General features: G+C 47.1%; 1 protein-coding gene and 1 long non-coding RNA gene across 2 annotated transcripts; one reads left to right on the forward strand and one right to left on the reverse strand.

The window, feature by feature from the left end:
* Positions 1–16427: 16427 nt before the first annotated feature.
* On the reverse strand, positions 16428–53847 carry TMEM18 (transmembrane protein 18). Its single transcript, XM_075338739.1, has 5 exons — positions 53659–53847; positions 50768–50888; positions 49679–49733; positions 45602–45695; positions 16428–16986 (listed from the first exon to the last, which is right to left on the reverse strand). The coding sequence occupies exons 1-5, from the start codon at positions 53698–53700 to the stop codon at positions 16891–16893; spliced, it is 408 nt and encodes a 135-aa protein (XP_075194854.1). The 5' UTR covers positions 53701–53847; the 3' UTR covers positions 16428–16890.
* On the forward strand, positions 24730–73608 carry LOC142295644 (uncharacterized). The gene is made up of 3 exons (XR_012751509.1): positions 24730–25135; positions 25481–25642; positions 73574–73608. It is a non-coding gene; the product is annotated as an uncharacterized LOC142295644 (long non-coding RNA).
* The last annotated feature ends 70571 nt before the right edge of the window (positions 73609–144179 follow it).

Consider the following 144179-nt stretch of genomic DNA (forward strand, 5'->3'; position numbering starts at 1 on the left):
GGGCCCCGAATTGACTGTCGTTAAAAATTCTGTTTTGATGGTTGGGATGGTTGGCATTGGAGAACTCTAAGGGGCCCTTTGCACACTACGACATCGCAGGTGCGATGTCGGTGGGGTCAAATCGAAAGTGACGCACATCCGGAGTCGCTCTCGACATCGTAGTGTGTAAAGCATTTTTGATACGATTAACGAGCACAAAAGTGTTGTAATCGTATCATCGGAGTAGCGTCAGTCATTTCCATGAATTGGGAAAGACCGATGTTACGATGTTGTTCCTTGTTCCTGCGACAGCACACATCGCTGTGTGTGAAGCCGCAGGAGCAAGGAACATCTCCAACCTGCGGCCCGGCCGGCTATGCGGAAGGAAGGAGGTGGGCGGGATGTTTACGTCCCGCTTTTCTCCGCCCCTCCGTTTCTATTGGCCGCCTGCCGTGTGACGTCGCTATGACGCCGCACGACCCGCCCCCTTAGGAAGGAAGCAGTTCGCCGGCCAGAGCGACGTCGCAGGGCAGGAGAGTGCATGTGAAGCTGCCGTAGCGATAATGTTCGCTACGCCAGCTATCACCATGATATCGCAGCTGCGACAGGGGCGGGGACTATCGCGCTCGGCATCGTAGCATCGGCTTGCGATGTCGTAGTGTGCAAAGGGCCCCTAAGAATGGTATGATAGAGGGAAGGAATCCTCCTTGTCATCCCTCAGAGGACCATGAAACTGATCTGGAGACACAGAGGGGATGCCATGGCACCAGGGCCTATTATGTACTAGGTATACCAAAGCATTATTACACATATTAAAAAAGTAACCAGTATACCAGAAGAATATAAATGTCCATTGGAAAAGACAGACTAATAGCCTTGAATGTCAATGTCGCTGATTACCTAATTCATATACAGTGTGTCCACCCATATCCTGTCCACCGCCATTAACTTGAGAACGGCAGCAGCTCTAGGCATAGAAGTGGTGTCTAGGTATAGTAAAGTAGCCATGCGCTAAGCAATGAAACCACCTATTGCGCCACCTGGTGGAAAACAACGGAGTTAGCATTTTTATCTTGAAAACGTAACGAGATAGAGAAAAAAATTGAATTACAAAGTTGTAGAGCATCATAAATTCAATACGAAGCGACACCTTCATACAGAAATGCTATGATTAGAATGTGTAAAACTCACAAGGCTGCGGACGTGAAGCGATACCTCATGGAGACCTTCCTACAAGTCATTGGGTATGGTGGCTGCGTGGAGTGGCCTCCACGCTCACCTGACCTGACCCCATTGGACTTCTTTCTGTGAGGTCACATCAAACAGCAGGTGTATGCGACCCCTCCACCAACATTGCAGGACCTACGACGACATATCACAGATGCTTGTGCAAACGTGTCACCTACCATATTGCACAACATGCAGCAAGATACAGTATGCTGTCCAGAGTCCAGATGTGCATTGCAGCTGACAGGGGCCACTTTGAACATCAAAGGTAAATGAGCACCATATGCGTGACTAGCATTCAATGTTTTGGGGGGGGGTCATGGGTTTCATATCATAGCATTTCTGTATGCAAGGTGTCGATTCGTATTGAATTGATGATGCCCTACAACTTTGTAATTCACTTGTTTTCTCTATCTCATTCTGTTTTCGAGATAAAAATGCTAACTCCGTTGTTTTCCACCAGGTGGCGCTATAGGTCGTTTCATTGCGTAGCGCATGGCTACTTTACTATACCTAGACACCACTTCTATGCCTATAGCTGCCGCTGTTCTCAAGTTAATGGCGGTGGACAGGATATGAGTGGACACTTTGTATGTAGCATTATATAATGAGTTCTGAAGCATTAACTGATCATTTATTTATTTATTTTAATTACTTATATAGCACCATTAATTCCTCAGCGCTTTACATACATGAACAACACTGTCCCCATTGGGGCTCATAATATAACTTATCTAACTTACCCTATCAGTCTGTTTTATAAAGTTTGGGAGAAAACTCACACAAACATGGAGAGAACGTAGAAACTCCATACAGATATTGTCCTTGGTTGGATTGGAACCCAAGACCCCAGCACTACAAGACTGCAGTGCTAACCACTCAACCTCTGTGGTTAGATAACATTGTCATATCCCCTATTGAGAATAAAATGTATGAACGCGGAGCAGGAAAAGCAGAGACAAGTCATAAAAGTGATGGTAGCTTTGGTGTGAGGGCTGGTCTGTGCTGTCCTTGCAAGCTGGGTTTTCTCCTTACAATGTGCACTGACAGTGCACTCTCTTGCCTGCGGGCGAGTGCACTGTCAATGTGCATTGAAAGTAATATCACACAGGGAAAAGGAAGCTTGTACTGAGCATATGTCAGAAATAGCAACTGACATATGCTCAGTAGAGCAAGTCCTGAAACTGACGTCCCTGATGACGATTCATTTCAGGGTTGGGACACAGGCTGCAGCAGTGACATCTTGATTGAGTATGCTAGCATACAGGAGGGATTCTCAAACGAATTGTCATCCGAAGAGAAGTAGGTAAAAAAGAGAAATAAAGCAGTTAGAGATGTATATTTATGCCATCAGCCACGTACCTGCCTTTGATGCATACTCACATGCTGAGCCTGCATCTTTCCCTGCACATGATGGCTGATTTAATCAGCCATCAAGTGCCTCTAACAGCCGTGGATAGAATCATCAGTGGCTGTTAATGACAGACAGGAAGCACGTCACTGATCTTGCCCAACGGTGTGCCTGTCAGTGACCGCAGGGCCCCGATGGGTTGTCATGACAGCCAGGGGTCTGCTCAAGACCTGCATGCCTGTCACCATGATCCTCCTGTGAACAACGGCCCTGTATAGCAATGGTGATTGACCTTTCGCAGCCTAACGTCCCTTAAGGGAGCTATTAAAGTTAAAAAAAACCCATATATATATATATATATATATATATATAAAGTTCAAATCGGACGCCTGTTGCTGAATTAGCAATACAACACCCTAAATATTAAACTGTTACTCACCCGTCCCCATTCCAGTGTTGAGGTCCTTGTCCACCCTCTGCTCCTCTATGTGTCAGGTCACTGTGGTAATCCGGTGCGCACCTCTGACCTCACTCTCTGAGCCTTTACACTGTGCACACAATTATTAGGCAATTTGTATTTTTGATGATTCATTTTATGATTAAACAACTGCAATACTGTTAGTCAATCCAAAAGGTTAATGAACCTGAAATCTGAAGATTTAAGAAAGTAAAAGTGAAGTTTTGTTTTTCTTAAGCGGGCTTTACACGCTACAATATATCTAACGATGTGTCGGCGGGGTCACGTCGTAAGTGACGCACATCTGGCATCGTTAGTGATATTGTAGTGTGTGAAACCTACGTGCGATTGCGATTGTACGAAATCACGTCGTTCAAATTCTAAAAATTGAGTGTCCGGTTGCTCAATGTTCCCGAGGTAGCACACATCAAAGTGTGTGACACCCCAGGAATGATGAACACATCTTACCTGTGTCCCGCTGGCAATGCGGAAGGAAGGAGGTGGGCGGGATGTTTACGTCCCGCTCAGCTCCGCCCCTCCGCTTCTATTGGCCGGCTGCCGTGTGACAACGCTGTGACGCCGAACGTCCCTCCCACTAAAGAAAGTCGATATTCGAGGTCGTATGGACGGGTAAGTACGTGTGACAGGATTTAATTGTTTGTGCGACACGGGCAACAAATTGAACGTGCCACACATACGATGGGGGCGTGTGCGATCGCATACGAGATCGCATGTGTATTGGGCAACTATTAGTGTGCAGAATTATTAGCGATCTAGATGACAAACGTAAATTTAGGGTTTAGATCAAGTGAGGAAGGGGCCGAGTCATTATTCTTTCATCTTAAAAGGGAACCAACCAGCAGGATTTTCACATATATAGTAAAGGCAGTGCCATACTGGTGCTAGGGTGCTGAATAAAGTCATGACTTCAGTTTCCAGATTGAATGTTTCATTGCAGTTAAATGTTTTATCAAAGGTCCAGAAATGAGATCAGCAGTTGATTGACCTGTGTGGTTTCATGGCCTCTATGTAAATAGATTCCCCTTGTCACCGCCATTAGAATTATGGCCGGCGTAGTGCGCAAAATTATTTAAGTTATTTCAATAAAATGGTCCCGAAGTTGGCTCCTGCACATACCGCCATCTCCGGAGCCATCTTATTGAAGACCCTGTCCCTTCTGCTCAAGGTTTCAAAATGAACATCTAAATCACAGATGAAAAATTCTGCATTTTTGATAAAAAGTACAGTATTGTGTGATAATTTCTTCTACTTTCAAAATTGTTTAAAAGAACTGAAGTCCTCGTCGGTTGATTCCTTTTAGTGGCTAACTGAAAAGATGGTAATAATAGCAAGCTTTTGAGACTACTCAGGTCTCTTCATCAGGCATGGTATAACACAAAATCTGAAGAGTCACACAACAGGACATAGTGCAGTAAAAAACAACAAAAAAAAACCAACAAGTTATATGAAACAGAACTATCACTATGGCAGGGGGGGGGCAAACTGTTGTGGCCATAAATATTGCTGCAGTTCAGCGTGAAAGTTTTATTGTCCTCTGATTAGGGTCTGGCTAACACGGTACAAAGATATATTTTACCTATTCTTTCAAAAAATTATAAAAGTGCTGTGCTGCTGCCACCATGTGGACATTTAGTAGTATGATTCATCTTCCAGACGCTCAGGTGATTCTACATATAAAAAGTAAAATTGTTTGGTAAAATGTCTGCTGTTTATTATTGATAAACTTTTGAACCAGCATATTGGGTTATTTTCACTTTTTAACCTCTTCTTGACAATTTTCCATTTCTACTTTTTCATTTTTTTCCTTCCTTCGTTCAAGAACTATAACTTTTTTTATGAGGGCTTGTTTTTTTTTGCAGAATGAGATGGAGTTTTGAATAGCATCATTCATTTTACCATTCAACGTGATGGTAAATGTAAAAAACATTTTGCAATTCTGCAATTGTCTTCTTGGGTTTTGTGAACCTCAAGGTCAGTGCAATACAGACAATACCAAACTTATATATATTTTTTACCTTATTTAAGTGGTGAAAACAGAAGGAAATGTGTAAAAAAGAAAAAAGAAACTTTTCTTTTTGCTTATGTGACCATCTTCCAGGATCAGTAATGTTTTCATTTATCGAGATGGGAGATAGAGCTGTATGAGCTGGACTGAACATGGACCAAACAGAATTCATTATCTTTCCTCCTCCTCACTCAACTCCCCCACCTGACACATCCATCAATGTCAATGGCTGCTCACTCTCCCCGGTCCCACGTGCTCGCTGCCTGGGAGTATCTCTAGACTCTGATCGCTCTTTCAAGCCACACATCCAAGCCCTCTTTACCTCCTGCCGCCTCCAACTCCAAAATATGTCCCGGATCCATACATTCCTTTCCCAAGAAGCTGCAAAAACCCTAGTACATGCCCTTATTATCTCCCGCCTGGATTATTGTAACCTCCTGCTCTGTGCCCTCCCTTCTAACAGTCTCGCACCCCTACAATCTATTCTAAACTATGCTGCCCGGCTAATCCACCTGTCCCCCCGCTACTCCCCGACCTCTCCTCTCTGCCAAATCCCTTCACTGGTTTCCCATTGCCCAACGACTCCAGTTCAAAACACTAACCATGACATACAAAGCCATCCACAACCTGTCTCCTCCCTACATCTGTGACCTAGTCTCCCGATACTTACCTGCACGTAACCTTCGATCCTCACAAGATCTCCTTCTCTACTCCCCTCTCATCTCCTCTTCCCACCATCGCATCCAAGATTTCTCCCGTGCCTCCCCCATACTCTGGAATGCTCTGCCTCACCACATCAGACTCTCGCCTACCTTAACAAGCTTCAAAAGGAACCTGAAGACCCACTTCTTCCGACAAGCCTACAACCTGCCATAACCCTCAGTCTGATACAGCGCTGCACAACCAGCTCTATCCTCACCTACTGTATCCTCACCTATCCCTTGTAGACTTTCAGCCCTCGTGGGCAGGGACCTCTGTCCTCCTGTACCAGTCTGTGTCTTGTATTGTTTATGATTCTTGTACTTGTCACTATTATGTATACCCCTTTCACTTGTAAAGCGCCGTGGAATAAATGGTGCTATAATAAATAATAATAATGAGCTGACATTTTTCTCAATCCTTTTTGGATAGAAACAATTTTTTTTATTGCTTTGATTGCATTTACGCCCATCTGGCATATTGAGATTCTTTTTCTCATCAGGTCATTTACTGATCAGGTTAATTACTTTTATATTTTCATATTTCAGACACAGAGCTTTTTTTTTTTTAAATTTACTGTATTCTTTGGACCATACGACACACCTATGTTGTGTAAAATATGAAAAAAAAAGTTGAAGCAAAAAATGTGGTCATGACACACACTTATGGGGGGATTTGTCAGCTGACACTGTTTTGGAGGTAATGTCCTGAAATTTTGTACCAATGTCCCCTTAACAAGGTATGTACAATCCCCATCCCGGTATATATGTCCCCCATCATCATGGGCTCATCCTGGTATACATTTCTCCTGTTATTCCACACACTTAAAAAAAATAAATAAAACAATGCTACTCACCTTCCATCCGCTCTTCCGGTGCATGGTGTCCTCTTCTGATGCCAGCAACTGACTTCACCATGTAAAAGATGGGCAGAGCATGACGTCAGTGTCAATGCACCCCCAGTCAGATGCCAAAGTCAGCTGTCGGCTAATGCAGAATGAATATTCACTGATCCCCATGCCTGGGATTTTGGGTGTGCGGAGCAGTGATTACTCTCTTTAATACCAGACTTGTGATCACCCCTGCAGCTGGCCGATGGTTGGGGTGATCACTGTGCTGCTATTAGGCTATGTGCCCACGGGTAAATAAACCTGCGGATTTATCTGCGGAAAATTCGCGGATTTTCTGGATTTTCCAGATAAATCCGCAGGTTTCAGCATGCACAGACACTCCCCATATTATCCTATAGGACATGGGGAGTGTCTGTGTCCATGCTGCGGATACGTGCAGCTGCGGAATATGCTACGGATGTTCCGCAGCCGCACGTAATTGCATGTCAATTCTTTCTGCGGAATTACCTGCGGAAATCTCCACTATGGAGATAGGGCCGGGACTTCCACAGGTAATCTGCATGAATGTCCGCAGGTTTACCGCAGCTATTTCTCTGTACTACCGCAGCTAAAAATAGCTACAGATTCCAGCGAGCAGCTGTGGGAAACCTGCGGCCGTACTTGCGGATATATCTGCAGGTACAAAGTCCCGTGGGCACATAGCCTTAAAGGGAATGAATATTCACTGCTCCCCAAGCACATAATCCCACCCACCTCTCGATGCTGGCTTCAGTGCAGAGAGATGAGCAGGATCATGGGCATGAGGAGCAGTGAATATTCATGTTCTTTAATAACGGGCACACGTGTTCATGCCAGCCAACAGCTTCCTGCAACGGCGACTCTGCTTCAGCCTCCTGTGACTCGCTCCACTTCCATTGCCGAGAAAAAACAGTGCATCTTACAGTCCGAAAAGTGCAGTATTTTAAATGTGGGAAGATATGGGGTGACTCAACTTTTTACATATATTAGTGTCACTTTTAGTTGTTAGTCCCGTTTGAGGACTTGAACCTGCAATCACTTGTCCTTTGACCAGAATATAATTGTGGTCTACTAGGAACACCACCCACAGGCTTGTCTTCATAGGAGTATCGTCATAACAGAGGTCCTTCAGCAGATCCCGAACTGTCATGGCAAGGGCTTATTCACACGTCTGAGTTTCTCATGCAAGCAGTATCCACGGTTTTCACAGATAGCACTCGTCCCTGTGCTAGTCTCTGGGGCCTTTCACATGTGGGTGATTTTTTTTAAACATTTTTTATAAATAAGATCTAATCCAGTGTCAGACTGACATGTGCATGTACTATTTATTTTTAGAGCACCATAGATTTCATGGTGCTGTTTATGTGGAGGAGTTTACATACACAATACAATGACCAATGGCAGACTGGAACATAAAGACAATCCTGGTTTACAGTCTACAGAATAATGGAGGAGGCGGCAGTAGCTTGGAGGATTGTAGTAGGTTTAAGGGTAAGTTCACACAGTGCGTTTTTGCGCAGTTTTTGGGTGCGTTTTTGCTCAGAAAACGGCATGACTTTGCTTCCCCAGCAAAGTCTATGAGTTTTCATTTTTGCTGTCTGCACGCAGCATTTTTTTTCAGCTGCGTTTTTGTGGTGCCACAAAAACGCAGCATGTCAATTATTCCCACGTTTTTCACTGCGCTTTTCATCCATTGAGTGCAATGGGATGTTGAAAGATGCAATGAGAAACGCAAATTGCAAATATAGCTGCGTTTTGGTGCGTTTCTAAGACCAAAAACGCAGCTATAAACGCAGGAGGTGGGTAGTAAAGTGACGTGTACAGGAAGAGGATTCCTTCTGTCAGTAAATACAGAAGCGTGAATCCTCCCGGTACCGTCACCGCCGCTTCCACCTCCCGTCCTGTGCATGTATGCTCCCGTGCGGCGCCATGTCTGGGCGGGAGGTGGAAGCGGCAATCAAAAGTGAACAGTAGAAAAAAAAAAAGTTATACTCACCTGTCTGCAGGGTCCCGGTGCCATGCCCGCTCCCAGATCCTGTCACGGTATCGCCGCTCCGGCAGTGTGCAGTCTCCCCGGGTACGTATGCCTGCAGGATGCAGGACCTGGCGATGGATCACGTGATGCAGTCACCTGACGCATCAGCCGATCGTAAGTCTCGGGCTGACGCCAGCGGCCGGCCGGCTTCACCTATCAGCAGATGCGTCAGGAGACTTCATCCCTGATTACCGGCAGCTCCTGCAGCGATCGGATGGGATCAGTCTCCGCCCCAGGAGCTGCCGGTAATCAGCACATAAGTGAGTATTTTTTTTTTTTTGCACCGATGCATCATCTGATTGTATAAAGGGCTTTTATACAATCAGCTGCTGTGTGATGTGATTCAGCCCCTAGAACCTGACACATCATCTGATCGCTCTGCCTTCCAGCAAACCGATCAGATGATATTGGATCCGGATTGGATGGCGCGGGACCCTTAACCAAGGATTACTGCGGAGGGGGGTTCTTTATTTCAATAAAGATGGAGTCACTAATTGTGTTGTGTTTTATTTCTAATAAAAATATTTTTCTGTGTGTTGTGTTTTTTTTTTATCTTTACTAGAAATTCATCGTGGCCATGTCTAATATTGGCGTGACACCATGAATTTCGGGCTTAGGGCCAGCTATACAGCTAGCCCTAACCCCATTATTACCCAGCGAGCCACCCGGCATCAGGGCAGCTGGAAGAGTTGGATACAGCGCCAGAAGATGGCGCTTCTATGAAAGCGCCATTTTCTGGGGTGGCTGCGGGACTGCAATTCACAGCGGGGGTGCCCAGAAAGCATGGGCACCCTGCACTGTGGATTCCAATCCCCAGCTGCCTAGTTGTACCCGGCTGGACACAAAAATTAGGCGAAGCTCACATTTTTTTTTTTAATTATTTCATGAAATTCATGAAATAATTAAAAAAAAAAGGGCTTCTCTATATTTTTGGTTCCCAGCCGGGTACAAATAGGCAGCTGGGGGTTGGGGGCAGCCCGTACCTGCCTGCTGTACCCGGCTAGCATACAAAAATATGGCGAAGCCCACGTTATTTTTTTTTTGTTTGGGGGGGGCAAAGAAATCCTGCATACAGTCCTGGAAGGAGGATGCTGAGCCTTGTAGTTCGACAGCTGCTATCTGCTCTCCTGCATACACTATTGGATGGAGGATGCTGAGCCTTGTAGTTCGACAGCTGCTGTCTGCTCTCCTGCATACACTATTGGATGGAGGATGCTAAGCCTTGTAGGTCTGCTCCCCCTGACTCTCCCTCCAGCATACAGTCCTGGATGGAGCATGCTGAGCCTTGTAGTTCTGCAGCTGCTGTCTGCTCTCCTGCATGCACTATTGGATGGAGTATGCTGAGCCTTGTAGTTCTGCAGCTGTCTGCTCTCCTGCATACATTAGTGGAGAATGAAGAACATATTGAAGAAGGAAATTACATCAGACCTTTTTTTTTTGTTCACTGATAAAAAACACATAAAGACGCAGTGAGCAAAAACGCAGCAAAACGCAGCAAAAAAACGCACAGAATCGCGGCAAAACGCGCACGTTTTTTGCTGCGTTTTTTTGACGCGGGTGCGTTTTTGTGCTGTTTTTGCCGCAAAAAACGCACAAAAACGCAGCGTCAAAAAAACACAGTGTGTGAACCTAGCCTAAGGCTGTGTACGCACGCTGAGTTTTTTTTTTGCAGATGCAGTTTATTGTGCACATTGTTGTCTGAATCAGCATGTTTATCTTTATACTAGCAAAGTCAATAAGATTTCTAAATTGCTGTGTGCATGTTGCTTTTTTCCTTGCAGGTTTGGGTGCAGAAAAAAATCTGCAGCATGTCAATTGTTGGTGCATTTTTTTCCTACATTATTAAGCCCTTCCAAGCATTGATTTCACAAAAAAATAAGGTAAAAATTGCATGTGTTTTTTGGTACGTTTTTCTTTCACAAGGTTCTTTTTTTGGTGCAGAAAATCTCTACAGCGTGCGCACATAGCCTAAAGGGGGCTTTACACGCAGCGATATCACTAGCGAGCGTACCCGCACCCGTCGTTTATGCGTCACGGACAAATCGCTGCCCGTGGCACACAATATCGTTAGGAGCCGTCACACGCACTTACCTGGCTAGTGACGTCGCTGTGGCCGGCGAACCGCCTCCTTTCTAAGAGGGCGGTTCGTGCAGCGGTGACAGCGGCGTCACTAAGCGGCCACCCAATAGAAGCAGAGGGGCGGAGATGAGCAGCCGTAACATCCTGCCCACCTCCTTCCTTCTTCATTGCCGGCGGCCGCAGGTAAGCTGTAGTTCGTCGTTCCCGGTGTTTCACACGTAGCGATGTGTGCTGCCTCAGGAACGACAAACAACCTGCGTCCTCAACAATCAACGATTTTTTGAAAATGAACGACGTGTCAACGATGGACGATTTGGCGAGTACTTTCCATCGTTAATGGCCGCTCGTTGGTGTCACACGCAACGACGTCGCTAACGATGCCGGATGTGCATCACGGAATCCGTGACCCCGGCGATATATTGTTAGATACGTCGTTGCGTGTAACGGGGCCTTAAGAGCTTAAGGCCGGAAACACATCTATGCGAGTAAAATCGGTCCGAGTTGGCTGAAAAAAACTAGGCTGATTTTAGTTCACGTTAGGTCAGAGTGCAATGCAACTGCACTTCGATCCTGAGATTTTTCTCATGATTGCAGGGCGTGTGCAATGCGTGTGTGATCCTTTTTTTTCTCAGCAGCTGTCATCTGCCATTCAACTCTGCTACATGGCCACTGACAGCAGCCACAGACAGCCATATAGCAGAGCTGAATGGCCGGTGACAGCAGCCACAGACAGAGCCGCACGATCAGAATAAACTCGGGTGAACTTCAACCGACTTCACTGTCATCCGCGGCTCTGTCTGTGTCGCGTCCTGATTAGCGGTCACCCGTGCAGGACTCACCGGTGACCGCTAATCCCGAGTGACTGAATTGAGCAGCGCGATTAGCGCTGCTGTCACACTCAGGTTACACGCGGCCAGCTGTATTCTCCCCCCGTGACCGCAACTCACCTGTGACTTCATCGCTGTCACTCGGGCGACTTGCTGTCACTGTTGCGGAGGATCCAGCGGAGGCCATGAGTTACCTGACTGACATCAGCTGATCGCGCTTCTCACCTCCGTTGCTGCGTGGAGCTGACAGGAGCGGCGGTGTCTTCTGCTGCTCCAGTCACCTTCATGTAGCAGAGCTGAAAGCGACACGGGACCTCCGTGGATTACGTCGGACATGGATGGGTTTTTTGGGGACTTAATAAAGTGGTGAACGAGGGTCTTTGTTATTGTTCATTATTTCAAATAAAGGATTTTTTTCAGTGTGTGTGTTTATTAACTTTAATTTACAGGTTAATCAATGGTGGTGTCTCATAGACGCCTGCAATGATTAATCTAGGACTTAGTGGCAGCTATGGGCTGCAATTAACTCCTTATTACCCCGATTGCCATCGCAACAGGGCAAATCGGGAAGAGCCGGGTACAGTCCCAGAACAGTCGCATCTAATAGCTGCGGCCATTCTGGGCGGCTGCTGGCTGATGTTAGGCTGGGGGGTCCCCATAACGTGGAGCTCCCCATCCTGAGAATACCAGCCTTCAGCCGTATGGCTTTATCTGGCTGGTATTAAAATTGGGGGGGACCGCACGCCGTTTTTTTAAATTTATTTATTTTACTGCACAGTATAGACACGCCCACCGGCTGCTGTGATTGGTTGCAGTGGGACAGCTGTCACTCAGCGTGGGGTCGTGTCTGACTGCAACCAATCATAGGTGCCGGTGGGCGGGCAAAGCAGGGAATACAAGATTGAATAATGAGCGGCCGGCTTTTTCAAAAGAGGAGAAGCCGCCGGAGCAGTGTGAACGCCGTGCAGCGCCGCGCTGGTGATCGAGGATCGGTGAGTATGAGAGAGGGGGGGGGGAAGGAATAGACCGACATGGACAGAGAGTGAGGGACAGAGATAGTGACCGACCGACAGACCGACCGACACAGAGAGAATAGAGACCGAGAGGGAGAGACCGACTGACAGAGATAGACAGACATTGTGAGACATCGCTCATTTCCAGTGTTTTAGGAAACATGCGAGAAATGTATTTAGAAAATCGGATGTCACTAGGATGGTGTGAGTGCCGTCCCATGACATCCGATTTTTTACACGCTCCCATAGACTTGCATTGGAGAGACTCGCAGTAGAAACTCGCAAAAAAGCAGCATGCGGCGTTTTCTCAGTGCGATTTGGACTGAAGAAAAAAAAAAAAAATCGCAAATGCGAGCTGAATCATTCACTAACATGTGTCCGATTCCAATGCGAGATTTTCTTGCATTGCTCTACTGCGAGAAACTCGCAAGTGAGAAGCCGCCCTAAAGGGAACCTGTCACCACTTTTTTGGCCTATAAACTGTGGCTCTTATATACCAGGCTCTTATATACATCATGTTAGAATGTTACACTCACCGGTCCTGCGCAGGCGCACTACAATACTTTGATCTGCCCTGCTCAGAGCAGATCAAAGTGCGCCTGCTCAGGACCTGAATGCCGGCGAGTGTGTATGACGTCAGACTCGTCATGCACCGCGGCTAGAGAACAAAGATGGCCAAAAGAGGCGGCGCCGGATAACGGAGACGCCTATTGGGCCCACCGCGCGACCGTTAGGTAAGTATTATAAAGTGTTTTTTATGTTATACCCCCAGTCTGGGCTCTTATATACAGCATTCTAACATGCTGTATATAAGAGCCCGGTGGTGGTGGCTGCAGCTTATAGGCCGCAAAAGTGGTGACAGGTTCCCTTTAACAGCAGCAAGTGGAGCTCAGCTATTTGGCCAAGTTCCCATTTCCAGCAAAGTTGATGGGATTCACAGATTCTTTATGATGCGTAAACTGACCTGTGATGTGTTTGAAATCCACGACATGTTCATTTCTCTTGTGGGTACGCTGTGTTTTATGTGCAGATATTTCCCAAAAACTTGCATTAGAGGTGGAAACTAATGCAGATAAAAACACATATAATCCACACGACTGTATCAATAACGATTTGTCATATCTGAGGTAGTACGTTGCAGTAGAGGTGTGGTCAGTCTGGGCGCTGCTGGGGTTGCTTTGCAGTCCAATGGTTCAGAAGAACCCCCCTCAAATCCCAGATGTCTGAAAAGTGCCCCCTAGATAGCAGACACTAAAAATTAAAGTGAACGATCTATCTTTTCTGAATTTGTAGGTTCCTGTACTTAACAGGATCTCAATTCAATATGGAAATAATATGCCCAAGTTATCTAATAGTAGGTGCCGCAGGTTTTAGGGCATAAATCAGTCCGTGTGATTTAAAAAGCATCATAAACTGCATAAAAAAAAACTGTGTGATTTTAAAGGTGGTCAATTTAGTTGCATTGTTTACAAATGGAACACCTCTACCTGTAAGGGGTACTTTGCACACTACGACATCGCAAGCCGATGGTAGAGATGCCGAGTGCGATAGTCCCCGCCCCCGTCGCAGATGCGATATCTTGTGATAGCTGCTGTAGCGAAAATTATCGCTACAGCAGCTTCACATGCACTCACCTGCCCTGCGACGGCCAATAGAAGCAGGGGGGCGGAGATGAGCGGGACGTAAACATCCCGCCCACCTCCGTCCTTCCTCATTGTAGCCGGGACGCAGGTTGGAGATGTTCCTCGCTCCTGCGGCTTCACACACAGCGATGTGTGCTGCCGCAGGAACGAGGAACAACATCGTACCATCGGTCCTTCCGAAATTATGGAAATGACCAACACTACACCGATCATACGATTGACGCTTTTGCGTTCGTTAATCGTAGTAAAAAGGATTCACATACTCCAATGTCGACAGCGAGGCCGGATGTGCATTACTTTCGATCTGACCCCACCGACATCGCACCTGCGATGTCGTAGTGTGCAAAGTACCCTTAAGGCTTTGTTCCCACGATATGTATTTGGTGAGTTTTTCAGCATTTTTGCACCTATTATAGAAATTAGGTTACTTGCGGGTTTTTTTTTTTTTTCATGTTTTTTGACAGTTTTTTTTGTATCTTCTTTATATATGATGTCATGCTTAAAACAGATTTTTTTTTGATACTTCCCGGTATTTGTTTTTAGCAAGACTATATTCACATCCTCACAGATTCCATGTGTTTTTGGTGCGTTTTCACTGTGGAAAACACAGTAAAAACACACGGGCATTTTACCTGCAGACGTTCTGCATCTCGTCTGCACATAAAACACCTGCTGTAGAAACGGGATACATAGCATTAAAAAAAAATAAAAGAACAGTGGACAAAAGGTTGCTATAAATCCTGTCCACTTAGGCGTTTTCACACACCCGTCATTTCGCCGCTTTGCCGGATCCGTCACACTCCAGTACAGTGCAATACAGTACAATGGAGTTGCGGCAAGCTCCAGTCACATGCTGTCATGTGACTGGAGCTTGCCACGATGCCATTGTACTGTATTGCACTGTACTGGAGTGTGACGGATCCGGCAAAGCGCCGGATGTGTGAAACCGGCCTTAGCTGGATCTTTGAGATGCTGCCTTTTTTTTTGATAACGCAAAGGTGTTGTGTCGAAAGCTCTCCAAAAACTCACCTGGAAACGATCACTGTATTCAAGGGAAGAAATCAGAAACCGGAGCAGTAAGGAGCATGTTCCAGACCTCACAGACTACATTTAAGAATCACGTGTAATGTGGCTCCAATAAGTAAGTCAAAGGGGAAAGTTATTCTTCTTGCGGAGACTCCATCTTAGGGGTACTTTGCACGCTGCGACATCGCTAGCCGATGATAGCGATGTCGAGCGCGATAGTCCCCGCCCCCGTCGCACATGCGATATCTTGTGATAGCTGCCGTAGCGAACATTATCGCTACGGCAGCTTCACACGCACTTACCTGCCCTGCGACGTCGCTCTGGCCGGCGACCCGCCTCCTTCCTAAGGGCGCGGGTCGTGCGACGTCACAGTGACGTCACAAGGCAGCGGCCAATAGAAGTGGAGGGGCGGAGATGAGCGGGCCGTAAACATCCCGCCCACCTCCTTCCTTCCGCATTGCCGGTGGACGGCGGGCGCAGGTAAGGAGATGTTTGTCGGTCCTGCGGCTTCACACAGCGATGTAGGGAGCTGCAGGAATGACAAACAACATCGTACCTGTGGACGCACCGACATTATGAAAATGAACGTCGTGACACAGATCAGTGATTTTTGACTGTTTCGCGCTCGTTCATCTTCTCTCCTAGGCTTTACACGTTGCAACGTCGTTACCGGCACCGCATGTGCGTCACTTTCGATTTGACCCCTACGATATCGCAGAAGCGATGTCGTAACGTGCAAAGTACCCCTTAGTCTCTCATACAGCCAGATCAGATTTCATACTTTACACTGACGAGGGACAACCATCCCGAAACACCGTGTCTGCAAATTGAGGTTTTGATCTGGCATGAATCCTAAGTCACGTGACAATGCTTTTTAAAGGGTCATTTTTTAGTTTTAGGATTGCTACCTCCAATAGGTGGCTCTAGAGTTTGTCTCCTTCCTCCCTGAAGAGACAATTTCCAATGAGAAAGGAACACGTGGTTTTATGAGGACTGTGGCAGTCACAGGCCGGGTGTAAAGCTTGTGGCCTGTCAATGCAGATCCTGCCCATGATACCAGTGACTGTGGAGTATTGTGTGGCAGTAATTGTAGAGTATTTGTCCCAATGCTACAATACACGTGATGCTGCCACTTTTGGTGGTCTTCTATATATAAATTTGCGATGTATTTCAACCAGGGACAACACATACTTCACCTAATAAGAAGAGGTTTTATTTTAAAAATTCAATAAAGTCAGAATGACAGCAAGAAAAAAAATTACATACATAAAAAGATCTCATCATTTTATTTCCAAAGCCAACAGCTTTGACAGGTTTGAGTGTAAGGTAGCGGAGGCCAGAGAGGGAGGCAGGAGGTGGTAAACGTTATGTGACGTGATCACACTGCACATAACACACTGCTAATGGGGTCTCTCTCACGATGGGGGTCTCCTTATGAGAGTGGTCTGGGTGGGAGTCTTGTAATTTGTTATATAATTAAATCTTCATTTTACCTGTAGCTCTTCCGCAGGGGTGAAGTTTATAAAGTCAATGGTTATGGCAGATCCATCCTTTACCGACACCAAGGTGAATGTGATTACATCTATAATCTGTTTGCGCGATGTATAGGAATGTTTCTGGCTTTTTATTTGTGTGACCTGTGAAAATGTCATCACCGTGCTCAGTTTTCCTTCTTTCTTTCTTTGGCGGCTTTCCTTTTCTTCTGTAGAGTCTTTAGTTCTGTCATTACAGACAACGTCTTATACACCCAATGGACCTGTAATATGGAGAAACATGACGGATCTTGTAATTTGGAGATGAACAAATCTGCCATTTTGGGGAAGTGTGAAAAAGGCAATACAAGGCTCAGGTGAATGAGGGAGTTTTTGCCATGAAAAATAACCTTTAACTGCTTATTAGGCTAAGTCCGATTGTTATCCAGGACAATAGAAGATTTGTCATCTGTGTTGTCATCTGTTTTTATACATTAGCAGTGAATATAATAAAAACAAAATAACAAATACAGTTTCCTATGTTAAGAAAGAAGGGAATTTTGTTACTTACCGTAAATTCCTTTTCTTCTAGCTCCTATTGGGAGACCCAGACGATTGGGTGTATAGCACTGCCTCCGGAGGCCACACAAAGCAATTACACTAAAAAGTGTAAGGCCCCTCCCCTTCTGGCTATACACCCCCAGTGGGATCACTGGCTCACCAGTTTTAGTGCAAAAGCAAGAAGGAGGAAAGCCAATAACTGGTTTTAACAAATTCACTCCGAAGTAACGTCGGAGAACTGAAAACCGTTCAACATGAACAACATGTGTACCCGAAAAACAACCAAAAATCCCGAAGGACAACAGGGCGGGTGCTGGGTCTCCCAATAGGAGCTAGAAGAAAAGGAATTTACGGTAAGTAACAAAATTCCCTTCTTCTTCGGCGCTCCATTGGGAGACCCAGACGATTGGGACGTCCAAAAGCTGTCCCTGGGTGGGTAAAGAATACCTCATGTTAGAGCTGCAAGACAGCCCTCCCCTATAGGGAGGCAACTGCCGCCTGCAGGACTCTTCTACCTAGGCTGGCGTCCGCCGAAGCATAGGTATGCACCTGATAATGTTTGGTGAAAGTGTGCAGACTCGACCAGGTAGCTGCCCGGCACACCTGTTGAGCCGTAGCCTGGTGTCGCAATGCCCAGGACGCACCCACGGCTCTGGTAGAATGGGCCTTCAGCCCTGATGGAACCGGAAGCCCAGCAGAACGGTAGGCTTCAAGAATTGGTTCTTTGATCCATCGAGCCAGGGTGGCCTTAGAAGCCTGCGACCCTTTGCGCTTACCAGCGACAAGGACAAAGAGTGCATCCGAACGGCGCAAGGGCGCCGTGCGGGAGATGTAGATTCTGAGTGCTCTCACCAGATCTAACAAATGTAAATCCTTCTCATACCGATGAACTGCATGAGGGCAAAACGAAGGCAAAGAGATATCCTGATTAAGATGAAAAGAGGATACCACCTTCGGGAGAAACTCCTGAATGGGACGCAGCACTACCTTGTCCTGGTGGAAGACCAGGAAAGGAGCCTTGGATGACAGCGCTGCTAGCTCAGACACTCTCCGAAGAGATGTGATCGCTACCAGAAAAGCCACTTTCTGTGATAGTCTAGAAAGTGAAACCTCCCTCAGAGGCTCGAAGGGCGGCTTCTGGAGGGCAACTAGTACCCTGTTCAGATCCCATGGATCTAACGGCCGCTTGTACGGGGGTACGATATGGCAAACCCCCTGTAGGAACGTCCGCACCTTAGTAAGTCGTGCCAGACGCTTCTGAAAAAAGACGGATAGCGCCGAGACCTGTCCTTTAAGGGAGCCGAGCGACAAACCTTTTTCTAACCCAGATTGCAGGAAAGAAAGAAAGGTAGGCAATGCAAATGGCCAGGGAGACACTCCCTGAGCAGAGCACCAGGATAAGAATATCCTCCACGTTCTGTGGTAGATTTTTGCGGACGTGGGCTTCCTAGCCTGTCTCATGGTGGCAACGACCCCTTGGGATAATCCTGAAGACGCTAGGATCCAGGACTCAATGGCCACACAGTCAGGTTCAGGGCCGCAGAATTCCGATGGAAAAACGGCCCTTGGGACAGTAAGTCTGGTCGGTCTGGTAGTGCCCACGGTTGGCCGACCGTGAGATGCCACAGATCCGGATACCACGCCCTCCTTGGCCAGTCTGGGGCGACGAGTATGACGCGGCTGCAGTCGGATCTGATCTTGCGTAGCACTCTGGGCAAGAGTGCCAGAGGTGGAAACACATAAGGGAGCCGGAACTGCGACCAATCTTGCACTAAGGCGTCTGCCGCCAGAGCTCTGTGATCGCGAGACCGTGCCATGAAGGTTGGGACCTTGTTGTTGTGCCGGGACGCCATTAGGTCGACGTCCGGCCTTCCCCAACGGCGACAGATTTCCTGAAACACGTCCGGGTGAAGGGACCATTCCCCTGCGTCCATGCCCTGGCGACTGAGGAAGTCTGCTTCCCAGTTTTCTACGCCGGGGATGTGAACTGCGGATATGGTGGAGGCCGTGGCTTCCACCCACATCAGAATCCGCCGGACTTCCTGGAAGGCCTGCCGACTGCGTGTCCCCCCTTGGTGGTTGATGTATGCCACCGCTGTGGAGTTGTCCGATTGAATTCGGATCTGCCTTCCTTCCAGCCACTGCTGGAAGGCTAGTAGGGCAAGATACACTGCTCTGATTTCCAGAACATTGATCTGAAGGGTGGACTCCTGCTGAGTCCACGTACCCTGAGCTCTGTGGTGGAGAAAAACTGCTCCCCACCCTGACAGGCTCGCGTCTGTCGTGACCTCCGCCCAGGACGGTGGTAGGAAGGATCTTCCCTGTGATAATGAGGTGGGAAGAAGCCACCACTGCAGAGAGTCCTTGGCCGTCTGGGAAAGGGAGACTTTCCTGTCCAGGGATGTTGACTTCCCGTCCCATTGGCGGAGAATGTCCCATTGAAGTGGGCGCAGATGAAACTGCGCAAACGGAACCGCCTCCATTGCCGCCACCATCTTCCCTAGGAAGTGCATGAGGCGTCTTAAGGAGTGCGACTGACTTTGAAGGAGAGCCTGCACCCCAGTCTGTAGTGACCGCTGCTTGACCAGTGGAAGCTTCACTATCGCTGAGAGAGTATGAAACTCCATGCCAAGATACGTTAGTGATTGGGTCGGTGACAGATTTGACTTTGAGAAGTTGATGATCCACCCGAACGTCTGGAGAGTCTCCAGCGCAACATTCAGGCTGAGTCGGCATGCCTCTTGAGAGGGTGCTTTGACAAGTAGATCGTCCAAGTAAGGGATCACCGAGTGTCCCTGAGAGTGCAAGACTGCCACCACTGCCGCCATGACCTTGGTGAAAACTCGTGGAGCTGTCGCCAGACCGAATGGCAGAGCTACGAACTGAAGATGGTCGTCTCCTATCACAAAACGTAGAAAACGTTGGTGCTCCGTAGCAATTGGCACGTGAAGATAGGCATCTTTGATGTCTATTGAGGCAAGGAAGTCTCCTCGAGACATTGAGGCAATGACGGATCGGAGGGATTCCATCCGAAACCGCCTGGCGTTCACATGCTTGTTGAGCAGTTTTAGGTCCAGAACCGGACGGAAGGAGCCGTCCTTTTTTGGAACCACAAAGAGATTGGAGTAAAATCCTCGCCCTCGTTCCTGAGGGGGGACAGGGATCACGACTCCTTCTGCTCTTAGAGAGTCCACCGCCTGCAGCAGGGCATCTGCTCGGTCGGGGTGTGGGGAGGTTCTGAAGAACCGAAGTGGAGGGCGAGAACTGAACTCGATTCGGTACCCGCGAGACAAAATGTCTGTTACCCACCGGTCTTTGACCTGTGACAGCCAAATGTCGCAAAAGCGGGAGAGCCTGCCACCGACCGAGGATGCGGAGGGAGGAGGCCGAAAGTCATGAGGTAGCCGCTTTGGAAGCGGTTCCTCCATTTGCTTTCCTGGGGCGTGAGTGAGCCCGCCAGGAATCTGAGCTCCCTTGTTCCTTCTGAGTCCTTTTGGCCGAGGAGAATTGGGCCTTGCCCGAGCCTCGAAAGGACCGAAACCTCGACTGCCACTTTTTCTGTTGAGGTTTACTTGCTCTGGGCTGTGGTAAGGAAGAGTCCTTACCCTTGGACTGTTTTATGATTTCAGCCAATGGCTCACCGAACAGTCTGTCTCTAGATAATGGCAAGCTGGTTAAGCATTTTTTGGAACCAGCATCTGCTTTCCAATCCTTTAACCACAAGGCTCTGCGCAAAACCACAGAATTTGCGGACGCCATAGAGGTACGGCTCGTAGATTCTAGGACCGCATTGATAGCATAGGTCGCAAACGCAGACATTTACGAAGTTAGGGACGCCACTTGCGGTACTGCTGGATGTATGATAGCATCCACCTGTGCTAAACCAGCTGAAATAGCTTGGAGTGCCCACACGGCCGCGAATGCTGGAGCAAACGACGCGCCGATAGCTTCATAGACAGATTTCAACCAAAGGTCCATCTGTCTGTCGTTGGCATCTTTAAGTGAAGCGCCATCCTCTACTGCGACTATGGATCTAGCCGCAAGCTTGGAAATTGGGGGATCCACCTTTGGACACTGGGTCCAGCGTTTGGCCACTTCAGTGGGAAAAGGATAACGGGTATCCTTAGAACGTTTAGAGAAACGCTTGTCTGGATGAGCGTCGTGTTTTTGGATTGATTCTCTGAAATCAGAGTGGTCCAAAAAAGCACTTAATTTACGCTTGGGATACAGGAAATGGAACTTCTCCTGCTGTGCAGCTGCCTCCTCTGCTGAAGGGGCTGGGGGAGAAATATCCAACAGTCTGTTAATTGCCGATATAAGGTCATTAACCATGGCGTCACCATCAGGGGCATCCAGATTGAGAGGGGCCTCAGGATCAGAATCCTGAGCACCGTCCTCAGTCTCATCACAGAGAGACTCTTGTCGCTGAGACCCTGAGCAGTGTGATGACGTCGAGGGTCTTTCCCAGCGAGCTCGCTTAGGCTGCGTGGGACTGTCATCTGAGTCAGAGACTTCAGCCTGTGAAGCTTGAGACCCCCTTGAAGTACGGATTAGTTCCAACTGAGGGGGACCAGGGAGCATAGATACAGCAGTGTCCATGGTCTGAGTAACTGGCCTGGACTGCAAGGCCTCAAGGATTTTTGTCATAGTCACAGACATTTTATCAGCAAAAACTGCAAAGTCTGTCCCCGTCACCGGGGCAGGGTTCACAGGCGACTCTGCCTGGGCTACCACCACAATAGGCTCTGGCTGCCGAAGTGCCACTGGGACTGAACATTGCACACAATGTGAGTCATTGGAGCCTGCTGGTAGATTAGCCCCACATGCTGTACAAACAGTGTACACAGCCTGTGCCTTGGCACCCTTGCGTTTTGCGGATGACATGTTGCTGTCTCCTCAGAGCAGTACAGGGTGTCTAGCCAAGAAGCGACCTTACAGTGCAACTATATAAATATATATGGTACTAAGAAAAAAGTACACTAATATAACACTGAGGCACTAGTGGGGCCAGCACTAAAATGCTGCTTACCGCCCGCTTAAGAGCGGGTGTGTGGTCGCCGAAATCCCTTTAGTCTGGGTCTCCCAGAGCCTGCTGCCTTTCCCCAGCCAGACTGCATGTGTAATGGCTGCCGGCGTCCTTGAGGAGAGGGGGGGCGGGCCCTGGGCGTATACAGACGAAGAGCGGGAAGCCTGCTTCCCCCTGTGCCTAGTGAGAGGGCTGGAGCATGTAAATAAAGCTCCAGCCCTCGGCGCTGCCCATTGAGCAGCGTCTCTCCCCTACCCTGATTGACAGGGTGGGGGCGGGAACGAAGCGGCGCTAGGCCGCAGAAGCCGGGTACTAAAGTATGGAAGCGCCGCCGCCGTAAAAGCGCGGTCGGCGCAAGGTCCCCGGCGCACCACAAGTCGCAGCTGCGCCGCCGCTCCAGGAGCGGTCGGCGCAGTAGTTCCCAACATGTAACGTCACTCAGCAAGCTGCAGTGACCTAACCCCAGCGCACAGCGCTACTGTCCCCGGCGCACTATAACGCTCAGCAAGCCTTGAGAGTGTCCGTGCCTGCCGGGGACACCGAGTACCTGAATGATGCAGGGCCTTGTCCCTGACTGTACTCATGCTCCGAATCCAGCAGGTTCTCTGGGTCTGTGGATGGAGCCCGGCCTCAGGGCTTGGGGGCCGGCAAGATCCCACTTCCACAGAGCCCTCCAGGGGATGTGGAAGGAAAACAGCATGTGGGCTCCAGCCTCTGTACCAGCAATAGGTACCTCAACCTTACAAGCACCACCGCGGGTGAGAAGGGAGCATGCTGGGGGCCCTATATGGGCCCTCTTTTCTTCCATCCGATATAGTCAGCAGCTACTGCTGACTACAAACAGTGGAGCTATGCGTGGATGTCTGACCTCCTTCGCACAAAGCAGAAAACTGGTGAGCCAGTGATCCCACTGGGGGTGTATAGCCAGAAGGGGAGGGGCCTTACACTTTTTAGTGTAATTGCTTTGTGTGGCCTCCGGAGGCAGTGCTATACACCCAATCGTCTGGGTCTCCCAATGGAGCGCCGAAGAAAGCAATATATCTGTAAAAATTGCAAGCACTGACAATGATCTGTACAGGATCTGATGTCTTTTCTGCACCCATAGACTTGATAGGTGAGTCGCATGCAAAGTGCGGAAAAGACATGAGCATACTACAGTTTTTTTTTTTTAACACATATACAACCAGTCAGAGTAAAAAAAAAAAAACAAAACAAAAAACACAACTATCATCTGGACAGATCACGTGAATAACACGGATCCAAGTGATGGCCACGTTCACTCACTTTTTACACAGACAGCACTAAGATAAAAGTACAGTTGTGCATTCGTTCTTTTAATGGGGCTGCGGTCATCCGTCACAAAAAGGGCAATCGTTCTGTAATGTTGATCTAACATAAGAAATGTTTTGGTAGTCAGTATACTGAGTCTCTGTTTCTTTATTGTGTGAGGACATAGACGGTACGGAAAGTATTCACACCCCTTTAAATTTTTCACTCTGTTTCATTGCAGTCATTTGGTAAATTCAAAAAAGTTCATTTTTTTCTCATTAATGTAGACTCTGCACCCCATCTTGACAGAAAAAAAAACCCAAAATGTATAAATTTTTGCAAATTTATTAAAAAAAACCCCAAACTGAAATATCACATGATCACAAGTACAGTGGAACCTCAGTTTACGAGAACAATCCGTTCTGGGAGTGTGCTTGTTAACCAAGTTACTCATCTAGCAAAGCAAAATTTCCCATAGGACATAATGCAAGGTCAGATAATTCGTTCCAGAACTTGTGCAATGTCCCATCCTGGTCCCCTATTATGCCATTCCACACACACACACACACACACACACACACACACACACACACACACACACACACAGACACACACACACACTCGCCTCTGTTCCCTCGGTGGCCTCCTGGTTCTTGTAGTCCGCAGTTGTGTATCCGGTAACCATCGCGACCGATGCAGGAGCTTCCGCAGTCAGCGCTTCAACAGCAGATGTCATACACTAGAGCCGCTTGCCTCTGATTGACGTCAGCGTGCTGCCTTTGAGAAGCGGCTGACAGCGGAAGCTCCTGCATCGTCGCGATGGTTACCGGATAAACACACTGTATGTGGCACCCTATGATTAAGTAGCCACAGTAAACACCTGGTAGGTGCAGGAAGGGATTTCCACATTAGGAGAATTCACATGACACACGCACACAGACTCATCACAATACTCCACTAAACCGTGGTTAGGGACTAGTGCAGCTGAGCTTGTATAGTGGTGAGCACTGTCCCTGAAACCAGCCTGGTGGTGCAGTTAGTGGGTGAGTGGACAGGAAGCCAGTTAGTTCCGGTCAGAGCCAGTTAGCTCCAGTCAGAGTCAGTCAAGAGAGACAGTTGGCAGAGCCAGTCGAGTCGAGTGAAGTGTGAGAGATCCTGTGTGAGGGTCGGAGGTGAGGTGATACAGAAAAGGGGCCGGAGGGACCAGTTCGATTCACCCCAGAAGAAACAACTCGGATACCGGAGTCCGAGTCTGCATGGGTTCAGTCAGGCCCAGCAGAAAAGACCGGAGAGCGACGGGGACTTCAGTCTCCTGGCACAGGAACACTTGTAGCACCGCCATTAAATGGAGCCAGGGACCGCAGCTGAGTTAGTGGTGCCCAGGAGAACGGTTCTCATCGCCTGCTATACGAGCGAGAGATAAAAGAGAGGTCAGGGCTATGTTTTAGACAGCCCAGGACATAAACAAACATACAGTAACAAGGAGGGCTCATAACTCACGAATGTGGAAATCCTAACTGCCACCTGACCACCCGGATTGTGCCCAGGACTTAACTTTGCCAACAACATCAGTAAAGGTACAGAAAGAAAGGCCGTGTGTGTGTGTGTGTGTGTGTGTGTCAGTTATTGTTATCAAAGGTCCTGCTCTCACTATGGACTTCGTTTGTCTGACCCTGGGGAGCCGCACATCAGTGGTCCTGAAGAAACCGGTATCAAGACTTGTGTGGTAAGATGTCTCCCTGTGTGTAAAATCTTGATCCTTCCCAAGGGCCCCGGAACATTGCTCCACCCACGGAGAGCGTGACAAACTAGCTGCTTTATAATCAACCGGAGGTCTGCAAGCAGCGCCGGTAATATTACCTGGAGCCGTACGTGGCGTCACAAGACACTTATTTTATTTATTTTTAATGTTTTTTCACCAGACTTCTTTTAACTGCCACCAGGGTCACAGGACCGAGCACAGCCACCTGTGACAATCCCCTGAAAACTAAAAGCCCAGGACCGGGTACCCCACACGGTCCTGGGTCAGGCATGTACCTGCGGACTACAAGAACCAGGTGGCTGCTGAGGGAACAGAGGGTAAGGTGAGCATAATATGTATGTGTGTGTGTTTGTGTGCGCGCGTGTATGTCGTCTTTGTGCGGACTGCAGGAGCGGGTCAGAGTGCGGTGAAAGTACAGAACCAGAAGTGTGAGCGGTAAGTATATGCTTGTACAGCAAAGCATTGCTCGTAAACAGAGTTACAAATTTACAGCAAGCTTTGCTCGTATAGCGAAATATTAGCACACCAAGTTACTCGTAAACTGAGATTCCACTGAATTCAGATCCTTGGCTCAGTGTTGAGTAGAAGCACCTTTTCAGCTAGTACAGCCATGAGTCTTCTTGGGAATGATACAACATGTTTTTCACACCTGGATTTGGGGATCCTCTGCTATTCTTCCTTGCAGATTCTCTCCAGTTCCGTCAGGTTGGATGGTGAACATTGGTGGACAGCGATTTTCAGGTCTCTCCATAGATGCTCAATTGGGTTTAGGTCAGGGCTCTGGCTGGGCCGGGCAAGAATGGTCATAGAGTTGTTCTGAAGCCAGTCCTTTGTTATTTTAGCTGTGTGCTTAGGGTCATTGTCTTGTTGGAAGGTGAACCTTCGGCCAAGTCTAAAGTCCAGAGCACTCTGGAAGACGTTTTCTTCCAGGATATCTCTGTACTTAGCCACATTCATCTTTCCTTCAATTGCAACCAGTTGTCCTGGCCCTGAACCTGAAAAACACCCCCATAGCATGATGCTGCCACCACCATGTTTCACTGTTGGGATTGTATTGGGCAGGTGATAAGCACTGCCTGGTTTTCTCCAAACATACAGCTTAGAATTATCACCAAAAAGTTCTATCTTCATCTCATCAGACCAGAGAATCTTATTTCTCAGTCTGGGAGTGCAAACTCTATGCGGGCTTTCATATGTCTTACACTGAGGAGTGGCTTCCGTCGGGCCATTCTGCCATAAAGACCCGACTGGTGGAGGGCTGCAGTGATAAGGGCCATTTACACGCTGCGACATCGCTTACGATATATCGTCGGGGTTACTGTGTTTGAGACGCACATCCGGCATCGTTAGCGACATCGCAGCGTGTGACTGGCTGGAGCGACCTTAAACGATGGCAAAAGAGACAAAAATCGTTGGTAAATGAGAAATCGTTCATTTACCAAAAATCGTTGTCTGGTAAGTAGCAATGTTGTTCCTCGTTCCTGCGGCATCACACATCGCTATGTGTAACACCGCAGGAGCGACAAACATCTCCTTACCTCCGTCGACCGGCAATGAGGAAGGAAGAAGGTGGGCGGCATGTTTCGGCCGCTCATCTCCGCCCCTCCTCTGCTATTGGACGGCTGCCGTGTGACGTCGCTGTGACGCCGCACGAAACGCCCCCTTAGAAAGGAGGCGGATCGCTGGCCAGAGCGACGTCGCAGGGAAGGTAAGTCCGTGTGACAGGTGTAACCGATGTTGTGCGCCACGGGCAGTGATTTGTCCGTGACGCACAACCGATGGGGGCGGGTACGCTCGATAGCGATATCAGTAGCGATATTGCAGCGTGTAAAGTACCCTATAGTTGACTTTGTGGAACTATATCCCTAATGCATCTCTGGAGCTCAGCCACAGTGATCTTGGGGTTCATCTTTACATCTCTCACCAAGGCTCTTCTTCCATGGTTGCTCAGTTTGCTGGTGGTCCCACACTTCTTCCATTTAAGGATTATGGAGGCCACTGTGTTCCTAGGAACCTTGAGTACTGCAAAAATTCTTTTGTAACCTTGGCCAGATCTGTGTCCAGGGTGGATAAAAATCTTGATTTTTTTAAAAAAATCAAAAAAATCAGATTTTTTTGATTTAAATCAGATTTTTTTGATTTAAATCATTTGATTTAAATCAGATTTTTTAATCAAGTTGTACACAAGCAAAACTTTGTCTTTTTGCAAATCTAATTGTTTTACACAAATAAAAATATTAAAACAGTTGATTATGAAACCTAATAATTTTTATTTGCACTATTAAACACTCAGAATTGAACTTCAGAGAGTAAGTACTTTTTAACAATAGCCTATCTCTAACGTTTGAAGTAAGCAAACATCTTCAGTGAATACATCAGTCCTTTAAGCCTACTGTTTATTTAGGACTTTTAATAGGAAAACCAGTTGTCCTGCTTTAGCAGTTCCTAAGCGGTTAATTGCCAGACTTACCACTAGTACTAGGCTCCTGGTGCATAAGAAGCTGTGGGGGTTCATTGACATTAGTTGTATCACTATCAACATCTTCATTTCCCTTCTGGTTGCAGTTTTCATAATGTGATTTCAAACGGCAAACAAGTCCTTGGATATCCTTTTGACAGTATTTGCACTTTGCTCTTGCACCTTTCTTTCCAAGATCTGCTGCTGGCATCTCAACAAAATGAACCCAAATAGGGTCTCTCTTACGACCTGCTGCCATGGCTCACACAGATCACTTATGAAGTTTGATTGTTACTACAGCCTGAGCCAAGCACTGCTGATGTTACTACAGCCTGAGCCAAGTACTGCTGACTATCCAACAAGTTTGGGCATGTCAACTGAATGCAGGGAAAAAGAAACTAAACCAAAACTGAAACCAAGCTAGAAGTGTGGAATTAAAGGGGCAGTATGAACAAAATGTGGAGGCTATTAATAGTTTATACAATTAAGACATGCTGCTTTTAAACACCTACCTATTGCCATATAGTAAAACAAAAAAGATTTTTACTTACTTTGGGGTCCCCCCCTCACCCTGGCGTTAGATCGTTGCCCCTAGTTTCGTCCGTGTAACTATGGGCGCACATGCACACTGCTCTCACTTCTCATTTTAATCGTGATTTATATTAAAAAAAACCTTTTGATTTAAATCAGTGATTTAAATCATGATTAAAATCATGATTTAAATCGATCCGATTTAAATAGAAAAAAATCTTTTGATTTAAATCGTGATTTAAATCATGATTTAAATCGGCGTGATTTAAATCAATCCACCCTGTCTGTGTCTCTGAGCTTCCTTGGGCAATTCCTTTGACCTCATAATTCTCATTTAGTCTGACATGCACGGTGAGCTGTAAGGTCTTTGGAAAGGTACACAAAGGTGTGTGCCTTTCCAAATCAAGTCCTATCAGTTTATTAATCACAGCTGGATGAAGGAGTAGAACCATCTCAAATATGATCACAAGGAAATGGACAGCAGCAGAGTGTCTGAGCAAAGGGTTTGAATACTTATGACCATGTGATATTCCAGTTTTTCTTGTTTAATAAATTTGCAAAATTTTCTACATTTGCTTATTTTTCTGTCCAAGATGGGGTGTAGAGTAATGAGAATAAAAATTAACTTTTTTTTTAATTTACCAAATGGCTGCAATGAAACAAAAAGTGACAAATTTAAAGAGGTCTGAATACTTTCCGTACCCACTGTAGATGAGAATTGACAGCACATGGTCGGCTACACAACCAGAGTAGACGCACCCAGTGGCGCCACTAAAAACACAAGGTTGCGCCAATATTATGATATAGGGCAAATATCCTCAAAGACCAGCAATTAATTGAACTATCATTTTAGGATATACAAAGACATATGCCATTGTTAAAAGGGGCTTTGTGGCCTTAATACCTTCACCCCCAGGCGATTTTTCCGTTTTTCGCTCCCCTTCTTCCGAGAGCCGTAACTTTTTTATTTTTTTGATTTTTTTGGGGTGGGGGGAGGGAATCAGTTGTATTTTTGAATGAAACAATCAGTTTTACCATATGGTGCACTGGAAAAACGGGGAAGAAATTCTAAGTGAGGTGAAATTGCAAAAAAAGTGCGATTGCATGATTGTTCTTGGGATATTTTATTCACTGTGTTCTCTATATGGTAAAACTAACATGTCAGTATGATGCCTCACTTTGATATGAGCTCGTAGATACCAAACATGCATACTTTTACTTTTTCTAAGGGGTGGAAAAAAAATTCAGAAGTTTTGTTTTTCATTATACCATTTTTACATAAATGCTAAGTTTTAATCACCTGTTATTGCATTTTAATGCAATGTTGCAGCGACAAAAAAACAATTTTGGTGTTTTGATTTTTTTTCTTGCCACGCGTGTACCGATCAGATTAACTGATTTTATATTTTCATAACTCAAGCGTCTCTGAAAGCGGTGATATCAAATATCTGTATATTTTTAGGGTTTTTTATTGATTTATCTTCAATGGGGCGAATGGAGGGTCATTTGAACTTTTAGCTTTTTTGGTTTTTTTTTCATATATTTTTTTTAAAACCTGTTTTATTGATTTTGCTAGTTCCCTTAGGGGACTATCACTGTAGAGTCTGATCACTTCAGCATAAATGCTTTCTGATCAGCAGAAATGCACTGTTCCTGTGAGTGCCAGCGCTCTGTCGGCTCTCACAGGAAGTCACACATGACAGTGTCAGGGGTCATTAGCTGACCCCGCGCTACCATTGCAACACCAAGGCGCCCTGTGATCGCGCCACGGGGCCACTGATGGCAGCGGGGAACGATGCAATCCCAACCATGGTCATTTAAAGATTTTGACAGCACGATCTAAGTGGTTAGCAGGCGCGGGTGGATCCTCTGATTCACCCGTGCCTGTTAGTCACACGTCTGCTGATCAGATCAGCAGGCATGAGTGGGGATTACGGTGAGCCCATGGTAATTGGGAGGAGGCGACCTTGGACGTATATATACATCCACGGTCGTGAAGTGATTAAACTTGCTTAACTGTTTGCAATAACAGCAATTTTGACCAGAGCTACCCAAACATTTACATGCCACTGTACATTAGTGATACCACGTCGGAGTGGTGCTTTAAGAAGTCCACCATCATGATGACACTGAACAACTATGATGTGCATTGCACAGCTATGATGGCAAAGAGAAAGTCAATGTTCTCTAAAAAGAACATTGCTAATCATCTGCAATTTGCTCATCATGTCCAGTAAAAAGCAAAGCCATAAGCCTATTGGATCAATGGTGGGTGGACCGATGAGATGAAAATAGAGCTTTTTGGTTTAAATGAGAAGCTTTATGTTTGGAGAAAGAAGAAGGGAATTTTGTTACTTACCGTAAATTCCTTTTCTTCTAGCTCCTATTGGGAGACCCAGACGATTGGGTGTATAGCACTGCCTCCGGAGGCCACACAAAGCAATTACACTAAAAAGTGTAAGGCCCCTCCCCTTCTGGCTATACACCCCCAGTGGGATCACTGGCTCACCAGTTTTAGTGCAAAAGCAAGAAGGAGGAAAGCCAATAACTGGTTTAAACAAATTCACTCCGAAGTAACGTCGGAGAACTGAAAACCGTTCAACATGAACAACATGTGTACCCGAAAACAACCAAAAATCCCGAAGGACAACAGGGCGGGTGCTGGGTCTCCCAATAGGAGCTAGAAGAAAAGGAATTTACGGTAAGTAACACAATTCCCTTCTTCTTCGGCGCTCCATTGGGAGACCCAGACGATTGGGACGTCCAAAAGCTGTCCCTGGGTGGGTAAAGAATACCTCATGTTAGAGCTGCAAGACAGCCCTCCCCTATAGGGAGGCAACTGCCGCCTGCAGGACTCTTCTACCTAGGCTGGCGTCCGCCGAAGCATAGGTATGCACCTGATAATGTTTGGTGAAAGTGTGCAGACTCGACCAGGTAGCTGCCTGGCACACCTGTTGAGCCGTAGCCTGGTGTCGTAATGCCCAGGACGCACCCACGGCTCTGGTAGAATGGGCCTTCAGCCCTGATGGAACCGGAAGCCCAGCAGAACGGTAGGCTTCAATAATTGGTTCTTTGATCCATCGAGCCAGGGTGGCCTTAGAAGCCTGCGACCCTTTGCGCTTACCAGCGACAAGGACAAAGAGTGCATCCGAACGGCGCAGGGGCGCCGTGCGGGAAATGTAGATTCTGAGTGCTCTCACCAGATCTAACAAATGTAAATCCTTCTCATACCGATGAACTGCATGAGGACAAAACGAAGGCAAAGAGATATCCTGATTAAGATGAAACGAGGATACCACCTTCGGGAGAAACTCCTGAATGGGGCGCAGCACTACCTTGTCCTGGTGGAAGACCAGGAAGGGAGCCTTGGATGACAGCGCTGCCAGCTCAGACACTCTCCGAAGAGATGTGATCGCTACCAGAAAGGCCACTTTCTGTGATAGTCTAGAAAGTGAAACTTCCCTCAGCGGCTCGAAGGGCGGCTTCTGGAGGGCAACTAGTACCCTGTTCAGATCCCATGGATCTAACGGCCGCTTGTACGGGGGTACGATATGGCAGACCCCCTGTAGGAACGTGCGCACCTTAGAAAGTCGTGCCAGACGCTTCTGAAAAAAGACGGATAGCGCCGAGACCTGTCCTTTAAGGGAGCCGAGCGACAAACCTTTTTCTAACCCAGATTGCAGGAAAGAAAGAAAGGTAGGCAATGCAAATGGCCAGGGAGACACTCCCTGAGCAGAGCACCAGGATAAGAATATCCTCCACGTTCTGTGGTAGATTTTAGCGGACGTGGGCTTCCTAGCCTGTCTCATGGTGGCAACGACCCCTTGGGATAATCCTGAAGACGCTAGGATCCAGGACTCAATGGCCACACAGTCAGGTTCAGGGCCGCAGAATTCCGATGGAAAAACGGCCCTTGGGACAGTAAGTCTGGTCGGTCTGGTAGTGCCCACGGTTGGCCGACCGTGAGATGCCACAGATCCGGGTACCACGCCCTCCTTGGCCAGTCTGGGGCGACGAGGATGACGCGGCTGCAGTCGGATCTGATCTTGCGTAGCACTCTGGGCAAGAGTGCCAGAGGTGGAAACACATAAGGGAGCCGGAACTGCGACCAATCTTGCACTAAGGCGTCTGCCGCCAGAGCTCTGTGATCGCGAGACCGTGCCATGAAGGTTGGGACCTTGTGGTTGTGCCGGGACGCCATTAGGTCGACGTCCGGCCTTCCCCAGCGGCGACAGATTTCCTGAAACACGTCCGGGTGAAGGGACCATTCCCCTGCGTCCATGCCCTGGCGACTGAGGAAGTCTGCTTCCCAGTTTTCTACGCCGGGGATGTGAACTGCGGATATGGTGGAGGCCGTGGCTTCCACCCACATCAGAATCCGCCGGACTTCCTGGAAGGCTTGCCGACTGCGTGTCCCCCCTTGGTGGTTGATGTATGCCAACGCTGTGGAGTTGTCCGACTGAATTCGGATCTGCCTTCCTTCCAGCCACCGCTGGAAGGCTAGTAGGGCAAGATACACTGCTCTGATTTCCAGAACATTGATCTGAAGGGTGGACTCCTGCTGAGTCCACGTACCCTGAGCCCTGTGGTGGAGAAAAACTGCTCCCCACCCTGACAGACTCGCGTCTGTCGTGACCACTGCCCAGGATGGGGGTAGGAAGGATCTTCCCTGTGATAACGAGGTGGGAAGAAGCCACCATTGCAGAGAGTCCTTGGCCGTCTGAGAAAGGGAAACTTTCCTGGCCAGGGAAGTTGTCTTGCCGTCCCACTGGCGGAGAATGTCCCATTGAAGTGGGCGCAGATGAAACTGCGCGAACGGGACTGCCTCCATTGCTGCCACCATCTTCCCTAGGAAGTGCATGAGGCGCCTTAAGGGGTGCGACTGACCCTGAAGGAGAGACTGCACCCCTGTCTGTAATGACCGCTGCTTGTCCAGCGGAAGCTTCACTATCGCTGAGAGAGTATGAAACTCCATGCCAAGATACGTTAGTGATTGAGCCGGTGACAGATTTGACTTTGAGAAGTTGATGATCCACCCGAACGTCTGGAGAGTCTCCAGTGCAACATTCAGGCTGAGTTGGCATGCCTCTTGAGAGGGTGCCTTGACAAGTAGATCGTCCAAGTAAGGGATCACAGAGTGTCCCTGAGAGTGCAAGACTGCTACCACTGCCGCCATGACCTTGGTGAACACCCGTGGGGCTGTCGCCAGACCAAATGGCAGGGCTACGAACTGAAAGTGTTCGTCTCCTATCACGAAGCGTAGAAAGCGTTGGTGCTCTGTAGCAATCGGCACGTGGAGATAAGCATCCTTGATGTCTATTGATGCTAGGAAATCTCCTTGAGACATTGAGGCAATGACTGAGCGGAGGCGTTCACATGCTTGTTGAGCAGTTTTAGGTCCAGAACGGGACGGAATGAGCCGTCCTTTTTTGGCACCACAAAGAGATTGGAGTAAAAACCTTGTCCTTGTTCCCGAAGAGGAACAGGGACCACCACTCCCTCTGCTCTTAGAGAATGCACCGCCTGCAGAAGGGCATCTGCTCGGTCGGGATGTGGGGAAGTTCTGAAGAACCGAGGCGGAGGACGAGAACTGAACTCTATCCTGTACCCGTGAGACAAAATGTCTGTTACCCACCGGTCTTTGACCTGTGGCAGCCAAATGTCGCAAAAGCGGGAGAGCCTGCCACCGACCGAGGATGCGGAGGGAGGCGGCCGAAAGTCATGAGGCAGCCGCCTTGGAAGCGGCACCTCCGGTTGCTTTTTTGGGGCGTGAGTGAGCCCGCCAGGAATCTGAGCTCCTTTGCTCCTTCTGAGTCCCTTTCGACGAGGAGAATTGGGGCTTGCCCGAGCCTCGAAAGGACCGAAACTTAGACTGCCACTTCCTCTGTTGAGGTTTGCTTGATCTGGGCTGGGGTAAGGAAGAATCCTTACCCTTGGACTGTTTAATGATTTCCGCCAATTGCTCACCAAACAGTCTGTCTCCAGATAATGGCAAGCTGGTTAAACATTTTTTAGAAGCAGAATCTGCTTTCCATTCTTTTAACCACAAGGCCCTGCGCAAAACTACAGAGTTGGCAGATGCCATTGAGGTACGGCTCGTAGAGTCCAGTACCGCATTGATAGCGTAGGTCGCAAACGCAGACATTTGCGTAGTTAAGGACGCCACTTGCGGCACTGCTGGACGTATGAAAGAGTCCACCTGTGCCAGACCAGCTGAAATAGCTTGGAGCGCCCACACGGCCGCGAATGCTGGAGCAAACGACGCGCCGATAGCTTCATAGACAGATTTCAACCAAAGGTCCATCTGTCTGTCATTGGCATCTTTAAGTGAAGCCCCATCCTCCACTGCAACTATGGATCTAGCTGCAAGCCTGGATATTGGAGGGTCCACTTTTGGACACTGGGTCCAGCGTTTGACCACGTCAGGGGGAAAGGGATAACGTGTATCCTTAAGGCGTTTAGAAAAACGCTTGTCCGGATAAGTATTGTGTTTCTGGATGGATTCTCTGAAGTCAGAGTGGTCCAGAAAAGTACTCAATTTACGCTTGGGATACAGGAAATGGAATTTCTCCTGCTGGGCAGCTGCCTCCTCTGCTGAAGGGGCTGGGGGAGAAATATCCAACAGCCTATTGATGGCCGCTATAAGGTCATTTACCATGGCGTCACCATCAGGCGTATCCAAATTGAGTGCGGCGTCAGGACAAGACTCCTGATCACCCACCTCTGTCTCATCATCTAGAGACCCTTCTCTCTGAGACCCTGACCCGTGTGATGACGTGGAGGGTCTCTCCCAGCGGGCTCGCTTAGGCGGACTGGGACTGTCATCGGAGTCAGAGCCCTCAGCCTGTGATGCCTGGGACCCCCTTGAATTACGGATTAATTCCAACTGAGGGGGGCCGGGGAACATAGACACAGCAGTGTCCATGGTCTGAGCAACTGGCCTGGACTGCAAGGTTTCCAGGATTTTTGTCATAGTCACAGACATTTTATCAGCAAAAACTGCAAATTCTGTCCCCGTCACCGGGGCAGGGTTCACAGGCGACTCTGCCTAGGCTACCACCACCATAGGCTCTGGCTGACGAAGTGCCACTGGGACTGAACATTGCACACAATGAGAGTCGTTGGAGCCTGCTGGTAGATTAGCCCCACATGCTGTACAAGCAGTGTATGCAGCCCTTGTCTTGGCACCCTTGCGTTTTGTGGATGACATGTTGTTGTCTCCTCAGAGCAATCTAGGGTATACAGCCAAGAAGCGACCGAACAGTGCAATATATATGTATATATATAACTGATACAGAAATACAATACAACACTGTGGCACTAGTGGGGCCAGCACTACTGTGCTGCTTACCGCCCGCCAAACGCGGGTGTGTGGTCGCCAGAAATCCCTAGTCTGGGTCTCCCAGAGCCTGTGTCCGTCCTCCAGCCAGACTGCATGTAAGGAATGGCTGCCGGCGTCCTGTGGAGGGGGGGGCGGGCCCTGGGCGTGCTCAGACTAAAAGCGGGAAACCTGCGTCCCACTGTGCCTAGTGAGAGGGCTGGAGCATGTAAATAAGGCTCCAGCCCTCGGCGCTGATGATTACACAGCGTCTCTCCCTTTCCCTGATTGACAGGGAGGGGGCGGGAACGAAGCGGAGCTAGGCCGCAGAAGCCGGGGGCTAAAGTTATAAGCGCCGCCGCCGTAAAAGCGCGGTCGGCGCTAAGTCCCCGGCGCACTACAAGTCCCATCCGCGCCGCCGCTCCAAGAGTGGCCGGCGCGGTAGTTCCCATCACCTGAAGTCACCCAGCCCAACTGCTGTGACTCAAACCCAGCGTGCAACGCCACTGTCCCCGGCGCACTAACACACCCAGCAAGTCTGGCGTGTGTGTGCCTGTCTGTACGGGGACACAGAGTACCTGAAAGTTGCAGGGCCTTGTCCCTGAACGGTACCCAGCTCCGTATCCAGCAGGTTCAATGGGTCTGTGGATGGAGCCCGGCCTCAGGGCTTGGGGGCCGGTAAGATCCCACTTCCGCAGAGCCCCTCAGGGGGATGGGGAAGGAAAACAGCATGTGGGCTCCAGCCTCCGTACCCGCAATGGGTACCTCAACCTTACAAACCACAAGTGGGGTAAGAAGGGAGCATGCTGGGGGCCCCATATGGGCCCTCTTTTCTTCCATCCGACATAGTCAGCAGCTACTGCTGACTAAACAGTGGAGCTATGCGTGGATGTCTGACCTCCTTCGCACAAAGCAGAAAACTGGTGAGCCAGTGATCCCACTGGGGGTGTATAGCCTGAAGGGGAGGGGCCTTACACTTTTTAGTGTAATTGCTTTGTGTGGCCTCCGGAGGCAGTGCTATACACCCAATCGTCTGGGTCTCCCAATGGAGCGCCGAAGAAAAACACTTTTACACGATAAATTGGTTTGGACCTGTTATGCTGCATCTGGGCCTAGACGACTTGCTATCATTGTTGTTACAATGCATTATACCAGGGAATAAGGAGTAACGTTTCTTCTTGTGGAAAGTAACATGCCCGTGTGAGGAGACATAAGTCATGCAATGCTTTTCCTGGAAATATTTAACTTCCCAGAGGAGCATCGCATGGCTTATAAAGTCTCCTTACACTGGCAGGTCACTCTCCAGAAGGAGAAATGTTAACCCTTAGGGGTACTTTGCACACTACGACATCGCAAGCCGATTGCTGCGATGCCGAGCGCGATAGTCCCCGCCCCCGTCGCACATGCGATATCTTGTGATAGCTGCCGTAGCGAACATTATCGCTACGGCAGCTTCACATGCACTTACCTGCCCTGCGATGTCGCTCTGGCTGGCGACCCGTCTTCTTCCTAAGGGGGCGGGTAGCGCCGGCGTCACATGGCAGGCGGCCAATAGAAGCGGAGGGGCGAAGATGAGTGGGACGTAAACATCCCGCCCACCTCCTTCCTTCCTCATTGCAGCCGGGACGCAGGTAAGGAGATGTTCCTCGCTCCTGCGGCTTCACGCACAGCGATGTGTGCTGCCGTAGGAACGAAGAACAACATCGTAACATTGGTCCCTCCGAAATGATGGAAATGACCGGCGCTACACCGATGATACGATTTCGATGCTTTTGCGCTCGTTAATTGTATAAAAAACGATTTACACACTACGATGTCGACAGCGACGCCAGATGTGCGTCACTTTCGATTTGACCCCACCGACATCGCACCTGCGATGTCGTAGTGTGCAAAGTACCCCTTAGATCCACAGAAGTCTCTTACACAGCAAAATCAGATCTCATGTATTGCGCTGAGGAGGTGCAATACTCCGTAACACAGTGTCTGCAAGTTAAGAATGAGGTTTGGCTTTTATCCTGAGTTATATGGCAAAGCTTGTTAAAGGTTTGATAATGATGTTTAGGACTGCTACTTCTAATAGGTGGCACTAGAGTTCAAGTCCACTTCCTCTCAGAAGAGGGAGGCTACCAAAATTATACCACGAGCTGTATCTTAAGAGAACATTGGATCATGCAGCAAGAAATGAATCATAGGACACAAGTCAATCTACAAAATTACAAAAATCCTTAACTTAATACTATAGAAATATTGTGGAGGGACCTAAAGGGAGCAGTTTATGGGGGAAAACCCACCAACACAACAGAGGTGAAGATGTTTTTTTTAAGGAGGAATGACCTAAAAGTCGATGTGCAGGACTAATCAACAATTGCTGGAAACATTTAGATGTAGTTAGTGCTGCACAAGGGGCCACACCAGAGACTGAAAGCAAAAGGTTCACATACTGTTACCAGTCACTGACGTGATAGTCGGTAATTTTGCTAGTTTAAAATATGACAAATTCTAATATTTTGGAGTTATTTCTGTGATCTGGTTCTATCTACTTTTCAGGCTTGTGTAAGAAATCTGATGTAATTTTAGGTTAAACATAGAATATTCAGACACAAATATTCAAGAACGACTATATATATGAAAATACTTTGCAATGGCTCAGGTCTTCCGTTCCCTGTGCTGCACCGATCCTCCTCTGCTCCACGTTACTGCCGGTTTGGCGGCTCTCACACTGTGTGGACAGCAATTTGTTTTCTGGGTGTGATCCTATGATTGCCGTGATGAGTGCCTCATAGACACGGATTGAGAAACTGATTTCCGGGCCACACAAGAGACCCTGTGTGAGATGGCTAGTCAGAACTGCGATTATGTTATGGAAAAAGGTCCCCAACAATGCTGGGAAAGGGCGAAGGCAGCAATCGGAAAAGGGATTGTCCAATCTTTTAGTGAGTCTCAATCACTCTATGTGACTGCAGACTTTTATCAGGAGACTGGACAATCCCTTTAAGTAGTTTAAATACATGCACTGCACACATAATAACTATGGCTATGGGGATAAGTATTAAAAATTACATTACCAGAGTGCTAATTTAAAGGTGTGTTGTCAATATTAAAAAGTATCCCCCTCCCATTCACAGGATAATGGTTAGCTTTCCAATCGCTAGAGGACCGACTGCCATGGTCCACATGGTCCCGGCTGATCGGTGCGGAAGTTGATCATGTCTACAACCTCACCATTCGTTCTTAATAGGAGCGTTTGAGATTGATAAGCTGATCTTCAGTGCTCCTATTAGAATGAATGGAGAGGCAGTGTGCATTATCAGCCTCTGCTCCATTCAGCCGGCGCTCGTCAGAGCCTCTGAATAAGCGAGAGCCACGGTGGTTGGAGACACAGCGATCAGAAAGTCATCTCCTATCCTGTGGATACCGCAGAACTGTCAAACTTAAAAGGGGTTTTCTCAATAACAAAGGTCATTTAAAAGTTGATTCTAATCAACAAATTCTTGGAATAATAATTTCCACAATTGGATGTGTTTAAAAAAATGTCCCTGTGCTGAGATAATCTTATATATGTGTCCCAGCTATGAACTGTGTAATGGTTGTGTCTGACCGTACCGGCACATGGTCTGATCATACCACATCTCCTGGGCAGGGGAGGAAAAAAAAAAAAGACATTACAGCACAGGATCATAGCTGATTCTTTCTGTGAGGTAAAGCATTTCCTGCCTGTTTTTACAAAGTATTTACTCAAAGAAAGAAGGGAATTTTGTTACTTACCGTAAATTCCTTTTCTTCTAGCTCCAATTGGGAGACCCAGACGATTGGGTGTATAGCTACTGCCTCCGGAGGCCACACAAAGCATTACACTAAAAAGTGTAAGGCCCCTCCCCTTCTGGCTATACACCCCCCGTGGGATCACGGGCTGCTCAGTTTTAGTGCCAAAGCAAGAAGGAGGAAAGCCAATAACTGGTTTAAACAAATTCAATCCGAAGAACATCGGAGAACTGAAAACCGTTCAACATGAACAACATGTGTACCCGAAAAAACCAAAAATCCCGAAGGAAACAGGGCGGGTGCTGGGTCTCCCAATTGGAGCTAGAAGAAAAGGAATTTACGGTAAGTAACAAAATTCCCTTCTTCTTCGGCGCTCCATTGGGAGACCCAGACGATTGGGACGTCCAAAAGCAGTCCCTGGGTGGGTAAATTAATACCTCATGTTAGAGCTGCAAAAACAGCCCTTCCCTACGAGGAGGCAACCGCCGCCTGTAGGACTCTTCTACCTAGGCTGGCGTCCGCCGAAGCATAGGTATGCACCTGATAATGTTTGGTGAAAGTGTGCAGACTCGACCAGGTAGCTGCCTGGCACACCTGTTGAGCCGTAGCCTGGTGTCGTAATGCCCAGGACGCACCCACGGCTCTGGTAGAATGGGCCTTCAGCCCTGAAGGAACCGGAAGCCCGGCAGAACGGTAGGCTTCAAGGATTGGTTCCTTGATCCATCGAGCCAGGGTGGATTTGGAAGCCTGCAACCCTTTGCGCTGACCAGCGACAATGACAAAGAGTGCGTCCGAGCGGCGCAGGGGCGCCGTGCGGGAAATGTAGATTCTGAGTGCTCTCACCAGATCTAACAAATGTAAATCCTTCTCATACCGATGAACTGGATGAGTACAAAGAGAAGGTAAGGAAATATCCTGATTGAGATGAAAGGAGGATACCACCTTAGGGAGAAACTCCGGGATCGGGCGCAGCACTACCTTGTCCTGGTGAAACACCAGGAAGGGAGCTTTAGATGACAGCGCCGCCAGTTCGGACACCCTCCGAAGAGACGTGACCGCTACTAAAAAGGCCACTTTCTGTGAGAGTCGAGAAAGTGAAACATCCCTCAGAGGCTCGAAGGGCGGCTTCTGGAGAGCAACTAGTACCCTGTTCAGATCCCATGGGTCTAACGGCCGTTTGTACGGAGGGACGATGTGACGAACCCCCTGCAGGAACGTGCGTACCTGAGGAAGTCGTGCTAGCCGCTTTTGAAAAAATACAGATAGCGCTGAGACTTGCCCTTTAAGGGAGCCGAGCGACAAACCTTTTTCCAACCCAGACTGCAGGAAGGAAAGAAACGCAGGCAATGCAAATGGCCAGGGGGACACTCCCTGAGCAGAGCACCAGGATAAGAAAATCTTCCACGTTCTGTGGTAGATCTTAGCAGACGTGGGCTTCCTAGCTTGTCTCATGGTGGCAACAACACCTTGAGATAATCCTGAAGACGCTAGGATCCAGGACTCAATGGCCACACAGTCAGGTTCAGGGCCGAGGAATTCAGATGGAAAAACGGCCCTTGTGACAGCAAGTCTGGTCGATCTGGCAGCGCCCACGGTTGTCCGACCGTGAGATGCCACAGATCCGGGTACCACGACCTTCTCGGCCAGTCTGGGGCGACGAGTATGACGCGGCGGCAATCGGACCTGATCTTGCGTAGCACTCTGGGCAAGAGTGCCAGAGGTGGAAACACATAGGGCAGCTGGAACTGCGACCAATCCTGCACTAAGGCGTCTGCCGCCAGAGCTCTTTGATCGCGAGACCGCGCCATGAAGGCCGGAACCTTGTTGTTGTGCCGAGACGCCATTAGGTCGACGTCCGGCATTCCCCAGCGACGACAGATTTCCTGAAATACGTCCGGGTGAAGGGACCATTCCCCTGCATCCATACCCTGGCGACTGAGAAAGTCTGCTTCCCAGTTTTCTACGCCCGGGATGTGAACTGCGGATATGGTGGAGGCCGTGGCTTCCACCCACAGCAGAATCCGCCGGACTTCCTGGAAGGCTTGCCGACTGCGTGTCCCGCCTTGGTGGTTGATGTATGCCACCGCTGTTGAGTTGTCCGACTGAATTCGGATCTGCTTTCCTTCCAGCCACTGTTGGAAGGCCAGTAGGGCCAGATACACTGCCCTGATTTCCAGAACATTGATCTGAAGAGTGGACTCCTGCTGAGTCCACGTACCCTGAGCCCTGTGGTGGAGAAAAACTGCTCCCCACCCTGACAGACTCGCGTCTGTCGTGACCACCTCCCAGGAAGGGGGTAGGAAGGACCTTCCCTGTGACAATGAGGTGGGAAGAAGCCACCACTGAAGCGAGTCCTTGGCCGTCTGGGAGAGGAGGACTTTCTTGTCTAAGGACGTCGACCTCCCGTCCCATTGGCGGAGAATGTCCCATTGAAGTGGGCGCAGATGAAACTGGGCAAACGGGACTGCTTCCATTGCTGCCACCATCTTCCCCAGGAAGTGCATGAGGCGTCTTAAGGGGTGCGATTGACCTTGAAGGAGAAACTGCACCCCTGTCTGTAGTGACCGCTGCTTGTCCAGCGGAAGCTTCACTACCGCTGAGAGAGTATGAAACTCCATGCCAAGGTATGTCAGTGATTGTGTCGGTGACAGGTTTGACTTTGAAAAGTTGATGATCCACCCAAAAGTCTGGAGAGTCTCCAGCGCAACGTTTAGGCTGTGTTGGCATGCCTCTTGAGAGGGTGCCTTGACAAGCAGATCGTCTAAGTAAGGGATCACCGAGTGTCCCTGAGAGTGCAAGACTGCTACCACTGCTGCCATGACCTTGGTAAAAACCCGTGGGGCTGTCGCCAGACCGAAGGGCAGAGCTACGAACTGAAGATGGTTGTCTGCTATCACGAAGCGTAGAAAACGCTGGTGCTCTGGAGCAATCGGCACGTGGAGATAAGCATCTTTGATGTCTATTGATGCTACAAAATCTCCTTGAGACATTGAGGCAATGACGGAGCGGAGGGATTCCATCCGGAACCGCCTGGTTTTTACGTGCTTGTTGAGCAGTTTTAGGTCCAGAACAGGACGGAACGAGCCGTCCTTTTTTGGCACCACAAACAGATTGGAGTAAAAACCTTGACCTCGTTCCTGAAGAGGAACAGGGATCACCACTCCTTCTGCCCTTAGAGAGCATACCGCCTGCAGAAGGGCATCGGTTCGGTCGGGATGTGGGGAAGTTCTGAAGAACCGAGGCGGAGGACGAGAACTGAACTCTATCCTGTAACCGTGAGACAAAACGTCTATTACCCACCGGTCCTTGACCTGTGGCAGCCAAATGTCGCAAAAGCGGGAGAGTCTGCCACCGACCGATGATGCGGAGGGAGGAGGCCGAAAGTCATGAGGCAGCCGCCTTGGAAGCGGTTCCTCCTGTTGCTTTCTTTGGGCGTGAGTGAGCCCGCCAGGAATCTGAGCTCCTCTGCTCCTTCTGAGTCCCCTTGGACGAGGAGAATTGGGCCCTGCCCGAGCCTCGAAAGGACCGAAACCTCGACTGTCCTCTCCTCTGTTGAGGTTTGCTTGATCTGGGCTGGGGTAAGGAAGAATCCTTACCCTTGGACTGTTTAATAATTTCAGCCAATTGCTCACCAAACAGTCTGTCACCAGATAATGGCAAACTGGTTAAGCATTTTTTGGAAGCAGAATCTGCTTTCCATTCCTTTAACCACAAGGCTCTGCGCAAAACCACAGAGTTGGCGGACGCCATTGAGGTACGGCTCGTGGAGTCTAGGACCGCATTGATAGCGTAAGTCGCAAACGCAGACATTTGCGAGGTTAAGGACGCCACTTGCGGCACTGATGGACGTATGAGAGAGTTCACCTGCTCCAGACCAGCTGAAATAGCTTGGAGTGCCCACACGGCCGCGAATGCAGGAGCAAACGACGCGCCGATAGCTTCATAGACAGATTTCAACCAAAGGTCCATCTGTCTGTCATTGGCATCTGTTAGTGAAGCCCCATCTTCCACTGCAACTATGGACCTAGCCGCAAGCCTGGAGATTGGGGGGTCCACTTTTGGACACTGGGTCCAGCGTTTGACCACGTCAGGGGGAAAGGGATAACGTGTATCCTTAAGACGTTTGGCGAAACGCTTGTCTGGATAAGTATGGTGTTTCTGGACTGCTTCTCTGAAGTCAGAGTGGTCCAGAAAAGTACTCAATTTACGCTTGGGATACCTGAAATGGAATTTCTCCTGCTGTGCAGCTGCCTCCTCTGCTGAAGGTGCTGGGGGAGAAATATCCAACAGTCTATTGATGGCCGCTATAAGATCATTTACCATAGCGTCACCATCAGGAGTATCCAGATTGAGAGCGGTCTCAGAATTAGGCTCCTGATCAGCTACCTCTGCCTCATCCTGCAGAGAAGCCTCTCGCTGAGACCCTGACCAGTGTGATGACGTCGAGGGTCTTTCCCAGCGAGCTCGCTTAGGCTGCCTGGGACTGTCGTCCGAGTCAGAGCCTTCAGCCTGTGATGCCTGAGACCCCCTTGTAGCCTGGACTAGTTCCAACTGAGGGGGACCGGGAAACATTGCATCAACAGTGTCCATGGTCTGAGTGACCGGCCTGGACTGCAAAGTTTCAAGAATTTTTGTCATAGTCACAGACATCTTATCAGCAAAAACTGCAAACTCTGTCCCCGTCACTGGGGCAGGGTTCACAGGCGTCTCTGCCTGGGCCACTACCACCATAGACTCCGGCTGACGAAGTGGCACAGGGACCGAACATTGCACACAATGGGGGTCAGTGGAACCTGCCGGTAGATCAGCCCCACATGCGGTACAATCAGCATATAAAGCCTGTGCCTTGGTACCCTTGCTTTTTGCGGATGACATGCTGTTGTCTCCTCAGAGCAATGGGGTATAAGCCAAGAAGCGACCGTACAGTGCAATATATAGGTACAGACAAAAAGTACACTAAATAACACTGCGGCACTAGTGGGGTCAGCACTTTTGTGCTGCTTACCGCCCGCTTAACAGCGGGTGTGTGGTCGCCAGAATCCGTTGTCTGGGTCTCCCAGGGCTATGTCCGTTCTCCAGCTCAGACTGCATGCAGGAATGGCTGCCAGCGTCCTGTGAAGAGGGGCGGGCCGTGGGCGTGCTGCAGACAAGAGCGGGAAACTGGCGTCCCACTGTGCCGAGTGAGAGGGCTGGAGTATGTAAATAAGACTCCAGCCCTCGGCGCTGAATGATTGTACAGCGTCTCTCCCCTTCCGTGATTGACAGGGTTGGGGGCGGGAACGAAACGGAGCTAGGCCGCAAAAGCCGGGGACTAGATTTATGAGCGCTGCCGTCGTAAAAGCATGGTCAGCGCGAGTCCCCGGCGCACTACAAGTCTCAGCCGCGCCGCCGCTCCAGGGGCGGTCAGCGCGGTAGTTCCCAACACAGAAAGTCACTCAGCTAAGCTGTAGTGACTAAGACCAAGGCGCGCAGCGCTACTGTCCCCGGCGCACTAGCACACCCAGCAACTCTGGCGTGTGTCTGTGCCTGTCTGTACGGGGACACAGAGTACCTGAATGTTGCAGGGCCTTGTCCCTGACGGTACTCAGCTCCGTATCCAGCAGGATCTCCGGGTCTGTGGATGGAGCCCGGCCTCAGAGTCTGGAGGCCGGTAAGATCCCACTTCCCCAGAGCCCTCAGGGGGATGGGGAAGGAAAGCAGCATGTGGGCTCCAGCCTCCGTACCCGCAATGGGTACCTCAACCTTAACAAACACCGCCGACACAAAGTGGGGTGAGAAGGGAGCATGCTGGGGGCCCTAGTATGGGCCCTCTTTTCTTCCATCCGACATAGTCAGCAGCTGCTGCTGACTAAACAGTGGAGCTATGCGTGGATGTCTGACCTCCTTCGCACAAAGCTTGAAAACTGAGCAGCCCGTGATCCCACGGGGGGTGTATAGCCAGAAGGGGAGGGGCCTTACACTTTTTAGTGTAATGCTTTGTGTGGCCTCCGGAGGCAGTAGCTATACACCCAATCGTCTGGGTCTCCCAATGGAGCGCCGAAGAAATTTGTGATCCCATCCTGTAATTTAAATGTAATTGTAATAAATGTTTTTGTTTTTATTACTTTCTCCCCTTAATATTCCAAGATGTATTGATTAAAAAGAACTTTGTTTGTGGGACAACCCCTTTAAGCTGACAGCATTACTGAAAATAAATAACCGATTGTACTTACCACAATTATAATAGTATTACACAACAAAGGAGCTGAAAAGGTTAAAGAAATGAACATCCCCGACGAATCAAAGTACTGCTGCCTAGAGTACAACCTGATTAAAAAGAAAAAAAGTATATATATCAGTGCAGGAAAGTGAGAAGGCAACTATGAGCGATGAAATGCAATATCGGAAGGTGGCAGAGCTATTGTTCTGCTGCACTCGTATAAGGCTAGTTTCACACATCCGGCTTTTTGTCGGATTAGGTGCACTCAAGTAAAGTGTGATACAGTACAATGGCAGCGCGACAAGCTCCGGTCACATGCTGTCATGTGACCGGAGCATGTGACCCGGAAGTTGTTACAATGCCATTGTACTGTATCACACTGTACTGGAGTGCGCCGAATCCGTCAAAAAGCCGGATGTGTGAAACTAGCCTGAGTAGAGTATGCTAGCTCATGGATCAGTTGGTGCTCAGGAGAACAAATGAATATATGTTTATATTCAAATAGATAATCACAGCACCACCAAATCCGCACCGACACCATCCTCTACAACACATACAGGCTCATGACTTGATATTCTATATGCCCTACTCCTTGAAACTTACTTGACAAGGGCCCGAATAGGCCGAAACATATGTAATCAAAAGTAATAAAATGATACCGAAGCAGTAACACATGCCTGAGCTATAAATGCTTTTTCAATTGCATGTATGACCCATCTACTGGAATATACACATTTTTTAAGTACAGAAGATAAATCCTCCTAAGTTCTGCTGCACTCCTCAGATCTACACCTACAATCCATTATTACTGGTGTACCCTATTCCTGCTGCCACATTACCATGGTGTGGCTGTGTAGTCATGGCCTATATACGGAAATCCTCATCCTTCATATCCACAGGATCTGCAATAAATGCTTAATTGGTGCAGATTTCACCTCTAGGATCTGCACCTATGGTGGTTCCCTGACCCACATGACTAAGGGCCTAATCGATAACAAATGGGAGACGTGACCCTGCATGCGTTCAACTCTCTCCATTTTGCTCTTTGGAAATTATCTAAAAGAGTCGGGAAGGTGTGCTCAGAGACTGAAGGCTTCTGTCAAGTACAGCCAGGCTGCTGTGTGGATACCTCAAGGGCCGCTCCTGATCCCCAGGATATAATAATACAGCCTATTGCTAAGGGCTGTAGGAAATATTCATGACTTATCTGCGGTGCTGAAAATAACTGATGAAAAGTAATCAGGAAACATGACATGATTCTTACAGTTTATTTTCTACACATTTTAAGGTATTCCAACCTAATGCGTTTTTGTTTTCTGATGAAGAGGTTGGAATACCTTGAAACGCGTAGAAAATAAAAGCGCAAAAATCATCTTGAGTATCCGGCATCTTTTTTACCAGTTATTTTCAGCAGCGCAGATAAAAGTCACGGATATTTAGTACAACTCTCCTGCTTCATCCCTCATGTGACCTGCAGCAGCGGACATACTCTAAAGTTGTTATGTGACACACACCTAAATCTGGTGAGCACACAACCCTCATCTATACTCAAATGTATTATGGTATCTCCCTAATGCGCTTTTCTTGCTCCTAAGCACTTAGCCTATTGCTAAGGACACAGACGGGATGTAACAGCATTTTCTTTAAAAGGAACCTGTCAGGTGCAATATGCACCCAGGACCACGAGCAGTTCTGGGTGTATATTGCTAATCCCTGCCTAACTGTCCCTGTATACACTAGCATAGATAAAAGGTATCTTTAGAAAAAAGTATCTCTAAAGATCTTTTACCGTATGCTAATGAGTGCAGGGACTAGTCCCCTGGGCGTTAGTTCCACTGGCTACTCGGCTAATGAATACACCGCGTCACAGGATGATCTCACTCACCTCTCCGCTGCCATCGTGTCCAGTGGGGAATTTCGGCTCCGTGCGCATTACCACAGAGTTTGGGTCATGCGCATTATGAAGCCGGGTGTACGTGTTCTGGCTTCAAACTGAAGTAGTGCCCATGACCCAAACTCCAGGGTCATGCGCACTGAGCCAAAATCCAGCATCGGACGCAATGGTGGCAGACAGGTGAGTGAGATCATCCTGTGACGCTGCACATTCATTAGCATGTTAGCACACTCACAGGGGCCTAATAACATGCTAATGGAGCTGACTAACCTGGGGACCAGTCCCCTCACTCATTAGCATATGATAAAAGATCTTTAGAAATACTTTTTGTAAAGTTCCTTTATCTATGCTAGTGTATACATCGACAGGCAGGGATTAGCAATATGCACCCAGACCTGCTCGCGGATCTGGGTGCATATTGCACCTGACAGGTTCCCTTTAAAGTGGACCTATAACCAACCTGTGGCTGCACTTTCAATTTAAGAAAAGAACGAGCAACCACAAATTAGTGATTTTAATAAATAACATGTATAAAAAAAAAAAATGGTGCTGTAAAGGACCCAACTTTCTAGCAACAGTCAAGCCTGAACTTTTGGCCTGGGAGATCTGTACATGCAAAGTGGGATCCCACAATTCTCGATGGACTCACCAACAGTGAAAATCATAAGCTGTCGCTCCCTGGACTAACCAACTCTGCTACATCCCTTACTGAGCAGCAACCTTTTTAGTAGAGGATGCAGCAGAGCTGGCTTTGATCAAAGTGAGAGATCACACACTTTCACCATGAGGGGGGTTGCGGAGGGTTTTGGGATTCCGCTCTATTTGCCAGGATCCCACAACCTGAAAGTTCAGACCTAACATTTGACCACCGTTTTTTTTTTTTTTTAAGTAAAATCACCAATCTGTGGCTTCCCACTGTTTTCCTAAATAAAAAGGTCAGCCCCCGACAGGGGACAAGTACTCTTTACCCCCTTCACGACCGGCCGATTTTTCTCTTTCGTTTTTTTTTTCGTCATTCTTTTTCCGAGAGACGTAACTTTTTTTATTTTTCAGTCAATATGGTCACGTGAGGGCTCATTTTTTGCGGAACGAGCTGTACTTTTAAATGAAACCATAGGTTTTACCATATAGTGTACTGGAAAACTGCAAAAAAATTCCAAATGCGGAAAAACTGCAAAAAAAAGTGCGATAGCACTATTGTTTTTGAGATATTTTATTCACTTTGTTCACTATATGGTAAAACTGATGTGTGGGTGTGATGCCTCAGGTCAGTGCGAGTTCGTAGACACCAAACATGCATAGGTTTACTTTTATATAAGGGGTTAAAAAAAAAATCAGATGTTTGACCGAAAAAAGTGGCGCACGTTTTACGCCATAGTCCGTGACCCGTAGCAGTTTCATTTTTCGGGATCTATGGCTCAGTGACTGCTTATTTTTTGCGTCTCAGGCTCACGTTTTTAACTGCACCATTTTTGCGCAGACACTACGTTTTGATTGCCTGATATAGCATTTTGCACAAAATTTGTGGCGACCAAAAAACGTAATTTTGTGTTCAAGTGAGCTACAGGAGTCATCCCATGAACCTGTGCTACCATGACAACCACCGGATGTCACATGATCACGTCATGCGACTTCCAGTATCAGCCGGTGAGTAAATGTTTACCACCGATGCCGTTATAATGGTGCTGTCACATATTGACAGCGCCTTTTACGGGGTTAAACGGCACGCGCAGATAACTATTCTGCTCATGCCTGGCAGGCACACATCTCAGCTGTGAAATTCAGCTGAGATGTGCGCCGATCGCGGCAAGCTGCCAGCATCAGACCGCGGTCAGAAACACTATGATTGCTAGGACGTAATATTACTGCCCGTGGTCGTTAAGGGGTTACATTGACTCCTGACAAGGCGACTGCAGACAGAGTGAATGGAAGGTGGCATCAGCACCTTACTCTACTTAATTTTATGGGGTTCATGGAATAATCTCACTTGTCCTTTTCTGTAACTTCCATAGAACTGAACTGTAATCATCAGCAACACTTCTGCATTTATTCGTCACCTGGATGCAGCAGCCGCAGATGTCAGGAAAGGGTTATCAGAACCGGCATGAACACTTTATCTTGTATTAGTGAGATACATCACTTTTTATAATGTGACTAATATATTTCTTCATCCAGTGCAGACATTCGATCACTTACTTCCAGTTTAAAGCCGCCACTTCATTGATGTATTCAGCAGAACTGACCAGGACCACTAAGAATAAGAAAGTGGAATTACAAAAAGGAGACCTCTGCTTAACACTGAACATTTCAGGTGTAATTATTTTACCAGTACCGTGATACTGCAGAACAATCGTTAGAAGTCATAAATATCAAATTGGGGAAGGGGGTTTGACTCCTGACATCCCGGACAATCAGGTGACTAGAAGGGGCCTGGTGCACCGGAGACAGGACAGCTCCACAGTGATGTGGCCCAGAAGGGTACTGCAGCTTGCTCCCATTCACTGGATCAGTGGTAGAGCTGACTTCAGTGGTCTGATATTGATGATTTGGGTCGTCAGTGTGAAAGACCCAGAAAACCACTTTAATTTTATTAATAAAAATCTCTCATGGTGTGAAGAGCTGCTTCTAGGACACCCCCTGAGGAAGTTACGAAACATACGTCGGAGTCCAGGGACACCGTACTCAGTGACAACATTACTGCTACCTCGTCTAATAGATAACATTTTTGCTTTGTCCTGGCACTATAATGGCAGCATTGTTTAGTTTTCATTTGGTCACCATGTATTGCTTATTTGAGCCTCTTTGTTTGCTGCATCTAGCTATCTATGTACATGTTTGGATTTTGTTGTGTTTCCATTTAGTGTCCCTTTGAGTGTGAGGTCCTCCCTTTTAATCTGTATTGTCTATTTGTTTGATCTATAATAAATGTGCTACTTTTATTCATCGATTCAGTGGTCACTACCGGTTTATACCCCTCTCTTCACTGCACTATGGTTACATTGGGATGGGGATAGACACTATGAAATGTTTTCATTAAGGTGACTTCCATTATTAGTTTTGTGGACATGTGTTGATGATATCTCTGAAAACAAAAACCTGTGGATCACATAGATCTGCCATTAATATCCGTCATCAGAATACCCCTTTAATGGAGGGTGATCAATTCTCTGCTGGACGTTCAACCTCGGCCCTGCTGATCCCGGGATCGGGAGTTACAACTCCACCCATGAGACACTTGGAGATATACTACATTCACTTTCCAGAAGCCATTATGGGACGTCTTACCCATAAACAGGAAGTGAGCGATCTGGAATTTGTAGAATCTGAAGGATACGCAGGTCAATATGAAGCAAAGTAGGTGGAAACCCAACAGCCCAATGATCCAGGGCTCTGACCAGTCTATAGGCTGAAAGAAAGAAAAAGCATCACAGTGAAGGCCGCAACGTACAAGAATCACGGGGTGAACAAGCGGCAAATGAGGTTGTGGGCGCAGAGACTACACCGAGGCCACACATCAGTGTGTACCAGTCACACTCGTACCAGTCACACTGCGAAGCATTTCCCGTGTGCCGACCTGCAGCACGATATCCAGGGGGCCAGAGCAGAGTGCAATGCTGTAAGGCTGCAGGGGATGGGCGCATGTCACCACTGATGACATCACAGGCATCGGCTTCTGTTTGTACAATGTCCTGTGCTGACTATAGTCATGTAGGATAGATGTGACTGCAGATGTGCACTGACCGACCCGGGCTGGGGAACGTATATATCACATAGCGGCAATTCATATCCATTGTATGAGGTTTTATTATACCATCACCCAATCTTTGCCTACAGGTCCTGCACTTCCCCGGTACACAGTAGATCTCTACATGATGTGTTATAATATTTCCAATATAAAATATTTTTTTTACTAATTAGTGTGGTACAATATTTGTAGGATCTAGAAGCAAGTGTGACTGGTACACACTGGTACGGGGCACCTAGGACTGGTATATAGGGGCACCCAAGACTGGTGCACACCGGTGCAGGCTTCCTAGGACTGGTGCACACAGGTGCAGGCTTCCTAGGACTGGTGCACACCGGTGCAGGCTTCCTAGGACTGGTGCACACCGGTGTAGGGCTTCCTAGGACTGGTACACACCGGTGTAGGGCTTCCTAGGACTGGTACACACCGGTGTAGGGCTTCCTAGGACTGGTACACACTGCTGCAGGCTTCCTAGGACTAGTACACACTGGTGCCGGCTTCCTAGGACTGGTACACACTGGTGCCGGCTTCCTAGGACTGGTACACACTGGTGCCGGCTTCCTAGGACTGGTACACACTGGTGCCGGCTTCCTAGGACTGGTACACACTGGTGCCGGCTTCCTAGGACTGGTACACACTGGTGCCGGCTTCCTAGGACTGGTACACACTGGTGCCGGCTTCCTAGGACTGGTACACACTGGTGCCGGCTTCCTAGGACTGGTACACACTGGTGCCGGCTTCCTAGGACTGGTACACACTGGTGCCGGCTTCCTAGGACTGGTACACACTGGTGCCGGCTTCCTAGGACTGGTACACACTGGTGCCGGCTTCCTAGGATTGGTACACACTGGTGTAGGGCTTCCTAGGACTGGTACACACTGGTGTAGGGCTCCTTAGGACTGGTACACACTGGTGTAGGGCTCCTTAGGACTGGTACACACTGGTGCAGGCTTCCTAGGACTGGTACACACTGGTGCAGGCTTCCTAGGACTGGTACACACTGGTGCAGGCTTCCTAGGACTGGTACACACTGGTGCAGGCTTCCTAGGACTGGTACACACTGGTGCAGGCTTCCTAGGACTGGTACACACTGGTGCAGGCTTCCTAGGACTGGTACACACTGGTGCAGGCTTCCTAGGACTGGTGCACACTGGTGCAGGCTTCCTAGGACTGGTACACACTGGTGCCGGCTTCCTAGGACTGGTACACCATGGTGAAGGCTTCCTAGGACTGGTACACCATGGTGAAGGCTTCCTAGGACTGGTACACACCGGTGCAGGCTTCCTAGGACTGGTACACACCGGTGCAGGCTTCCTAGGACTGGTACACACCGGTGCAGGCTTCCTAGGACTGGTACACACCGGTGCAGGCTTCCTAGGACTGGTACACACCGGTGCAGGCTTCCTAGGACTGGTACACACCGGTGCAGGCTTCCTAGGACTGGTACACACCGGTGCAGGCTTCCTAGGACTGGTACACACCGGTGCAGGCTTCCTAGGACTGGTACACACCGGTGCAGGCTTCCTAGGACTGGTACACACCGGTGCCGGCTTCCTAGGACTGGCACACACCGGTGCAGGCTTCCTAGGCCTGGTACACACCGGTGCAGGCTTCCTAGGACTGGTACACACTGGTGCCGGCTTCCTAGGACTGGTACACACTGGTGCCGGCTTCCTAGGACTGGTACACACTGGTGCCGGCTTCCTAGGACTGGTACACACTGGTGCCGGCTTCCTAGGACTGGTACACACTGGTGCCGGCTTCCTAGGACTGGTACACACTGGTGCCGGCTTCCTAGGACTGGTACACACTGGTGCCGGCTTCCTAGGACTGGTACACACTGGTGCCGGCTTCCTAGGACTGGTACACACTGGTGCCGGCTTCCTAGGACTGGTACACACTGGTGCCGGCTTCCTAGGACTGGTACACACTGGTGCCGGCTTCCTAGGACTGGTACACACTGGTGCCGGCTTCCTAGGACTGGTACACACTGGTGCCGGCTTCCTAGGACTGGTACACACTGGTGCCGGCTTCCTAGGACTGGTACACACTGGTGCCGGCTTCCTAGGACTGGTACACACTGGTGCCGGCTTCCTAGGACTGGTACACACTGGTGCAGGCTTCCTAGGCCTGGTACACACTGGTGCCGGCTTCCTAGGACAGGTACACACTGGTGCAGGGCTCCCTAGGACTGGTACACACTGGTGCCGGCTTCCTAGGACAGGTACACACTGGTGCCGGCTTCTTAGGACTGGTATATAGGGGCACCTGTGCCGGGCACACGCTGCTATGATGGTAATTCCGGCTCCTTCCCCATGTAGAATCACGTGACGTGTGGCCGGATGTGTGGTGACCGTGCACAGGAGCAGCTCCCCCCGAAGCGCTGCCCCCCTCCGCTCCTCACATCACATGACCGGTCCCGGGTACTCACACTCCGCTCCAGCAGCGCCCACACACCGGCCTCCGTCTCCATGGTACGGGAAGCGGAGCGGAGCGGACAACTCCGAGCAGGTGGGGGCGAGGCCTCCGTGCGGCTCCGCCTCCTCAGTCACGTGTCACTGTGGTTAGCCATACTGTATATATCACTGTAATGACACAATACTGAGGTCCGTGACCTCGGGGAGTGTCTGTGACATGGCGCCACGCTCCGCGCCACCACGTGTGTCTTATAGCAGCAGGTTCCTCGTAGTGTAGAGCAAGGACTAATAGAAAGCTGAGGTTCTCCATAGCAACCAATCACATTTCTAGTCTGCAGTAGAACATAAAAAGCTAGAATCTGATTGGCTACTTCATGTGCCTGCGCCATATTTACATACAAGGTCCCCTATGTGTTGCCCTTGGTGACTGGTGGCAGTGGTCACATGACTGCGTTTAACCCTGTAATGATGCCGCCATGTTTCATTTTTGTGTTTTTATTGTTTCCGCCTCCTCTTCCAAGAGCAATTCAGTTTTTTTCCCCTGAACATGGCAAATAGGAGCCTGATTATTTACAGGACAGGCTGTAGTTTCAGTATCGTTGTTCGCTTTGTCATTTGAGCTGTCAGCATGGCTCTCCTGGTCCAGGCAATTATAAACTAGCTTTGTTTTCATTTCAGTGGTAAAGCTCTGTACACACGTTGCGTTTTTGCCGCATTTTTTTCATGTGTTGTTTTCTTCCAGATTTTAATCAATAAAAGCAAGGCAAATCGCATGTGCTGCCCCCTGGAGCAGGCGAACTGCTCGGACCCGGGGTCGCTGTGGCTCGAGGGTCTCCGGACCACTCAATTAAAAGTGGAAATATTTACAAGGGAGAGTTCGTGATGCCACCCGTGGTTCGCGGTAAGGGGAGTACCGTCTCTGCCCATGGGAGTACCTAGGGGAGATGGAGAGGGGCAGCCAGATGATGTTCCCTCCACGGGTAGGGGAGACCCCGGGACTCTGGAGATAAGTGGCGGATAGTGTTTTGCAGGTAGGATGCAGGGAAGGCAGTGTACTCAGCCTGTGAAGATGTTGGTGCAACCATTAAGCAGACTCTGACACAGAAGTAAACCAAGTCTCTGTGTGCCGCTGCCACTCTGGGGAACTCGTCCAGGTGTCCGTCCCCGCTGGTATTGCTGGCGGTCTGGAGCCTGCCTCCATGCAATTGTGTTTAGACGTTTCTGAGTGACCCTCGGCCTGAAGCTGTCGGGGTCCCGCTCCCTATAGTAATATAGTGGAGCTGTGCTCTCGATGGCTGACACTTGGGATTTCAGTGGGCTGCATAAGCTGGAAAACCCTATCCCAATCGTTGTGTTGATGCCTTCGATCTCTGAGCTCTTGGGGAAAGTTCATAAAGAGACTATCCTCCACAGGTGAATTACCAGGTGGCGTGAAGCTACTCCCCGATCTAGGGGCCTGTACCCCGCCGTGCTCGGTACCGGTCCGGTTACTGGACTTCTGGTGCCGACCGTTCAACAAAACTAAGTCAGTACACTCTTTTCCAATACCCTGTGACCGGGTCTCTGACTCCTCTGGTCCCAGACCACTGTCTGCGACCAAACCAAGGTCACACAGGGAGCTACAACTCTCTCAGCTCCTCTCTCTGAGGACTACAACTCACTTCCTCCCTCCCACCAGTCTGCCTGACCTCTAGGTGGGTGGCCCTATTCCAGCTAGACCACCCACTGGTGTACCTGACGGTGTGGTGTGAGGTGTGGTTAGGTTTTGAGTGCTGATGGAAGCAATACCAGTGTGTAGGAACTGAGAACCATGGAGGGTGAGTTCTGCACCATGAGAGACGAGTGCAGTTCCCTGTGATACCCTGATAGAGTAAGGGGCGTCACACCTGCAACATCTATGAGATTCCTCACCTGCTGTGCACACACTGATTCTTTTTTCTTTGCAGATTTTGTTGCTGAAAAGAGAAGCAGCATGTCAATTGTTTCTGCGATTTTTCCTGCTTCTGATCTAATCCACTTCAGTGCTCGAGCTCGATCATTACAGTTGATATATAATTATATGTGTAAGCACTGCACTCGCACTGGCAGTAACACTGGCTGTAACATCAGCCAGAGACCTGATGGCGATCGCGGGGATACAGTGCCTGAATGCACGCAATCACCGTGACTAAAAAACAAATAGAAAAACGTTTTTTTTTTCTGCTGTGTTTTCCCTGCCAAAACACGCAGTTTTTTTGTGCAGAAAATCTGCACATAAATCTGCTAAGTGGACACATACCCTAAGTTTTGGATGTAGCTTGTTTTCCACAAGCATAGTGGATGGATTTCTAGAAATCCCGTGCTCACTGTGCTTGTTTTTTCCACAGAAAACACTGACCTGCGGTGCGACTTTCCAATCCATAGCATGTGAATTGTTTGCTGCTGATTCGCATGCATCCTCTGTAGGGAAAACACAAGCGAGAGACCGCAGCGCCCTGAACCTTGATCGTGGGCACGGGCAGCTGCGGTCTCCTGTGGAGGAGACTAGTGGCCCTGCAGGTCAGGACCCGCTGCATCCAGGACGCCTGATCGTGGGCATGTACTCTTAAAATAATTCAGAACTTTGTAAAAAAAAATTGGTTTGCATCCACTTTTGGAGACCTATAGGATCATAGTTTTCTGCTGATGGAGCTGGCGGGGGATTTGCTTTTTGCATTCCGAGCTGTTATTTTTTATTTCTACCATTCTGAGCAATGAACAAGATTTAATCATTTTTTGTTTCATTTTCTAGGGGCGCCAACGTGACCCAAAATGGCATTTTTGGTGTTTAGATGTTCCTTTTTCTTTACATTATTTACTATTTACAGTAAATTTTAATTTTGACAGATCAGACTTTTACAGACAGTGGTGTAACTAGAGTTAGATGGGTCACAGTGCAAAGTTTGGATCTGAGCCCCCCCACCGACACTCTGGGTACGGCATATTGACACCAACACTCAGGATACGCGATAATGACGCTGACACTTGGCTCTTTCCCTCAGCACCCAGATTTCCCATGATCTAAAATCCCTCTTTCTATCAGCACCCAGCTTTCTTATGTTCTGATATCCATCTTGCATGGGAAAGCTGGGTGCTGAGGGAAAGAGCCTCTTTCCCTAAGCACAAAACTTTCCCATCCTTGTATCTTTGTCCCCCATAGTATAAAGCTCTGCAAAAACTATAATGACCCCCATATAGCCTTCCATATAGTAAAATGGGACCTTTATAATATAACCCTTCATATATTAGAATGCCCCCCCCAGAGCCTTCCATGTATTATAATGCATTTCCCATACTTCTCCATGTATAAGATAACCCTCCAATTATTATAATAGACCTCCCATAGTCTTCCATGTATTCACCCCATACTTGTCAATATATTATACTGCACCCCCATAGTCCTCCATATATTATAATGCACCCCATAGTCGATATACATCAAAAGGGTGTCCATAATTTTAAAGGGAATGTTCCCTACACTTACTAAGCTTCTGAAACCAAATAAATTACAATAGGAAAATCAGCATGAATTTCCACCAAATGAAGCCATCATGCAAGAAAAATAAAATCAATGTTATTTTATTAGACAGATTTATTAAAATTACAACAAATGGAGAATACTACAGTAACTAAGGGAAAAAAAGGAACCAAGGATGTCGAACCAAGGCAATATTAAAATATTAATGAGATCAAAAAATATGTCAACAGACATACATTACAAGAATGAAAAATACCAGTAGGCCCCATAGTCCATAATGTATTATGCAGCACCATAGCCCATATTATATTATGCAGTTCCATAGTCCATATTGTATTATGCAGCACCATAGTCCATATTGTATTATGCAGCACCATAGTTCATATTGTATAATGCAGCACCATAGTTCATATTGTATTATGCAGCACCATAGCCCATATTGTATTATGCAGCCCCCATACAGTTTAATGCACTCCCATAGGTCTCTGACAACCATGTACTCATTGATTAAAAAAAATAAATAAACAAATCCTTACGTTGGTATCATTAAATATGTCAGCTCAAGACACAAATAAGCCACCACTGAGCCTCAGATCCCAAACAATGAGAACGCTATGGGTCTTAGTTCTGGTACCGTATCTATGTAATTATCTGGATACTGGTACCATATCTATGCAGTAAGCTCAGTTCTGTTCCCTTATCTATGTAAGAGGCTTGGTTCTGTTACTGTATCTATGTAGTAGACTCAGTAATCGGGATTCTGTTTCCATATTGATGTAGTAATCTTGTTTCTGTTCTTGTATCTGTGTGGAAAGTTTGCTTCTGTTCCTGTATCTATGTAGTTAGCTCGGTTCTGCTCTCTTCTCTACAGTCAGGGCCAGAAATATTTGGACAGTGACACAAGTTTTGTTATTTTAGCTGTTTACAAAAACATGTTCAGAAATACAATTATATATATAATATGGGCTGAAAGTGCACACTCTCAGCTGCAATATGAGAGTTTTCACATCCAAATCGGAAAAAGGGTTTAGGAATCGTAGCTCTGTAATGCATAGCCTCCTCTTTTTCAAGGGACCAAAAGTAATTGGACAAGGGACTCTAAGGGCTGCAATTAACTCTGAAGGCGTTTCCCTCGTTAACCTGTAATCAATGAAGTAGGTAAAAGGTCTGGGGTTGATTACAGGTGTGTGATTTTGCATTTGGAAGCTGTTGCTGTGACCAGACAACATGCGGTCTAAGGAACTCTCAATTGAGGTGAAGCAGAACATCCTGAGGCTGAAAAAAAAGAAATCCATCAGAGAGATAGCAGACATGCTTGGAGTAGCAAAATCAACAGTCGGGTACATTCTGAGAAAAAAGGAATTGACTGGTGAGCTTGGGAACTCAAAAAGGCCTGGGCGTCCAAGGATGACAACAGTGGTGGATGATCGCCGCATACTTTCTTTGGTGAAGAAGAACCCGTTCACAACATCAACTGAAGTCCAGAACACTCTCAGTGAAGTAGGTGTATCTGTCTCTAAGGCAACAGTAAAGAGAAGACTCCATGAAAGTAAATACAAAGGGTTCACATCTAGATGCAAACCATTCATCAATTCCAAAAATAGACAGGCCAGAGTTAAATTTGCTGAAAAACACCTCATGAAGCCAGCTCAGTTCTGGAAAAGTATTCTATGGACAGATGAGACAAAGATCAACCTGTACCAGAATGATGGGAAGAAAAAAGTTTGGAGAAGAAAGGGAACGGCACATGATCCAAGGCACACCACATCCTCTGTAAAACATGGTGGAGGCAACGTGATGGCATGGGCATGTATGGCTTTCAATGGCACTGGGTCACTTGTGTTTATTGATGACATAACAGCAGACAAGAGTAGCCGGATGAATTCTGAAGTGTACCGGGATATACTTTCAGCCCAGATTCAGCCAAATGCCGCAAAGTTGATCGGACGGCGCTTCATAGTACAGATGGACAATGACCCCAAGCATACAGCCAAAGCTACCCAGGAGTTCACGAGTGCAAAAAAGTGGAACATTCTGCAATGGCCAAGTCAATCACCAGATCTTAACCCAATTGAGCATGCATTTCACTTGCTCAAATCCAGACTTAAGACGGAAAGACCCACAAACAAGCAAGACCTGAAGGCTGCGGCTGTAAAGGCCTGGCAAAGCATTAAGAATGAGGAAACCCAGCGTTTGGTGATGTCCATGGGTTCCAGACTTAAGGCAGTGATCGCCTCCAAAGGATTCGCAACAAAATATTGAAAATAAAAATATTTTGTTTGGGTTTGGTTTATTTGTCCAATTACTTTTGACCTCCCTAAAATGTGGAGTGTTTGTAAAGTAATGTGTACAATTCCTACAATTTCTATCAGATATTTTTGTTCAAACCTTAAAATTAAACGTTACAATCTGCACTTGAATTCTGTTGTAGAGGTTTCATTTCAAATCCAATGTGGTGGCATGCAGAGCCCAACTCGCGAAAATTGTGTCACTGTCCAAATATTTCTGGACCTAACTGTATGTAGTAATCTCCTTTTTAGTTCCTGTATCTATGTAATCTTTATTCTGTTCTTGTGTCTATGTAGTCAGTTAGTTCAGGTCCTATATCTACACACGTGGTCAAAGTTGTTGGTACCCCTCGTTTAATGAAAGAAAAACCTACAATGGTCACAGAAATAAATTGAATCTGACAAAAGTAATAAATAAAAAAATATCTATGAAAATGAAGAAATGAAAGTCAGACATTGCTTTTCAACCATGCTTCCACAGTATTTTTTAAAAAATAAAGTAGGTCTGGACAGAAATGATGGCACCCTCCTCTCCTCCTCCTAATTAACTTAATATTTTGTTGCACAACCTTTTGAGGCAATCATTGCAATCAAATGATTCCTGTAACTGTCAATGAGACTTCTGCGCCTCTCGACAGGTATTTTGGCAACTCCTCAAGAGCAAACTACTCAAGTTGTCTCATCTTTGAAGGTTGCCTTTTCCAGACGGTATGTTTCAGCTCTTTCCAAAGATGCTCAATATATATAATAATAAAGAGAAAAACGGGTTTTAGCCGCGCTTAAAAACCACTGATGCAGGATTAATGAAGAAGGTTCTTTTTATTTCAGCATTCCAACGCGTTTCAGAAACAAGGACCGTCTCCTTCCTCAGGGAAAAAAGAAATCTCCTTGTCTCTGAAACGCGTTGGAATGCTGAAATAAAAAGAACCTTCTTCATTAATCCTGCATCAGTGGTTTTTAAGCACGGCTAAAACCCGTTTTTCTCTTTATTATTATATATATTTTTCCACTATTTACGGGGCCGCTGCTTAAACCACGCTGACACTCACATGCGATTCAAGGAGTTGTGACTGGCACAACCCTATCAGGTGAGTGTACCTATTCCCTTCTTATTATTTCACGTTATATCGGGTAAGACCCTATTGCGCCTTTTGTCTCCCCACCTCTAGCACCTGCAAAGATGCTCAATAGGATTTAGGTCAGGGCTCATAGAAGGCCACTTCAGAATAGTCCAAAGTTTTCCTCTTTGCTATTCTTGAGTGTTTTTAGCTGTGTGTTTTGGGTCATTATCCTGTTCCAAAACCCATGACCTGCAACTGAGATCAAGCTTTCTGACACTGGGCAGCCCATTTCTCTGTAGAATCCCTTGATAGTCTTGAGATTTCATTTTACCCTGCCCAGATTCAAGATACCCTGTGCCAGATGCAGCAAAGCAGCCCAAAACATAACAGAGCCTCCTCCATGTTTCACAGTAGGGATTGTGTTCTTTTCTTGATATACTTCATTTTACCGTGTGTGAACATAGAGCTGATGTGCCTTGCCAAAAATTTTCATTTTTGTCTCATCTGTCTATAGGACATTCTCCCAGAAGCTTCTGGGAAAATGTCCTGTGGACAGATGAGACGGCTTGTTATCTCTGCTGTTTTAATGCAGTGGCCAGGGCAAGCGAAAAATGAGCTGCAATGACTTGAGAGCTACTGCCTTGTGATTTCACTCCAGGCTGCTATGTGTCAGCCAGCCACTGGTTGAGTTATTGGCATAATGTCATTTTACTTTGCATTTGGGACATGTGACTTAGGCAGCTAATGACACAAGCCCTTGTGTCTGAATGTTGTGGATGCTTTCTGCGCCCTGACTGGCTGCCTGAACATTCTTGCATAAAGTTAAGAATAAAAAAACAAAAAAAACAGTCCGCCGCTCCTCTGACCTCTCCCAACCCCTCCCCTCATTAAACATGTCCCCACACTCATCATAGAGCACCACTATGCTAGCCAAAGTGAAAGGTAGAAGAAATATTCAAATTGTCTCTCCAGTAAAGGAGACAAACTCTAACACAGCGCCACCTATTGGAAGTAGCGATCCTAAAAGTCACAAGTGGATTTTTAACAATCCTTTGCAATATGACTCAGGATATATAAGCCAGATCAGAATCCCAATTTGCAGACACGGTGTTTCGGGGTGCTTGCCCCTCGTCAGTGCAAAGTATGGGGGTGTCTGATCTGGCTCATGAGAAAGCTATGTGGGGACCACGGGGGAACACTATTCTCCTTAAGGAGACTTTGCAAGCCAGTCTGGCTGCCAGGTAAGGGGACTTATAGCTGCCACGCCCCTCTAAGAGAAATATTCAAATTGTCTCTCCAGTAAAGGAGACAAACTCTAGCACAGCGCCACCTATTGGAAGTAGCGATCCTAAAAGTCACAAGTGGATTTTTAACAATCCTTTGCAATATGACTCAGGATATATAAGCCAGAAGAAAAGCATTAAAGCGACTGAACAGTTACCGAAAAAAACCCAAAACTATCTTTGCCTATTTTTAAGAGAAGTGCTCATGAATCTGTGCTGAAGCCAAACCATCCAGATCTCGTACCGAATTTGAAATTGGCGAACCTTTTTTGAACAAGTTTCTCATCTCTAGTGATAACAGCCTCGACTCTACTACCGTGTTTCCCCAAAAATAAGACCTAGCAGGATTTTTCAGGGAGGCTTAAATATAACACATCCTCCGAAAATAAGACCAAGTCCTGGTCAATAATGAAGTGTCATGCAGCGGTAAAAATTTTTAAGATACTGCAGGACACGTCATTATAGACAGCAGGCATCCCCAGAAGAGAGAAGAAAGAAAAGAGAAGACCCCGCGATCATACTCAGACGCCGACTGGGAGCAGGTGAGTGCATCAAGGTCCTGCGGCGGAACATATACACATCAGATCACATATACACACACACACACTACAGATCGCATACACACACTCACCACATCCAGCGCTATTGCTTGCTTCTCGGAATGTGTAAGGACTTGCGATGCTGTGCAGTGAATCTTCCAGGACCTGCCGAAGGATCACATGGCGGAAGCACATTGTATCTCCGGATGTGTGAGTGTATGCTATCGGATGTGTGAGTGTATGCAATCGGATGTGTGAGTGTATGCTGTCTGATGTGTGAGTGTATGCAATCGGATGTATGAGTGTATGCAATCGGATGTGTGAGTGTATGCTGTCTGATGTGTGAGTGTATACAATCGGATGTGTGAGGGTATGCTGTCTGATGTGTGAGTGTATGCTGTCTGATGTGTGAGTGTATGCGATCGGATGTGTGAGTGTATGCTGTCTGATGTGTGAGTGTATGCTGTCTGATGTGTGAGTGTATGCTGTCTGATGTGTGAGTGTATGCTGTCTGATGTGTGAGTGTATGCGATCGGATGTGTGAGTGTATGCTGTCTGATGTGTGAGTGTATGCTGTCTGATGTGTGAGTATCGGCCGGACGCAGAGGAGGATGGTGTGCAGCACATCTGCCTGGAGCGCCCACCGGAGATCATGGGGAGGAATGATGTGGAATCTGATGTGAGTGCATGTGTGTGTGTATGCTATCTGGTGTGTGACTATGTGTTCTGATGTATGTGTGTCAGTAAGATGCAGGGGTGGCGTGCAGCACAGAGATCCCAGGGAGGAATGATACGGAATTTGATGTGTGTGTCTGTCTATATGAGTGTATGCTATCTGATGTGTGAGTGTGTGTATATAAATGCTATCTGATGTGTGAGTGTGTGTTTATATGAGTGTATGCTATCTGATGTGTTAGTATGTGTATATGTGTGTATGCTATCTGATGTGCGAGTGTGTGTGTATAAATGCTATCTGATGTGTGAGTGTGTGTGTGTATGCTATCTGATGTATGAGTGTGTGTATATGTGTGTATAAATGCTATCTGATGTGTGAGTGTGTGTATATGTGTACGCTATCTGATGTGTGAGTGTGTGTGTGTATATGTGTATGCTATCTGATGTGTGAGTGTGTGTGTGTATATGTGTATGCTATCTGATGTGTGAGTGTGTGTGTATATGTGTGTATGCTATCTGATGTGTGAGTGTGTGTATATGTGTGTTTGCTATCTGATGTGTGTGTATGTGTGTGTATGCTATCTGATGTGTGTATATGTGTGTATAAATGCTATCTGATGTGTGAGTGTGTATGTATATGTGTGTATGCTATCTGATGTGTGAGTGTGTGTGTATATGTGTGTATGCTATCTGATGTGTGAGTGTGTGTGTATATGTGTGTATGCTATCTGATGTATGAGTGTGTGTATATGTGTGTATGCTATCTGATGTGTGAGTGTGTGTGTATATGTGTGTATGCTATCTGATGTGTGAGTGTGTGTGTATATGTGTGTATGCTATCTGATGTGTGAGTGTGTGTATATGTGTATGCTATCTGATGTGTGAGTGTGTGTGTATATGTGTGTATGCTATCTGATGTGTGAGTATGTGTGTATATGTGTGTATGCTATCTGATGTGTGAGTGTGTGTGTATATGTGTGTATGCTATCTGATGTGTGAGTGTGTGTGTATATGTGTGTATGCTATCTGATGTGTGAGTGTGTGTGTATATGTGTGTATGCTATCTGATGTGTGAGTGTGTGTGTATATGTGTGTATGCTATCTGATGTGTGAGTGTGTGTGTATATGTGTGTATGCTATCTGATGTGTGAGTGTGTGTGTATATGTATGTTTGCTATCTGATGTGTGAGTGTGTGTGTATGTGTGTGTATGCTATCTGATGTGTGAGTGTGTGTTCGGATGTATGTGTGTTGGCCAGACGCAGGGGAGGGCGACGTGCTGGGAGCCACACAGATGCCCGGGGATGGTAAGTATGATGATCCTGGGAAGGAGGTGAGTTCTGCTTTTTGTAGGAGGTAAACTTACCCCAAACCATGTCTCCTCAAGAATAAGACCCCCATGAAAATAAGACCTAGTGCTTTTTTCGGGCAAAAAAAAAATATAAGATAGTGTCTTATTTTCGGGGAAACAGGGTAGTTATTAAAGACACTCGTCATGAAAGGTGAGAATAATTCTGAGCCTGCAGGAGTCAGTAAAAGAAACAGTTTGTGATGAGTTTGGAGAAACCACTTGTGTTGCAATATTTATATTTATCTTGTTTCATTGATTTATTACAAATATAAGAAAGTCTGTACATTTTGCTAATAATTCTAATTTGTAATGAGAGTTGAATAATTTTGATTGCAGCCATATATTAAGAATGTAAATAACTAGAAGTGGCCACTAGATGGCGCTATAACACTGGATGACAAAAGTCACTTCTACTTTTAGAAAAGTTGTTGAACACTCTCCTATAATTCTTGGTTCATTTATCCACACAACATGACGAGCCCATACCAATGTACTGCACAAGCCTTCTTTATTATGTCCATCTCTGTCTGCATAATTTCTTTCCAATGGCTTCACATTGTTTTTCTTATTAATGAGAAGATATTACCAGATAGATGACAATTAGAACTGGAGCAGTTGACTAACGTCAGTACATCTATTCATTAGCTAGAGTTTAGGATTATGAATCTTCCAAAAAATATATAATAAACAGCAATGAGAATAAAAAAAACCCTAATTGTACATTGTAGTGGAGTTCATCAATGTGCGAGACAATAAAAATCGGGCAAATTACCGTATTTTTCGTTTTATAAGGGGTACTTTGCACGCTGCGACATCGCTAGCGATCTCGTTAGCGATGTGAAATTCTAGATCGCAAGTGCGATCGTTCGGATCGCACATAGGTCATTTTACGCATGTGCGATCTCGAAAGATCGCACTTGTGATCTAGAATTTCACATCGCAAACGAGATCGCTAGCGATGTCGCAGCGTGCAAAGTACCCCTTAGATGCACTGGATTATAAGATGCACCCCAAATTTAGAGATAAAAAAAGGTAAAAAAAGGGGGGTCCGTCTTATATCCGGGCGGTGTCTTACCGGAGGGGTGCGGCAGTTGCGGTGAAGCGGGGTCACAAGTGGCAGGGACAGTGCTGGAGTAGGGTGATCCTGCAGGCGCTGTGGTGGTAGCTGTGCTGGCAGCGGTGGAGGCTGTGCTGGCAGCGGAGGCTGAGCTGGCTGTCTGGAGCATGACAGTGTAACGCCCCTGCAAGTGGGTCGTTACAGGGTATTAAATGTTACCCAATTTTTTCCCGGGCAGGAGGAGTGAAGTCCACACACACACTCACATCACACTGACAGGAAGGAGTTAATAGCTTTTGCAGCATGTAGTTTTGAGCCTATGACTCATCCTGTCTCCTTAATGAGCAGGTGGCTGCACACGGGCAGGTTTCCATGACAACTCAAGGGGAGGGGGGCCTGAATAGGAGTGAGTTTAGTGCAGAGCACACAGAAGTTTTAGTCAGAACGTCAGAGGCTGCAGGAGAGTGCAGACGTCCACAGGACAGTTCCTGTTGAGGAGATGCCACGAGACCAGGGCTGATAACACCTAGAGGAAGGGAATGGAGCTGAGGACTGGGGATCCCTGGAGAAAGTTATACCCAGTGGCGGTTGGTGGTGTCCGCTACTGGGATGAGAGAGACAGACAGAATGGCGGCGAGTTCCCAAGATGCTCCATGCCACGGGGACGGCACTAACGCACACGAAAGGGAGAGACCCCCAGAACACCTCACCGGACCCCCCTTCCTCCTACCTGCCCGGGACTGACCAAAGGCTACAGACGGCGAGGACCAGCACCCGGGTGCAATGTGGAATGGACTTTAAATAAAGAACAATTGGAACCGCACTCTGTGACTGGTGTGAGTAATGCCGCCGCCCTGTGCCCTCGGTGTCCCTGAGGACTGTTGCCCTGGGTCTCACTAACCTCCCGGGGCTCCCCCGCTCCACCCGTGGGGAGCGATTCCATCCGGCTGCCAGTAACACCTGCCCCGGAGAGAGACTGCGCAGCGGCGGCTGAACACCTGGCCGCAAACCACGGGTGGCGCTGCAAGCATCCCCCGTCCCCGTCCCGTACCGTTTCCTGGGGGAGAGCGATGGCAAGCTCCCCAGGAACCCCGTTACCCTCCTTCCATCCCCCTTGTAACACCGGGACTTTCCTTTTATTGAAACCCGCAGGGGGTCACGGACGCCGGGTTGGGCCACTTACAGCCTGACCCCGAATACCACCGGCCCGGTGACCGTGCGAGCCCTGCAAGCCCCTGCGCAGGTGTTTCAACAGTACGGTGGGTGTCCCATGCTCTGTTGGCTGTGCGGACTTCAAAGAAATAGCGCCAGAGTCGTCACGTGCGCAGATTGAGCTCAATGACAAGCCGAGACCTCATCTGCACACACACCACCTCCAGGCGCCACTTTCCTTAAGCCTGCTGCTGGGAGATCAATGGGCCAGAGGCGGCGCATGCACAGATGAGATCTTGAACCGAGAGCTCGATCTGCGCATGCAGAGACTCTGGCGCCATTATTTGATGCCGCACCACCGACAGAGCATCAGGGACACCCACTGCACCATCCAGCCCACACAGCAGCCCCCACGGTAGCCCAAATAACCACCACTGCAGCCAGCACAGCCGCGACCACAGCCAGCACAGCCACCAGCACAGCCCCCAACGCAGCCAGCACTGCAGCCAGCACAACTCCCACCGCAGCCAGCACAGCCTCACCGCAGCCAGCACAGCCCCCAACGCAGCCAGCACCGCAGCCAGCACAGCTCCCACCGCAGCCAGCACAGCCCCCACCGCAGCCAGCACAGCCCCCACCGCAGCCAGCACAGCCCCCACCGCAGCCAGCACAGCACCAATTCTCCACCTCCTAGTAAGCTACATTCGGATTTTAAGACGCACCCGTCATTTTCTTCCCAAATTTTTGGGATTAAAAGTGCGTCTTATAAACTGAAAAATACGGTACTGCATTCGTATGATTATGGTGGCATTATAGTGTAAGGGGTGGGCAGACCCCTTACAAGGAAGCACAGGTTTTCTCTGAAGTGGTTAATGCTGTCCCCATAGAAACTGTACAGGAGGGAGGAGGAGCCGGCAGCTTAGGGGGAAAGGAAGTGTGTGCTGAAGGCAGTTGTGTCCGGGACGGGAGAGAAGAAACAGCCAGGGGCAGAGTGTGGAGCTGAGTGGGCAGAAAGAAAGAAAGAAAGAAGGGAGCTGGAAGAACAGGGAAGCCGGAGAGAAAAGGAGCAGGCGGAACCTCATAGTGCGAAGCAGTCCCGGTGTGGGTCCGGGCTGTGGGTAGCCATAAGTGGGAGCCAGGTGAAGCAGATTAGCCGGGCACATCCCCACTGGAGGAGACGTCAGGGCAGGCTTTCCCCAGCTAAGAAAAGAACGTGAAGTCATCTGTAACTGCCGGTTTTTGGAAAGAGTTGTGAAATAAAGAATGTCTTTTATTTGCATCGAACCATGCCTGGAGAGTGTTTATACGTCGGACGACATCTGCACCACCACACTCTGCCCCACCAAGACATCTCCCGTCCCGATAGTGACGGCGGAGCCAGGGGTAAGCCTGACAGAAGGGGCCACGACTACAAGCCCAGAGGCGCCCCTGGCACCCCGTTACAATAGTCTCATGTCGTCTTTATGCCACTTCGTTCCATGAATAGTATTTTTCACCATAGAGGAAATTAATGGTCTCATAGTGTACTGTATTTTATAGCTATGTGCTATATTGTGTTACAACTATAGTTATGCTGCTCGTTCATCTAGGGAACTACATCTCCACTATGCACCAATATCTCTGTGATAATGCTGAACTTGAGAAAAATCAGAACAGTAAAGGAGATCCTCCTAGGAGAGCCTTAAAGGGGTTGTTCACTACTCAATCAACCCGTTGTTAATTACTATATTCCCACTTGGGAAATACAAATATAATATACCCACCTACCTTTATGGTGTTGTTCCAGTGATATCAGTGCTGGGTCTCCTGAGGTTTGTGTGCCATTGTTATGTCATGTGAACAACTACTATTGAGCTGCTATTCTTTCACTTCCTTCAAACATCTATGGTTCCCCAGAAGGAAATAAGATCACAGCAGCAAAATAACAGCCGGTGATTGACAGCAGGGCTCACGTAGCATAACAATGTCAAGCAAGCTTCAGGAGTTCCAGTGCCATTCCAGTGATGTCAGTGATAGGTCTCCTAATTCTTGCATTATCTTGTGAGGAAAGTGAGTAAAAATTATTTTTATTCAACAAGGGGTATTTAGGAATTGATTGTCTGAGCAGCTGACAGCCCCTATAATGAAAATTAATTTTTCAATTAATATTAATAAAAATGTCCACTAAGTGATAGTGTTAGAGGATGGACTGTGGAGGTCACGCTCTTGAACCTGAAGACACCAATCGCATCACTGTTGTTTAATGTGAATAATGTCTTGCGTCTTTTGAAAGTATTGTGCTGTAATTAGCTGTGTATTATGTAATGTGTTCCTGTTTGATGTACAGTACTAAAAGGTAAAAGTGGTGATGAGCGAGTATCAAAATACTCTGATTCGCGATACTCGTAGTGAGCACTGTCTAATACTCGCTTATTAATACCGAATAGTGTGTGTAATGCAAGTCAATGGGGAAAAACTCGCAATGTAACGAGTAACCGGAATTCCGCACTGTTTGCTACTCGCACGAATAGTACAGCATTCAGGTTACTCGTTACTTTGGGAGTTTTTCCCCATTGACTCGCATTGCACACACTATTCGGAATAAATAAGCGAGTATTAGACAGTGCTCGTTACGATTATCGCGAATCAGAGTATTTCGATACTCGCTCATCACTAGGTATAAGGTATATAATGTAGGATGTGGTAGTGCAAGGTATAGGACTGTATAAGATGTATCAGCGTTCTAGGTAATGTATAAAAAGGTGTAGTGTAATGTAAGGTATAATATGCACATGATATAGCAGTGTTATAAGTATTGTAATGTATAATAAGTGTAATGCATTTGATATAGCAGTGTTGGAAATGTGTAAGGTATTATAATGCAAAGTAATTTTTTTTGCATTGGAAATGCATGATGCATAATGTCGGTGAAAGGTTAAGTCTGCCCAGCAGCAGACTGCAGGGGCATACAGAGTTAAGGAGGACCAACCACCAGGATTTTCCTATATAAACTAAAGCCAGTGCTATACTCATGCTATCATGCTGATTCTAAACATCTTTAGTTGTGATATCGGATGTATACTTTCTGAAATACAGGCAAGTAAAGTTTGTGAAATGCACTGTTACTTGATGACAGCTGCAGCGGAATATCTAATAGGTGGGTCGGGTTTTGCTAGTTATTTCTGCCCCTGTCTGCCTGCCTGGCCTTCCTCCCCCCAGTCCTTCCTGTCTCCTTCCTCCCCTTGAAATAGATGAAACAAGAGGAGGAAGGACAAGCAGGAAAAGGAAACAAGTCATAATAGTGAAATAGTGATATTCCCGTACAGACAGAACAGTTCTCTCAGTAGGCTCTATCTTTTAATTTACAACAATGTAGAGGTCCAGCACTAACCACTTGCCCACTACCTCTATTTGGCAATAATGTTACTGATAGTAAAAAGAAGGACTATAGGTGGTGTGCTGTACAAAGTAAAAATTCATGACAATGCAAAAATATGGTGAATTAAAGCAGCAACACTAACCATTTGTGTCCACGATTCTTTATTTTAAATCCATAAGATCACCAAATTATGGGCAACGGGGAACGTCTGGACGATGGCCATTTCGCGTGTGTCAAGCTGCACTTCAACAGGTCCCAGTTGGTGGAGAGTAGTTGCTATAAAATCTCCCAGAGACAGCACACACGAAAACATTCTTGCTCCTCATTTCTTAGCACACAGAGAAAAGCAGCATGAAGAAAATTATACAGCAGTCCTGAGCTATTTAGATTTGAATCCAGCTTTGGGGAGAGGTAAAATACTGGTTAGAAAGCTCAGAACCATCTTTTTATGTCTGTGCCTATATCTTACTCTGCTGTTCACTCCTCCCCATCTCTTCTCCATACAGTAGAATATTTTGTGTAATCTGTTACCTCTATTGCTGACACTGTTTTGTCTTGACAAGACAGATTTGAGCTGGGCTTTTATTCTGAGTGGATGCTGCAGGATGTCAATTTATGGAGATGAGAGTGTTATCCGTGAGGAGAATAGAGCTAAAGTCTGAACCCTGATTGTGGGCATGGGCAGCTGCGTTCTCCCATGGACAACACTCGGATCTCTGCAGGAGGGCTGACACTATGTCATAGACACAGTGTCGCTGAATCGAGGGCACATAGCCTAAAAGTGAGAAATATGGCACTCCAGCTATTTTTGTGCAGCACTTGAGGGTTCAAAATGCTCGCTATACCCCTGAATAAAATTATTGGGGGTCTAGTTTCAAAATGTGGTCACTTGTGGGGGTTTCTGCTGTATAGGTACCTTATGAGCCCTGCAAATGTGACATGGTGTCCGCAATTTATTTCAACTTTTCCAAAATTCAAATGGTTCTCATTCCTTTCTGAGCCCTCCCGTTTGCCCAAACAGACATTTTTGGCCACATGTAGGGTATCCCTGTGTTCATAAGAAATTGGATAACAAACTGTGCTGTCCACTTTTTGGTGTTGCCTCTTAAAAAAGTGAGAAAATTGGTGCAAAAGCAACATTTTTTGTGAAAAAAATGAAAATTTTCAATATGATCACCTAATGTTATTAAATTCTGTGAAGTACGTGTGGGTTCAAAATGCTCACTATACCCCTGGATAAAATCTTTGAAGGGTCTAGTTTCCAGAATGGGTTCACTTGGGAGGGAGCTCCACTGTTTAGGCACCTCAGGGTCTCTCCAAATGCGACATGGCACTTGTTTATGATTTCAGCCAATTTTGCAGTTAATTTGTGCTACTTCCGAGCCTTGCCGTGCACCCAAACAGTTGATTTCCACCACATATGAGGCATCTGTGTATGCAGGAGAAATTTCACAATAAATTGCATGGTGCATTTTGTAATGTTAAAAGCTATCTGGCTGAAGTCACAATTTTATGGTAAAAATGTATTTTTTATTTATATGGCTCAACATTATAAAATTCTGTGAAGCACCTGGGGGTTCAAGGTGCTCACTAAACATCTAGATAAATTCATTGAGGGGTCTAATTTCCAAAGTGGGGTCACTTGTGTGGGGCTTCTGCTGTTTAGGTACCTTAAACATGTTATCAGCAATCTTTTTCAGCCGAATTTGTTTCCAAAATTCTAATATTGCTCCTTCCGTTTTGAGACCTCCCGTTTGTCCAAACAGAACTTTCTGGTTACATGGGGGTATCACAGTACTTATAAGAAAGTGGGTAAAAAATTGTGGGGGCCACTTTTTGCCATTACCTCTTGAAAATGTAAGAAACAGTGCTAAAGCAATATTTTTGTGAAAAAAATAAATAATTGTCAATATGACGGCCTAAAGTTATCAAATTCTGTGAAGTATCTGTTGATTCAAAATGCTCACTCTACCCCTAGATAAAATCCTTGAGGGGTGTAATTTACAAAATGGGATCACTTGTGGTGGGTTTCTGCTGTTTAGGTACCTTAGGGGCATTGCAGGCACCATGTTGCATTTGCAATCTTTTTTAGCCAAATTTGCTTTCCAAAATTCCAACATTTTTCCCATTTGTCCAAAGAGAACTTTCTGGCTAAATGTGGGGTTATTTCTTCTAAATGTGAATAAATTAAGTCTAGAGCAACATTTTTAGGTAAAATATTTATTTTTCATTCCACATTGTTTTAGTTCTTGTGAAGCAGATGAGGGGTTAAACTTCTTGAGTGTGATTTTGAGCACTTTGAGGGGTGCAGTTTTTAGAATGGTGTCACTTTTGGGTATTTTATGTCACCTAGGCCTCTCAAAGTCACTTCAGATATGATATGGTCCCTAAAAAAAATGGTTTATAAATTTTGTTGAAAAAATAGGAAATTGCTGATGAACCCGACTAACTTCCTAACCCCCAAAAAATTTGTTTTAAAAATTGTGCTGATGTAAAGTAGATATGTGGGAAATGTAATTTATTAACTATTTTGTGTGACATAAAGGCCGCTTTACACGCTGCGACATCGCTCAAGCGATCTCATTGGGGTCACGGAATTTGTGACGCACATCCGGCCGCATTAGCGATGTTTTTGCATGTGACACCTATGAGCGATTTTGCATCGTCGCAAAAATGTTCAAAATCGCTCATTGGTGACATGTCCCCCTATTCAAATGTTTGAAAATGTTAACATTTTTGTCAAATTTCCAATTGTTTCACAAATAAAAGCAAAAAAATATCGTCTTAAATGTACCACTAACATGAAGTACAATATGTCACGAAAAAAAACCCCAAAAGCAATCACAGAATCACCAGGATTCTTTGAAGCATTCCAGAGTTATACCCTCATAAAGTGACAGTGGTCAGAATTCTAAAATTTGGCCTGGTCATTAGGGACAAAATTGGCTCTGTCATTAAGGGGTTAATTCTACAGTGCTTACAGACATGGTCATTACTATCTCCATTGGGGCTCACAATTTAAGGTCCCTATCAGTATGTCTTTGAAGTATGGGAGGAAACCGGAGAACCCGGAGGAAACCCACACAAACATGGGGAGAAGATACAAACTCCTTGCAGATGGATTTGAATCCAGGACCCCAGCACTGCAAGACTGCAGTGCTAACCACTGAGCTTATATTGTTTTCCAGAACTTAATTCCCTTATCTGTTGGTTTTATTGAAACAGTAAGCAGCTCAACATCTGGGGCATCACCAATGATGTATGTCCATGCTAAAATCCTGACAATGCCCAAAATGCAACTCACCAGAGCACTTTATATACAGCCTCAATACACAGCCTATAAACAAGTACTGTTGCTAATGTTATATGTTACCCTGCAAAATTATGAATTTAGCTTTGAAGTATTATGCTCTATTCCAATGCAATGGGTTTTGTTGCATTTTGTATGCAAATTAATAGCTCTGTTGTACAGTACCAGCAAAACATATGAGAGTTCAGACAGAAATTTGACTGAATTTCAGAACTGCATTTTTAAAATTTGTAGTGTAGAGGGGTATCTGTACACATAGTATGCATTGCCTTTAAGTACCCCTGCTTTAGTTCTCATGGACTGGCTGGCTTAGTCAGTAATGCTTGTTTTTCTCCCTGTGTAACTGGGCTCTAGTTTTAGTCTACTGGAAAGAGCAGGAAAAGGAGAGGAGGAGAGAGAGTGCATCGTCGGCAGAGTCGGTTGGTTGGAGAGTCACAGGACGTGATCAGCAAAAGGACCGTCCGGTGGTAGAGCTTGGAGATCTGCGGTATCGGAGGAATTACGGGACCGTTGCAAGAGTCTTACCATAGCTGGACCTTGAGAGATCCCTGAGTGCAGTAGTGTATTACCGAATCAAGTGAAGGAAACCCCCAAGGCCAGCAAGATTTAACATAGGAGCCAAGAAGGGATAACAGGTCCGCGACTAAGGAGCAGATCCTTGCCTCTTTTGGAGAAGTGTGCGCCAAAGCTGATACCGGGACCAAAACCCTAGCAGTTGGACTGAATTCCCTTCAGTGGGATCGTGAGTCAGTACTGGGGGCGCAGTATGTAGGGTGTAGGGTAGGCCTCGATAGCCAGAGCGCGGTAACCACGCAACCCTGTTAGCATAGGCCAAATAGGCCGCAATTATATTGTTTTGTTTGCACCATACTTATAATTTTGCATCTGTGATAGTTGAGGAGACGTGCAGTTTCCCGGCTCTAGCTAATTACCGAAGCTTGTACTATTGTATTGTTCACTGACCAATATTCCCCTGACTACTTTTACCGATGTTGTGTGTCTTGCCTGTGAATAAAGCAAACCCTTGTTTCTGTGACCTCATCTTGTGTTTCGTAGTGTACCCTGCACCGCGGTGGTTCATCAGCCATTGTTTCAGCAGAATGTCAATTCTTTCAGTGTTTTTGTAGTTTTTTCACCCGTAGAAAGCAATGAGAAAGCGAAAAAAAATGCAATGGTGTTTTTTTGCAGCATTTTTTAAGTGTTTTTTGCTGAACAAAACTAGTTTTATTAAACATGTACTGTAGACAAGTCACACATGTAATCTGCTCCTAAACATGCAGCAAAAACAGCGAAAAATGATGCAGTGCTTTTGCTTCCAAAAGAGCAGGTTTTGGCGGCAGAAAAAAAGCGTTGTGAACTCGGCTTAAAGGGAATCTGTCACCAGTTTTGGAGATTATAAGCTGCGACCACCACAACCAGTGGGCTCTTATATAAGCATTCCAGAATACAGTATATAAGAGCCTAAGCCACTGTGCAGAGCGTAAAAAACACTTTTATAATATTCACCTGGAGAGGGGTCCGGTTCAATGGGTGTCGCTGCTCTTCGGTCTGGTGCCTCCTCTTTGCTGTCATCTCCATCCTCCTTCTATTCAGCTGAGGCCGGCATTGTGGTCCTGCGCAGGCGCACTTTGATCTGCCCTGCTGAGGGCAGATCAAAGTACTGTAATCCGCAGGTGCGAGGAAGAGTAAACACCATCCGCCTACGCGCTCTACAATACTTTTATCTGCCCTGAGCAGTTCAGATCAAAGTGCGCCTGCGCAAGACCGTAATGCTGGCTAGTATGAATGACGTAGGACGTTTCATGCACATGGGCCTCAGAAAAAGGAGGAGGAGATTGCGGCACAGAGGAGGCGCCGGACCGGAGAGCAGCAACACCTATCGGACCAGACCGCCTCCTAGGTGAGTATTATAAAAGTGTTTTTTACATTCTACACAGCGGACTGAGCCTTTATATACAGCATATTAGATTACTGTATATAAGGGCTTATTGGTGGTAGCCACAGGTTATAAGGGAAAAACCTGGTGACAGGATCCCTTTAAGGGGAATATATTCACTTGTAGTTTTCTTGCGTAAATTACTGTGCCTGAAAATCTGTTTTAAATGATCTGAATGAGTTTCTTTATACAGCAAAACATACGTTTTTATAATCCGCATTTAGATGCCACACTGCGGGAAGGATTTAGCTTTATATAGATTATATCCATATATAAAGTATAAATCATTGTTTGATAGTGAACAAGGGCTTTATATAAGATGTATATATATTGTATATATATTTATGAAAAATGAGGCAAATTTGTGTAATTAGAGAGTGATAGGTTATATCCAGGCAATATATTGTTAGCGCTAATATTCTTCTTCATAATAATACAATGAAAATGTCTTTACAAAAAAGACAATTTTCAACCACATAATACAATAAAGTGTAAAAATAAATATTAAAACAATAGCATGAAGCAGACGATAATGATCTCTGTCACACAGCAACAAGAACAAAACATTTTATTCTGTACAGTTATCCGCGCCTGACATGAATTTAGCAGAGGAATAATGCCATGTAAATAGAAATATAATTTAGAGATAAATCTGATTTTCCTCCACGCTTCAGTTCCAGCCATTACCGTGTAATCCTATTTATGCTGAATTATCCCGATGGAAAGTGTCATTCTTTTTCTGCCTCTTTTTGGCTCAGGTGCTCCACATATTATCGTGTCTGCAACTTTGAAAATTTAGGAAATAGAGAAATTGCAGGAGCTGTCAGAAGCTGGTTTGTCAGTATTATCAGGAGATTGGTGCTTGTTCTTCAAGGATCTGTGACTCAAACACCGAATAGGCTGAGCCTAATGAGCGCATTCCAGCAGTCTGTGATGACACAGTGCTGTGTCTTAATAATACCGCTTTGTTTTCTTATGAATTCGCTCTTCTCTGGCCTGTAAATATTTTTATACCGCTATAATACAGATCTGGGCCCATTCATTAAGGTGTTTGTGCCACAATTCTTCTGTAAAATGTCTCAGTAGGTCACAATTTTTTTGTGCAAGATTTGAGTTATTGTTTTTCCAAATATTGACGCTTGCACGCTACTCTTGGCCAGCTACACCAATAAATGCGTGTAGCGCTCCTGAAGTCCTCAGAGTGCTACAAGGTTCTGCATCCCCACAAGGATGCAGGGCCTACCCGCTTAGGGACCCGGAGATCCAGTGCCGGTAACACCAAAATCCAGGTAATCCCTTTTTTCCCCAACAGTTCCCCCATACATTGATACTTAGCTAGGGTTGGACCAATGGATGGCTGCCTAGAGGTGGAGTCAGTCCAGTCCACTAGTTGATCAGGTGGGAGACGCGGACTGAGGAGAGTCAGAACACAGGAAGACAGTAGTGAAAAGGGAGTCTGCAGTGAAAGGGAGCAGACATAGTGAGTGAGATGAGAGCAGGAGAGGAGTGAAGGTGGAAGCGAAGTGACGTCCTGACTCGGGTTAACGGTTACCTGGTACCCAGGAGAAGTGGTTGCTGGTGGAGTATGGTGCAGTACTCCTGGAACTACGCACTGATGGGGTACAGGACCCTAGGACAGGAAAGAGCTCTAAGCCGACCTGTTAACACCTGCAAGCAAAGGGGACCATCAAGGACCTTGCTCCCAAAGAATCCAAAGACTCAGTAGCAAAGGGAGAGCTGGGGACAAGACCAGAGACTCCATCCCCATAGGGCTCACGCTACCGTCAGGCGGACAGAAGTGGACAAACCACCAGACGGGGACCTCCAGTTGCTCTATGAAATGGGGACCCATTTACAGAGACAGGTGCAGGGGAAGATGGTACCAGAGAACAAAACTGGCCCTGGAATGAAGGGGACCTGGAGGTGAAACCAGCTGGCCTCGGGCAACCAGTTATTACCAGCCAGTCATGAGTAAAACCAGTTGCACTGAACTTTGGTGTGAACTCCCTTCTTCTAGCACCCGTCACGACACTTATCCACTGAGGCCCGGCCCTTCTTGTGGAGGGCCTAACATCTAGGCTGCAAATAACACCAGCCCCAGTAGTGACATTCTGCAGCGGCGGCTCCATACCTCTAGCCGCAACACCGCAATTGGCATCACAAATGAACACTAATCTATCCCATTGTAAATATATCCCTATTACAAAAAGGGCCCAGGGCAGTGGCCAGCACCGTGACATCCCCCGAGAGAGGCATTGCCCCATATCCCTGGGTGCTACATGCGTAACATGGATGGTTCTTGGTTATACTCACCTGTAAAACTAGTTATGCAACTTTAGTGGCATAAATTACTCCAGTCACCTACTGAAGTCACATTTTGGGCAGAGGCGCACATCAGGCCATAGATTCATTAAAGGCAACCTGTCACTGTAATTGCTTGGGGCTCATGTGCATGACTCTTAATGAATTAGGTGCATTGTTTTCCAGTTAGCCCCTTTATTAAGACAAGCATGTACAACAGCAGCCTTGAAGGGAATCTGTCATGACTGATAGCACTAATAATTTGCAAATATAGAGTTTATCTTCAGATATTTGCATTATAAAGGTGCTCAGAATGTGGCACCTAGAAAAAAGTGAACTGTATTCCTCTGCCAGCTTTCAGTCATGCAGGCGTGCTGGAGTGGCTTCAGTCACTGCTCACTGACAACCAGGCTCTGCAGTGCATCAGTATAGTGCATGGTTATTAATCAAAGTGCCAGGGTGGGTTGCAGCCACTGCTCTCAGTGCTGTGAGCAATCAGTGTAATTGGTCCAGACGTGCCTGTATGACTGAAAGCCAACGGCTCCTGGGAGAAATAAGATTCACTTTTTCACAGGTTCCGCACTTTCAGTATAGTGGCCAGACATCTTCATAATGCTATTAAAGGGAATCTGTCACCAGGTTTTTGCTCCCCCATCTAAGAACAACATAGTGTAGAGACAGAGACCCTGATTCCAGCGATGTGTCACTTACTGAGCTGTTTGCTTTCATTTTGATAAAATCAATGTTTTTAAAGAGAACCAGCCAGCATTGGCGCATGTATATGTAAAGAAAAAAATCTACGCACGCGCCGATGCTTCTTATAGTCTTCACGGCAGTGTGTGCAATAAAATGGTGCCGGAGATCGTGGTACACGCATGCGCGGACCCCAGCGCCATGTTAATGAAGAACTGAGTACTGTGGCAAAGCGCTCATGCTGCCAACAACAGCAATGGTTGCACAGCACAATATGCAAATAAAGAAAAGGGGGCATGCCAGAGGATACCAGAGAAGGAGGAATAAACTCAACGATCTGACCGACAAAGACCTGCCCATGTTGCACCCATCAATCAAAGTGCAGTGCTTTTCTGCAACTTTGATTAAAAGTAGTTCATCAACCAACCACCGGATCTTTTTAGAACCGGTATGCCTGGATTCAGCATCTAAAGCCCGCTTTACATGCTGCAATGTATCTTACAATGTGTCGGCGGGGTCACGTCGTAAGTGACGCACATCCAACATCGTAAGGTACATTGCAGTGTGTGACAGGTACGTGCGATTGCTATTGAACGGTAAAACATTCATCGCACGCACATCATTTATTTCTCTAGAATTGAACGTCAGGTTGTTCATCGTACCCGGGGTAGCGCACATTGCAGTGTGTGACACCCCGGGAACGATGAACAGATCTTACCTACGTCCTGCGGCTCCCGGCCAGCAATGCGGAAGGAGGTGTGCGGAATGTTTACGTCCCGCTCATCTCCACCCCTCTGCTTCTATTGGTCGGCTGCCACGTGACGTCACTGTGACACCGAACGCCCCTCCCACTCCAGGAAGTGGACGTTCGCCGCCCACATCGAGGTCGTATGGACGGGTAAGTACATGTGACGGGGGTTAATCGTTTGTGCGTCACATTCAACAAATTGAACGTGCCGCACATACGATGGGGGCGTTGCAAATCACATACGAGATCATATGCTGGATCGTAAGGTGTAAAGCAGGCTTTAGTGCCTCTATGACACTGCCTATACCTCATATAGCAAAATCCTGCTGGTTGTTTCTCTTTAATTACACCATTTATTTTTATCAAACTAAATAATGGGAAAATAATTCCTTGTGTGTTGAAATGGTGATAAACATGCAATTTCACCATTATTTTTTGGGTTTTGCTTTTATGGCAATCATGGTATGATTAAAACTGATGTGGTAATTTAATTCCCCGGGTCTGTACGAATATGGCAATACAAAACTTGCATTGTTTTTTCATTATTTAAGTGGTAAAAAAATTCATAAGTTTGTAAAAAAAAGATTGAAGCTTGTGTTGCTAATGTCCAAGACTCATAATATTTTCTGTTCCATCAATAGAGCATTGAGCATGTAGCTGAGTTCAAGAAGAGGACCATGATGACATGGATGTGGGCCAAATTATGCTGTCAAATTACTGTAAGATGGCCACCAGAAAAGTTCAGCAAATGAGATATGTATCATCGAGGTTGATAGCCTGGAAGCAGACTCCAGCATGTTAAATGCTGAGAGTGCTAATAGGGCATGACAGGGCTGGGTTTGCAGGCAGGAATGACTATTCACATAACCCCACCCTGGGGTGTGGTATTTCAGGTAAAATGGAGACCTGTTGTCCCAGTCGTGTCAGTGTGTGGAGGTGTGCAGACCTCCAGTGGTGTTGATCTTGCTAAGGCCGGTTTCACACATCCGGCTTTTCGCCGGTTTGCCGGATCCGGCGCTCTCCCATACAGTGACTACAGTACAGTGACAGCGCAACAAGCGCCGGTCACATGCTGTCATGTGACCGGCGCATGTGACCCGGAAGTTACAGCGCTGTCACTGTACTGTATTGTCTCTACAGGAGAGCGCCGGATCCGGCAAACCGGCGAAAAGCCGGATGTGTGAAACCGGCCTAAGAGCTGGACATTATCTTGAGTGGATGGATCCCGCAGCTATATACGGACTTGTTATTGTTTTGTTTGTATTCTTGTACCAAAAGGAGTTTGTTTTACTTCCCGGTTAATAGACATTCAAAGGGAAATGGTTCCTTTGTCTATCTTAGCACGCAGCAGAGCAGGTCAGAATCTTACAATACCTATTGGCGCCTGCAAATGCACCAATTTAATGATCAAAACTTTACTGTTAGGCCATGTGCCCACGGAGAAAGTGTCCTGTGGATATATCCGCAGTACATTCCGCAGGACATTCCGCAGGAGCTCCTAGAAATCTGCAGCACAACTTTGTCTGAGTTGTGCTGTGTGTTTGGTGCGGATGTATTGCAAAATGTCCTGTGGATATGCTGTGGGCATTCTGCATTGAGGATACAGTATCATGGCATGGCTTGATCGGTGAGTTCATACTTACCTGTATCGCACAGCAACTTGGTTTCCGGGCGGGTCCTGGACGAGCCCCGACAGTCAGATGACAGGAGCTCGGGCGGTCACATGACCACAGCTTGTGCAGGCCCCGCCCACCTCTTGCAGCCCGCTCCTGGCTCCGTCTTGCTCTTCTACACCGAAGGAAGAGTCTCCGGTGTCCTCAATCAAGGCAGGTAAGTATAGAGATCTACGCGGAACAATCCACAGGAATAATTGATATGCAGTTACGTGCAGCTGCCGGAAATCCGCAGCCGCAAAAATCGCAACATTGATACAGCACTCCCCAAATCTCATAGGATAACATGGGGAGTCTGTGTACTTGCGTAAACCTGCGGATTTGTCTAGAAAATCCCGAAAATCCACAGGTTTTCCGCGGCAAAATCCGCAGATATTTTCTCCCGTGGGCACAGGGCCTTAGGCTATGTTCACATGCAGTGTTTTAGTGGCTTTTTTAGGCAAATAAGCTGTGTTTTACAATATCAGCAAAAGCTATAATTTCAGAAACCTCATGCACACATTTTTTGTTCCTTATTGAATTTGAGAACTGCAGCATTTTTGAAATCTTGAGAATGTCAGTTCTTTCAGAGTTTTTGATGCACTTTTGGTGAATAAAACTATCTTTATAAAGCATGTACTGTAGACAAATCTCACATGTAATCCGCACAAAAAATGCAGCTGAAAGATGTAAAAATGCAGCACAGCATTTTTACTGCCAAGAGAGCAGGTTTTAGATGGAGAAAAAAAATGGTACATGTGAACATAGCCTTAAAGATCAAATTTGGATGGCAATAAAGGTAACATTCTATTATAAACTAAAAATTATATACTGTATAATTAGAAAATATGATTATCAGTTGATTTTGCTGGATGTCATCAGATTTCACATTATTATATTTGAACTGATGAGACTGGTATTCTTTCTTTGAAAATCATTGTCAGAATGGCTGTACAATACTGATAATAAGATTAGCATTTTATGACTCAAAAGGGAAATCTAAAGGGAATCTGTCACCAGGTTTTTGCTTCTTCATCTGAGATCAGCATGTTGGAGGCAAAGAGATTCTGAAAGTAAGCACGTTTGTCTTAAATCACTGTGAGCAGCCGTTCTGACTTTATCTCAGAATTGAGTGTAGCAGAGCTAGAAGCTGTCCCTGCCCATACCAGGCTCTCTATAGAGATTGTGCATTGACAATAAGGTGTCAATTACAGCTGGGGGTGTGCTAGTCTGCTCTGCACTCCCAGTGGAGTCACACCAATGTTAATCACAGAGCAATAAACCATTTAGTATGAGTAAACATCAGCTAAACACACAGATGTTTTTACTTTTTTAACCCTCGCAGCATGCTGTTCTCCGCTTTTATTGAAAAATCATGGTGACAGATTCCTTTTAAAGGACATAAGAGTTCATGAGTCTGAGGGTAATCGGTCTCTACCTACAGAGCCTGACTGACAACTACAGCTTATCCTGAGCAGTGTGAAATCTCAGCAGCAGCAGGGAAAAGGCACATCATAACATCATAAGCTCTCACTCAGGCTTGGTTGGCTGAGAATGTGTTAAGCATTAATAAGGCATTTTACAGTAATTCTAGTGTGGATATTCAAAGTAAATACAAAACCTACCAGGTTCAAGAGATTTATCTACATTATCAAATTTTTATTCTGAAATATGGTGACAGCTCCATGTCGATAATAATAATAATAATTAACGATCCTATGTATTAGATATATAACATAAATATTGCTAATTCCATATTAAATTTAGAACTTACTTAAATGGGTATTCTCAAGTTTGAACATTATCTCACAGGTTAGGGAATAACTTTACGATCGCTGGGGATCATACCTTCATGGCCCCCACTAATCCCAAAAGCGAATATCTGAAGAGCTCCAGCTTAATCGAGTGTAGGTCAATTTTATGCACTATTGCTCCATTCACTCTAATAGGAGCACTGAAGATCAGGTGAGTGCTGCACTTGGCAATCTCTGTTGTTCCCATTCAAGGGATTGTCCAGGTTTCACTTGAACATCTGCAGTCAGCCTACTTGACTTCAGACTTGTGACTCACGTTGTCAGGATTTTTCGGTGCAGGCAGTGAGACCGGGCGGTCATGTGACCTCAAGTATGTGATCTGTATACTTCCGACCACGTTCCATCTTAACTTGGACAGCCTCGCTCATTTCACTTGTATTGAGGGAGGCTGCGCACGTTTAGTTGGAATGTGGCCAGTAGTATACATATATCTCATACATACATAATCGCTTGCCTCCCGGCACCAGAGAATCCTGACAGCTTGTGCTCTGCGTGCTGTTAGAATTCATTAGTCTGCAGTGACATACAATGGCTGCAGACGTTCGTGCCAAACATTGACAACCATTTAAGAATGAATGGAGCTGTAGTTTGTATGATCAACCTGCTCTATTCAACCGTGGATCTTCAGAGCCCTATTCCTCGGGATCGGTGGGAGCCACTGTGTTTGGACCCCCAGCAAATGTAAAATGGACTTTTAAACTTTTAAACTTGGGAATACCCCATTAATAGTATAAGGTTTGACTCTACTTTAAATTATTAAAGTATTATTTTTTAACAAAAGATAATCTGCGACACATACTATATTGTGTTATGATATTCTACACCTTCTGATTTGTGTACTGGGATGTTCTGCAGCAGCTGAGACTTGAGGCCCATTTACACGCAACGACATCGCTAACGAGATGTCGTTGGGGTCACAGAATTCGTGACGCACATCCGGCCTCGTTAGCGATGTCGTTGCGTGTAATACCTACGAGTGAGTGTTAACGATCAAAAATACTCACCTAATCGTTGATCGTTAAAACGTCGTTCATTTTCATAATATCGTTGCTCAGTGTGGACGCAGGTTGTTCGTCGTTCCTGAGACTGCACACATTGCTACGTGTGACACCCCAGGAACAACGAACAACACCGTACCTGCATCCTCCGGCAACGAGGTGGGCGTGTCTTTCCTTCAGCTGCTCTCCTCCCCTCTGCTGCTATTGGCCGCCTGCCGTGTGACGTCGCTGTGAGAAAGAGGCAGTTCGCCCGCCACAGCGATGTCACTAGGCAGGTAAGTATGTGTGACGGGTACCTGTGATATTGTGCGCCATGGGCAGCGATTTGCCCGTGACGCACAAACGACGGGGGCGGGTGCGATCGGCAGCGACATCGATAGCGATGTCGCTGTTTGTAAAGCAGCCTGTAGACCTGTATGACACACATAGGAAAAGAACCAGAATGCGATTCCATTCATGACATAAAGGCTTCTGCAGGCAGAGGTGAGGAGCGCTTTACGTAGTGGCACTCATCTCTGTATAATTGTTAGGTTCTGAAGTTTATGTGGATATGTAACATCACCGACAAGGAACATTATTTTGGTATCATCATTACAACACCAATCACCCAAAACATTGCAGCTTAGGAAAACTCCACTTACATCCGGTCTGGCTAACAGCGGGATATTAAGTAATTTTGGAAGCCCTGGTCACATAGTAAAAGTACTATTATATAGCACGGGCAGGGACAGAAGCGGGCTCCCTCTCTATTATGAACCTGATGCAAGAGGAAGAATTAGAAAAGCATAATGAGGTAGAATGTTCCTCCAGAGGTTTCCTGTACTTTACTAACCAAATTAATTTCCCAGTAATTCCTGTCTACAATGAGAATAGCAGAAAAAGAAATAACACCCTGAGAATTAAGCTCAGCAATTCAATGTAATTCACAACTTGATTGATCTCGTTTGTCTTGGAAGTATACTTAATGTGTTTTTCCAGATTTCTATAAATCTAGCTTATTCAATACATTATGAAAAGTCGTGGCATTTTCTAATCTTTCATCTGGAGGCTGAAAACCTGCATCCACAGGATAGGCAATAGCTTATTGATTGTTGGAGGGTCCGACCATTGGAACCCTCATCGATCGGCAGAACACAGGACTTTGCTTCTCATTAGAATGGAGTGGAAGTGTGCATTCTCAGCCGCCGCTCCATTCATTACCTATGGGGCTGCCTAGCTCTGTGCTTGGCTTTTCCTGGCAGCCCCCTAGAGGATGAATAGGGCAGTGACTGCGCATCCAACATACAGCTCCATTTTATTAAGGGGATATAAGTGACCTATGGTAAATACACATTTCCTGTTCAGTTTATCAGAGTGGTTCCAGGATACGTTATCTCCAATGCAAAGGAGATAACTTGTTTTCAGTGGAACACCCTTTTCAGCCTTGTTTTCACAAGGGGCTGTGTGCAGCTTCTGGTGAGAAGCTGTAGCCTTCATGAAAGAAGACATCAACAAGGGGTGGAGATAGAATCAATGCGTTCTCTACAGCACTGCCCTCAAATGAATGGCAGTCAGGGGGCGGCGCTGGTGTCACTCATACTACTTCTATCACCGTGCCCTGATGAAGGTTTGTTTGAGGAAGGTTCTAGAAACTGTGGGCAGCACTGGTGTCACTCATCATTTCTATTTCTGCCCCCTGCCAACATCTTTCACAGAAGCTACTGCTGTGACAGAGATAGAAGCAGAGAGCTGGTGCTGCACTCACATCTCCCACAGTTTGTATCACCATGAATACAGGATGTCTTCAGAGGATGGCAACACAAGAAACTAGTATGTAACTGCAGTGCCGCCTTCCCTCTGATGACATCACATTTGAGACTTCTCTCAAACAAAACAACCCAAGAAGTTCAGTACATTTTTTATTGAGTAATTACAGCAATTCTTTACACCTTGTAATAGAGGAGCATGCATGAAGTTGTAAATAGCAGTGTTATCTCTTCTGAAAATGAAATGAAAAGTTTTTTTTGTCTTAGGCTGGGGACATAGGAGCATTAATGCGAGTCAATCGCATGACACTCAGCTCCTGCTCTGCTGGAGTGTAACAAGAGTATCATACCACTGAGCTGCGATCCTGGGATCGCAGCATAGCCGAGGAGGACAGGGCACTGTGGAGGAGAGGGAGGGATCAATCTCCCCATCTCCTCCATTCTTAACTGATGCGCTTCTCACACTGCACTCACATTACACTGGTGTAATGCGAGTGCAATACAATGTTTCTCTCGCACCCATAGACTTGTATGGGTGCAAGTATAAACAAATCGGATTCCACCCGCAGCATGCTGCTATTGTTTTCTCGGTCCAATTAGGGCCATAAGGTAACATGGGTGCGGGTGGAATGCGAATTTTTAATTGCATTCCACTCGCTATGATTTTCTCGCCATGTGTGCATAGCCTTAATATGGCAGATGAAAGGTCACCATTTAGAAGGTTGTCCACAATCACAATAATTGTTAAAGTGCTCTGCAGCTAGAAAACAGCAGACCGACTGTGCTTCGTTCTTTTGGCTGCTCCTATTGATGTAATAAGAGACAACACATGGGAATTAGCACAGTAATATATAGTATGTAGACTCTGGAATCTGTTCCTAGACCCAACACATTTCTATTATTGATATTTATATATTGGGGGTTATTTGCTCTTTAATCTCAAATAAGGGATTGTTTCTGTGATATCATTATTTTGTTATTTGATTTGTCTATACTCTACAGCCAGGCATCAGACAAGGCTGCATCCCATCACCTTTCTCTTCAATTTCTATGCAAAAGCTATTTTCAGGAAGGCTGCACTTGCCGAAAAAAAAGAAATGAAAAATGCTGGACGAATAATCAACTATCTTAGATCTGCAAATAATATAACATTGATAGCAATGAGCATAGATGGCATGAAGGACTTATTACGGAGTGTCAAGGGGGAAAGTTTGAACATAGGACTGTTAAGCCCGCTTTACACACTACAATATATCTTACGATGTGTCGGCGGGGTCACGTCGTAAGTGACGCACATCCGGCATCGTAAGGTACATTGTAGTGTGTGACAGCTACGTGCGATTGCGAATGAACGGTAAAACGTTCATCGCATGCACGTCGTTCATTCCTCATGAATTGAACGTCAGGTTGTTCATCGTACCCGGGGCAGCACACATCGCAGTGTGTGACACCCCGGGAACGATGAACAGATCTTACCTGCATCCTGCAGCTCCCGGCCAGCAATGCGGAAAGAAAGAGGTGGGCGGGATGTTTACGTCCCGCTCATCGCTGCCCCTCCGCTTCTATTGGCCGGTTGCCGCATCACGTCGATGTGACGCTGAACGTCCCTCCCACTCCAGGAAGTGGACGTTTGCCGCTCACATCGAGGTCGTATAGACGGGTAAGTACGTGTGACGGGGTTTAATCGTTTGTGCGGCACATTCAACAAAATTGAACGTGCCGCACATACGATGGGGATGGTTATGATCGCATATGATATCGTATGCAGAATTGTAACATGTAAAGCAGGCTTAACTCAACACAAACATGACAAAGATTTTGACTACTGCCAAGTACGACCGGGACACATTTGAAATGGACTGGAAGGTGTAAAGGACTTCAACCTACTTGGATCAATGCTCACTCAATATGCTGCAACAAAACTTAGGCGGGCTTTGCACACTACGACATCGCAGGTGCGATATCGGTGGGGTCAAATCGAAAGTGTCCACATCCGGCGTCGCAGTCGATATCATAGTGTGTAAATCCTTTTTGATACGATTAACGAGCGCAAAAGCGTCGTTATCGTATCATCGTTGTAGGGTCTGACATTTCCATAATTTGGCAGCAGTTACAGCTACGATGTTGTTCCTCGTTCCTGCGGCAGCACACATCGCTGTGTAAGAAGCCGCAGGACCGAGGAACATCTCCTACCTGAGTCACCACGTCTAACGCCGGCTCTGTGGAAGGAAGGAGGGGGGCGGGATGTTAACGTCCCGCTCATCTCCGCCCCTCCGCTTCTATTGGCCACCTGCCGTGTGACGTCACTATGATGTCGCACGACCCACCCCCTTAATAAGGAGGTGGGTTGCCGGCCAGATCAACGTCGCAGGGCAGGTAAGTGCGTGTAAAGCTGCCGTAGCAATAATGTTCGCTACGGCAGCAATCACAAGATTTCGCTGCTGCGACAGGGGCAGGGACTATCGCGCTCGACATCGCAGCATTGGCTTGCGATGTCGCAGCATGCAAAGTACCCCTAAAAGTCAATAGGAGTATAGCTATGGGCAAATCAACAATGAAGTCACTGGACAAGGTTTTCAAATCAAGGAAGTGGTGACGAAGACATCGCTGCTATATACTCTGTTCTTCTCTGTCATAATATTCAGATGCAAAATCTGGATGATAAAAATTCAAGATAGAAGAAGAATCAATACCTTCAAAATGTGGTGCTGGAGAAAGATGCTGTCAATACCATGGATGGCAAGAAAAACAAACATCAGTTTTGGTCAAATCAAGCCAGAAATGTCACTCGAAGCAAGGATCACCAAGATGTGACTTACCTCCTTTGGACACATCATACGAATAGATAAATCACTGGTTGACATCATGGTTGGAAGAGCAGAAGGAACAAGGCGAAAAAGGAATACCAACAACCCGTTGACTTGATACTATCAAGATAACAGTGGAGAAAACCCTTGTGGACCTGTCTAGGCTGCACAAGATTGATCTTCCTACAGAGAGTCCATCCATCAAGTCAAATGTCTTGAAAACATACTGAAGTCTGGTAAAAGAAAAAATATTCTATGCACTTTGTTATGTATTGTGTTATAGCATGAGGTAAAGGAGATTGGTCTGAAAGGGACAATTTATCAGGGTGTGTACTCCTATGAGCTAATTATGCATATTTTGATAAGTTTAAAAAAAAAAAAAAATTAAGAGACCACTTTCAAATTTTCAGTTTTTCTGATTTTTCTCTTTATAGGCAGTGTTTTTTTTGCGGCGGTACATGCCGGTACGGCGTACCGGAAAATCTGAAGAGCGCTGAGGGGCAGCACCTCTGGCTCTGTCCACATGGCTAATTTGTAAACTATACAAATTAGCCATGTGTGGAGCGGAGGCACAAGCAGAGCAGCTACTGGAGCTGCAGGACCTGCGATGATGTCACGTACATGTGACTCGGGTGGGCGGAGCCATGGAGTTTTGTCCAGCGGGAAAGAAGCTGGAGAAGATGGAGGAGTGCAGGGTATGTGAGAGAGAGGGGTGCAGAGGGCGGCAGGCTGTCCTGGAGAAAGAAAGATGCAGGGGGGATAGAGTGAGATCAGGGGTATGGAGAGACGAGGTGGATGGAGGATGGAGAGACCAGGGGGATGGAGGATGAAAGGAGCAGGGGGATGGAGGATGGAGGGAGCAGGGTTCATTGAGTTTTATTTCGTCAAACTTGTCTTAAGCGGGCTTTACACGCTACGATTTCACTACAGCGATCTCGTTGGGGTCACGGATTTTGTGGCGCACATCCAGCCGCTGTAGCGATATCGTTGTGTGTGACTCATAGGAGCGATTTTGGATTGTTGCAAAACGTCCAAAATCACTCCTCGTTGACATGGGGGTCCTCTCCCAATTATCGCTGCTGTCGCGTGGGCGAAGTTGATCCTCGTCCCTGCGGCAGCACACATCGCTACGTGTGACGTCACAGGAACGAGGAACCTCTCCTTACCTGCCACACGCCAGCAATGAGGGATAAAGGAGGTGGGCGGGATGTTCGTCCCACTCATCTCCGCCCCTCCGCTTTGATTGGGCGGCGGCTTAGTGACGTCGCTGTGACGCCGAGCGAACCGCACCCTTAGAAAGAAGGCGGTTTGCCGATCACAGCGACGCTGCCGAGCAGGTAAGTACGTGTGACGCTGCCGTAGCAATAATGTTCGCTACGGCAGCGATCGCCACATATCGCCATAATGATAGGGGCAGGTGCTATCATGCTCGCCATCGCTAGCATCGGCTAGCGATGTCGCAGAGTGTAAAGCCACCATTAGATGGATAACAGAACGCACTCTTTCTCGGTCGGTGCGGCTCCGGCACGCAAAAGACCCTGAACAGACGTGGAGACAGAAACAAATCAGATGATAGAGCAGAACGTGGCCACCGGTTCTTTAACTATCGAACCTGCATCAGCTAGTGTTAATGATCCTGATGAATTTGTTTGAAATTTGGCGTTTTTTATAGAATACAGCCTAGGTAAGTCGAAAACCATATTTTGCAAGTGAAAAAAAAACGATTATACAGTATTAGTCATTTTGTATTTTTCTTTTGAAATCTGAATTACATAGTTTATGATTGAAATTAGTGTACAGACTACAAAACTGAATAATGAGAAACAGGGCCGCATCGACCATTGGACACGTTGAGCAGTTTGCTCAGGTGGCACTATATTCAAGGGGGCAGCAATGCGGCTGGGGGGCGGAGCTGTATGGGGACTGCCGTTTTCCGCCGCCCAGTGCCTCAACAGGTAAACTGTGCACAGGATCTCTAGGCCGCCCGACAGCACGACTCTGCACCCCCTCCCCGCTCCTCAATCTCGGCCGCCGGCTGACTGATCCACCCCCCCCGCTCCTCGCCTCAGAGATGAGTACCGGCAAATATTTTTTTACAAAAAAAGCGCTGTTTATAGGTATGTTTTTGAGTAAAATGTAAATTGTTCTTTTATTCTATAAACTATTGACAACATGTCTCTGAATTTCCAAGCAATACATTTTGTATTTATTTTCTGAAAATTAGAAATGGTCAAAATAACAAAACAATACATTTCTTTCAGACCTCAAATACTGCAAAGAAAACAAGTTCATAATCATTTAGAAACAACAATTCTAGTGTTTTAATTCAGGAAGAGTTCAGAAATCAATATTTTGTGGAATAACCATGACTTTTAATCACAGCTTTCATGCGTCTTGGCTGCTTTCCACCAGTCTTTCACACTGATTTTGGGTGACCTTATGCCACTCCTGGCGCAAAAATGTAAGCAGTTCTTCTTTGTTTGATGGTTTGTGACTATCCATCTTCCTCTTGATTACATTCTAGAGGTTTTCAATAGGGTTCAGGTCTGGAGATTGGGCTGGCCATGAGACGGTTTTGATGTGGTGGTCCTTCATCCACACTTTGATTGACCTAGCTGTGTAGCATGGTGCATTGTCCTGCTGGAAAAAAACAGTCCTCAGAGTTGGAGAACATTGCCTGAGCAGAAGGAAGCAACTATTTTTCCAGGATAACCTTGTATGCAGCTTGATTTATACGTCCTTCGCAAAGATTAACCCGCCGAATTCCAGCCTTGCGGAAGCATCCCCAGATCATCACCGATCGTCCACTAAATTTCACAGTGGGTGCAAGACACTGTGGCTTGTACGCCTCTCCAGGTCTCCGTCTAACCATTAGCCAACCAGGTGTTGGGCAAAGCTGAAAATTAGGTAAAGAAAATTCAGCAAACATCTTTGAGAAGGATGTATGAATCAAGCCGCATAGAAGGTTATCCTAGAAAAACAGTTGCTTCCAGCTGCTCAGGCAATGTTTCCCAACGCTGTGGATGTGTTTTTCCAGCAGGACAATGCGCCATGCCACACAGCTAGGTCAAGCAATGTGTGGCTGAAGGTCCACCACATCAAAACCCAGTCATGGCCAGCCCAATCTCCAGACCTGTTTATATAAAGTGAAAGCTGCACACCAAATTCAGAGAAATATGAATAAGCATAACTGCTCTATGATACATAAAGAAATAAAAAATACAATTAGCCATATGAAAAATTGTAAAAATTGAAAATGTGACATTGCATGATTGCTAATTTTTTTTTTTCTGTCTGGCAACCCTGTCCCGCCCTTCAGCCATGTCTATTCAATTTCCTATATAGCCAGGTCTCTGGCTTCCCATACACAAGCAGGTTTTAACCGCACATAGAGGTAACATTTGGTTAGGGACCCGATAAATAAGAGATTACTGTGAAGTGGTTATCGGGTAGTAATGAATTTATCAATACATTATCAAAATATCTCTTATTTTTCTAATAATCCTTAGCAGTCATGCAATGTCACATTTTCAATTTTTCGAATTATTCATATGGCTCATTGTGTTTTTCATTTCTTTATTTATCATAGAGCAGTTATGCTTATTCATATTTCTCTGAATTTTGGTGTGCAGTTTTCACTTTATATAAATTGTGTATTTTTTAGCTAGCACCCTGTTCACATTTTCAATGGTGTTCCAGCAGTCTTTTTGATTGTTATGCAATCTCCAGACCTGAACCTCATTGAAAACCTCTGCAATGTAATCAAGAGGAAGATGGATAGTCACAAGCCATCAAACAAAGAAGAACTGCTTACATTTTTTTGCCAAGAGTGGCATAAGGTCACCCAAAAGCAGTGCGAAGGCTGGTGGAAAGCATGCCAAGACGCATGAAAGCTGTGATTAAAACTCATGGTTATTCCACAAAATATTGATTTCTGAACTCTTCCTGAGTTAAAACATTAGTATTGTTGTTTCTAAATGATGATTGTAAACTTGTTTTCTTTGCATTATTTGAGGTGCCTAAAAGCAATGCATTTTTTGTTATTTTGACCATTTCTCATTTTCAGAAAATAAATACATTTTTGCTTGGAAATTCGAAATTCGGAGACATGTTGTCAGTAGTTTATAGAATAAAAGAACAATTTACATTTTACTCAAAAATATAAAGAGAGAAATCAGTAAAACTGAAAATTTGGAAGTGGTCTCTTAATTTTTCCCAGAGCTGTATATATATCTGCATATATATGAGAAAAATGAGAAAAAATTCCAGCCGCACACTGTGAAAAAACAAAATAAATTCTACCTTATAACATAAATGGAGGTATTTAGAATATTATAATGGCCATTGCAATACCAGCCCAGCGCCCCTTCACGGCAACCGCCTTTGCTGGGTCCTACACTACACTGCATCTTCTCTGGGTTGTAAAAAAGTACAAGATCAGCTGGTAAACAAAAAGGAGGCTAATGAAGCTGCCAGGAGCTGGGGTGCAAATCCAGCAAACAGAGCATCACTCCCTGTTACATGCATTATACAATAGAAAAAAACAGAATGAAACAGGGGTTCCCTTGCTGGTTTCCCACGCTGGTACTAACCTGACCTCAAACCGTACATATATATCTGTATATATATATATATATATATATATATATATATATATATATATATATATAATATACAGTACAGACCAAAAGTTTGGACACACCTTCTCATCTCTAGAACAACTATTAAGAGGATACTTTGTGCAGCAAACCAATGCTAAGGACTGGCAACAAACAGGAGAGACTTATTTGGGCTAAAGAACACAAGGAATGGACATTAGACCAGTGGAAATCTGTGCTTTGGTCTTAAGCCCCCAACACACGCTTCAATATATCTCACAATCCGTCGTTGGGGTCAAGTTGTAAGTCACGCACATCCGGCATCGTTTGTTAGGTATCTGCGTGTGACATCTACATGCGATCAGGATTGAACGCAAAACCGTTGATCGCAAACACATCGTATCTTTGTCTAGAATTGAGCGTTTTGTTGCACAAACCTAGTCAATTGTAACGTGTGACATCCCTCATACGATTTTGGTGTCTGATGCTATGTGCGCAGGTGTGCGCTCTGCACCGCAGCTTAAAAAAGGTCCGCTTCAGAGCGCAGCTGAAAAGCTGCGTTCTGAAGCGCCTCACAATGTCTGTCATTCACTAATCTCTGTCAGTCGGTCACTATCTCTGTCCCTCACTCTCTGTCCATGTCAGTCTATCCCCCTCTCTCATATACTCCCCGATCCCCGATCCCCGGCGCTGCACAGCATTCACACTGCTCCGGCGGCTTTTACTGTTTTGAAAAAGCCGCCCGCCCATTAAACAATCTCGTATTCCCTACTTTCCCCGCCCACCGGCGCCTATGATTGGTTATAGTGAGACACGCCCCCACGCTGAGTGACAGGTGTCACACTGCACCCAATCACAGCAGCCGGTGGGCGTGTTTATACTGTGTAGTGAAATAAATAATTAAATAATTTAAAAAAACGGCGTGCGGTCCCCCCCAATTTTAATACCAGCCAGATAAAGCCATACGGCTGAAGGCTGGTATTCTCAGGATGGGGAGCCCCATGTTATGGGGAGCCCCCCAGCCTAACAATATCAGCCAACAGCCGCCCAGAATTGCCGCATACATTATATGCGACAGTTCTGGGACTGTACCCGGCTCTTCCCGATTTGCCCTGGTGCGTTAGCAAATCGGGGTAATAAGGAGTTAATGGCAGCCCATAGCTGCCAATAACTCCTAGATTAATCATGTCAGGCGTTTATGAGACACCTTCCATGATTAATCTGTAAATTATAGTAAATAAACACACACACCCGAAAAAATCCTTTATTAGAAATAAAAAACACAAACACATTCCCTGGTTAACCACTTTAATCAGCCCAAAAAAGCCCTCCATGTCCGGCGTACTCCAGGATGCTCCAGCGTCGCTTCCAGCGCTGCTGCATGGAGGTGACCGGAGCTGCAGCAGACACCGCCGCTCCTGTCAGCTCCACGCAGCAACTGAAGACAGCCGCACGATCAGTTGAGCTGTCACTGAGGTTACCCGCTGTCACTGGATCCAGCGGTGGCCACGGGTAACCTCAGTGACAGCTCAGCTGATCGCGCGGCTGTCTTCATTAGCTGTGTGGAGGTGACCGGAGCGGCGGTGTCTGCTGCAGCTCTGGTCACCTCCATGCAGCAGCGCTGGAAGCGACGCTGGAGCATCCTGGAGTACGCCGGACATGGAGGGCTTTTTTGGGCTGATTAAAGTGGTTAACCAGGGTATATGTTTGTGTTTTTTATTTCTAATAAAGGATTTTTCATGTGTGTGTGTGTTTATTTACTGTAATTTACAGATTAATCATGGAGGGTGTCTCATAGACACCTGACATGATTAATCTAGGACTTATTGGCAGCTATGGGCTGCCATTAACTCCTTATTACCCCGATTTGCCAACGCACCAGGGCAAATCGGGAAGAGCCGGGTACAGTCCCAGAACTGTCGCATATAATGTATGCGGCAATTCTGGGCGGCTGTTGGCTGATATTGTTAGGCTGGGGGGCTCCCCATAACGTGGAGCTCCCCATCCTGAGAATACCAGCCTTCAGCCGTATGGCTTTATCTGGCTGGTTTTAAAATTGGGGGGGACCGCACGCCGTTTTTTTTTAATTATTTAATTATTTATTTCACTACACAGTATAGACACGCCCACCGGCTGCTGTGATTGGGTGCAGTGTGACACCTGTCATGTCACTCAGCGTGGGGGCGTTTCTCACTGTAACCAATCATAGGCGCCGGTGGGCGGGGAAAGCAGGGAATACGAGATTGTTTAATGGGCGGCCGGCTTTTTCAAAACAGTAAAAGCCGCCGGAGCAGTGTGAATGCCGTGCAGCGCCGGGGATCGGGGATCGGTGAGTATATGAGAGAGGGCTGCTCAATTCAGTTACTCAGGAGTTTAGCGGTCACCGGTGAGTCCTTCACAGGTGACCGCTAATCAGGACGCGGCACAGACAGAGCCGCAGCATGACAATGAAGTCGGGTGAGGTTCACCCGAGTTCATTCTGACAGTGCGGCTCTGTCTGTGTCTGCTGTCAGCGGCCATTCAGCTTTGCTACATGGCTGTCTGTGTCTGCTGTCAGCGGCCATGTAACAGAGCTGAATGGCAGATGACATAGTAAAAACGCATCCCTACACATTACACACGCTTGTCAAGTCAATAAATTAAAAAAAAAAAAAAAGGTGCCCAATGCATACGTCACAAAGCACATGATCTAAAGGATCGCACATAAAATTGATCAATTTAACATAGACTACTAACGCACGTGTGACAGCAAATGACCGACCTACGTGCAATCTCATAAGATCCCGTATGCAACCTGGGCGTGTCACATCGCAAATGCGATTGTACAACTAATTGCAACATGTAAGCAGGCTTTAGGAGTCCAAATTTGAGATCTTTGGATCCAACCACCGTGTCTTTGTAGAAAAGGTGAATGGATTGACTCTACATCCCTGGTTCCCACCGTGAAGCATGGAGGAGGAGGTGTGATGGTGTGGGGGTGCTTTGCTGGTGACACTGTTGGGGATTTATTCAAAATTGAAGGCATAATGAACCAGCATGGCTACCACAGCATCTTGCAGCGGCATGCTATTCCATCTGGTTTGCGTTTAGTTGGAACATCATTTATTTTTCAACAGGACAATGACCCCAAACTTACCTCCAGGTTGTGTAAGGGCTATTTGACTAAGAAGGAGAGTGATGGGGTGCTACGCCAGATGACCTGGCCTCCACAGTCACCAGAACTGAACCCGATCGAGATGGTTTTTGGTGAGCTGGACCCCAGAGTGAAGGCAAAAGGGCCAACAAGTGCTAAGCATCTCTGGGAACTCCTTCAAGACTGTTGGAAAACCATTTCCGGTGACTACCTCTTGAAGCTCATCAAGAGAATGCCAAGAGTGTGCAAAGCAGTAATCAAAACAAAAGGTGACTACTTTTAGGAACCTAGAATATAAGACATATTTTCAGTTGTTCCACATGTTTTCATTCATAGTTTTGATGTCTTCAATGTGAATCTACAATTTTTAGAGTCATGAAAATAAAGAAAACTCTTTGAATGAGAAGGTGTGTCCACCAAACTTTTGGTCTGTACTACACACACACACAAACACACACACACACACACACACACACACATAGATACAGATATCTATCTATATATATATATATATATATATATATATATATATATATATATATATATATATATATATATAGATAGATATCTGTATCTGTATCTATCTATCTATCTATCTATCTATCTATATATATTTTATTATGATTGGCTGCAGTAGACTTCTGCTCTATTAGGTTGTTACAGACTGCAGACAGTCACTGGCCACTAATTGTTAGCAGTGGTCATGTGATAAAACACCGCACCAACAATGGAGGATAGGTGCCAATCCTTATGGTGAGGCAAGTATATGGGTTACTTTTCTTTGTATGACAAACACTTTAGCTATTAAGAAGGGGTTGTTCAGTAGTAAACAATCCCTTTAATGTAATGGTACAGACAAAATAAATTAAAAAAAAATAATTGTATATATATATATATATATATATATAGCTGATTTTTCAGGATCCTTACCTCTTGGCCATAATGGAGATTGGTTACAAAGAACATCTCTCACTCTTGGCGACAATCCGCTGATTTTGGTGAGTTATGTGATATATCTTAATCAGTCCTGTAGGGGCGCTGCAGGGACAATGAATAGTTTCACATTTCGTCATTTACCATTTTCTTTTAACCCTTTCAACAAGTAGAGATTGTTCAAAGTGAAGAATGGAGTAGAAAATGTATGTTATATAGTGACTCTGGGCACGTTTGCATTATAGTAACACAAATTACCCAATGGAATTTTGATATTTCTTCAAAATTGCAAATTGCTCTTCAATTTTACATTTGGTGTTGTACGCCCGTGTAATTGTGTGCGCCTGTATTACACACTTTTCCTTTGAAGAAGGCACAGGCTTTTCATGTTGCTGTTTTTGTTTTTTCACAATGTTATTTCCAAAGCCTCAGAGAACGGTATATGTACGGTATTTACTTGGTCTTGACTTACATATTTCTTTTAACCAACACTTAACATTCATTTTACTTTCCTTCCTTTGAAACATCGCTGTTACTTTAACTTACCATGTTTTTTTTATCTTAATGAATACGATATAGCCATTCGTTTACACTCTAGCTGAAGTAACATAAAGGATATTTCACACATTATTATGTCGCAGTGATTGGTTTTATAAAATGTACCATGGCCTTAGGCCTTGAAAATGCTGCTTTCATTGTGTTTTGTGTTTTACAGAGTGTTTTGAGCCGGAGAAGTGGTTATTTACAATGGATGCACACGGAGCGGAGTTCAGCTCTTCAGATCAACGTATAACTTTATAGGATTCAGATTAAAGGCTATTGCCAATTTCTTGCTTGATCAAAGCCACCGATGAAAGTTCTTTGACTTTCCCAGGACAAGAATAAGATGAATTCAACAAAACAAACACCTCAATTGTAAAAGCAAACAAAATAGCAAAAGAGCAAGAAATATTTTACTGATCTATACATCTACATCTACATCTATCTAGCTACTTCTGTCTATCTATATATTTATATATCTATCAATCCATCTATCTATATCTGTCTGTCTGTGACAACCCAGGGGCTAATTAGCTCATAAGAATACCAATTTATGGGTTAAATGTTTTGTTAGCATCATATATGGCAAAGCAAGTCACATTTGAAAACATAGCAAATCCCTGGGCCGTTTGGCCACTGACCAAGCCTCTGTTTTTTTTTCTCACCTATACAATAAAGCTCACACTATTATACTAACTTGGTCACAAAATCCACCATCATATTGTGTATAGGGAGCTGTGGGTCCATCATAATGTGTATAGGGGAGCTGTGAGGGCATCACACTGTGTATAGGGGAGCTGTGGGTGCATTATACTATGTATAGGGGAGCTGTGGGCTCAATATACTGTGTATAGGCAAGGTGTGGACATATCATACTTTGTATAACGGAGCTGTGGGGACATCAAACTGTGATTAGGGAGCTGTGGGCCCACCATAATGTGTATATGGGATCTGTGGGGGCATCATACTGTGTATAGGGGAGCTGTGGGGACATCAAACTGTCATTAGGGAGCTGTGGGCCCACCATAATATGTATATGGGATCTGTGGGGGCATCATACTGTGTATAGGGAAGCTGTGGGGACATCAAACTGTGATTAGGGAGCTGTGGGCCCCCAATATTGTGTATATGGGAGCTGTGGGGGCATCATACGGTGTGTAGAGGGCTGTGGGGGGCATTATACTGTGTATAGGGGAGCTGTGGGGCATCATATTGTGTATAGCAGAGCTGTGGGCCCATTATACTGTGTATAGGTAAGGTGTGGATCTAGTTAGGGGCCTATTCAGATGTTTGGCACCTCTGAGCTGAAGCCCTAGCTACGCCTCTAATGGTATAACATAATATCTGAAGAGTTCTGTCCATAAATATGTCAGTTCTCCGGTGCCGGCACCTCCTCTTTTGGCCATCTTCATCCTTCTGAAGCCTGTGTACAGGAAACGTCCTACGTCGTACACGCTCGCCGGTCACGCGCAGGCGCACTACAATACTTTGATCTGCTCCGCTTAGAGCAGATCAAAGTGCGCCTGTGCAGGACCTCAATGCCGGCAAGTGTGGATAATGTAGGACGCGTCATGCATCCTGGCTTCAGAAAGAGGATGACAAAGATGGCCGAAAGAAGAGGAACCGGCACTGGCACCGGAGAACGTAGATGCCCTTATCACGCAACTCCACTGCAGCGACCGTTTAGATAAGTATTATAAAGTGATTTTTTCATTCTACGCAGCTGCCTGGGCTCTTATATACAGCATGTTAGAATGCTGTGTATAAGAGCCCAGTGGTGGTGGCCGCAGCTTATAGGCCCCAAATCTGCTGACAGGTTCTTTTTAAATCCACCTTGTCTAGAGCAAAAGGACTGAAAGTTTCACTGAGGGATCAGGTTACAGCTGCCTATTGAAGTTTATAGTGAAGGGAGGGGGAGAAGCAACAGAGTGAGAGAGGCAGGCAGAAACACACACAGTACAGACACTTTCTAGTAATTGTTTTATCTCACTCCAGTGCTGGTTTCACATTCCCACTGCTCTGTACGGCGGTATTATGCCCTCCATGCTGTTACTGCTTCTGTCTGTTTGTTAAGTAGACGCATGAGTGCAGTAATCCCTTATGTAATTGTGAACCCTGTGTGGGAGAAATCATAGCAGCTAGTCCTTATCTAATAAATTGGAGACAGTGGAAAATTAAAGATACAGCCTAGAAGGGGAAAAACTTGAAGAATTCAGAATACAAGTCATTGTGTCCAGACTTAGGGGTACTTTACACGTTGCGACATCGCTACCGCTCTATCGTCGGGGTCACATCGTTAGTGACGCACATCCGGTGCCGGTAGCGACATCGCAGCGTGTAAATCCTAGGTGAAACGAGCACAGAAGCGTACAATCTCGCTGATCTGTGTAACGTCGTTCATTTCCATAATGTCGGTTTGACCGCAGGTACGATGTTGTTTGTCGCTCCTGCAGCTCCACACATCGCTGTGTGTAAACCCGCAGGAACGACAAACATCTCCTTACCTGTGTCCACCGGCAATGAGGAAGGAAGGAGGTGGGCGGGATGTTATGTCCCGCTCATCTCCGCTCTTCCGCTGCTATTGGCCGGCCACTTAGTGATGCCGCAATCACCACATATCGCATGTGCGATGGGGGCGAGTACTATCGCGCTGGACATCGCTAGCTGATGCTAGCGATGGCGCATCGTGTAAAGCCCGCCTTAGTGTTGTTCTTCAGTGTTGTTCTTCTCTCCAGTATTTCTCCTGCTTCTGGATCACTATACACAGTATAAAGCCTGAATTGAATTGGGATTTTTAGACTACAATCACCATCACAACCCATTTATTATTCTAATATCTAAAATGAATAATGCAGGAGCAAAAAGAAGGTAAAAAGAAGAAAGCAAAAGCAAAAAAAAATAATAATGTCTGTTATGACACATTAGCACTAAGCGGTTGGGCTCAGTTTAGATCTTTTTCCCGCCAAACCTACGGCACAGTGTGGTGGTAGGGAACAGCCCTATACTGGTGCCTTATGTCATGATTGAAGACAAATCTCACATTTAGTTTTGCAATTTTTAAGTTAGGTATATCTGAAAATGTCCACTTTGACCGGACTATACAGTCTACTTTGATCCCAAACTTTTCACTCTCCTGTAATATTGATGGAACTCCCTCATTCATTCTCTGCGGTGGCACTACCAACGAGCTTTACTTTTAGCTTGGCCAAATCCATCTTGAGTTGTTATTGATTCCCCCTTAGGCTAACATAATGTTCATTAAGATTGATACTTGGATGAAAGTCTATTACTCATTCAGTTTAGCAATGATTGACATTTTCTTCTGTAGTTTGATCACATGAGATTTGCTCTCCAAACACTTTACAGAACAATCATTTCATTCTTACACTGTGAGAAAAAAAATTGAATTAGCTCTTTCTGAAAAGTAGCTCAATAGAGATACCAGCTGAATTTGTTATTTGCCAAAATTCATGAATAGTCACATGCATTTAAAGCTCTGAGTGACAGCACTATTAGGTTGAGGTGATGTGCAGCAGCATGATGAGGTCACACTGCTATCGTTCCTACTGCGTAGATTACTTGATTATGGCAAAAAAGTTTGTTTAAAAGAACTGAGGGTCCTCAGTGGTTGATACCTTTTAATGGCTAACTGAAAAGATGGTAATAATAGCAAGCTTTCGAAACTACTCAGCTCCCTTCATCAGGCTCAGTATAACACGCTCTGGAAGCGACTTTCGACTAACATCCACACTAATTCGAACCTCCCACTCCCGGATCCAAGACTTCTTCCGAGCTGCACCAACCCTCTGGAACGCTCTACCCCAAGAAGTTAGGACAAATCACAACTTACTCAGCTTCAGACGCACCCTAAAGACGCATCTTTTTAGGGCGGCCTATCACACTCCCTAATCAGATTCGATTCACATAGTCCCTCTACAACCTCTCACAACATAGCTCCACATCAAACTCCATGGCACCCAAAGGCATCTCAAGGCTCGGGCCCACTGGTCCAGGAAACCATTATCCAGCCCCATTTCCGTGAGATGGCTGGATTGTCATTGTAAATAAGCACTTGAACCTTGCCTCTCCCCCCATCTCATTGTAGATTGTAAGCTCTCACGAGCAGGGTTGTATTTTTTCCCCTCTAAATATTGTATTTCTATAACTGTTACTTGTATGTATATGATCCTCCTGAATTGTAAAGCGCTACGGAATATGTTGGCGCTATAGAAATAAAGATTATTATTATTATTATTATAACACAAAATCTGAAGAGTCACTTATTTATACACAACAGGACATAGAATAGAGCAGTAAAGAAGACAAGTTATGTGAGGAAGAACTATCACTATAGCAAGGGGGCAAACTGTTGTGGCCATAAATATTGCTGCAGCTCATAGATAAGGAGTGTGAAAGCATCTGGGGGCATCACAGCTCTGGACCAGACCCCAATCAGAGGACAATAAAACTTTCAAACTCCTTATCTATGAACTGCAGCAATATTTATGGCCACAACAGTTTCTTTCCTTTGGCAAAATGGGTCAGAAGAGAGATTTGACGGGCTCTGAAAAGTACAAAATTGGTAGATGTCTTGCAAAGGGATGCAGCAGTCTTGAAATTGCCAAACTTTTGAAGCGTAATCACTGAACAATCAAGCGTTTCATGGCAAATAGCCAACAGGGTTGCAAGAAGCGTGTTGGGCAAAAAAGGCACAAAATAACTGCCCATGAATTGAGGAAAATCAAGCGTGAAGCTGCCAAGATGCCGTTTGCCACCAGTTTGGCCATATTTCAGAGCTGCAATGTTACTGGAGTATCAAAAAGCACAAGGTGTGCCATACTCAGGGACATGGCCAAGGTAAGGAAGGCTGAAAAACGTCCACCTTTGAACAAGAAACATAAGATAAAACGTCAAGACTGGGCCAAGAAATATCTTAAGACTGATTTTTCAAAGGTTTTATGGACTGATGAAATGAGAGTGATTCTTGATGGGCCAGATGGATTGGCCAGAGGCTGGATCAGTAAAGGGCAGAGAGCTCCACTCCGACTCAGACGCCAGCAAAGTGCAGGTGGGGTACTAGTTTGGGCTGGTATCATCAAAGACGAACTTGTGGGACCTTTTTGGGTTGAGGATGGAGTGAAGCTCAACTCTCAGACCTACTGCCAGTTTCTGGAAGACAACTTCTTCAAGCAGTGGTACAGGTAGAAGTCGGTATCATTCAAGAAAAACATGATTTTCATGCAGGACAATGCTCCATCTCATGCATCTAACTACTCCACAGCGTGGCTGGCCAGTAAAAGTCTAAAAGATGAAAAAATAATGACAGGGCCCCCTTGTTCACTTGATCTGAACCCCATAGAGAACCTGTGGTCCCTCATAAAATGTGAGATCTACAGGGAGGGAAAACAGTACACCTCTCGGAACAGTGTCTGGAGGCTGCGGTGGCTTCTGCACACAATGTTAATCGTAAACAGATAAAGCAACTGACAGAATCTATGAATGGTAGGCTGCTGAGTGTCATCATAAAGAAAGGTGGCTATATTGGTAACTAATTTTTTGGGTTTAGTTTTTGCATGTCAGAAATGTTTATTTCTAAATTTTGTGCAGTTATATTGGTTTATCTGGTGAAAATAAACAAGTGAGATGGGAAATATTTGTTTTTTTTTTAAGTTGCCTAATAATTCTGCACAGTAGTTACCTGCACAAACAGATATCCTCCTAAGATAGCCAAATCTAAAAAAAAACAAAACACTCCAACTTCCAAAAATATTAAGCTTTGATATTTATAAGTCTTTTGGGTTGATTGAAAACATAGTTGTTGATCAGTAATAAAAAAATCCTCTAAAATAAAACTTGCTCAATAATTCTGCACACGGTATATGTCATATATGTCACTGTTTATGTATATCAGTGTATGTGTGTGCATAAATATCATTGTGCATGTATCAGTGTACGACCTCATTCAGACAACCATTTTTTTTTCATGTAAAAGAAAAACGGACCCTTTTTTGTTAGTCAGAGTTGCATTCAAGTGAAATCAGATTGGTCCGAGTGTTATCAGTTTTTTTCATAGATTTAAAAAAAATACTCATCTCATTATTGGACATGTATTTGCGATTATACACAGATCATTCGGTGTGCAGAAAATCATGGATGTGTGAATGGTGCTATAGACTATCACAAGTACTATCTGTGAAAACCCGGATAGCACTCGTACGCAAAAATCAGACAGCTAAATGTGGCCTTAGTGTTTGTATCAGTTTTTCTATGTTATATGAGGTGTCTATTGCTGAAAATGTGAATCTAATATATAAAACTGAGTGTATGTATGTGTGTATGTATATATGTATGTAAGTATGTGTGTGTGTGTGTGTGTGTGTGTGTGTGTATGTCCGCTAAAGGAATCCGCACCATCGCATTTACAATCATGAAATTTTGCAGACATGCCATGGGACTCAGGGAACATCATAGACAGGACATTTTGACAGGAAAATTTAACCCCGCGCTTTACAGTTACTCTCCAAAAAAACCTGCCTCCATTAAAGTCAATGGAAATGCGAGCTACAGGTTATTAATAGGAGCTGTAATCGATTGCTATAGCAATTAAATAGATTGTTAGTATAAGAAGCCTATGGTTGAGGTAATAAGATGTCGGTAGGGAGACGGACAGAGACAAACAGAAATGGACAGCCAGACATACGCACAGAGTAAGAGGCAGACAGGGAAAGAGACAGAGACAGAGACAGAAAGGGAAAGAGACATAGAGAGACAGACAGTCAAAGAGGCAGACAGACACAGACAGACGGGGAAAGAGACAGGTGCAGACAGACAGGGAAAGAGACAGACAGACAGGGAAAGAGACATACAGGGAAAGAGACAGAGACTGGCTTCTCTTCCTGCCTCTCTCAATGAAGCATGGACTGTAATTTTTCATTGAAAATTTAGAAACCCAGGAAGAGAAGTAAATTGACACATGGCTGTAAGCATGTTAATCTGATATGAGCAGTCACATACTCAAACATCTTATGTGTATAGGAGGGGGTGCCATTACTTAATTTTTGCCCTAGGTGCAGGAAAATCTAGATTCATCTCTCTATTCTCTATAGACTTCTGTGGGAAGCAGCTGTAATTTGATTACTCACTGAAGACAGAAATACTGTATACAGATACAGTATGAACAGTTTTGGAATTGATCAGTGGAGTATAATTGATAAGAGGAGATTTTTATATAGTAAGGTTTTTTCTACTTTTAGATAACAAATGGTGCATGATGGATAGGTTCTGCCACTTATTAACTACTTTTTGCTTCAATTCTTCTACATTTACAAGATTTCTATTTGCTGATCCTGAAATAAATAATCATAGTTTACTTTCAAAAGCTGAAATCTCTATATACGTATATACACGCAGCTGAGATTTTTCTCAAAAGTATCCACTCCTGGCAAATCCTGGTCATTTATAAACCTTGGACTTCAGGCTGATGCATTTTACCTACATTGATGAAACCAACAAACTGTCAGGACAGGAGAGAGACTATTTTCGAGCTGCCAAGAAAAAAAAATCAAGTCAAATCTCAGACTGGTCACATTTGCGGGGGCAAAGTTTGGATTTTTTGTGATTGTCGAGCTGTCAAGTTGGGTTAGGTCAGGGATTGCAACACAACCCTAATGACAATTTTCAGACCTACGTATTGCATGACATGGTGACCTTAGTGATATGCCAGTGACTTTTTAGAATGATCATTTTTAACTTACGAGGTTTGTCTCCAGTATACGAGTTTGCATACAGTTATTTATATGGTATCTTTATAGTTAAAACAGTTGATATTCAAAAAAAGTCTTTGTTTACCCAAAACAAATGCTTTCTTATGTATTTAGATGTCACAGGATTGTTTAGATCTCAGCTATGTACTATGTAAAGTATTAGGTCTGTCCAGATTCACAGGATCCCATTCACAGACCGCAAACAAAGATTATAAAAATGATGCGAAATTAAAAGCACCTGTATAGTCAAAATATAATGAATAAGAACTGGGTCATTTTCATGACATTTCTGTAATAAATTCTCATATTTTCAATGAAATAACAATTCAAGATTGCCTTTTCTGAAAACCCTATATTGTCGTTTTTCTTATTCCTCCTGAAAGATAATAAATAAATTCATAAGTTGCCTTTTGTGTAACACTATCTCAGGTCCCCTTGACATGTCAATGATTCTGGTACGTATGTTGCAGTTTTTACACGTACCAGAATCACGGACATACGCGGACCCATTAAAATCAATGGGTCTGTGCACACATCAGTGATCTCTCACTGATGTGTTTCCATGCGTACACGCGTGTCTGTGATTTCTGCACAGAGACAAGTCTGTTTTTTTCTGGCATCACTGATGTCCCATAGACAGCTTTATGGTGTGATCCTTGAAACACGTACGAGAAAAATCACGTACATTTAAAATAAAAAAACTTTATAAACTCACCCGTCTCTAGCGACGCTGTCTTCAGCCGCTGCTGTCTCCTGCTTCCAGACCGGCTCATTATGTTTCCCCGAAAGTAAGACAGTGTCTTACATTCTTTTTACCCCCAAAAGTCCCACTATGTCTTACTTTCGGGGTATGTCTTATATTGGAAACAAATCCCACAGCAATCGCAGCAAGTCTCCATGCAATGTACTGTATGGGGACTTGCCGCGATTGCTGCACATGAGGGCACTGAGGCTGCGTGTTTTTGTATGTTGTCCGTGGTCCTGATGGACCACGGACAACATTACTTCAACATTTCTCGGTGGCCGAGCGTTCGGCTGAGCGCCCAACCACCGGCATGTGACAGCTCTCAGCTGAGCACTTGGCCGCCGGCATGTCAGGGCGCTCAGCTGAGCGCTCGGCCGCCGGCATGTCAGGGCTCTCAGCTGGGAGCTCGGCCGCCGGCATGTCAGGGCGCTCGGCTGGGCGCCCGACCGCCGGCATGTCAGGGCTCTCAGCTGGGCGCTCGGCCGCCGGCATGTCAGGGCTCTCAGCTGGGCGCTCGGCCGCCGGCATGTCAGGGCACTCAGCTGAGCGCTCGGCCGCCGGCGTGTCAGGGCACTCGGCTGGGCGCCCGACCGCCGGCATGTGACGGCTCTCAGCTGAGCGCTCGGCCGCCGGCATGTCAGGGCGCTCAGCTGGGCGCTCGGCCGCCGGCATGTCAGGGCGCTCAGCTGAGCGCTCGGCCGCCGGCATGTCAGGGCGCTCAGCTGAGCGCTCGGCCGCCAGCGTGTCTGGGCGCTCAGTTGGGTGCTCGGCCGGTACTGTAAAGAAGAACTGGGCACTCGGCCGCCGGCATGTCAGGGCGCTTAGCTGAGCGCTCGGCGGGTACTGTAAAGAAGAACTGGGCGCTCGGCCGCCGGCATGTCAGAGCGCTCAGCTGAGCACTCGGCCGCCGGCATGTCAGGGCGCTCAGCTGAGCGCTCGTCCGCCGGCATGTCAGGGCGCTCAGCTGGGCGCCCGAATGCCGGCATGTGACGGCTCTCAGCTGGGCGCTCGGCCGCCGGCATGTCAGGGCGCTCGGCTGGGCGCCCGACCGCCGGCATGTGACGGCTCTCAGCTGAGCGCTCGGCCGCCGGCATGTCAGGGCGCTCAGCTGGGCGCTCAGCCGCCGGGATGTCAGGGCGCTCAGCTGAGCGCTCGGCTGCCGGCATGTCAGGGCGCTCAGCTGAGCGCTCGGCCGGCTTGTCAGGGTGCCCGGCTGGGTGCCCAACCGCCGGCATGTGACGGCTCTCAGCTGGGCGCTCGGCCGCCGGAGTGTCAGGGCGCTCGGCTGGGCGCCCAACCGCCGGCATGTGACGGCTCTCAGCTGGGCGCTCGGCCGCCGGCATGTCAGGGCGCTCGGCTGGGCGCCCGACCGCCGGCATGTCAGGGCGCTCAGCTGGGTGCTCGGCCGGTACTGTAAAGAAGAACTAGGCACTCGGCCGCTGGCATGTCAGGGCGCTCAGCTGGGCACTCGGCGGGTACTGTAAAGAAGAACTTGGCGCTCGGCCGCCGGCATGTCAGGGTGCTCAGCTGAGCGCTTGGCCGGCGTGTCAGGGCGCTCGGCTGGGCGCCCGACCACCGGCATGTCAGGGCTCTCAGCTGGGCACTCGGCCGCCGGCATGTCAGGGCACTCAGCTGAGCGCTCGGCTGCCGGCGTGTCAGGGCGCTCGGCTGGGCGCCCGACCGCCGGCATGTGACGGCTCTCAGCTGAGCGCTCGGCCGCCGGCATGTCAGGGCACTCAGCTGAGCGCTCGGCTGCCGGCATGTCAGGGCGCTCGGCTGGGCGCCCGACTGCCGGAATCTGACAGCTCTCAGCTGAGCGCTCGGCCGCCAGCGTGTCTGGGCGCTCAGCTGGGTGCTCGGCCGGTACTGTAAAGAAGAACTGGGCACTCGGCCGCCGGCATGTCAGGGCGCTTAGCTGAGCGCTCGGCGGGTACTGTAAAGAAGAACTGGGCACTCGGCCGCCGGCATGTCAGGGCGCTCAGCTGAGCACTCGTCCGCCGGCATGTCAGGGCGCTCGGCTGAGCGCTCGTCCGCCGGCATGTCAGGGCGCTCAGCTGGGCGCCCAACCGCCGGCATGTGACGGCTCTCAGCTGGGCGCTCGGCCGCCGGCATGTCAGGGCGCTCGGCTGGGCGCCCGACCGCCGGCATGTGACGGCTCTCAGCTGAGCGCTCGGCCGCCGGCATGTCAGGGCGCTCAGCTGGGCGCTCGGCCGCCGGGATGTCAGGGCGCTCAGCTGAGCGCTCGGCTGCCGGCATGTCAGGGCGCTCAGCTGAGCGCTCGGCCGGCGTGTCAGGGCGCTCGGCTGGGCGCCCGACCGCCGGCATGTCAGGGCTCTCAGCTGGGCGCTCGGCCGACGGCATTACAGGGCACTCAGCTGAGCGCTCGGCCGCCGGCATGTCAGGGCGCTCGGCTGGGCGCCCGACCGCTGGCATGTGACGGCTCTCAGCTGAGCGCTCGGCCGCCGGCATGTCAGGGTGCTCAGCTGGGCGCTCGGCCGCCGGCATGTCAGGGCGCTCAGCTGAGCGCTCGGCCGCCGGCATGTGCTCGGCCACCGGCGTGTCAGGGCGCTCGGCTGGGCGCCCGACTGCCGGCACGTGACGGCTCTCAGCTGAGCGCTCGGCCGCCGGCGTGTCAGGGCGCTCAGCTGGGTGCTCGGCCGGTACTGTAAAGGAGAACTGGGCGTTCGGCCGCCGGCATGTCAGGGCGCTCAGCTGGGTGCTCGGCCGGTACTGTAAAGGAGAACTGGGCGCTCGGCCGCCGGCATGTCAGGGCGCTCAGCTGGGCACTCGGCCGCCGGCATGTCAGGGCGCTCAGCTGAGCGCTCGGCCGCCGGCAAATCAGGGCGCTCAGCTGAGCGCTTAACCGCTGGCATTTCAGGGCGCTCAGCTGGGCGCTCGGCCGGTACTGTAAAGAAGAAATAAATAAATAAATAACGCTTTCTGTTTACTATGTCTTACTTTCGGGGTACATCTTACATTAGCCGATCCCCCCAAAACCTCCACTACGTCTTACTATCGGGGGTGTCTTACTATCGGGGAAACACGGTACATATGCACTGCACAGCTGACCCGGAAGTAGCTGCAGAGGGGAGACAGCAGTGGTTGGACACAGCATCGAGTGAGACTTCAGCACCATGGAGAGCAGCGTCGTGGACAGATGAGTATACAGTAAGTGCCTGATCTCCATGTATTATCATGGATAGCTCATGGAGATCAAACATGTGCCAAAATCACGACACACAGAGGTACATACGCACCTTTATCACATCAGGGAAAAACGTGTGTGTTTTTCACTGATGTGTGAAGGGGGACTCAGTGTTTTTTGATCTATCCTATTGAAGGGGGAATAGTAACATCAAGTTGTCAATATAATCATAAATTTCCATGATAAATATCAGAACAACATAGAGTTCTTAGAAAAGATGTTCCAGAATTGTTTTTTTTTTTTTAATACAAATATTTAGCAGAAAGGACACAAGAGCTGACCTTTAAGATTTAGCTTAAAGGTTTTTTCCAGGCACAAAAGATAAAGAAAAAACAATTTGATTGTCTCAGTAATAAGTCCCCAAGATGCCCTATTACCTTTATTTTAATAATTTATCTCCCATTCATCCCCGTGCAGCCATTTTTGTGACTTGTTATTGTTTACATCCTGAACTTCCTGCTAGCTCTTTATCTGTGCCTCTGTACTACTGTAATGCGCTGTCCGGATCTGCAAATGCGGAATACTAATACGGCGTTGGACTCTACTTAGTCTCTCTTAAATGCTCAGCTTGGCTGGGCGTTGACTGAGGAGTTGTTTCACTACTCCCAGCCGTACAGAAGTTAATCCTCTTTGGAGCAGTGTGCTACTCTACTGAGAGCTAGGTTGCCGATTACCTTCCACAGCTGAATTCCTCCAATTTAAGGCTGGGGAGTCTAGTAGGAGGCCACTGAATATAGCATCTGCTTAGCTGTTGAGATATCCCGTGTCCATGGCAATCTTCCGTTTGGTGATCAGCAATTTGTCTGCACTGCATTAAAGTTCCTTGGTGTGACTTTCTCCTTCCCCTTTGGTTTATCCCCTCCAGTGTTTTTTGTCTCCCCACTGATGGATATTTGCGGTGTACGTGAGTTTCAGTGTTACCCCCTTGTCTTTATTTTGTGGGAGGTTTATTACTTTGTGTCTTGCCCACCCCGGGGTTGGTGGTGCAGGGGTATTAGGTCAGGGCCTAGCAGGAGACAATATCAGGTCAGGGGCCCAGACCTTCCTACCTTTAAGGGTACCTCTGGGGTGAGGGTGAGCACAGGGGTTCCAGTCTTAGGGCCAGCATAGGTCCCCTGTATTCTCTAGACACCCGTGACATCTACATTTCCTCAACAGGGAATCCTCTCTGGCTTCTCAGCCAGAGCTGTATCAGTCTTACAGCTCCCCTCTCTCATCCTCTCTACCTACAAAACATCATCCTGAGATTCCTATAAAGTCTGAGTACTTCCTCTGCACGCAGGGCTGTTTTATATCTATGGCTACATTCCATCCATTTGGTGCCTGTTCTGAAGAAGAAGGTGGTGTTTCACTTTAAAACATATAATTAAAGCACCATACCATATTTGAACCTTTGGTTTATCTACAGCAGCGCAGATTGATCCACGTTTCTCCTAGTAACTTCTCAATTTCCTCGTGGACATTGCAGTAGCTGATATCGTTCTCATACTGGTTTTGTGTCACACAACCACATAAGATGATCACTTTTTCTTTCTCATTCATTTCCTTTATATTGGGTTAAACCCTACTGCGCTGTTTTCTCCATAGCATTGCATACATTCCATCCAAAGCACAGACAGGAAACCTCTGTGCTCTGTGCTTTGATTGGACTGTAGCAGGACGTTAGGAGCTGAAGAGCGCATTTCACAGCTCAGGAACAATGCAGAATTTTAGCAGCAAGTGAATTATATATCTTTTTCATGTCTCACAGTGTTCACAATGTTTAAATAATTTGCGTGACTGCAAAACGTCTTTAAGGCATTTTCCTGGTTTTGTATACATTTATTAGAGAATAATAGGTTAAAGGGAACTAACCAGCAGAATTTTCATATATAAGGTAAAGGGAGTGCTATACTGGCGCTAGGATGCTGAATGTAAGCATGTTCTCAGATTGGAGGTTTTATTTCAGAAATATGTGCAAGTAAAGTTACAGAAATCCACTGCTATTTGATTGACAGGTGCAACAGGAACAGAATATGTGGGTCAGGTCTTGCTATCTATTCCCGCCTCTGTCTGTCTGCCTGTGCCGGAACTAACATCTCTGACAGCGACAGGGGGAGGAAGGCAAGGCAGGGAGACAGGGGTAGGAATAGAAAACGAGACCTGACCCACATTTCTGCCCCTGTTGCACCTGTCAATCAAATAGTAGTGTATTGCTGGAACTATACTTGCACATAATTGTGCAATAAAAACATCCAATCTCAGAATAAAAGATATGCTTATATTCAGCATCTTAAGCGGGCTTTACACGCTACAATATATCTAACGATGTGTCGGCGGGGTCACGTCGTAAGTGAAGCACATCCGGCTTTGTTAGTGATATTGTAGTGTGTGAAACCTACGTGTGATTGCGATTGAACGAATAAACGTTGATCGCATACACGTCGTTCAAAACCTAAAAATTGCACTTCCGGTTGTTCAATGTTCCCGAGGCAGCACACATCGCAGTGTGTGACACCCCAGGAACGATGAACTGCAGCTTACCTGCTTCCCGTGGTTCCGCCGTCTATGCGGAAGGAAGGAGGTGGGCGGGATGTTTACGTCCCGCTCATCTCCGCCCCTCCGCTTCTATTGGCCGGCTGCCGTGGGACGTCGCTGTGACCCTCCCATTCCAGGAAGTGGATGTTCGCCGCCCACATCGAGGTCGTATGGAAGGGTAAGTACGTGTGACGGCAATTAATCGTTTGTGCGACACGGTCAACAAATTGAACGTGCCGCACATACGATGGGGGCGTGTCACATCGCATAGCATATCGTATGCTTAATTGTAAGGTGTAAAGCAGGCTTAAGTCCCAGTTTAGTACTGGCTTTACTTCATATATGAAAATCCTCCTGGTTTGTTCCCTTTAAGTACAATCACTGCCTTCTGTTCCGAATCCATGCTAATTTCCTTCATCGATCACATGCCACGTATGATCCTTATGACGGTTGCACTCAATCACTGACCTCTTCGGTCACCTTCTGTATATGCCAGTGATTGGCATCATCAGTGATATATAACATGTGATTGCAGTAGGAAGTAAGCAGACACCACCGAAGCGGCAATGATGATTGTTTTTGTATTTTAGAGTTTATTATTTAATTTACCCCATTCCCTGCTGTAGGCTACATTTTTATAAATCCCAGAAAGCCTCTTTAAAAAAATATATAATTCCGTTGAATGTCAAACGTAGCTCTGCTGTATCCGATCCTACCTACTGAATAGTGTATGTATAGAGTCATATCTGACTGATGCTGGTAACAGTGATGAGAGGTTCTTATAAAAAGCAGCGGACGGCTTTGATGATTTCAGGTCAAAATCATTAATTGTCCTTGATATGGAAATCTCCTGTCTGCGGTTCACACACTTTTCCTTTTTTCCCCCACTTATCCATTAATGTGATAAAATTAAAGCACCAGAAGAAAGGTTTCAGGTAGCAATTTACTGTGAAGGTTGTGAATTACACAAGATTGAACAAATACATTTATTTAATGGACTGAAACTCAGAGAGATGTGTGAGAGTTGGGTAATATGCTACGTCTAACAGCTCAGTGGGAAATGTGGCCCCAAACCAAAAGGGATTAGGAAACCATAATACTGCATTCATGTCTGCAGCTCTGCACCGTGCACGATCTTACAGAATGACAATATCCTGCTGAGAGCAAAAGAAAAAGTCCCATGTGCAAAATAAATATTAAAAGGGAGGAATTTTAGCAAAGGCTGAGAGATTTTATCACTGAATTATTACATATCACACAATGCTGAGGACTTGTATACTGTTTATGGGGAGTAGGTCTTTATCGTATGAATGGGTAAGTTCATACAGGCAGTACTGGTTTGTAGGAACACTATTTTACATTGTTGGTGGCAATTTATGGACTTTTCAGCCCTGCCCTTATCACAGGGATTCCCAAATTCCATCCGGGACCTCTCACTATTAGGCTGGAAACACACTTCTGCGTGTAAAATCGGTCCGAGTTGCATGATAAAAAGTCGAACGATTTCAGTTCACTTCATGATCAGTGTGCAATGCAACTGCACTGCGATCCTGGGATTTTTCTCATGATTGCAGTGCGTGTGCAATGCCATTCAGCTCTGCTACATATCCGCTGATAGCAGACACAGACATAGACATGTAGCAGAGCTGAATGGCCGCTGACAGCAGACACAGACAGCCGCACAATCAGAATGAAGTCGGATGAACTTCACCCGACTTCATTGTCATCCCGCGGCTCTGTCTGTGTGGCATGGCCCTTGATTTTCGGTCACCGGTGAAGGTCTCACCGGTGACCGCAAATCCCCTGAGTGACCGCAGTGAGCTGCGCGATCAGCGGTGCCGTCACTGAGGTTACCCGCGGCCACAGCAGAAGTTCTCCTGCTGAGATCTGTGGCCGCGGGTAACCTGAGTGACGTCATCGCTGATAGCGTGACTCACTTCAGTCGCTGCGGGGAGGTCACAGAGAGCGGTCGTGGTCTGTGACTGCTCTCTGTCAGCTTCCGATGTAGCAGAGCTGACAGCGTCGAGGGACCTCTGTGGATTACGTTGGACATGGAAGGGTATTTGTGGACTTGAATAAGGTGGTGAACGAGGGTTGGTTTTCTTAGTTATTTATTTCAAATAAAGGATTTTTTTGGTGTATGTCTTCATTTTCTTAATCTTACAGGTTAATCATGGAAGGTATCTCAGGGAGATACCTGCCATGATTAATCTAGGACTTAGTGGCAGCTATGGGCTGCTGCCATTAACTCCTTATTACCTCGATTGCCACCGCACCAGGGCAATTCGGGATGGCCGAGTACAGTCCCGGGACTGTCGCATCTAATGGATGCGGCTATTCCGGGCGGCTGTTGGCTGATATTGTTAGGGTGGAGGGATCCCCATAACGTGGGGCTCCCCATCCTGACAATACTAGCTTTCAGCCGTGTGGCTTTACCCTGGCTGGTATTAAAATTGGGGGAACCACACGCCGTTTTTTTAATTATTTATTTATTTTACTGCATGATATAGACCCGCCCACCAGCAGCTGTGATTGGTTGCAGTGAGACAGCTGTCACTCATCGTGGGGGCGTGTCTAACTGCAACCAATCATAGGCGTCGGTGGGCGGGTAAAGCAGGGAATACGAGAAAGAATAATGAGCGGTCGGCTTTTTCAAAAGAGGAGAAGCCGCAGTGTGAACGCTGTGCAGCGCCGCGCCGGTGATCGGGGATCGGTGAGTATGAGAGAGGGGGGGAGGGATAGACTGACATGGACAGAGAGAGAGAGACCGACAGAGAGAGAGACTGACTAACAGACCGACCGATAGAGAGAGAATAGAGACCGAGAGGGAGAGACTGAGTGACAGATGTAGAGATTGACCGATATTGTGAGACCTCACTCATTTCCAGTGTTTTGTGAAACATGCGATAAATGTATTTAGAAAAACGAATGTCACTAGGATGGTGTGAGTGCAAGTCCGTGTGACATCCATTTATTTACCCGCTCCCATAGAGTTGCATTGGAGAGACTCGCGCGAGAAACTCTCCAAAACACAGCATGCTGCGATTTTTTTCTCAGTCCGATTTGGACTGAGAAAAAAATAGCAGATGGTAGCTGCCTCATTCATTAACATGTGTCCAAGTTAAATGCGAGAATTTCTCGCATTGCACTACTGCGAGAAAATCGCAAGTGAGAAGCCGGCCTTAGAGATGGGCGAGCACTAAAATGCTTGGGTGCTCAGTCCTTGAGTCGAGCAGGTCAGACGCTTTGAAAGTGCTCAACTCAAGTAACAAGTATAATGGAAGTCAATGATTGGGCAGATCAGCACTCTGCCCACATACAGCCAGCCATAAACAGATCACTTCCTGCTCATGTCATGCAGTAAAGCAAGCCTGTGCTTTGTGGTCATTGTTTCATGGCCGATATGTGACGCCCTGGCCTATCAGGTCGTCACAGGGTATTGTGCAATCTTCCCTTCTGCACAGTATCCACATCCTCCTTGGTTACGGGTCCCTGACCTTTGGTGTTGCTAAGAACCAGTCAATCCCTTTGGTGTTGCTAAGAGCCAGTCAATCAAAAATCCTAGGAACACTCTGCACCACACCCACCAAACACACCATTGGATAGCCAGAAGGGAATAGGGCCGCCCATTTTGGGGGTTGGTTTGGGAGGGTCAGGAGTGTCAGGAGCAGTCAGTTGAGTGGTGACTCTCCTGAAGAGAGGTCACAAGTTGGTTGGAGGAGGTTAGGAGCTGGGCTCCTTGAAAATACTAGGTGACAGAGACGTTGGTCTGGGTCTGGTAGGAGCTGGAACCCCGATCGCAGGGGATCATGACAAGGGGCACGGAACTGCCGAGGAGGGCAGCCGGCGGCCTTGTGCCATCTCCGGGCAGGGGCCAGGCCACGACGGGGTACGTGGACCCTAGGCCGAGAAGTAGCTTCAAACGTCCTGGTAATTCACCCGAAGAGGATGGAGCCTTAATGGGAATTGAAAGTTAACCCCTTCTGGCCACCCAAGGGTCCCTTCTAATGGTGTGCAAGACCTGGTCACTATGTGTTTGTGTGTGCACCTCATCCTGGCCTTTGGAGATTACCTGGAAGCACTGCCCCCAGCATGGATGCAATACTCTGTGGTGCCTGACCAGGTTAGGGGCGTCACATTCCCCCTTGGTTATCAGCAGCACGTCCTCGGGCTGCAAAGACAAGAAGAAAAGGGTAATTACAAACTTTTCCCACACAGGGGCAACTATTCACATTGACAACATTTAAACATACCAGGTACCATTCCACCACCAACCACCCACAAGTCCGAGACCCACCCAAAAACCTCCAGGAGGTAGGTCACCGGTCCTTTTGGTGACCTGGTCTGGGCCATCCATTTCCCCAGACCTTTCCTCCAATCCTCCTCTCCTGAGGAGGGTGGTGTAAGGTACGCCCCATAAATAGGTGTACCCGCTTCCGAGTGTTGGAGGGCAGGCCCCATAAACAGGCGTGCCCCCTTGTTGGTGCAGAGCCATGCCCCTCAACAGGCAGACTCTGATGGTAGGTACCAAAGAGGTAACTTTTTTACAATGCGAGAGTTTGTGGTTATAGCCAGTTCATAACCTGTGGTCCATATTTTAAAGTGCACGTAACCAAGTGCAAAGAAAACATTTTAAAAAGTTCTCACAATAGTCCTTGTGGGCACATTCTTAAACATTACTTAACTGTAAACAGGTTAAACATTACATTTTATACTGTAATTTTGGACTAAACTGTACTTTCTCTATAGCGTAATGGGAGCTGACCAAAGTTGCTGTGGGTTGATCTACGCAGTACTATACTGTCATCTGTCTGAGGTTGTGTCCTCCCACCCGGTGTATGTGTCTCACTGTGAATAATGGGTGTACTGGGTGCCGATACCAGTGCATGGTCTTGTGAATCAGCTACGTTTGGCTCTTCAAGGTTCTGAACAGGTTCTTCCGGTTCTCTTACTTCTTCTCTAGGTTGAGGGAATGTAATGACTGGAATAACAACTGCTCCATTGTATTGAGGCCAACTCGCTGGAAAATCTCCAAGTACAGTATGGATCATCTTTTCTCTTGGTTCTTTGACTGGCGAAGGGTTGGAAACTTCTTTAGGGATTCTTAGCTGTTCAGGACATCTCTTAAGGCGATCTCTAGAAACGACAGCTGTTGTCTTTCCTCCATCTTTGCTGATGAGGCATGTCTTTTCACGGCTAAGTGTCGATGGTAACACAGTATAGGGTTCTTCTTCCCAGTGATTGTTGAGTTTATGACGTCTTCTCTTTCTCTCGAGGACTACGTCTCCAGGCATCAAAGGAACAGCAGGTGCTTTTTGATTGTAGGTTTTTTCTTGTTTCTCACGCTGCTGAGTCAAGCTTCGCTCCACACACTCTTGTACTTTCTTGTATTGGGCTTGGCGGTTGGAATCCCAATCAGCACCTTGTAGAAGGTCTTCAGGGGTCTCACCTCCCATTTACAGATCTACTGGCAATCTTCCTTGTCTGACCCTCATCAGGTACAGTGCCTACAAGTAGTATTCAACCCCCTGAAGATTTAGCAGGTTTACACATTCGGAATTAACTTGGCATTGTGACATTTGGACTGTAGATCAGCCTGGAAGTGTGAAATGCACTGCAGCAAAAAAGAATGTTATTTCTTTTTTTTTTTTTTTTTTTTTTAAATTGTGTAAAGTTTATTCAGAGGGTCATTTATTATTCAACCCCTCAAACCACCAGAATTCTGTTTGGTTCCCCTAAAGTATTAAGAAGTATTTCAGGCACAAAGAACAATGAGCTTAACATGTTTGGATTAATTATCTCTTTTTCCAGCCTTTTCTGACTAATTAAGACCCTCCCCAAACTTGTGAACAGCACTTATACTTGGTCAACATGGGAAAGAAAAAGGAGCATTTCAAGGCCATCAGAGACAAGATCGTGGAGGCTCACAAGGCTGGCAAGGGGTACAAAACCCTTTCCAAGGAGTTGGGCCTACCTGTCTTCACTGTTGGGAGCATCATCCGGAAGTGGAAGGCTTATGGAACTACTGTTAGCCTTCCACGGCCTGGACAGCCTTTGAAAGTTTCCACCCGTGCCGAGGCCAGGCTTGTCCGAAGAGTCAAGGCTAACCCAAGGACAACAAGGAAGGAGCTCCGGGAAGATCTCATGGCAGTGGGGACATTGGTTTCAGTCAATACCATAAGTAACATACTCCACCGCAATGGTCTCCATTCCAGACGAGTCCGTAAGGTACCTTTACTTTCAAAGCGTCATGTCAAGGCTCGTCTACAGTTTGCTCATGATCACTTGGAGGACTCTGAGACAGACTGGTTCAAGGTTCTCTGGTCTGATGAGAACAAGATCGAGATCTTTGGTGCCAACCACACACGTGACATTTGGAGACTGGATGGCACTGCATACGACCCCAAGAATACCATCCCTACAGTCAAGCATGGTGGTGGCAGCATCATGCTGTGGGGCTGTTTCTCAGCCAAGGGGCCTGGCCATCTGGTCCGCATCCATGGGAAGATGGATAGCACGGCCTACCTGGAGATTTTGGCCAAGAACCTCCGCTCCTCCATCAAGGATCTTAAGATGGGTCGTCATTTCATCTTCCAACAAGACAACGACCCAAAGCACACAGCCAAGAAAACCAAGGCCTGGTTCCAGAGGGAAAAAATCAAGGTGTTGCAGTGGCCTAGTCAGTCTCCTGACCTTAACCCAATTGAAAACTTGTGGAAGGAGCTCAAGATTAAAGTCCACATGAGACACCCAAAGAACCTAGATAACTTGGAGAAGATCTGCATGGAGGAGTGGGCCAAGATAACTCCAGAGACCTGTGCCGGCCTGATCAGGTCTTATAAAAGACGATTATTAGCTGTAATTGCAAACAAGGGTTATTCCACAAAATATTAAACCTAGGGGTTGAATAATAATTGACCCACACTTTTATGTTGAAAATGTATTAACATTTAACTGAGCAACATAACTTGTTGGTTTGTAAGATTTATGCATCTGTTAATAAATCCTGCTCTTGTTTGAAGTTTGCAGGCTCTAACTTATTTGCATCTTATCAAACCTGCTAAATCTGCAGGGAGTTGAATACTACTTGTAGGCACTGTATGCCGGTGTGCAGTTCGTGGAAATCACATGGATGTTGTTATACATGTCCACTAGGTCAGGCAGCTTTTCTGGCCATTGACTTCGTTCTTCTAGTGGGAGAGTTTTCAGGAGGTCAAGAATAATGTGGTTCATCTTCTCACACACGCCGTTAGTCTGAGGGTGGTAAGGCGTGGTACGGATCTTCTTGCAGCCGTAAAGGTTACAAAATTCCTTAAACACCTCAGCTTCAAAGGCTGGTCCTTGGTCAGTGAGCACTTGGTCTGGATAACCATGTGGTCGACAGACATGTGTCTGGAAAGCTCTGGCTGCAGTCTGACCGGTCAAGTCCTTGACTGGCACTACCACCAGGAACCTGGAGTAGTGGTCAACCATAGTGAGAGCGTAGTTGTAGCCTTGTCTGCTGGGCGCCAACTTCACATGGTCCAGGGCCACGATCTCCAGGGGCCATTTAGTTTGGATTGGCTGGAGTGGTGCTTTCTGGCTGTGATGGTCTTTTCTTCTAAGATTGCAGGGCCCGCAGTTTCGACACCACTTCTCTAGGGCGGATCTCATGCCCACCCAGTAGAATCTTACTTTAAGTAGTGCCTCCAGTTTCTTCCAACCAAAGTGGCCTGCGCCATTGTGATAGGCTTCTTGCACCATCCTTGTATCCTTCTGTGGTACAATCACTTGCCACACCTTCTCATGCGTCCTCGGGTCAATGATGCTCCTGTAGAGTTTGTCTTGATAGATGAATAATCGACCCCTTTCCTTCCATAGGTACTGTGCCTCAGGTGGGGCTCCTTTGTCAAGGCTGGTGCCAGGTTGGGTGATCAGCTTCTTTACCAAGCCTACCGCTGGATCATTTTCCTGGGTCTCTTTCCAGTTGTAGTGAGGTAGTGGATTCAGGGTCACCTCTTAGCGGTTGACACGTGACTGCCGACATTGTTTGGCCCCATGGCGATGGAACGCTGGCAGTTCAATCTCTTCGAGGTCATCTATGTCTTCACCCTCGTCTGCTAGGTGAGGCATCCTGGACAGAGCATCTGCGTTGCCAGTTTTGCGGCCAGCTCGATACTTGACAGTAAAATCATAATTCGCTAGTCGGGCTACCCAACGTTGCTCCATGGCACCCAATTTAGCAGTGTCCAAGTGGGTCAGGGGGTTGTTGTCCGTGAAGACGGTGAATTTGGTGGCTGTTAGGTAGTGCTTGAATCGCTCTGTAATAGCCCAGACCATGGCCAGGAACTCTAGCTTAAATGAGCTATAATTTTCTGGGTTTCTTTCAGTAGGCCTGAGCTTCCTGCTGGCGTAAGCAATCACACGTTCCTTGCCTTCCTGTACCTGCAAAAGCACTGCTCCCAGTCCTACATTACTGGCATCTGTATACAGTACAAATGGTAGATTGTAGTCAGGGTAGGCTAGGATCTCTTCACCTGTCAAGGCCCCTTTCATTTGTCTGAAGGAGTGTTCTTCTGCTTCTCCCCAGTGAAATGGTGGGCCGGAGGTCTTTCCTTTCTTCTTTGCTTGGCCTACCAGGAGCTCTTGCAAAGGCGCTGCCATCTTCGTGTAGCCCTTGATGAACCTTCTGTAGTAGCCTACCAAGCCAAGGAACTGACGTACCTCCCGAACGGTAGTGGGTGTGGGCCATTCCTGGATGACTGTGACCTTCTCTGGGTCCGGCGCTACTCCTTCTGCGCTGACCACATGACCTAGGTACTGGACCTTTGGTTTCAGTAAATGGCACTTGGACGGTTTCAGTTTCATCCCATATCGAGATAGTGCTTCAAAGACTTCAGCCAGGTGTTTCAGGTGGTCCTCGTAGGTCTTGGAGTACACGATGACGTCATCCAGGTAGAGCAAGCCAGTTTCAAAGTGGAGGTTCCCCAGGCAACACTCCATCAATCTCTGGAAGGTCCCGGGGGCGTTGCAGAGTCCAAATGGCATGCTGTTGAACTCACAGAGGCCCATGGGGGTGGTGAAGGCCGTCTTCTCCCGATCTTCCTCTGCTACCGATACTTGCCAGTAGCCACTAGTGAGATCTAGAGTAGAAAAGTAGTTAGAGGCTTTCAAGGCAGCGAGGGATTCCTCTATCCGTGGCAAAGGGTAGGCATCCTTATGTGTTATCTGATTTATCCGTCTGTAGTCTACACACATCCTCATCGTGCCATCCTTCTTTTTCACCAGGACCAGGGGAGCTGCCCAGGGGCTGCAACTGTCCCTTATGACTCCTGCCTCCTTCATGTCCTTCAGCATGTCCTTTGTGTGCTGGTAATGGGCTGGTGGTATAGGCCTATGTCTTTCCTTAATGGGAGGATGACTGCCTGTGGGTATGTGATGTTGCACCCCTTTGATTCTACCGAAGTCTAGTGGGTTCTTACTAAAGACCTGCTCATATTCCTGCACTACCCTATGAACCCCGTGTTTCTGGTAGGTGGGTGTAGAGTCAGTCCCCACATGGAGTTTCTGGCACCAGTCCTCTAACTGCTTTTGGGAGGTCTTGTCCTCTTTGGAGTCGGCTTGTGTCAGTGGACCTACAGGTGTTATAGCGTCATTTGGGCAAGTAAACAGTTTGGCTATGGTAGCGTACCTTGGTAGTCTGGCCTCCTCCTCCCCACAGTTCAACACTCGTACAGGCACTCGTCCCTTGTGTACGTCAACTACCCCCCTGGCTGTCAGAATCGTGGGCCAGTGTTCTGAATGAGTGGGCTCTAGTACAGCCTGGTAATCCTGTCCTCTGAGACCTACCGCTGCTCTACACCACATCATCATTTCACTCCGTGGGGGTACCACAATGGGGTTAGCATCCATTACCCGTACACTACCAATCTCACCACCAGTCTATTTTACCTGTTGCTTCCTCAGAATGACTCGGATCTCTTTTTGCAAGGCTCTCCGTGATCCGCCCTCAGCACCTTCAACAATCTGGTGAAGCAACAACAACACTTCCCCTAGGCAATTTTCTACAACTTTAGTGCCTAAAATCATTTGTGGGTTCTTTTCTCTAACATCCGTGTCCACAACAATCAGTCCTTGTTCTTTCATTTCCTGCCTTCCCACCTTTATGGTTACCTCTTTGACCCCAATCTGGCCTATAGGTTGTCCATTGGATGCATAGATGGTGAGGTCAGGGTCCGGTGGTCGGAGGTCGTCGTCCGACCAAAACCTACGATAAAGAACATACGGGATCGTGGTTACCTGAGAACCAGTGTCCAACAATGCTGGAGTAGGGATCCCATCCAGGACGATGGACAGGACAGGACGTCCACCCACGTACTGATCATGGCAGCGAACTGGGCCTGATCTTCTTAACCCCTTCAGCCCCAAGCCTATTTTGACCCTAAAGACCAGGCCATTTTTTGCAATTCTGACCAGTGTCACTTTATGAGGTTATAACTCTGGAACGCTTCAGCGGATCCCGGTGATTCTGAGATTGTTTTTTCGTGACATATTGGGCTTCATGTTAGTGGTAAATTTAGGCCGATATTTTTTGCATTTCTTTGTGAAAAAAACGGAAATTTCGCGAAAATTTAGAAAATTTTGTAATTTTCAAACTTTGAATTTTTATGCTCTAAAACCAACGAGACATATGACACAAAATAATTAATAAATAACATTTCCCACATGTCTATTTTACATCAGAACAATTTTGGGAAAAAAAAAAAAAAATTTAAGGAAGTTATAGGGGTTCAAAGTTTATGAGCAATTTCTCATTTTTACAACAAAATTTACAAAGCCACTTTTTTTAGGGACCACATCACGTTTGAAGCGATTTTGAAAGGTCTACATGACACAGAACACCCAAAAGTGACACCATTCCAAAAACGGCACCCCTCAGGCTACTCAAAACCACATTCAAGAAGGTTATTAACCCTTCAGGTGCTTCACAGTAACTAAAGCAATGTGGAAGGAAAAAATGAACATTTTACTTTTTGCAACAAAAATGTTAATTTAGCCTCAAATATTGCATATTCACAAGGGTAGCAGGATTAAATGAATCCCCAAAATTTGTTGGGCAATTTCTACTGAACACGCAGATACCTCATATGTGGCGAAAAACCACTGTTTGGGCGCACGGCAGGACTCGGAAGGGAAGGAGCGCCATTTGACTTTTTTGAACAGAAAATTAGCTGGAATCTTTATCCTCACCATGTTGCGTTTGGAGAGCCCCTGAGGTGCCGAAACAGTGGAGCTCCCCCACATGTGACCCCATTTTGGAAACTAGACCCCTCGTGGAATTTATCTAGATGTTTATTGAGCACTTGGAGCCTCTGGGGGCTTCACAAAAGTTAATAGAGTTGAGCTGTGAAAATAAAAAAAAAAATTTTTACCACAAAATTGTTACTTCAACCAGGTAGCTTTTTTTTTCACAAGGGTATCAGGAAAAATTGCACCATAAAATGTATTGTACAATTTCTCCTGAGTACACAGACACCTCATATGTGGTAGAAATAAAATGTTTGGGCGCACAGCAGGGCTCGGAAGGCAAGGAGCGTCATTTGACGTTTCAAACGCAAAATTGTCTGGGATAATTAGCGTATTCCATGTTGCGTTTGGAGACCCCCTGAGGTGCCGAAACAGTGGAGCTCCCCCACATGTGACCCCATTTTGGAAACTAGACCCCTCATGGAATTTATCTAGATGTTTATTAAGCACTTTGAGCCTCTGGGGGCTTCACAAAAGTTAATAGAGTTGAGCCGTGAAAATAAAAAAACCTTTTTTACCACAAAATTGTTACTTCAACCAGGTAGCTTTTTTTTTCACAAGGGTATCAGGAAAAATTGCAGCATAAAATGTATTGTGCAATTTCTCCTGAGTACGCAGATACCTCATATGTGGTGGAACTCAAATGTTTGGGCGCACAGCAGGGCTCGGAAGGCAAGGAGCGTCATTTGACGTTTCAAACGCAAAATTGTCTGGGACAATTAGCGTATTCCATGCTGTTTGGAGACCCCCTGAGGTGCCGAAACAGTGGAGTTCCCTCACATGTGACCCCATTTTGGAAACTAGACCCCCATGGCATAGAAAAAAAAAAACAGCGGAAGATGGGGGGGGGCGGCAGATGGGGCGGCAGCAGATGGGGGGCAGCGGCATATAAAGGGAGCATCTGTGATTGTGAGACGGCGGCTGGGATAGGGTGGGGGCGGATGGGAGAGGGCGCAGTGGATGCAGGAGCGGCAGAGGATGGGGGGAGGGGGCGGGTGGGGGGGATGGGTGGGAAGGGGAGTGGGAGGTGAGATTGGGGATAGTTACCCTACAGGATGGATCTAGGCAGCTGGATCACAGGAGATGAAGGAGGCAGCAGATCGGGGAGGGTGAGAGGTGGGGGAGGGAGCGCAGCGCAGATCACGGAGGAGACAGGTGAGCAGAGCACAGATCACGGGGGTGAGAGGTGAGGGAGAGCGGACAGCAGATCACGGGGGTGACAGGTGAGGGAGCACAGATCACGGGGTGACAGGTGAGGGAGCACAGATCACGGGGGAGACAGGTGAGCAGAGCGCAGATCACGGGGGTGACAGGTGAGGGAGCACAGATCACGGGGGTGACAGGTGAGGGAGCACAGATCACGGGGTGACAGGGGAGGGAGCGCACATCACGGCGGTGACAGAGGAGGGAGCACAGATCACGGCGGTGACAGGGGAGGGAGCGCACATCACGGCGGTGACAGGGGAGGGAGCGCACATCACGGCGGTGACAGGGGAGGGAGCGCACATCACGGCGGTGACAGGGGAGGGAGCGCACATCACGGCGGTGACAGGGGAGGGAGCGCACATCACGGCGGTGACAGGGGAGGGGGCGGGTAGCTGACCACGGGGGTGAGAGGTGGGGGGAGCGTGCAGCACATCATGGAGGGGAGGGGGCGAGCAGCACATCACGGAGGGGAGGGGAGGGGGCGAGCAGCACATCACGGAGGGGAGGGGGCGAGCAGCACATCACGGAGGGCAGGGGAGGGGAGGGAGCGAGCAGCACATCACGGAGGGGAGGGGAGGGGGCGAGCAGCACATCACGGAGGGGAGGGGAGGGAGCGAGCAGCACATCACGGAGGGGAGGGGAGGGAGCGAGCAGCACATCATGGAGGGGAGGGGAGGGAGCGAGCAGCACATCACGGAGGGGAGGGAGCGAGCAGCACATCACGGAGGGGAGGGGAGGGGGCGAGCAGCACATCACGGAGGGGAGGGGAGGGGGCGAGCAGCACATCACGGAGGGGAGGGGGCGAGCAGCACATCATGGAGGGGAGGGGAGGGGGCGAGCAGCACATCACGGAGGGGAGGGGAGGGGAGGGAGCGAGCAGCACATCACGGAGGGGAGGGGAGGGAGCGAGCAGCACATCACGGAGGGGAGGGGAGGGGAGGGAGCGAGCAGCACATCACGGAGGGGAGGGGAGGGGAGGGAGCGAGCAGCACATCACGGAGGGGAGGGGAGGGAGCGAGCAGCACATCACGGAGGGGAGGGGAGGGGGCGAGCAGCACATCACGGAGGGGAGGGGAGGGGGCGAGCAGCACATCACGGAGGGCAGGGGAGGGGAGGGAGCGAGCAGCACATCACGGAGGGGAGGGGAGGGGGCGAGCAGCACATCACGGAGGGGAGGGGAGGGGGCGAGCAGCACATCACGGAGGGGAGGGAGCGAGCAGCACATCACGGAGGGGAGGGGAGGGAGCGAGCAGCACATCACGGAGGGGAGGGAGCGAGCAGCACATCACGGAGAGGAGGGGAGGGGAGGGGGCAAGCAGCACATCACGGAGGGGAGGGGAGGGGGCGAGCAGCACATCACGGAGGGGAGGGGAGGGGGCGAGCAGCACATCACGGAGGGGAGGGGAGGGGGCGAGCAGCACATCACGGAGGGGAGGGAAGGGGAGGGAGCGAGCAGCACATCACGGAGGGGAGGGAAGGGGAGGGGGCGAGCAGCACATCACGGAGGGGAGGGGGCGAGCAGCACATCACGGAGGGGAGGGGAGAGGAGGGGGCGAGCAGCACATCACGGAGGGGAGGGGAGGGGGCGAGCAGCACATCACGGAGGAGAGGGAAGGGGAGGGAGCGAGCAGCACATCACGGAGGGGAGGGAAGTGGAGGGAGCGAGCAGCACATCACGGAGGGGAGGGAAGGGGAGGGAGCGAGCAGCACATCACGGAGGGGAGGGAGCGAGCAGCACATCACGGAGGGGAGGGGAGGGGGCGAGCAGCACATCACGGAGGGGAGGGGAGGGGGCGAGCAGCACATCACGGAGGGGAGGGGAGGGGGCGAGCAGCACATCACGGAGGGGAGGGGAGGGGGCGAGCAGCACATCACGGAGGGGAGGGGGCGAAGCAGCACATCACGGAGGGGAGGGGGCGAGCACCGATCACGAGGGGGAGGGGCCGGGCAGCAGATCGGAGGGAGCGGTGGCACTATGACAGATGGAGGAGGACAGGGTGCACGATCCCAGTCCTCCTTCATCTGTCACAGTGCCACCGCTCCCTCCGATCTGCTGCACGGAGGTGAGGGGCCGGGCAGCAGATTGGGGGGAGCGGTGGCACTGTGGCAGATGGAGGGCGGCAGCGGATCGGGAGGTGTGGGGGTGAGGGTGCGGGCAGGAGATCGGGAAGACAGGTGACAGATCGCGGTGGGCAGCGGCGGCGGCGGATCGGGACGCTTTTCATACAGTGCAATGGCAGCGCGGCAACTTCCGGGTCCCATGCTCCGGTCTCAGAACAGCATGGGACCGGAGCTTGTCGCCCTGCCATTGCACTGTGTACACTCACTGTGTGCTGGCGTGCTGCAGGGACGATGACGGGGGCGGTCACCGGCAACAGGTCCACTGTGATTGGAGAAATCGGTCACAAGACCGATCTCTCCAATCAGAGCAGTGGAGCTGGGGGAGGGTGATCCAATGAGGTCACCCAGCTCCAGCCAATGGCCAGTGCTACAGCTGCACTGGCCAGGGCTGGAATTCAATGTTTCAGTCATTTTAAATGGCTGGAACATTACAGTGGCTGTGATTGGTTGAGCGGCGTTCGTCAGCCAATCACAGCCTCCGTAGGTCCGGGGAGGAGGCACCACCCCTCCTAAGGTCAGGAACAGGTCCCCTCCTCCCCGAATCTGCGGTTTATGTTAACCGATCGCAGTCACCGGAGGCTCCGGTGCCGCGATTCCGCCATGACGGAAAGATCCGTCCTTGGTCGTTAAGGCCCAGGGCACAAGGACGGATCTTTCCGTCCATGGTCGTGAAGGGGTTAATCCTGAGGACTGGCCCTCGGCCCCAGGTTTGGCTCGTTTAAAGGACAAGCCCTTGCATAGTGGCCTGCCTCCTGGCAACAATGGCAAATGGGTTGTCCAGATGAGTCATAGCGATCACTGCTCCTGCCTCCGGCTGTAGGACCTCTTCTCCCCCGCATCCAAGGGACGTCCTCCGGGCTGTCAGCTAGCAGGATCCGATGAGGTACTTTGGTTTCTAAGGGCAACTGCATTGCTTTCAGGATTCGTGCGACGTCCTTGCTGAGCTGTTGCACCTGGGAGGATAGTGTATTTATGGTCTCTGCTGGCGTGTTGAGTCCTTTTGCAGTTATCAGGGCCTGCGAGGAGGATTCTGCTCCTGCAGCCTGGGAACTGGCAAGCCATGCTGGTGAGACGGGGTCTGTGTCCACAGGAGGATGGAGTGCTTTCACCGCCCTGTCTTTCAGAATGGCAAAGTCCACATCAGGGTGTTCCAGGGACCACAGTTTCATCTGCTTCCCATCCTCAGGAGAGTGCAGGCCCCGCAAGAATTGTTCTTTCATCATCCGGCTTCCTTCCTGATCACTGACAGGGTCCACCAGCTTGAGAGCCCGTAGTGCAGCTTGCAGCCTGAGGGCATAGTCTCTTATGCTATCTTGGGGCTTCTGGCGGCAGTTATAGAAGTCCGTCCTCAGCTCTCCCTTGGTGCGGTGTTCAAAAGCAGCTGCTAGTTTGGCAAAGATGGCTTCTACAGAGCTCCGGTCATCACTGGTCCAGGACTCAGCCTCCAATTCTGCTGCTCCAGTAAATTGTCCCAGCACCACGGCGGCCCTCTGCTTACCAGTCATTGCGTACATATCCAGCAGGGTGTTGATCTTCTTCTTAAATCTGGTCAGTGTGTCTATTTTACCGGCATATTGGGGCAGCCAGTGCGCCCCTGGGACGTACGGTAAGGAAATCGGCATTATCGGGGAGACTTCAGCCGGCGCAGCTGCGACCGCGGCACCGGCACCAGGTGCTGCTGCGTTCACCGCATCGGGGGCTGGCATCGCTTGGGCTGCGTCGCCCTGACCGGGGGCATTACCTCCCGCAGCGTCCATTTTCCTTCCAGGTCCCGCTTTTCTTCTTTAAAATCTGCGCACTTTGGAAGATGGCAATATGGCGGCGATTCAATTTTTGCGGTCGGACCTCTGAGGCGCACGGTCATCTGTCTGAACAGGTCTAGTCCTTATCCTGTTAGTGACGCCAGATGTGAAGCCCCACAGGTGCGGTGTAGCGGTCTGGTGCGTTACCTTCAGGGACTCCACGGGACGGTCTGGTCACTGGTAGGAACCTTCTTTTTGGGATTGTCGAGACGCCACTCTCGAAATTGCGGTCAGTGGGGACCGCCACTGTCTGGGGCTGATTGGAGAGTGAGGCAAGCCTCAGGGCCCTGTGTAAGTGTGTGGAACCACAGGTCGCAGAATGACTCAAACACAGTCCAAAAAGTCTTTTAACGTGTTTACTCACTGTTTGGTGGTCACTGTGAGATGCCCGGGCGACACTGCAATAACCAGGTGGAACCAGGAATTCCAGAAGTCCATTCTGAGGGTAGCTGTCCACTCGCCCTCCTTGCACTCCTTTTGTTTAAGAGGATCCCTTACTTGAAGTATGGTAGGATTCCTCCAGGGAAGCTGTTTCTGACCTTCGCTCCCCTCTCTGGCATGTCTGCCGGCAGCGTGACCTTGGTGGGATGGCTTCTGGCCCTGTCCCCTTATGGGCCTGCTGATTGCTGCTTGGCTCGGACTCTGTGTGGTAGTGGTGAGGGCATGAAGTACCCCCCACCTGAAGTTTGAGCAGCTCTGGATGTTTAGCTGTCTGCTCTGGGGACCTGTCTCCCCTTGCGTGCTGGAATACCAGGGATCTCCTTACTCAGCCACCTCTCTCTAGGTGTCTTTCAGGCTGACCCACAGGTACCCTTTCTCCCCCGTTTTCAGCTACTGCACTCCTCAGGGCCTGGCTGGCATGAGAGACCCTCTGCTCCATTCCACACTCCTGAAAACTCTGCCTCAGACTACTTGCTCCTCCTTCTCTTCCTGTCTGCCCTGCTTCCTAGCAACCAGCCTCTGAGCACACCCCTTGATGGAAATTGAAAGTTAACCCCTTCTGGCTACCCAAGGGTCCCTTCTAATGGTGTGCAAGACCTGGTCACTATGTGTTTGTGTGTGCACCTCATCCTGGCCTTTGGAGATTACCTGGAAGCACTGCCCCCAGCATGGGTGCAATACTCTGTGGTGCCTGACCAGGTCAGGGGCACCACACTAACATGTTAAGAGGGCGGAATGAGTGCCGGAACTAAAACCCTTGCGAATAGTCCCTGAGCTCAATAGTATTTCATAAAGGATCTTTAGAAATACTTTTTCTAAAGATTTCTTTATGTATTCTAGTAGATGCTGGGACGGTTAGGATGGGGTTAGTAATATGCACCCAGAACTGCTTGTTGCACTGGGTGCATATTGGACCTGACAGGTTCCCTTTAAATCCTGTTGGATTAAAGGCATGTGTGTTCAAGGGAAGGTATGATGTATCTACATACATAATTGCCAGTGGCGGATGTAACCGTATCCCACAATTTACTGCATTGTCAGTTGCGCAGCCGCAGTTCGCCCCCACATCATAGCCATGGTAACCAGGGACAACCAATCAAACTACGAAAATTACAGATTCCTGTTAAGCCAGCTTTCGCAGTGACAATTAACAAGGCACAAGGACAGACTCTACTGTACATCGAGTGGGTATTTATCTACCTCAACCAGCCTTCGGCCATGGGCAGCTATATGTTGATTTCTCCAGAGTCAAGTAACGCTCCCATGTCAAAGTGACAGTTTTAGATACACCACTACAAGGACAGTTGTTACATGGTAGTGATAAAGTGTTCACTAAAAATGTAGTTTATTAAAATGTTTTAAATTAATTTATTTCCTTAGTCATCTCAATAATATGTATATAGTATTATATCCCATCAATAGTGATTTACTTTTTTACACACATTGATATGCCTTAGATACATACATGTAATGCCCAGAGAAGGGGGTACTCGGTCCCGGGCAGTAACAAATGGGAATGTCACTCTGGTGGCCGTTACCGGTTCCTGTGCTCCGGCCCCTTTTGTTAATGGGAGTATTTACAGGGGAGTTAAGAGTTTGTTGTCATGTGACGCCACCTGCGGGTTGCAGTTAAGGATAGAGAACCACCGCTGCTGAATGTGGGTACTCCCAAAACTGTTGGTAGTGGCAACTGTGATGGTAGGCCCTCCGCAGGTAGGGCTGTGCCTGGGAGATGTAGAGGGGCAATAACGGAGACCACATCAGGTTGTCTTTAACAGTCTCTACTTACTGTGGACCCGGGGGTGGCTTGTTCAGGTCCATTGGAGTACCAGTGCCAATGTAGTGACCCAGGTTGCTCTGTCCCTGGCACTCTTAGTTGATTGGGTCCCCGTAGCATGGAACGTTTGGGGGCCCCGACTGTCCCTTTTGGGGTACAGTCTCCTTCTTTGTACGGCGGGCAGTGCAGACCATGTGGGGAGGTAAGTATCCGAACCCCGATCCTCGTTTACTGCTGTTGCCCCCTGATTATTTGGTTTGGTGAAGTCCGTGAAGGTGTCCTCACCGTGCAGGTATTTGCCAAACAGTCTAAAACTTGCGCTTGACCTAGGGCCCTGTGCCCCAATGCGTGCTCCAGTCCCAGCGGTATCTCGATACCCATCCTGGCGACCTCTATCCTGTGCCCCCGGGGTCACCGTTACATGGACCCAGCTCAGGCACGTCCTCACACTTCTCCTGTGTGCTACTCCACTCTCTCCTCACTACCGACTGACTGACCCCTCCCACCAGGCTGGCTATACCCAGGGACTCATTCCCATTGCGACCATCCACTCACGTGGTTAACCCTCTATGCCCAGTGTGGAGAGGAGAACTAGGATTTTAGATGTGTTTTGATGGAAAAGGCACTGATACTCCAGGTCCCAGGGGGTAGGTCCTGCATCCCCAAGAGGATGCAGTTCCCTGTAGTGCCCTGAGGTTCTCAGCGGCACTATACTCACACCAGTCCAATGACCGTTTATCCACTTCTTCGTCAGGGAATGAGGTGGAGGGGTTTGCAAGCAGACTATATACCTATTGTAGCAGCTGTGTTTAATCAAAAATCATGGAGACACCCTGTTACCGGGCAAAAAAAAGATCACATATTAAGTTAATAGCACCGATGCATATATATGTATATGTGTATATATTAAAGTCTACATTATGTAGAACATTCTGCATACAAGGAAACACCATAGTTACCAACCAAAAATATTCTTATGTACAACATAATTTATGTAAATATGCCGTCATCTGTAGTAAAAAGCTGATTAGGGTATATAGACATCAAAAAAACATCTGCAAGCAAGACCACTCCACCTAAAATAAGAAAACATTCATGTGGAGGAAGAATAGATTAAAAATATACACACAGATGAGGCCGATGAGACAAGGGAGAACAAGCAAGAATGCGAGGTGCTGAGCTATCATAATAGAATCAATCATAGAAAGGCCGAAAAACCCCATTGGTCATTAAGGCCTGCCGGTTTCATGCATTTAAGCAGGGTAATCCACTTACATTCTATTTGACTGAGTCTTTTGAAGATATCCCCTCTCCTATTGCCAGGGTACAAACAATCAATCCCTCTAAATTTCAACAAATGCGACTGCCCTGGATGACTATCTCAAAAGTGTCTTGCTAATGGCTTGAGTTTGGCAATATTGAAAACCTAGACATTAGGAATCTTTTCAGCCGCCTTTATGTCTCTAATGTGTTCAAATATGCGGACACGGAACTCCCCTGTAATAATACCCACATACTGTAAATCGCATGAGCACTTAGCCAGATATCCAATATGTGATGTTCTACATTTGATGAAATAAAGTATCTTAAAATCCCTTACATTACCAGAATCAGAGAAGATATCCATCTTAGAGACATATGAGCAGGCCGTACAGTTTCCACATGCCCAGGAGCTCCATTTTGGGCCTTTTGAGCCAAACAGAAAATTGGATGAAGAGGTCGGTCACATGATGGCTGTGTACCAGCAAATCTCAAAGTGTTTTTCCCCATTTAGCAACAAAATATGGTTTGTTGGTAACGATGCCGGCCCAGGAAGAGTCCTCTTTGAGGATGGGCCAAAATTTCGTCACCACATCAGTAAGTTCTTTCCATCTGGATTGATAATTCGAAATAAATCGTGTAACATCTTTGGATTCTCTTCTGTTGTTCAGATATAATAGAGTCTGTCTACTGACTGATGCTTTTAGATGCATGTGTCGCGGGCGGAGGAGGGGATGCTACGCTCTCCCACTGCTCGGGTCCGGCTGCCGCTGCTCCGCGGCTGCTGCTACTCGGTGGCTCGAGCGATGGGCCGGATCCCGGGGACTCGAGCGGTGCTCCTCGCCCGTGAGTGAAAAGGGGAGGTTTGGTTTTGGGGATATTGTCCGTGACGCCACCCACGGTTGTGGTGATTGTGTGGACACCACCGCTGCTCTGGACGGGGATCCCAGGAGCGTTGACAGGGAGCAGCTTTGTTGTTATTTCTCCCCTCCGTGGGTAGGGGGTTGGTTGTCCCGGGGCCCGGTAATGGGGTAGGAGTGGATGACAGGCGGGTTGTGGGGCCTGGTGAGGTGCAGGGTCGCAGGGGCAGCGCTGTGCCGTACAGCACGGGGGTACTCACTCAGTCTGAGACGATGACACAGTTCTCGGTAAAACACACGGCTGGATGGACGGGTCCCCCAGACGGCTGCGGTTGCTTCTTCCCCGTAGGTTAATGATGACTGTCTCTCCCTGCACCTAAGTTCAATGTTGGTAGCGATGAGTTCCCACCGGTAACCCGCTCCCCGACTTGGATATGGGCCGGAGGAGCCCCTTTTGCCCGCAGGCGTTGGCCCTGGGAAACGGTTGCCCTTGGCGGTGGCGGTGTCTCCCCTTCACGGTTGCCTTCTGTCGGGACTTGACTGTTTGGAAACCCAGGAGGTCCCCTTCACTAACGGATTTGACAAATTCTCGGCGATTCCTAGCCTTGCCGGGGTCCGAAAAGCCCCTGCCAATGGTGCTGGCTTCTCCTTGTGTACCGGTCCGGTACCGCCGGGCCACCGCCCGTCCACGGTCCTTACGGCAAACTCCAATAGGCCACTCCTGCAGACGGTCACCACCGTCTGCCAACCTTGCTGCTCCGTCCGGGCCACACACCCGGACTCACTTCAGTCTGCTCTCTTGCCACTTCACTACTGCTCACTTTCCCTCCTTCCACTTTCACTGTCAAAACTGATCTGCTCCTTTTCCCTCCTCCAGGACTGTGAACTCCTTGGTGGGTGGAGACCAACCACCTGGCTCCACCCCCTGGTGTGGACATCAGCCCCTGGGGAAGGCAACAAGGGTTTTGTGTCTGACCTTGATTTGCCTGCAGGGAGTGTGGGGTGTGTAAGTGTTGTGGTCTGTGGCCCCTGGCTTGTCCAGGGCGACACATTCCCCCTTAGCAAAATGCAGACCGTCCTCGGGCTGCCCGTCCATCACCGGTTTTATTTTTCTTTTTAACTGTAAAAATAGAAAAACGATAACACACAATACAATTAAAATAACATCTTCCCACATCGGGAGGTACTCTTACTTAAACGTTGCAACGGTAAACGGTTATGGCTTCCGCTCTCTCCCACCCAAGCAACCTGGTCCTGATGCTGCCCCTAAGCAAATGGGCAGCACCCCTTGACCCCAGTCCTGCACAAGCTGCCCGATCGGGTTCTGTCCTTTTCAGGGGACCCACGTCCATGGGGAGCCCCTGAAACCCCCAGAGGATTGCCACCGGTTCCTGTGATGGCTGGGCCCCAGCCTGCTCCACTGCGGGCCCTTCCTCCAATCTGCCTCTCCGGAGGCGGTAACGGTGGAAGCTGTAACAAAATAATTATTTACAGGCCACAAGTTTGTGGTTGCCTTGCGAGTTCTCAGGCATGTTCATAGTAGTTTCTATTTAAAACTGTAGACGGTCCCCACGGGGACAACAGTGCTTCGTAGCCAACGGGCTACCAGAAACAAAACTGTAGGGTCCCAACGGAGACTTGCCGTAGGGTCCCGAGGGGGACTGTCAGCTGGGTCCCAGGGGCCATCCAAAACGCTTGGCTCCGGTACAGCTTCCTCCTGCAGCTTTCCCGCAGTCCACCATCAAACACGAGCCCCCAACGCCACCCACACACAAGGGTGACACTGTCCCACAGGACTCCAATTTCAGCTGCCGATGATGCGGGTACGACTGCTCCTCCAACCGGACTCCTTAGCCTTGAGGGCCGTCTGGAATGTCAGCAGAGTCCCAATGGGGACCGACAGCAAGGTAACCAGGAACCGCTACCATGCTCTAACTTTTCTTCCTTAATCAGAAATCCCGCGGCGCAGCTGCCTTTGCTGCCGCTCCCGGTGCAGAGCACTTTCTGCTTGCTCCGGTTCAGCGTGTGCGGGGGACGGACCCAGCCAGAGTCCCTCCATTTCGGCTACGACCGGCACCTTCAGTAATGAGGGACCCCGCTGTGACATGGCCTGCTCTGCCTCCTGGCAGCTGCATCCCCGCCGTGCCTCCGGTGCATCTTTGCTGACGGCCTCAGCCTTTGGCTTCTTCCATGGAAGCAGATCAGGGCGGTCACGAGCTTCTGCTGCAGGTCGGTCCGCCGGGGCGGATTGGCAGGGTACCGCTACCGGTGGTGGTGGTAGCGGGCCTAGTGGCGGGGCAGCAGCAGCCAACACTGGTAGCGGGGGAGGTAGCAGGGCGAGCGGGTATGGACCGGGTCCCTCAGCCGCGATGACCGACCCACTAGGGGTACAGGGGCGTGGGTCACTTACCCTCCCTTCCAAGACTCCCTCCACCTCGTGTCTCCATATGGCCGCCACCACTTTCGCCATGTAGGCCTCCCACTCCTCCAGGAGGAGCTGCATGCGGACCTGCAGACGGCTGCTTAGCTGGACGGTCCGGACTTCCACCCACGCTGCGGGGCCAGGCGCGGGGACCACGGTGTTGTTGGTCGGACTCAGCATCTTTAGCAGCGGCCTCTTCCAGGAACCAGTCAATGGCCGCAAGGTCCTGGCGTCCCTGCTTCTATAGCCGCGCTCACATGCGACCAGCCGCCATTTCGTCCCCCTTGGCCTCTTTCCGGCTCCTCCTCTATCGGGGCGGGGTTTTGGCCTTCGCGCCTCCACTACTCGAGGAGACGCTCGAGCGGGAACTTTTCGCGCCAAAGATGGCGGCTTCTGAAATTTTTCGGCCGGACACCTCCGGCGGTAACAAGGCGCACCTCTACCCAATGGCAGAGCGGTAAGATCCTGTTTATGACGCCAAGTTGTCGCGGGCGGAGGAGGGGACGTTGCGCTCTCCCACTGCTCGGGTCCGGCTGCCGCTGCTCTGCGGCTACTGCTGCTCGGTGGCTCGAGCGATGGGCCGGATCCCGGGCACTCGAGCGGCGCTCCTCGCCCGTGAGTGAAAAGGGGTGGTTTTGGTTTTAGGGATATTGTCCGTGACGCCACCCACGGTTGTGGTGATTGTGTGGACACCACCGCTGCTCTGGACGGGGATCCCGGGAGCGGTGACATGGAGCAGCTTTGTTGTTATTTCTCCCCTCCGTGGGTAGGGGGTTGGTTGTCCCGGGGCCCGGTGATGGGGTAGGAGTGGATGACAGGCGGGTTGCGGGGCCTGGTGAGGTGCAGGGTCACAGGGGCAGCGCTATGCCGTACGGCACGGGGGTACTCACTCAGCCTGAGACGATGACACAGTTCTCGGTAAAACACACGGCTGGATGGACGGGTCCCCCAGACGGCTGCGGTTGCTTCTTCCCCGTAGGTTAGTGATGACTGTCTCTCCCTGCACCTAAGTTCAATGTTGGTAGCGATGGGTTCCCACCGGTAACCCGCTCCCCGACTTGGATATAAGCCGGAGGAGCCCCTTTTGCCTGCAGGCGCTGGCCCTGGGAAACGGTTGCCCTTGGCGGTGGCGGTGTCTCCCCTTCACGGTTGGACGGTTGCCTTCTGTCGGGACTTGACTGTTTGGAAACCCAGGAGGTCCCCTTCACTAATGGATTTGGCAAATTCATGGCGACTCCTAGCCTTGCCGGGGTCCGAAAAGCCCCTGCCAATGGTGCTGGCTTCTCCTTGTGTACCGGTCCGGTACCGCCGGGCCACCGCCCGTCCACGGTCCTTACGGCAAACTCCGATAGGCCACTCCTGCAGATGGTCACCACCGTCTGCCAACCTTGCTGCTCCGTCCGGACCACACACCCGGACTCACTTCAGTCTGCTCTCTTGCCACTTCACTACTGCTCACTTTCCCTCCTTCCACTTTCACTGTCAAAACTGATCTGCTCCTTTTCCCTCCTCCAGGACTGTGAACTCCTTGGTGGGTGAAGACCAACCGCCTGGCTCCACCCCCTGGTGTGGACATCAGCCCCTGGGGAAGGCAACAAGGGTGTGACCTTTGTGTCTGACCTTGATTTGCCTGCAGGGAGTGTGGGGTGTGTAAGTGTTGTGCTCTGTGGCCCCTGGCTTGTCCAGGGCGACACACATGATATGCCATATCAATTTGGTGAGCCCGATATCCCCGTTGCGAAAATATCAACTAGAGGTCCTTGGCCTGATCCTCAAAATAATCTCCCTATCACAGATCTGTCTGGCTCGAATTAATTGACCTTTGGGCATTGCGTGAATAACGAGATGGGTGGGCGGATCTAGCATGAAGAAAGGAATTTACACTGGTATCCTTACAAAAAGTGGTGGTGTGGAGACATCCTTCTGCATCAACCATGATGTGTAGGTGCAAGAAATCGATTGCTGTCTCGCTGATGTGATGATATAGTTTAATATTCTATGTATTCATATTAAGATGTAGAAAATATTGGTCCAAAAAAGATTTCGAGACCTGCCAAATAAACAGCATATTGTCAATGTAACGGACCAACAAAACCACAGATGTGGAGAAGTCATGACTGTTCTGTAAAAATTCTCGTTCCCATGATTGCCAGCTAAGGTAACGCCAGGCAAATGGGGGTAGCAGCCTGTAGCCGTCCGCTTTATCTGCGCTGACTGAGAATCAAAAGTGCAGCGGAGCGCTATGTCATTTTTTTATATTTAGTTTTATACGACGATATATTGTGTGTATGTATATATATATATATATATATATATATATATATATATATAATGTACAGCTCTGGCAAAATTTAAGGGACCACTGCAAAATTGTAAGTTTTCTGATTTTCTCTTTATAGGTATATTTTTGAGTACAATGTAAGTTGTTCTTTTATTCTATAAACTACTGACAACATGTCTCTAAATTTCCAACATTACATTTTGTATTTATTTTCTGAAAATACTAGTGTATAGCATAAAACAACAATTTACAGTTCACTCAAAAATATACCTATAAAGAGAAAAATCAGAAAAACTGAAAATTTTGCAGTGGTCTTTTAATTTTTGCCAGAGCTATACATACATATGTATCTCTATATCTATAGATATACTGTATAGATACATATATATATATATATAAAAAAAAATAAATAAAAAAAAATATCAGTCGCACACTGCCAAACCACAAAAATACTCTACCTCAAAAAACAATTTTTTGTAGGTATTTAGAATATTAGAATGGCCATTGTAATACTAGCCCGGCACCGCTTCACGGTACCCTCCTTTGCGGTGTCCTACTCTACACTGCATCTTTTCTGGGCTTCTTAAAAACGTACACAAGATCAGCAGGTGGACAAAAAAGGCTAATGAACTGGCAGGGGCTAGGGGTGAGGGGTATTTTCCCATAGCGCAGCTTTAAGTTTTATTATTTAAATGTAGGTGTTTAGACCAGAAAATTATTGTGGAGGCACACATTATCCTTGTGTGTTTGTCTTTTTTAGCACCTAATTGACAGACAATATAATTACAGTTGTCAAACTATGACACTTTTTACACAGTGTACATATTTTGTGTTTGTATTATGCAATCATTAATGTTACCGCCTTCAAATAATAATGAGATGACTCTGCTTCTATCTCAATCTATACAGCAAAGTTGACAAGGCAGCTGCAGGAAAAAAAAAGAGTGTCATCCTACTGTAATGGCTTCAATACCAAAATGTTAAAAATGAAACACTTAACACTAGAACTACTGGACTCGTGACACCTATATAGAAATACATGGTGCAAAGTAGTCAAAATGACTACATATATATATATATATATATATATATATATATATAAAGAAAAAAACAAAAAAGCTAGCACTAAATGTGCACTACAGCACTAAAAATTCCAACTGTACTTATTATAAATTTGAGATTTTTGGCAAAAAATTGCAATTTCTTGAGCCACCCCGCCACTCCACGGCAAATCTCATTTGGGGCAGTCCTAACATTAAAATATCTTTATAAAATGTGCCAAACGGCCTCACATATGAAATAGTAGAACTGCTCTTAGCAGCACTCACCTGGTCTATTTCAATCCTGTACCCATGGCTGTGGGCGGGACAGGTCCAAGCAAATGCTGCATGAAGTATATATATATACAGTTCAGACCAAAAGTTTGGACATACCTTCTCATTCAAAGAGTTTTCTTTATTTTCATGTCTCTGAAAATTGTAGATTCACATTGAGGGCTTCAAAACTATGACTTAACACATGTGGAATGAAATACTTAACAAAAAAGTGTGAAACAACTGAAAATGTCTTATATTCTAGGTTCTTCAAAGTAGCCACCTTTTGCTTTGATTACTGCTTTGCACACTCTTGGCATTCTCTTGATGAGCTTCAAGAGGTAGTCACTGGAAATGGTTTTCACTTCACAGGTGTGCCCTGTCAGGTTTAATAAGTGGGATTTCTTGCCTTATAAATGGGGTGGGGACCATCAGTTGTGTTGTGCAGAAGTCTGGTGGATACATAGCTGATAGTCCTACTGAATAGGCTGTTAGAATTTATATTATGGCAAGAATAAAGCAGCTAAGTAAAGAAAAATGAGTGGCCATCATTACTTTAAGAAATGAAGGTCAGTCAGTCAGAAAAACTGGGAAAACTTTGAAAGTGTCCCCAATTCAGTGGCAAAAACCATCAAACGCTACAAAGAAACTGGCTCACATGAGGACCGCCCCAGGAAAGGAAAACCAAGAGTCACCTCTGCTGCAGAGGACAAGTTTATCTGAGTCACCAGCCTCAGAAGTCACAGGTTAGCAGCAGCTCAGATTAGAGACCAGGTCAATGCCACACAGAGTTCTAGCAGCAGACACATCTGTAGAACAACTGTTAAGAGGAGACTTTGTGCAGTAGGCCTTCATAGTAAAATAGCTGCTAGGAAACCACTGCTAAGGACAGGCAACAAGCAGAAGAGACTTGTTTGGGCTAAAGAACACAAGGACTGGACATTAGACCAGTAGAAATCTGTGCTTTGGTCTGATGAGTCCAAATTTGAGATCTTTGGATCCAACCACCATGTCTTTGTGTGACGCAGAAAAGGGGAACGGATGGACTCTAGATGCCTGGTTCCCACCGTGAAGCATGGAGGAGAAGGTGTGATGGTGTGGGGGTGCTTTGCTGGTGACACTGTTGGGGATTTATTCAAAATTAAAGGCATACTGAACCAGCATGGCTACCACAGCATTTTGCAGTGGCATGCTATTCCATCCGGTTTGCGTTTAGTTGGACCATCATTTATTTTTTAACAGGACAATGACCCCAAACACATCTCCAGGATGTGTAAGGGCTATTTGACTAAGATGGGGTTCTACGCCAAATGACCTAGCCTCCACAGTCACCAGACCTGAACCCAATCGAGATGGTTCGGGGTGAGCTGGACCGCAGAGTGAAGGGAAAAGGGCTGACAAGTGCTAAGAATCAATGGAAACTCCTTCAAGACTGTTGGAAGACCATTTCCGGTGACTACCTCTTGAAGCTCATCAAGAGAATGCCAAGAGTGTGCAAAGCAGTAATCAAAGCAAAAGGTGGTTACTTTGAAGAACCTAGACTAAAAGACATATTTTCCGTTGTTTCACACTTTTTTGTTAAGTATTTCATTCCACATGTGTTAATTCATAGTTTTGATGCCTTCAATGTAAATCTACAATTTTCAGAGTCATGAAAATAAAGAAAACTCTTAGAATGAGAAGGTGTATCCAAACTTTTGGTCTGTACTGTACATACACACACACACACACACATAGATATATATATATATATATATATATATATATATATACACTGTGTTCCAAATTATTATGCAAAAAGAGTTTAGGAGTGATAAGGTTAGAAATTGTTTGTCATTTAAACTCATTGCTAGTGATGGTGTCAGGGCTCTTTATATCACTGAAAGCAATTGCAGATACCTGTGCACATTAGTGTGACAGGTGTGTCCAAATAAAGGCAAGACTACTTAAGAAGGCTGTTCCACATTATTAAGCAGCCTACATTTTTTGCCAAAATGGGAAAGAAAAAGGATGTGTCGGCTGCTGAGAAGCAACAAATTGTGAAGTATTTAGGTCAAGGCATGACTACAATCAACATTGCCAAGACAATTCATCATGATCATCGCACAATCAAGAAGTATGTAGCTGATTCACAGCACACACGTGTGCATGCTGATAAGGAAAAATTGAGAACTCTTTCCAACAGGCAATTGCGTCAGGTTAAAAGAGTAGCTGCTAAAATGCCTTGTCATAGCAGCAGACAAGTTTTTGAAGCTGCTGATGCCTCCAACGTCCCCCGAACAACAAGATGCAGGGTCCTTCAGAGGTTTGCAGCTGTGCGTAAGCCATCCTGTCGACCACCTGTATCCACTGCACACAAGCAGAACGGCTCCAGTGGGCCAAACGATACATGAAGACTGACTTCCAAACTGTTTTGTTCACTGATGAGAGCTGTGCAACGCTCGATGGTCCAGATGGATGGAGTGGAGGATGGCTGGTTGATGGAAACCCCATGAAAACATGGCTAACGCGCCAACAAGGAGGAGGTTGAGTAATGTTTTAGGCTGGAATCATGGGCAGAGAGATTGTCGGCCCCTTTAGGATCCCTGAAGGGGTAAAGATGAACTCCATAATCTATGTGGAGTTTCTAAAACAACACTTCCTGCCATGGTTCAGGAGGAAGAACCGTGCATTCCGCAGCAAGATCATTTTCATGCATGATAAAGCACCATCTCATGCTGCAAATAACACATCTGCATCTCTGGCTGCTATGGGCATAAAAGAGGACAAACTTATGGTGTGGCCACCATCTTCCCCTGACCTCATCCCCATTGAGAACCTCTGGAGCATCATCAAAAAGAGTGTCTATGATGGCGGGAGGCAGTTCACATCTAAGCAACAGCTCTGGGAGGATATTCTGTCCACATGTAAAACAATTGTAGCACAAACCATCCAAAAACTGACAAATTCAATGGACGAGAGAGTTCAGAAGCTTCTTTCAAACAAGGGGTCCTATGTGCAAATGTAACATCACCTAGAATTAAGTTTTGACTTGAAAACTGTTTGATTTAATTTTGTAATAAGCTGATAATGCTTATAATTTCACAATTGACCATTCTGTTTTTCAAAATAAAAATAAAAAGGTTGAAAACTCTGCTGTGCATAATAATTTGGAACATGCATTTTGAGTGCATTTTGAGTGTTTATTATTTTTAAAAATATACTGTTTTCATAGGCAGTTTGATCAAAAACATTTCAATTATACTTGAATAGTAGATGACTGGAAAATAACAATGACTGCAATTCATAAAGCTAATTTAGGAAAATATGAAAAAATATTTTCTGCATAATAATTTGGAACACAGTGTATATATATATATATATATATATATATATATATTGTATATATATATATATATATATTGTATATATATACAGTATATAGATATAGATACAGATATAGATAATTATAGGTATATATTCTTAATGCAAAAATAATTTAAATATTATTGAATCTTCTTATGATACACTTATTATATCAGTTTGGAAAAACATACAGTATGTACAATTTGCTCACAATTTACAAATTAAGCCAAAATACATATCTGCTTATTTACTTGATGCTTATTTAAATGATCCGTATAATTAGCTGCTTCTGGACTAAAAGCAATACGAGCCAAATGAAAAAAACACATAAAACCTGGATCCAAAGAGTTCCTCTAAAATTAGAAATTTAACTAAATATAACTCAAAACGTCATTTTTCACTTATCGGCTGGAATGGGCAATTTGCTATGCCCTTTTGGGTTTTTAAAGCATTTGCTAAGTACCTTCTTGTTCAGTTTATATTCTCTTAACCTGAAATCGGCAACCACATGGCTTTTGGCAATATTATCAAAGAGAACTATTTAGTAACGTAGCCTCCAATCCTTCCACTTTAAGCCAAATGATGTACTCGTGGCATCCATCCAGAGTAATTCCCTCCCGTAAAGTAGATATAACAATCCATGTGCCAGTTTAGGAATTATCGCTAAAACCTCACACATTCAGGGTTCAATAAGGACAAGGTTGAAAAGAGCCATTTTAGAAAACATGAGTCTACATCTTCGTCTCTGTGGGAAGAAAAAGATGCAGGAGAAGAAATTGCTTCTGCATTGATCACATTAGCCTTCGGCTATATACGTCCAGAATGCTTCATACCTCCAATTTTGTCATTAAAGGTATTTTTCTGAATATCAACGTAGGATGTTTGAGCTAAGTTCATTCAGAGTATAAAATGGAGCACAAAGGAAGAATTGAGCTCTTAGCATGTAATAGCCCTACTTTCCGGAGTTTAAAAAAAAATAAAAAAACCATCCCCCTACATATCAAAGTAAACTTTTTCTTCTTGGGCTTATGTGAATGACTGTGATATACCTTCATTTTATTTTTTTCATTTTTTTTTTTTTGTTCAATCGGTTAATCATATGCATTTACCTAATTGGATCCAGACAGCTTGGATTCATGTTCGAGAAAATGCCAAGCTTCCTTTTGGCACTTTCTCTTCACTTTCTTGTGTTCAGCTGCAAGACTGTCAACTAAAATAAGACTCTGCTCTTCAACTTGTTAGGGATCAGATCAAAGAAGATTCTTCTTTCATCCCCTTGTAGTTTAATCCCTTACCTGTCAAAGTCCATTATTTCAAAAGAAGTCTTATAATTTTAACAAGTATATAACTTGAATAAAACTAAAGGCGCAGCCACAAACTTTCTTCTTTTTTTAACTTTTTTTTCTACTTTTTATTTAAATAAATCAACATTGCCGTGAATCTTGCCAGAAGATTGTTAAAATGGGGCAGGAAGCAAATAATTGTCATTTTGTATGCAGAAGGGGAGAGAGAGGTGAGACCAGTTTTGTTTTGTTGGTTTTGCTGTTGAACTTGGACATATGCTTTCTTTAATATGTATAAACCAATGGTGTGAACTGAGCCAGCATATTCAGCAATGCATTGTCATCGCTCACAGTGCTTCAAGCTGCAAAGAAGGAAAAGTTACTGTCAAAAGGGAAATTTCATCAGATACAGAAGTAAGGACATTCATGTTGTAGCTTGCTTTTTATATTAGTGGTAGCCCATTCACATTTGTTTCACATTTGGTCCTCATGACATAATTGGGACCTGGACCCTCACCTAAAACATTATACAAATACAATATATAAATGTGATAAAAAAAACAGCAATTACATACAAATATATTCATATCGTTACCAAATAACAAATATGTCAATACAAAACCATGGGCAGCACGGTGGCTCAGTGGTGAGCACTGCAGTCTTGCAGCGCTGGGGTCCTGGGTTCAATTCCCACCAAGGGCAACATCTGCAAGGAGTTTGTATGTTCTCCCTGTGTTTGTGTGGGTTTCCTCTGGGTACTCCGGTTTCCTCCCACACTCCAAAAATATACAGTTAGGGACCTTAGATTGTGAGCCCCAATGGGGCAGTGTTGCCAATGTATGTAAAGTGCTATGAAATTAATAGTGCTATATAAATGAATAAATTATTGTTATTATTATATTATCCAAGGCAAACATACCAATAATGACTACAAACCATTCGATGGTTGGTCGGTCAGCAGCTACAGAAGAGAGTGCATACTGGCAGCGATCTGATCTAGGAAGTACTGCTTCAACCTGGAGACTGAGTGCTAGTCAAAGAAAAATGTCCCAAGGGCAAACTGAGTGAGAGATTGGAAGTTCAACCCTACTAAATATTCAAGTGAGTGTATGCTGATGGTCCAGTCTATAACGTGCAGGTTTACAATAGGACATCTGACTCTAGGGTGCTACACCAAAATATGCTATGGCAATGCTGATCCAAAGTTGCACCAGCTCCATCGTCAACAGACGTCCCTGCTCGACTTCCTGAATCTGCGTCGCCCAGGTACGGTAGTGACGACTGGTGTACGGCTCCTGAGACAGTGAGGGATCCTTAGCCTGCTGATATCAATCATGGGTGAGCCACTAACGCCTTATGGAGAAAAAACATGTCAGGATCCACCTGAAATCCCTCCAGTAATCAATACTCCAGGTCTTGCTAGAGAGGCAGGGCCTCTGAA

Source organism: Anomaloglossus baeobatrachus, chromosome 3, assembly GCF_048569485.1.
Source record: "Anomaloglossus baeobatrachus isolate aAnoBae1 chromosome 3, aAnoBae1.hap1, whole genome shotgun sequence".
NCBI classification, from domain to species: Eukaryota; Metazoa; Chordata; class Amphibia; order Anura; family Aromobatidae; genus Anomaloglossus; species Anomaloglossus baeobatrachus.

Coding starts and splice junctions, on each gene's coding strand:
- TMEM18 (XM_075338739.1), bottom strand. CDS start 53,700: ATGGAGACGGAGGCCGGTGTGTGGGCGCTGCTGGAGCGGAGT. Junction 50,889..53,658: donor GGGCGCTGCTGGAGCGGAGT/GTGAGTACCCGG, acceptor TCTTTCTTTCAG/CCTATAGACTGGTCAGAGCC. Junction 16,987..45,601: donor GTAATACTATTATAATTGTG/GTAAGTACAATC, acceptor TCCATATTACAG/GTCCATTGGGTGTATAAGAC.